General features: G+C 45.7%; 5 protein-coding genes across 8 annotated transcripts in view; 2 read left to right on the top strand and 3 right to left on the bottom strand.

The window, feature by feature from the left end:
- IRF3 (interferon regulatory factor 3) overlaps positions 1-4,744 on the top strand; it is a 20,788-nt gene extending 16,044 nt beyond the window's left edge. The window contains exons 9-10 of the mRNA XM_061589912.1: positions 923-1,041; positions 4,211-4,744. Coding sequence (XP_061445896.1) covers positions 923-1,041; positions 4,211-4,369 — 278 coding nt within the window. The 3' untranslated portion in view covers positions 4,370-4,744. The remainder of the gene's footprint in view (positions 1-922; positions 1,042-4,210) is intronic.
- Positions 4,745-8,252: 3,508 nt separating this feature from the next.
- SCAF1 (SR-related CTD associated factor 1) lies at positions 8,253-40,361 on the bottom strand. Of its 4 annotated transcripts, none has more exons than XM_061589908.1 (12): positions 31,263-31,439; positions 29,035-29,086; positions 27,562-27,719; positions 23,391-23,457; positions 21,823-21,950; positions 20,798-20,916; positions 19,713-19,825; positions 15,681-18,932; positions 13,316-13,398; positions 10,542-10,826; positions 9,099-9,227; positions 8,253-8,975 (listed from the first exon to the last, which is right to left on the bottom strand). In XM_061589908.1, exons 3-12 carry the CDS (start codon positions 27,697-27,699, stop codon positions 8,802-8,804), a joined length of 4,488 nt encoding a protein of 1,495 aa, XP_061445892.1. In that variant the 5' UTR covers positions 27,700-27,719; positions 29,035-29,086; positions 31,263-31,439; the 3' UTR covers positions 8,253-8,801. The 4 variants fall into 4 exon arrangements, with proteins under 4 accessions (XP_061445892.1, XP_061445894.1, XP_061445895.1 ...); XM_061589910.1 differs by lacking the exon at positions 31,263-31,439 and adding an exon at positions 31,201-31,243; XM_061589911.1 differs by lacking the exons at positions 29,035-29,086; positions 31,263-31,439 and adding an exon at positions 40,279-40,361.
- On the top strand, positions 40,233-51,563 carry RRAS (RAS related). The gene is made up of 6 exons (XM_061589913.1): positions 40,233-40,711; positions 42,531-42,618; positions 45,201-45,303; positions 46,141-46,249; positions 48,226-48,344; positions 49,570-51,563. The coding sequence occupies exons 1-6, from the start codon at positions 40,610-40,612 to the stop codon at positions 49,655-49,657; spliced, it is 609 nt and encodes a 202-aa protein (XP_061445897.1). The 5' UTR covers positions 40,233-40,609; the 3' UTR covers positions 49,658-51,563.
- Positions 51,564-53,805: 2,242 nt separating this feature from the next.
- PRR12 (proline rich 12) lies at positions 53,806-96,724 on the bottom strand. The gene is made up of 14 exons (XM_061590569.1): positions 96,039-96,724; positions 86,634-86,746; positions 85,827-85,988; positions 81,463-84,953; positions 76,731-77,349; positions 74,613-74,932; positions 74,004-74,120; positions 72,978-73,111; positions 71,580-72,034; positions 70,222-70,347; positions 68,109-68,206; positions 65,771-65,899; positions 58,543-58,638; positions 53,806-57,066 (listed from the first exon to the last, which is right to left on the bottom strand). Exons 1-14 carry the CDS (start codon positions 96,122-96,124, stop codon positions 56,926-56,928), a joined length of 6,087 nt encoding a protein of 2,028 aa, XP_061446553.1. The 5' UTR covers positions 96,125-96,724; the 3' UTR covers positions 53,806-56,925.
- Positions 96,725-102,340: 5,616 nt separating this feature from the next.
- Positions 102,341-133,359, bottom strand: PRRG2 (proline rich and Gla domain 2). Its single transcript, XM_061590570.1, has 7 exons — positions 133,075-133,359; positions 129,576-129,689; positions 124,776-124,939; positions 112,105-112,150; positions 110,374-110,500; positions 107,111-107,254; positions 102,341-104,022 (listed from the first exon to the last, which is right to left on the bottom strand). The coding sequence occupies exons 2-7, from the start codon at positions 129,679-129,681 to the stop codon at positions 103,992-103,994; spliced, it is 618 nt and encodes a 205-aa protein (XP_061446554.1). The 5' UTR covers positions 129,682-129,689; positions 133,075-133,359; the 3' UTR covers positions 102,341-103,991.
- Between the last annotated feature and the right edge of the window lie 9,579 nt (positions 133,360-142,938).

Below are 142,938 nucleotides of genomic sequence, written 5' to 3'. Positions count from 1 at the left end.
CTGGCTGGCAGCAGCTCTCTCTGGTTTCCGACAGGAATCTTTCCCTAGACCTAGATTGCCAGGGATGGAATATGGGACTTTTTGCATGTACAGCATGTGCTTTCTACCACTGAGCTGTGGCCCTTCATTCTAAGGCAGAGCTGAGGAAGCAGTGGCCCTCCAGGTGTTGTTCAGCTCCCATCAGTGCCACCAGAGTGGTCACGGTTGATGGACACTGTAGTCGCAGGCTTCATCTGCTTCAGTTCCTCTCCTCTAATTCACACTTTCTGCCCAGGTGCATGCCCATGTTCTCTAGAAGCTCCATCCCAGTCACTGAGAGAACTTGGGCTTAAACTAAATTTTGAAACATTTAAACTCACACAGATAAGTACATGGCACACATGGAAACAAGCAACAAACAACCACATTATGGCCAGAACCCCTCTCCGCCCAAGTCCCAGAGGGAAAAATACTATTTGGATCACCATTAGTGCTCTGAAGACAATTCTTGGCTGATAGGGTCTGGTACAACTCATCATCAAATAGTAATGGCTTTCCAAAATAATAGTCGAGTTGGGATCCACTATTTCTGAGGTCATAGTTATCACCAAGCCTACAGCCATCTAGGACAAAACACATGTCCCTGCTGTGTGCTTCCTTCCCCGAATCCATGTTCTGTGCATGTTGGGAGACTTCTTTTGCAGTTGGGGTGGGGGGCAAATTAGGGCGATAACAAATATGTAGTGATATCAGCAGACATATGACTTTAGTAAGCAAAATAACTATTTGCAACAGGTGTCTTGTGGTAAGGGGTTAAAGGCCATATAAATAGCAATCAAGATGCAACCACCAACTAGGGAACAGGTTTTGCATTTTCCTCTGGTCGGGCAATAGAATATGAAACAGTGTGTGTTCTCTCTCTCTCTCTCTCCCCCCACCCCAGAACTGATCGGATACATGGAAGGGCAGAAAGGCTCTCCTAATTACACCCTGTGGCTGTGCTTTGGGGAGGATTGGCCCGACACAAAACGGCCCTGGAAGAAGAAACTGCTCATGGTACAAGTAAGTACCTTTGCCCCCTTGTCATGCTAAATGCCAACACCCTCCAATACGCTTTTTCATTTCCCCGTAAATAAACCTCTGCAAGTGCAGCCTCAATTTTTTTTAACACAGATCAATTGCCACAGCCAAGGTTGTTCATGTATGGTTTAAAAAGGGGGCTATACTTTCAGCATGTTCTTGTGGGCATCTGTCAGTCGGAGTAGGTATAAGGAAGACCTGAAGGGAAATTCTGCCCCCCTGGTGGTTGTTTGGAATGGACCCTCTGCATTATCTTCCTCCTCTTTATGCCAAGCCTTGTGGGTTTGATGTGCATTTGGGGTACTGACAAAACCGCTATCCCACCATTCTTTGCTCGGAAAGGTATCCAGGCAAAGAGAACAAAAACATGTCCTGCTGCTGTTGACACATTGAAGAGCTTTCCCACTTGAAACAGAACAATGTTGACATTAGCTATAAATGCTCCTCTGAGGTTAGGTTGAGTAGGCTGGACCTCCAGATGCTGTTGGGCTTTCCATCAGTCTCAGCTAACATGACCAGTGGTCAGCGGTTATGGGCCTTGCAGTCCAGCAATATCCCTCCCTGCTTTATTGTACACGAGAGAAGAGGGAAATGTCTTTTCTAGGATGATGGCTGGGGTGGCCTGTGCATCTTCTTTAAACCAAAGCACACAAATACTTTTTGTAAAACTAGGATTGACTGAGATTTCTTGACTTCTAGACCTGTGGGCACCTTAAAACCTAAGGCCTCAGGCTCCCCATCCTTGAGCTAGAGTAAGATTATTCAGTAATAATGGCACAAGCAGTGATATTTGTATCTCTAAGTTCAAGTTATGTTGAAGTATAATATACCTCTCATGCCTTCTGTTTTTTAAAATTGTGTTATGCAAACTAGAAATTTGTTAAAGTAGACATAGCAAAATGTATTCCTGTCTACTGTGAGATCCTCTCTATGAAACATTGTACAGCCACTTACATTCTGCACCCAAAGTCAAACTGGTTATTTCCTCTTCCTGAATAAGCTACTTAGTCTGGATGCTTTTAGCAGGGATAGCCAACAAGGTGCCTTCCAGATGTTGTGGACTACAGCTCCATCATTCCTGACCATTGGTCATGCTAACTCACTGAGGCTGATGGCTATTATAAACTCTGAACCCAATACTGGGATATTGACAGGACTTTGAAACAATGAGCCCAAGAAACTTGGCCATTCTTTTACAATGAAAGCAGAAAATTTACAGCCAGAGCTACATGTGCCTAATTTTCAGTGACTAGAGAATCACAGAATTCGTAGCAAGATAAAGTATGCTGCTGTTGTTGTTTAAAACATCAATAGCATTAGTTGTGTCTTAGGATTTGTACAAAACATAGAAGTTGCTCGTCAGTATGAAATGGCTCATACTCTTATCTACCTTACTGCAGTCAAGAAAAAGAAAGGGCTGTGCAGCTGAGCCCCGAGCCAAATTGGGCCTCTTCAAAGGGGCATTTGGGCCTCGCCGAAGTGGCTTCCCTGCATGCAGGGAAGATGCTTGTAAAGGAGCAGCACCCTGCAGTGGGGAACCCTCTTTCTTATCAGCTGATAGGCAAGAGGATTCATCCTGTGTGGTGCTGGTCGTTGCTCGTTCATGGGTGGCTTCCCTGCATGCAGAGAAGCTGCTTGTGAAGGAGCACCGACTGGCAACACGCAGGATGGAGTTGTCTGGCTTACCAGCTGGTAAGCAAACTGATTCCATCCTGTGTGGTGCTTTCACCCACCTGCTCTGAGGGGGGGGGGGAAGAGGAAGAGACGTGGTGTCTCCTCTTTCCCACTCCTGACCATATTTTTTAATACCCCCACCCCCAAATAGCTTTTGAGATGGATCCGGGGCAAGGCGGGAGGTCCCCTCTTCAGGACATGGCAGATTGGCCCTCCCTAGGGTTCACAGATCAGGGCCACGGGGCAGATAAGGGCTAAGTGCAGCCCTTAAAAAACCCCAGCCTCCATCTCTTACCTGGTTTTAAGATGGTTACAGTGAAAGCAGAGACATCAGATAGGGCTACAGCTCATGGTTAGTGAGGGGAGAGCTTAACCATTGTTAATTTATATAAATTTTGTCAACTATGAACTGCTTCAGATGACACAGCAGTAAAAAAGGCCAGGGAGGAACAAAGGGGCTGTGAGTTCCTTTTTGGGAGCCCATGCAGTCTTGGTGAGATAGTTTGGCTTGCCGTGCCATGCAAACCAGCTGGGGGGGGAGGGGGACTGGGGTCAAAAGGCCATGAAATGCAAGGGGCAGCACTAGACCTGACAGTTGTACACAGAGCAAAGACATCTTCCCTCACCTGTGTTCTGCCACAGCACAGATATGCAGACTTATGGCAACCCTTTGAATTTCAGAGCATTTGGGCCCTACCATTTACAGCCCCCCCTCCCCCAGCTTTCTCTGCCCGCATAGGCGTCTGCCAACCAAGGCTAGCACTTCATTCAGGCAATGAATTGGGAACGAGTTCACAAAAGCTTGTAAGTTTTAAGGTGCCACAACACTAGGGGGCTATCATGCAATTCAAGAAATCTCAGTCAATCCATCTATTGCATAATCTCCCATGAGTAAAAAAAACCACAACAGTTCTAAAGAAAAAAGTATTTTGTGTGCTTTGGTCTACAGATGATGCACATTGTCACCCCAACCATGGTTACAGAACAGACATTTCAATAAAGTAGGGATGGGGAACCTGCAGCCTTCCAAACATTGCTGGACTACAATGATCACCATCCTTGACTGTTGGCCACATTAGCTGGGACTGATGGGAGTTGGAGTCTTAACAGCAGCTGAAGGACCACAGGTTCCCCACCCCTGTAACAGATAATTCCTCTAAGATGGTGCATGTCATCTGCAGCTTCTATAAGGACTTGCACTTTTTACAAAATCAGATGCCTTGATCAATTGCAGGCTCTACTTTAGTTGATTAAAATATATTTTTTCTGATTGATTAACTGGCAAAACACTGTAGCCAATCAGTTTTTGATGCAGCAGGCATACCTTACTTTTTTTGTGATGCTGGGGATAAGGTGGGAACTAGCTATAGCCGCTGCTGGGGCATGCCCTGTGAATGGAAGAACAAGGATAATGCAATGCCAGGGAAGAACTAAATGAAGAGTTGAACACAAGCAGTTGTTTTGTTTCCCCCTACAGGTCATCCCTAAGGCATTAGAAGCTCTCCATGACTTGAGCCAGGTGTATGGGGCATCATCATTACAAGGAGGCGAGCCGGACCTGAGGATATCAGACTCGCTGCAGGAATCCTGCTTCCTGGACCAACTGCGAGAATGGGAAAAGATGCAGTTTATTTAGCCCATTTCACAGATAGGTAGACTTGGCCCTCTTCCTCTGTCACCTTTGGATCCTTCTGTTCTGTAGAACGATGCTCCCCTTCCCTGAGAAAGGGAGACATGCTGACAGCTGAGAAGCAGCTCCCCCTGTGGAGATGGCTGCTATTCTCTTGTAGAAACCTTCCATTCAGACAGCCGACTGACTTCATAGGTTTCAGTTAGCACCTTTACGTGCTGAGGATATTCAAAGCTTGGCTTTCTTTTGCTTCATATGTGCTTGTTACTATTGTTCACTACCCTCTTCATAGGACAATCCAACATAGAACATGAAGAACACTCAATTGATGACCTCTGGACATCCTAGTTATGCTTACAGTTCAATAATATTTTAACTGTTTCTTGGTGTTATTTGACTCTTCTTTTTTATCCACAGTAATGCTGATGCAAATTTGCTGTTTTTTAAATCCGTATTTCTTAGATGTGCTCAGTTCTTTCTTTTGATGGTGCTAAGACCCTTGCAAGTTTTTGCTAATTCTCATCTTACGACAATTATTATTTATTGGTCTTCTGCCTTTTCCCCTTATTTCAGTCCTCGGGTCTGCTAGTCATCTTGTTATCTGTAAGTTTATTTTAAAGGCTCCTCCTCTTGCTCCTCTCTCTCAATTTCTCCTTACATGATTTTATTGGTTTTGCTTATTCACCTGCAGTAGTGTAGTGGCAAATTTAGAAGTGGAGGGTCCCTTCATGAAAGTCATTGCACAGCCCTCCCCCCCTTTTTTCACTGCTGGGTCGAGAATGAGATCCTTGTTAATGCCTTCTCCCACAACTGACATCACTAGGAGCCAATAAGCATGAAAGGAGAAAGTGTTCGTTACTGAAGAGAGTTTTCTTAGTGGCTGAATCATCTCCTTTCACTCTGATTGGTTCCAATCAGCAAGAAAGGACAAGGAAGCATGTTAAAAGACTCTTCTCAGTGGCTAACACATCCTTCATGCTGCTTGGCTCATAAGATGCTAGAGGCACAGGAACCCTGCTCTCTGAAAAGGGGTCTAAGATCCCCTGATGATTACCTGTTCACCTGCATACTTGTAGTAGAAGAGTGGGATCTAAATAAATTTACCATCTTCTAGTTATACTATGCCTCCCTTCCCCTCTCTTCTGTAGTTGTTCGCTTTGGTTGTATTTGCATATTTGTAAGCCATGGTTTGTCTTAGTCATCTCACAGAAAAGCAAATACGCCACAGCTTATTTCTCCAAAGCCTGATTTGTTTTCCAGCTGCTTTTCCTTGTGCCTCTGTAGCTTAGCAAGCATAAGGGGTGGAGTAGCCCATCAAACCATGCTTAGACTGCTGAATTTGGACATTATGCCAGACCCATCTTTTTTTAAAAAAAACCAGTTAAGCAAACAAAAAAGCCCCATGGCCTCACATCATGGTTTTTGCCAGAAAACAAACCATGGTTAGTCTGCTAGGTTGGCTTGGGATGTTCCAATGAACTATATTTATGCTAAAACCATGGCTTAGCATTGTGTGAAGTAAGCCACTGGCTTCTCCCTCTGCTTGGAACTTCCTACCTCTGCCTCACTAGTTTCTTCTTTTAAAAAACCAACTTGTTCTGGATTGTATTTCCTTTCAACAGGCCTATTCAAAACATATTATTCATCCTGCCTTTCGGTTTCTTCCCTCCCTTCTACATCCAATACCCTACACTCCCTAATTATGCTAGTTAAATTCCAATGTGTGTCCCACAAAAGCAGGGCATTTTCTTTGTAAAGAATGCAGTACACTTTTAGGCACTTTGTAAATAAAACATGTACACACAGGTTCAACCCCTAACCAAGCATGATTTTGAAGGCAAGAGCAAAAAAGAGTTGAAAAGGGTTGGAGGGGTTATGATAAGAACAGCCCTGCAAGATCAGATCAAAGGTCCAGCAACTGGTTCCAAGAAGAAGCTATCCTGCCTCTGAACCTGGAAACTCCTTACAGCCATTACAATTAGTTACCATTGACTGACTAATCCTTCCAACCCCCTTTTAAAGCCACCTAAGCCAACAGCTGTTGCAATTTGTGGCAGCAAATCCCATACATCAGTTGGTATGAAGTGGCACTTTCATCTGCCCAGAACTACCTTGTCAATCAGTTTCACTGGATTGTAGTACTTTAGTGTTTTGCATAGGAGAAAAACGTTTATCTACTTTTTCTACATCCTACCCGATGTCAAAAACTTTGATTAGGTCTTCCCCATTTGGTCACCATCTTTCCTAAACTGAAAAGCCCCAAACCTTTGCATGTGCCCTTGCAGGAAAGGTGCTCCATCTGATCCAAGTGAGAGTCGTGGGGTGTGAGTTCGAAGTCCACATCTAACCCTGAGAGCATCCCCATCTCTGCTGCTTTCTACAGCACATTCCCCACCCCGTCAGCCCTTGCAGCATTAGTTGAAGTTATCAACCTGACCACTCCTGCAGCCCTTCCAGCAAGAACTTCACCGTCGGCTGCACAGGAGATGGCAGCAAAGAGCTTCCAATCCAATTCCTTCCATCACCTCAACAAATTGAGGTTGGGTTCCCCAGCTGAGTCAAGGATAGCCACGAAGATCCAACATCCACAGACACCTTGCAAATGGTTACAGCAAGTGACCTCTGGGCCCTTGCCCCATTCTTGACTCTTCAATTTATATCTTAGGGCAGGAATTTGAAGTAAAAACCACACATGTACAAAAAGCTAATATTGAAAAGCAGTGCTCCACCTCTATAACAAGCATTTCATTTGCCACTGAACAGCTGCTTCTGAGGGCTGTTTAGAGCAGTGTTCTTCAACCTGGATTGCCAGATGTTGTTGGACTACAACTACTATGATCCCTTGACCAGTAGCTCAGCTGGCTGGGGATAACGGGAGTTGTATTCCAAGAACACCTGGGTAGCCCAGGCTGAAGAGCAGCGCTTTAGAGGACTCCTCTGAAGTGTCATTAGGCTTTCATACATGTAGTCTACAGAGCCTTTTCACAATCCTTTGCATTTCTTCCCTATATTCTCTCCCCCTTCCTTTATATCAGCAATGTGGTCAACAATACAGCTGTTTACACCTTACCCCAGAGGTAACCAATTTGGTACCCTCCAGATAGTGGTGGGACTACCACTTTCATCAAACCTGACCTTTGGCCATGCTGGCTAAGGTTGATGGGAGTTGCAGTTCAACAACATCTAGGGGGCACTCCACTGGACACCACTGCCATATCCCATTCCTCATAGATGTTTCCTGGCCACCTGTGGAAGGTGTTCCTCTACCAATGCAACATTAATGACCAGGATGACACAGGCTTCCAGATACAGCAGGATAGAGAACCTGTGGCTCTGCAGATGTTAGACTACAACTCCCACCATCCCTGACCACTGGCCATCCTGGCAGAGGATGATGGGAGTTGGAATCCAACAGCATGTGGAGGGTCACAGGTTCCTGTACTACAGTATGATCAAGAACAGCCAAATGGCAGTTCACACCGAGTTCAAGGGAGGTTAAGAGTTTGGGGGTGGGGGTTGAGCCCATAGAATCAATGCTGGGCCCCAGGGCTCATTGAGGGGAACTCAGAAAATGGGAACTCCAGAAGAGGGACACCTGTGTGGGTGGCTATAAGGCTGAACAGGCTGCCAGCCCTGCTCTGAAGTGGTTGCTTACACATCCAGTGTAGACATGCAGCTGCCCCTAGAAGAGGGGAGGGGTTGCTATCTCTGCCAAGCAAAATTTTACCTGATACTCTATGCGTTCTATTAATTTTTTAAAAAAATGAAGTAGCCCTCCCACAAGGTAGTTACAGCAGCAAACATGATCATCTGTGTTCTGGGGGAGTGGCCCCCCCGAAGTACATAGACCCCCCTCCCCTAACTAAAGGACCACAGACACAGAGCCCAGTTCAGATGGCTAAATGCAGTTTTATGAAGAGGAAGGGGTGGGTGGGGAAGTAGTATGACAGACAAACTTACAACTGGGAGTAGATACGGGTGCACTACCTGCTCGGCCTGGCAGGAAGCTGCCATCTATAGGCCAGTCGTGGTACTGCTCTTTCAGGAAGGCTGCCAGGGAGGGTGAGAATAAAATCCATCAAATTAAAAACATGCTAAATGAGTAAAAACTAAGTGGGAGGGGGGAGGAGTAACATCCACCCGTCTTATCATGGGAGTCTGAGAGTAATGAAACTAAAAATTAGCCTCATCCTCTCCCATCAGTATTTACAGGGTAAAACACAAGTCAATTTGTGGCTAAAACCATGAAAGTGTTTGGGGGGGGGCAGGTAGCAGATGTACAAGAACCACACTCTCTCCAAATGCCACCCCTCCCAAACAAAACGGGTCACCCCAACCCTCCCTTCCACATGCCCCACACAGGAAAGGGGGCTGGGGGGCCAGCCAAGCCTATTTGCATAAAGAAGGGCCATTTTTTGATTTTCCAATCAGAGGAGAATCAGAGTGGGGGCATGGGCAAGCCAGACTTGTCCAGCCCCCCTATTTCCCTGGGTCCTGGCTCCTCATCCATCTTGCGCCCATGTTTTCGAAAGTACTTGTATCGCTGGACATAGGCCTTCACAAGGTTGTTCACCTTGACTGGATTGATCTCGCCACTCTTGCTGTGGCAGATCTAGATAGGATGAAGTCGGGGAGGGGAGAGACAGAAGATGACAAAGAGTTAATTCCTTTCCTCTCCAATGTAGCCTTGTGCCCCTCTGCTTCAAAGTCTCCACCCCCCACCCCTTTCCTCTACCTTGTGGACAGCTTTGCGCAAGATGTCCTTGTATTCTTCCTTGGTGATCTCCTTCTTCTGGTAATAGGGCTTGATGGCCAGTTTCACTTCCTCCACTGCCCGCTCTTGTGTATGAAGCTTTTTCAGGTACTGCGGTGGAGCAGAGGTAGAGCAGTTAGCTGAAGCAGGAGCACTAGGTGCAGGACAGCTGGCCCAAGGTAAGGTGTCAGCATGCAAGCAATGAGCCCTCAGCCACAATGGATCCTTCTGAAAGAACTTTTTTTCTGCTCCTAGCACAGTCTTCAGCATCTGCTTGACATCCCCCGCTGACAGTTTAAAGCACTCTGTTCCATACCATAAATCCGTACTGGGGTCTACAGGTGGGTATTTAAGGGAGGGCCATGGCTGCAAGGTTTAGCACATCTGCTCTGCAAGTACAAGGGTCCCAGGTTTAATGCCCGGGATCTTTAGGTAGAACTGGGGGAGACCCCTGTCCGAAACCCTGGAGAGCGGCTGCTAGTCAGCAACGCATGTGGACAACACTGAGCTAAATGGAGCAATGAGCTGACTTAAGAGCTGTGAAGGCCCGGAAAAAAACCGGAAAAATTCAGAAAAGAAAGTTTTTTTCCGAAGCCGTTTTTGGCTTTTTTCCAAAAAATTGGAAAAAAATAAAAAAAGAAGAAAAAATGGATTATGGAATGTTTTATTTTGGCATTGAATCTTAGTCCTCCCTTTTCTCAGTTCTTTTTATGGGAATGGATGCTTTATGTCTGCTTGACACTGTGGAGGACTAGTGGAAGCATAAATAATTTTCTTTGTTATTAATGTTGATGGTTTCTTCTGGTTTTTTTTAAATTGTTTTTTGCCTGCTCCTCATAAACTGGCAAAACGAAAGAGGTTCCTTACAGCTCAGGTGTTCCTTACAGTTCAGGATCTTGTAGATCAATTTGTTACAAAAAAATTTTAAAAAGTAAATTCAATTTGTAATAATTGTTTGAATAAAATGTACTTTTAATATACCAAATGTGATAATTTTATGCCAAACCAACTTGTACATAATTACATTTTATGTTCCTGAAGTAACAAAGTGACTTTCAATCTGTAAAAAGTACTAATATTGCATTTTTTCAGAACATTTCCATTTTTTCTGGAAAAAAAAACAGGAAAAAAATGTTTTTTCCCCATGGCTTCAAAATTTCTGGAAATTTTACATCTCTAGGACTCAGAATAAGGGAGCATTCTACGTCCTCCTACATTTCTTAGTGCTGGGCAACTGGGCTGGTTTCAGATCCAAATCTGAAATTATTCCTTAGTGCAAGAATGAGGAACCTGTGTCCCTTCATATGCTGTTTCTCCCAAAGGCAGTCAGGGATTACGGGAGCTGGAGCTTTGCTAAAAGGCCCCTTTGCCTATGCCCAGATGACAACAGTTGTCTCATTCTAAAGACAATTCCATCTCTTTTACCTTGTCACTGTCGCCACGCCCTTCAGAGCTGGTGCTGCCCAGATCTGTGCCAGATGAAGAGGCAAAGATGCCAGCCGAGGGAGGGCCGGATGACGCCTGGCTCAAAGTCCCTGGCAAGACTCCTGTGGGGGTTGGGGGGGTTGAGCCACAGCCTCCTAGAGGCAGGGAGCTCTGGAGCAGGTAGGAGACAGGCGGCACAGTCAGGTGTGAGGCAGGTGGATGGGCGGGCGGTGCTGGTGGCTGAGGGAGGCCCAAGGAGGCAGAGGGCTTGGTGTGGGTCAGGATCTGGTAGGAGAGAGAACAAGGGGAAAAAAGATGGTTAAGATAGCAGATGGGACTGCTTGGCTGTTGTGGCATGTCACGCATCCATTTTCCACACTCAATAATTAAATATTGGAATCCCCCCCCAAAATGGAAGCATGAATGGATCTACCTGGCTGTAGGCAAGCAGGACAAGGGTCCTGCAACTCACCTTCCCTAGGGCCCCAAAAGAAATCCCACAGGGTGCATAAGCAGGGCTGATCCTCCCTTTAAATGCTCACAGGAACCACACCTGCTCATGGCAGTGGAGGAAATAATAGCACAGCCTATGCTTCGGTGATGTTTAATTATATCCAGAGCAGAGAACCTTTCTTCTGCCAAGGGCTACATTTCCTTAGGGGTAATCTGCCAGGGCCCAAGCCAAAAAAGTGGGGAGGGGGAGGCTCTCCTTTTTCTGTTTCCCTTCCTACACAGCACTCTGCCGGGGGTGGGTCAGATCACTCTTGCCAGAGGTCTGAAGGTTTTGACTTCAGGGTGTTATTTTGTTCTTTTCTCCTTCCATTCATTTCAGCTCCTCCCCCCCCTTTTTTTCTCTACCACTCTCCTCCTTTCCCCAAACTTCTTGAAATTAGGCCAAGGACCACAGGTTTCCCACCCTTTGTTAATTTATTTCAACTCCCTTTACAGAGGATTCCCCCACTAGCTAAGTCCCTGCTGCAATCAGAATCATAACTCCCCAAGGCTGATTTGTCATCTCCATCCAAACTGGGGAATGGAGACAAATGGGAGTAGTTAACAGTGCCATCATTACCGCATGAACAGAATTGCCTCCAGTGTGGTTTGAATTAAAAGCCCTTGAGAGAAAATGGCCAAAGTGATTTGAAGGAAGTGAAAATGGCTGCTAAAGGCAGCTTAATAGCTGGACAGCTCCAAAATACCACGTGATTATGAGGGCAACATCAGAAAAAACATCACATTCTGCAACTGGACTGAATTTACAACCCAATCTAGCCCACATATATTTGGAAAACAAACCCAGCTTCGCTCAGTGGGGTTTATTTCCAAGTAACTGGGCCCAGGGCTGCAGCCTTAGTTTAGGAATGTTTGTTTTGGTTAAAATGGCTTATTTGTTCACAGTTACTAATTTTGCATACTTTCAAAAAAAGCAGGTTTTGCAAGTAATTCAGGAGCTAGTCTTTCAAGCAGCAACAGGCAGAGGGGGCCAGAAGGACATGGTGGAGCAGCAGGGCTGGCGCTAAAGGGCAGCCACGTTGGGCCCTGGCCAAGAGGCCTCTGAAGGGCTCCTCCTTAGGGTGTGGGGGTAGCACTCCCCTTCCATGACCCTTGACAGTCGACTCCCAACCCTGCCACAGATCACAGAGACACAGCTCCAAGACCCCCCCTACAGACCGTGCAGGTCTGTGGTGCCCGCCCGCTCCACCTACCTCTCCTCCCTTTCTGTGAATGCCCTGTGTGCTATGCATGCAGCTGCCATCAACCAAGATGGCAGCAGAGGCTTTTCTAAGGTCGCCCTGAGTGCCCTATTATAGGGTAGAAGGGCAGGATAGAAATATTTTAAATAAATAAATAAATACCACCATCTTGATTGATGGCAGGCATGTGAGTGCACACAGTGTAGTGCACATGCGTGCCATCGACGAAGATGGCGGCAGGGGTATCAGCCCCTTAGAGAAGCCTCCACCACCTTCTTGGTTGATTGCAGAGACCTGTGTGCCCAGCATGCAGGGCATTCACGGAGAGGGAGGAGAAGGAGGTGGAGCAGTCCCGCACAGTCTGTAGGGGGTGCTGGGAGCAGGGCCCCCGGGGCAGGCTAGCACCCAAGGGCCCAGTCACACCTGGCACCTGCCCTGTAGAGCAGAGTTAGGTGGCCAGCTTGGGAGACGGGAGCACAGTTATCCTAAGGGAGAAAGAGCTACCATCTCTTAGCACTGGAGCAGATCAAGCCTTGCTGTACAGAAGTCCTCTGCCAGAGTACACCCACATACTACTAAGCTTGTCCCTGCAACCATGAGAACCAGAAATGTAATAATCATAATTTTTTTTAAAAAGGAAGAGCTGCGACTCTCAGGGTGCCAGCTTCGGCGCCAGACAGCAGGCTTTACTTTCACAGCGAACACACAAGAGTACACAATGCTCTGGGCTTCAAAGCAACCCTGCCTCCCTTATGTGTTCATCTTTGTCTATTTTCCAAGATGTTTGCATTTCATCAGGAGTTTTACATCCATTTGTATATAAAGTGGGCCCCACAACCTTCCACCTCCTGCTCTCCCTCCCATGTTAGTGCTAGAACGAAGTCTCACACACCTCTCTAGAAACGTGAAGCTCAGCTACTACCGCCAGATCTCTCAGCTGAATTTGGTCCTGAAAATGTGGCTGCAACTCGAGTGCCAACACTTGGCACCCTTTGCTCAAAATCCATACCCACACACCAAAGTCATCCCAACGATCTAAAAATCTGCATCAGTTTTAACAGTTTCAAACTTGCTCTGTACCTGATTGGTTGCTTGAATAAGCTCCTGAGCTTTTGCCCGGCTTGCAAGGTTAGCCTCTTCCATCTTGAACAGCAAGGCAGTCACTAGGTAAGAAACAAGATTTTTAGAAATGGTTTCCAAACTCTAGGGGGTGAGGGTGGGGCAAGGACTGTTAAGTCCTTCTCCCATCCCAGACTTAGTCCAGAAACATGAGGCATCATGCCTCTGTGCTCTAGATCAGAGGTGGGGAACCTCTGGCCTACAGGCCATGCCCACCCACTCTACACCTGACATCATACATGATGGCAGGTAAGGGCAGGGCTTCAAAGGAAGAATCAGGAGCCTAAAGTGGGCTCCTGATTGTTCCTTTGCTGGAGCAAGATGCGCTCCCAGCCATCCATCAGCTGATGAGGGGTAGGAGCTTGCCTTGCTCAAGGAGGGAGAAGTGGTTTCCATTCAATGGAAACCACTTCTGCCTCCGTGTTGCTCTTTAAGGCCGCCTGGCACAGCTCCTTCCACCTCCGACACAGGAGGTGGAAAGCAGCTGCATGGGGAGGCTTGCAAAGCCCTTTCCTGTGCTTTCAACCTCCGATGTTGGGATTTTGACAAGATGGGAGGGGAAATCCACCTATCATGTGATGTCATTACACCATGCCATTGGCAGATGGGTTGCCCCACCCATCTGTCCAAGTTGGTCTGCAAGGTGGGGCCAGATCTTTACCCAGAGCCAGAAAGGTTCCCCATCCCTGCTCTAGATACAGCTGTTGCTGGACAAATGCTGCTGGACTCTAATGCTGATCAGCCCCAGCCAGCGTGGCCAATGGGAGTTGCGGTCCATCATCATCTGGAGGGCCACAGGTTCCCCACCCCCAACATGCAGAGACACATTAGCTCCGAGTTTCATGCATTAAATAGCGGGATGGTCTACTCTATCTTTTTATTTTCCGCCTCCCCACAGCACAGAAAATAGCATTGAGGGGAAGAGATTTATAACTGGGATAGGGCTAAACACTATCTCAAGCACCACTGCTCAAATCCAATCTCCTACCCACTTACAGCTTTTTAAAGCTAAACAGTGGATCCCCCGCATTGCATATAGTTAAGGCCTTAAAAGGACGATACATATCCACCCAACTCCCTTCTGCGATAAAAAAAACACTCCCTGAAAAAAATCAAAGATCTTGGAAGCAAACATATGAAAACACAAAATATATTGTGTGCCTCCTTGCTCTTGCTTACCACAACTGGATATATTCTGCTCCAAAGAATCCCAGTTCCAAATACATTTAGGGCAAAATGGTGTGCATTTGCAGGCATGTACTTCCTTTACAGAACTTCTCTTGCTGCTAAGGTTCAGGTTTTCAAAGACTTGGGAACATTTGGTCATAGAGCTTATGGCTGGAGAAGAGAAGCACTTCACATCCTCCTCCAGCCAGTCCTCTGAATGTTGACCCTTCACTGGATGACCAGGGCACAATTTCTAAGCTTTTATCCACAACTTCAAGAGACAAAACTTATTTTCCAAATTGTGAAGACTGTGTGGCTAGAATTAAGATTCTGTGTTCGGGCAGTGACATTTTTGGGTAACCTGAACCTAAACTGGGTTAATTCATCAGAACATCATAAAAATCTTCAAATATCTAAAGGACTCCCATGCAGAAGATGGAGCAGACTTTTGTCCTCTGTTGCTCCAGAGAATAGTATTAGTACCAATGGGTGGAAATAGGGAGGGAAGCAGATTTCAACTCAATGTCAGGAGATGCTAACAGCTGCTCAAAATTGGAACAGACTGCACTGGGAGGCAACAGGCTCTCCTGCAGTAGAAATGTTTAAGCAGTGCTTGATAGCCATCCATCAGGGATGCTGTACTTGCATCCCACACTGCAGATTCTGCATTGAGCAGAGGGTTGGACTAGCTTATCTCCATCTAATTCTACAGGCACAGGGGCTCCAGTTTCTGAGCAGGGGTATGGACAACCTCCATTTTTTATTTCTAAAACTTGAACTCTGATTCTTGGGAACACCTCACTTGCATGGAAGTCTGCAGAATTGTATTTCAGTTCTCGCTAGAGTTGCCAATAGATATGCCTTGGCAAAAGGGAAGGGATCCCTGACTCTTAAGGCGTTTTCAAAATGTGCTACTTTGTTGGGATTTTCTTATTTTACAGTGTACTACATTTTAGCTTTGCACCATAATTTTTCAGTTGCAGTGTGTGTGTGTGTGCGTGCATCTATGTATACAAATGCACAAACACTTTGTTAGTTTAGGAAACCACTCAGACTGTTTCAGTGTTAAGTGGTATGAAAAGATATAAAATCAATAAATGAGCAGGGCTCCACAAAAGCCCTGCCTCCCACCCAGGCCAATCTGCATCACGATACCTACATGCCAACACTCCGCTGGTGCAGTCTACCCCTCCCTGCAGGTTCCATGACACGGGAGCTGGTGGCTGGGGCAAGCTGCGGGGAGGGTGAGGCGGCTGTGGCTGCTGCAGCAGCGGTGGTTCCTCTTTGGTCTCAGACAAGCTGTCAGCTTCTGGCTCCTCTGCTGGCACCCTGGGCTGCTCGGCTGGGGGGTCTTCGGGAAGGAAGGAGACATCGGGCGTCTTGCAGCTGCTGTCCACGGTCTGGGAATCGGGTGTGAGCTCCTGGCCAGGGTCCAAGGGCTGAGGGCTGGGTGGCTTGGCTGTGCCCTCTGATTTCTCTGACCCAGACCATGAGGGTTCCTCCTTGACTCTCAGGGGGCTGTTTGTACCTTGACTGCAGCTGTCAGCTTTGGATTTCTTCAGCCCAGTCTTCACCTTGAGCTTCTTCTTCTTCTTGGGCTCTGAGGCACCCTTTGGCTTGATGCCCTTCAGTTTCTTCACACCCATCTTGGCCTTCAGCCCTTTGACTTTCTTGGGTTTGAATCCTGGCTCCTTGATGTCAGCCATCTCACCTTGACCGGCAGCAGAAGCCCCAACCATCAACACTTTCTCCTCTGACTTGAGGAAAGGTGAGCGGCTCTCCTTGTCACGGCTAAACTTCACACCGATGGAGCCCACCTCCTTGACTGATGTGGTGCTGCTTACCCCTTCACGGATCAAAACAGCCACCTTAGACTGGAGCTTCACCTTCCGGCCTGAGCCTAACTTGCCACTCTCCTTGTGGCTTCCGGTTTTAATCTTTTTCCCTGTCTTGTCCCGATCTGGCCGGGCCTTTTTTTCCACCTTGGGCAATTCTTGTTGTTCAGAACAGGGAGGTCCCTCCTTCAACTTTTTTTTGTATTTCTCACGGGCACCAGGGCGGTCCTCAACATAGGCCCTCTTGCGCTCTTTCTCCTTGGGCATCTTCTGTTTGATGTCCTCCTCAGGCCGCTTATCCTTGCGGGATGGGACTGTGTCCTCCTTGGCCGTTAGCCGCACCCCACCAGATTTGGATTCCTCAGCAGGGTCACGGTCTGAGAAGCAAGCATCAAAACTCAACCCTTCAGAATCGTAAAGCACTTCCCGCTTAGCTCTCTCCGGTGTCTCCAAAAGGCCCTCCATTTTCTCCTGCTGGTTGACTGTGATAGTCCTCTTGATGGTGAAGAGGTCGTTATCATTGAGGTCCTGGATTGATGGCGGTACCACAGTTCGTGCATCTCTGCGACGCTCCATCAAGGCCTTCTCGGACTTGGGTTCCTCCAGCAGGTGGACCTCTCGTTCCTTGTCCTTGGATACCCGATGGGAGGGATGCTTCTCACGTGAGTGAGACCGGGAGCGTTTCTTCTTCTTCCTACCACCGTCCCCCCGATGTTTGTCTTTGTGCCTACTGCGATGGGCGTGACTACTGCTGCGCGACCGAGAACGACGGCCATGGCGCTTCTCTTTTGACTTCGATCTCCTGCTCTTGCGTCGCTCAGCAGAGGTATGCGAGGAGCCAACAGCAGACAAGCTGGTGCTGATTGAGGGTGACCAGGAACGGGAGGCTCGGTGATGTGAGCGGGACCGTGAGGCCCTGTGGTGTGAGTGCCGACGTTCCTTGGACTTTGAGCGTGATTTAGATTTCTTTTTAGGGTTCCATGAAGAGGCATAAGATTCCTTGGTTTTTGAAGCCTTACGCTCTCGTGATCTTTTGCGCTCCCTTTTCGATTTCTTACATGAACCAGAGCTAGAACCAGAGTGTGATTTGGAGGCAGGGCGTTTAGGGGCTGGTGGAGGGGGTGGTGGAGGAGGCGGTGGCGGCAGGGGTGAGGGGGCTCGGTGATATCGTTCTCGGCGTTGGGTCAAGATCTTCCTCCTCAAGTCCACACCCTTCCAACGTGGGTCAGGTTGGCTCTCACTAAAGTCAATCTGTAAGGCTCCTTCGTCATCCGAGTCTGCATGAAGGGACAGGAAGTCATCTCCTTCCACCACCCGCAGGGTGCGCTGCTCAGCAAGCCGGCATCTGCTCCGGAAAAGTCGAATGGGACTATAGCGCTCATCTTCTGGCTGGACAATCTCACCTTCCTCAATTTCCGAGTCACCACCACCACTCCCATCCCACTCCATGGATGACCGGCGCCCAGCGCGGTGATGCCCACTACCTTTGGATGCTTTCTCTCCAGTCCTTAACTTGGCATTTCCAACTGTCACCACCTCGAGGGACACCTTCCCTTCCAGCTGTGGCTTGGCTTCAGCATCCAAGCGTCCTTTGGGGGCCAGGTCTACCACAAATACCCGGCGGCGAGGTTCAGAAGCTTTGGATTCTACTTGTTCTGGGGGAAGCTCCTCAGGCAGGGTGGAATCAGCACCTGGAGGCTCTTTGCCCTCAGGGGCCTCGGCAGGGCAGGCTGCCTCAGTTTCATAATCCCTGCCAGGCTCTGGTTCTGGTTCTGAATCTTCTTGTCCTTTGTCTGAGCTAGGGAAATCTTGGCTCAAGCTGTTTTCGTCATAGATTCCAGCCAAGGTTTCTGAAATGCGGCTGATGCTGTGGGACATGTCCGGAGGATGTTGGTCACGGTCTTCTTCTTCTTCATCGTCGTCTTCGTCATCTTCATCCTCCTCCTCAGGCGAAGGGGTACTAACAGAGGAACTGGGGTTGGAGCCTGTGGGGTCAAAGGGATCATATTTCTGGTCATGTCGCCCACCCTCTGCCTCTTTGTGAGGAGAGTCGCCAAAGCCAAAATCGCCATTGAGGTTGTCCTCATCGGTAGGGTGGAAGGGATCATAAATATCTAAGTCCGGGGAGTGCATTGGGGGGCAAGGGTTTGAAGAGCTGCCACCACCGTCGCCTGGGAGGCCCTGGTGGCAGGAGATTGAGGATGATGATGAAGAACAAGATGATGATGAAGAGGCGCTGGAATTGGCCTTATCCAAGGAGTTGGTGGGAGGGGGCTGGGAACGCTGCTGGGATTCAGATTCACGGCCAGTGGCACTCCGCGGCCGCTGCTGCCCCCCGCTGGATACCCCCATGCCAGTACCCAGAGTCATGCCCAAGCAAGGTGAAGGAGAAGTCCTGTCTGCTTTAGGGGACTGCGAAACTTTACTCTTGGCTAAAACAGAAGTCCAAGGAGCCAGGTCCATTAGAGGCAGAGTTCTGTGCGGATCCAGAGGGTAAGGCTGTTGTGAAAGGGAATGGTGGCCAATTGGGCAGGCTCTGCTTCCTCTCCAGCAAGGTGTCAATGATCCAAGGCAGGCTGTGGGGAGCAAGAAGAAATGGTTAAGAGTGTACCCCAATCTGAAAGATGGGAAATAAAATACGTGAATAAAGGTCCTGTATCACATTCCACAATCAGTGCTTCACAGGGGTTCCGATATTCCCAATTCCCCTGCTAATCCATCAGGCTGAAAGCCCAGATCACATATAGTACCCCTAGGAGCCCATGGAACCATCTAGCCTGAGTCTTAACCCAAATCTCAGCTGCAGAGAACTGTTCCTTGAGTCTAGCAACCATAGGATAAATCCTCACCATAAAGATTCTGGGCAGAGCTTAAGGTCCCAGGCCAACAGTGAGGGAGAAGTCAAACAGAGGCAAGATTGAGCAGAGGAGGGGATTCCTTGAGCCCCCAGAAACAAGAGTATCTTTGGGGGTCCTGGGGCTAAAAGAAACTGGGCTGGACTACTTAAAATACAGGATCTTCTGTCAATGTATACACCATCATGAATGAGCAGGGGAGTGAGAGAGAGAATGTAGAGTCCCAACTACATTTATTACTCTGGGGAAAACACCCAGTTTTACTGTCCCACTGCCTGGCAGCCCATTTCTCCTAATATGAAATGGCTGGCTCTGGATGCACAAGATATGGAGTCTCTTACATATGGGCTCTAAGGCCTGGATTCTGTTAACACATCCTGCCTGGACCCCTCTCTATGGTCCACCAGAAAACCTATTCACCATCCGAGGGAATAACAGGCCCACATCCCTTTCCTTAGTTGTCTCATTCCTTGCATTCTACACACAGGTGCGCATACCCACCAGACTTCTGCATCCTCCAGGATAGGTTTCTTCTAAAGATGCCTGATAGGGCACCCACATCCCCCAGCCGCACCTCAGCCACCAGTTCCACTTCTTCCATTGCTTCATCCCCACTGTTGACAGAAACAAAAAAGAGAATTTGGAAGCGGGTCCCAAAGGCCTCCCAGAGATCCGTTTCCAGCTCAACATTCTAATCCAGCCTTCCCCAAGCTGGTGCCCTCCAGATGATCTTGGACTCTAGCTCCCACTAGCCCCAGACAGCATGGCCAATGATAATGGGAGTTGTAGCCCCATCAACATCTGGAAGGCCTCAGGTTCCTCACCCCTGCCTTGATGGATCAACACACCACATAGCTGCCTCTGTTCAAAAACTGCTTGCCAATGATTCTGACCACAGCTGTACACAGATGGAGAAAAGTGGACTGTCACTCTTAGTAGTCTGCACTAAATTCTACAGACCTGGAGGCATAATTCAAGACATTTTGGCCCATATACCTTAGAAATTGTCTTGTTCCCTCTGGTCCACTGTGATACCTAAGCTCAGTCTGACAGGGTCTGACAACCTAAGGGGACCAGTTAACAATATCACCAATCTGGGCATGCCAAGAGATGCTTCCAGCAGCTTCTCTGCTTTGCCGAGTTTCCTTTCCACAGGGAGATGGTAGTACCTGAAATCACTACACTGCTTAGGAGCAGCAGTCATAACGGGCCAACCTGATCGCTATTTGCCAGCGCAGTAGCTCATTTATTGGGATGAAAATGAGAGACCCTTTCCACAGCTATTTGGCTTCAGCGATTTCCCCTTCTTTTGCAACTGCACTCAAATAATTCTCAAGTTCCTAAAAAGGATACTTTGATCAAGACATTTTATTGTTTGATGCAATCCTGAATTTAATTTGTGAATGGGTTTACGTTTCTAAAAGCTTCATTATTACTGCTATCACGTCAATTGCGCAGCTCTAATGTTCTACAAGGTATTTGCTAAATGGCAAATTCAAAGCTTTTACTACAAAGCCCTAGATAGCATCCACAGCAATGTGCGCTTGTTTTCCCTGAGATTGTTGCTCTATAAGAGTCCCACTTACTAAACCGCCTGAGGCCCTATGGAGCTCTCTACTCCCTGTGGCAAATGGTAAGTCCATTCCAGGTAGTCCAAGACTCCAGCCAAGCCAGTCATCACACCAGAAGAAGGAGCCTCAAGAACCTACAGGAAGGAACAAGAGATGTATAAACAAATGCTGAGTGAGTGGGAACCTATGGTTAAACATATTACGGAAAAACTAGAAAATGTTGGGATTGCCACAGGGCAATATGAATGAATGAATCTTTATTTTTATTTTATATTATTGGAATATCCATATTCCAAGCAGATCTATTAAAATCAGTGGACAAGTTACTTAAGTCCATTGATCCCAATGAGTCTACTTTGTGTATGAATAATGTTACATATCATCCGCAGAATTTTTGTCCTTGTGAATTATGTTAATTATATGCTACACATGAGATTAAAGTAAGAGCAATCATGATTGTCTGGCTGCCAGTAAGAGTATTGATTATTAAATATAATCATAAATTGAACTCTACACCTACTGAGTTGAACAACCACACTGGGAAGTCATATTAGAATTCTCTCTGTAATCTTTTCTCCTTTTTACAGGCTTTTGTACTTTTGGATACTAATATTTTCTCTATTTTTTTTAGTCTTTTGTACTCTTGGATGATGATAATGATAATAATTAGGAGAAAAAGAACCTGGAGGAACACGGAAGTTGGCACCAACACACAAGGTTTCAATTTGTCTTCCACGGGACAAATTGGGAGACAAGGAGGCACAACACCATGATAAGCCCACATTTACAACAGAAGATCTAAAACTGTTCACCACTGTACAATTAAGCCCCACCAAAGGAAGCAAGCACATTATTCACCAGAACCTATTTGCCCTGGAAGACAAAGCCCGAGTGTAGTTGATCCCAGTGTATTACAAATTTGACTGTAGTATCTCACTATTTGGCCCATGTCCAGATCTGTGACTGCATATGCAAGCTCACTTACATTTACACATTATAATAGGAATATGCCATATTTAGAATATGAAACCACAGCATACCTCACCCATCGGGGCATTCCTATCACAGGCCACTGCAGGGTCTCCAATTCCTAGCCAACTGCCTCCAAGTCCTTCAGATCTGGAGCTCTTGCACCATTTCCTTCGGCTTGGGTGCTTGCATTCAGCATCTGAAAACAGAGGCAATGACAGAAAGAGGATCTTAGATCCCCAGGTCCTATCATAGCAAGGGCAGGTGTGTATGTTCTATAGCCCATTAGAAAGGCATAGGATATGCCAGCGTTTGCAGGGATATACTGCTTCAAAAAAACACCTGCACATAAATTATACAGCTATTTGAAGTCTGGTGTTGGATAGTTCAGAGACTAGCTGACTACAGTCTTGCATGGTTATCTTTCTTTTGCTTTGCAAATTCTAGTTTTTATTTTTTTAAAAAGAGTCCATACTCCATACTGCTTATCACAAATAATAATGGCCACTGTAAACTAATCTTGGAGTGTGCACTGTTTACTTTATCAGCATATGTGATACTTTGCTAGATCAGATCAAGGTCTATCTAGTCTACATGGTCTACTGGTAGACCACATCTCCCATCCTCAGTATTATAGAGCTATGACCTGGCAATCACTAGATCTCAGCTCAGTCATGAACTTGGCGGTTGTAAGGACAACCAAGGTAGTATATATGAAGTGCTTTGAACATTTCTTGAAAAGTATGAACAAGTACCATTAGGAGCAGAGAAGGCTGCCTTATACAGAGCCAGACCATTGGCCCATCTAGCTCAGTACTCTCTACGTTAACTGGCAGTGCCTCTCCTAACATCAGACATGCCCAAACTTACCTGGAGATGCCAGGGACTGAACCAGGGATCTTCTGTATGCAAAGTAGATGCTTTACCACTGAACTATGACCCTTCCCCCTTCAGTGTCTGGCTCCTCTTGACTACTACTTGACTCTGGACAATAGGCATGCTCTTCTAAACCTTGCACATGCCAGCTTTTATTAAGATATATACACACATACATACATACATAACATACGTGTGTGTGTGTGTGCACGCGTGCATCATTTTGCAGTTTTTAACATTTGCTCTGCCCTGGAGAAAAGGCACACAAGGAGATAAAGAGAACAAGGCACATTAAGCATCCACAACTTAGTTTATGGTTTTTATTGGGAGATCATAAGCCACTTTGTAGAGGAAGTTCCTCAAGACGTAAGTCTAGATGTTTTAATAGAATAAAATTAAAAAGTGGTCATAGAGTACATGCTTTACACACTGAAGATCTCAGGTTCAGTCCCTGGTGTCTCTAGGAAGGCTGGGTGAAATCTTCGTCTGGAACCCTGGAGAGCCAGTACCAATCGGCATAGACAATATTGAGGTATATGGACCAATGGTGCAACTTGATTTAAGGCAAGTTCCCATGCTGCATCACCCCTTTCTCAAAAAAACCCTGTATCCCTCAAGCCATGGCCTGGGATCTGCTATGCTCATGTAGGACCGTGATGTTTATGGTAGAGGCCCCTATTGTTGAAGTTGCAACTCACCCACCCACCCAACCCTGCCCTATCGGTTCATCTAGTTCTAGGTTTGCCTCCTGATTTCGAGGTACCTTTCTCACTAGCTGGATCGTGCAGTTCACCTGCCAAGCCACTGCCCACAGCTTGTTGCAAAGCTTTCTGCAAAGACAAAAGGGGGGGGGGGACGCAATTAGCTCTTGCTGTGAAACATCAAGTAATTGCAACTCCCAAAACCCCAACTGAAAGTGAATAGTTTTCATGGCAGTTGCACAGAGAGAATCAATGGAGCAAGAGTCAAATGTTGAAGCAAAGGCAAGAGGGCAGAATTCTCATACATAAGCATCTTGGGAAATAAAATTAAAATCCCAAGAACTTTGCGGATCTTGTTTCTCTTCTTTTAAGAAGCTTTGGAACAACAACAACAAACAGTCTATTACATTGCAAGAAAGCAGCGGACATAAAGCTCACACAAGTATTACATACACATTAAGCTATGAACAGATCATCATTAAAAAGAGATGACTCATTGTAAACATTGCAAGTTGTCAAAAATGAACTCAAAGATAGATGATTTTATTCAAGCCTGCAAATTTATTTTATTTATTTATTAAATTTATATCCCGCCCTTCCTCCCAGTAGGAGCCCAGGGCAGCAAATTACCACTCAGGGGAACAACTGGGGCAAATAAAAACCACCCGCAAGCAACTAAGACCGATCCAGAGATTCCCCTTTGTAGCTTCAGGAAGAGCCCGAACCTTTAAAAAAAATTAAACAAAATCCACTGCATATGCTCAGCTCTGCACTCAAATGAGCTTTCAGCACTTACAACTGAGCCAATACTTTTGAATATAAAGCTTTGTTTGGCTGCTACCAGCCACCTTTCTGCTGTATCTTGTGCCTATCCAATCATCCAGGATCACTGTCTTGATTAGTTGTGCAACTTTAGTGCTACAGGCTACTTTTCCCCTTCTGCCCCAAGCTAGTCATTTTTAAATGTTTGTTCTTCATCTCTTAGGAGGAAAGACTCAAAGATGATTTTCAAATGCATTTTAGTCCTCTGTTCCTAGGACATTTTATTTATAAGTATTTTTTTAACTAATTGTATATAGCTGCATAATAAATGGCTTAAAAAAAGAGTGACAAAATGAGGCCTGCTTCCAAGTACATGCACAAAGGATGGCTATTTAACTTCATGTTTGGAAGCAAGTCTTCCAAAAAGTGCAGCAAGGCATTTTAAAAGAAATTTTAACTGGAGCATCCATTTCTAATATCTGTTCTTACAAAACTGACAGAAAACTATTTTAATTGTAGCCAAACTCTTACAAAGAAAGAAAGGAAGATACTGAGAACCAGATATCACAGGGCACATTAAGAGATTTTGTTCAGATGTTTTTCAGAAACACTGGTAAGAACCTTAAGAATCAGTGCACGATATGCCTCTCTGTGCTTTTGGTTCAATTTAATTTCATTTTAAAAAATCACACTTCTCAGTGAATGCCATGCATCCAAAAGCTATATCCAAGTGTCCATTTCAACACCCAAATAATATTTAAATACCCTGCTATGCATACTTTCATGGGAGTAAGCACCACAATGGTTCTTACTTCCAAACAAGCAAGCAATTATACATAAGACTGGGTTGCACGTATTGAGTTTAGGAGAAGAGGAGATTTTTTTGTGCTTTGGGGAAAAAAGAATTGTTTATTGAAATTACATCAAAAATAGATATATTTAGTATTTCTCTGCTTTTCAACTCTTTCAATCCACCAAGGCCCAAAACAGGCGGTTTTTTTGTGCCATTACTTTTAAAGGTAGGAAATAATTTTACAGTTGGTTAATAAAGCAGCCAAATGTGAGCTAATGAGCTTTATAATGTTTATACACTTATTTACAAGCCAACTGGAAAAAAACTGTTCTTTTACAGCTCTTTCTTTTTGTAAATTCACATAGGCTTGCATAACTAAACAAACAGTTCTGCAGAACAATTCGCAAGCACCAAGAGGTGAATACGCACACACACACGTGAGAAATGGGAGAGTAAATTAAGGTATTATATTTTCTGATGCCATACATCACAAAATGAAACAAAAATAGTTACTTCAAATAAACTACATATGGTAATTGTGTAGTTTTAATAAAAATGTGCAGTAGTCTAAAAATATTCCTGCGAGAAAAAGTTATAAGGGAGGAAAGTCTAAGAATTAATTTATAATAAAGTGAAGTAGGGTACTGTTAGGGAGGAAACAATGACTGGGACACAAAACACTGCCATGTGTGACCAGGAAAAACTTCACACATAAGTAGAAATCAAATATCCAAATACACATACACACCATATTGGACAAAACAATAAACCATGGTTTCATCATTTTAGGAATGAGCTGCAGTGAGCCGCACACTCTCCTTCTCCTCCTCAGCACAGGAGGAGGAATTTGGAAGCTTTTGCTTCCAATTTCAACTAGCCAGTGTTATAGCCAAATCCTAAACTGTGGTTAATCTTAACTATGGTTTGTTGAAACAAGCCAAACTCATCATTTATGACCACTAACCATAGTGAAAATTAACCTAATACTAAGACAGGGTGCTAAACTGTAGCTAACTGAAATCAAATGCCAAAGCCTCTAATCTCCTACTGAAGGCTGCATCTGTGGACAGGGAAGGGTGGAAGGCACAACCTCAAAGCGCATGCTCATAATGATAAACCATTGTTTCTCATTACATCTGAACCAGGTAATTATATGAGGCGCTAGAAGGCGTGTCAACCTTTGGAATTAGGTGTTGGGGGAACATAACAGGCTGCAGTGGGAATGGAGGCCTGAAAAAACCCAAGTGTGTGCACAGTCCCTTTGGATCCTAGCCCATAACGATGAATTTCCATGTTACAGAAGTGATACAAAAGTAAAGTTTTATTCTCAGGAAAAAAGCTAAATAAATCCACCACTGTATCCAAAATATATGCATGTGGACTTAAGAAACTCTTTCTATATTACGAAAGCAAGAGTCAACTCAAAACATTTCTCTCTCTGGGGAGGGTGATCCTTTTCAAGATATCCTTGTGAGGCTGCTTCATTTTCAATATGCACTCTCTCTTTACCATTGTCCAACATACTTATTTCGAGTAGAACCTATTAACAATTAGATATGCTGCCAGAAGAAAGTGGGGGGTGGAAAATCTCATATCCCAGCTTCAAAAGAGGAAAGGTGGAATAGAAAAATAGATAATGACTGAGCTTGAGATTCTCATTTAACCCAAGGGGAGCCTATTCACAAACTTGTTTTCTGAATGAAGTTATATCCTTTCAGATATTCAATCTTGTTATTGCCCAGTATCTTTAAAAAATAATTGACTATTAGGCAGCTATCAATAAGAGTGTGAATAGGGTGCGCAAGAGCTCCTACTTTTCATGTGGATGTTAGTTCTACTTTCTTCAGTCTTGATTTTTTTAGATTCCTGTGATTTTAGCTAACTATAACCTACAGTGCAGAACAGGGATGGAGAAACAATAGCCCTCCAGATGTTGCTGGACTACAACTCCTACTATGCTTGACCATCAGCCATTCTGGCTGGGGTTGATGGGAGACCCAATCTAACAATATCTGGAGGGCCATAGGTTTCCCATCCTGGTGTATAGCATAACCCATAAATAGATGTTGCACATGATCCAAATGTTTAATATATGCTCCATTTGACAATTGAATAGATCCTTGCTTTGTTGATTGCCTAAAGAACAAGATTAAGATTTTTGAGGCACTCATTTCAAATTTGTATAACATCTTCCTTCTCACTGCCCATTCCTGATCCTATGGCAGGAGGCCACACAGTCCAACTCCAACCTCTTGTGCCACCAGATTGTCACAAAACCTTGTTATATTAAGTAATATGCAATGCACATCTTTAGTCAAGACATCCATTTCAGCACTTACTGCATACCAATAAATGGTGAGAATACACCAAGCAAACTTTTGTAAGAAAGCAGAAGGGAGAAAATCTCCCAAATAACCAACTGGCTACTTTGCAGATGTAAATGAAAAATCTGGTTTTGGAAACTTTTTTGCATCTGGAAAGCAGCACAATGTGGCAATACAAATTAATTCTCTGAGCAAACCACTTTCATTGTCCCAAAATGGACCCATATTTTGTGCCAAACCCCATGGGACCATGAGTTTCCCAGCATGCCCTGCTCATTCCAACCAGGATCAATAAGCAAGGGCTATGCCCATCACTCCACCCCACAGTCCCATGAGAAAAAGAGTAATCATTACCAAAATGATAACTTGGCCAGCACAGAGGGTACCCGATTGGTCCCAATCTGCATCAAGAGAAGGTTCACTGGCTGGCTTCTCACCACCTCGTGCCGGATCCTCCCTTACTGGGGGGCGTCGATTCTCCTCCTCTTCCATGTCTGCAGGAGCTGCAAAGCCTGGATGTTGATGGAGTGAGGCATCAGTGACAATCCAGCTTCTGACCTACCTACCCATTTCAGCTCTAACTCCTTGAGCTGGACTAAAGGGGATATGCTCATCTTGCATAGAACTGGCACCCGGTCTGTAACAAACCATTCCACCCTCCATCAAATTCTTCATGCTCCTCCAAGATAAGTTAAGAGGCAAGGCTCCCAGCCCATGTTTTGGTCTACCAGACCCCACTTCTTTCCCAGAAAACGTTGCCTGTGCCTGTTGCCCAATATGGGATCTAGGTCTCTCCACTGACCATATTCACCTAAGCAATGAGGAGAAGGGGGGTGGCTGGGGATAAGCAAGCAATGGCCAGCTTTCTATAAAAATTATTTTAGTGCATTTCTAATTGTTACCGAAATGGAAGCAGGCAAAAGGCCACAACAGAACATAAGCCGTTTGCCTCATCTGAATTTTGCCTATTTAAATCAGGACACCGCACCTAAGTCTGGCTCAGCCAAAAGGAAAGGCTTCCTAATCCGCACCTTGATTGCTATTCTCTTGCCAGCACTCCCTTCAAGTAGGGAAATGTTTCAGGTCAGTTTTTGAGCCAGCTTCAAGAATGCGGCAGGAAGGAAGAAACCAGCTCAGCTTCAAAACCCTATTTTGTAAACCAGGGTTCACCTCTGTAATAAATGTAATAATAAAAGAAGAGTGCCCCTGGGCATATCTGGAATACCTTTCTTTGTGACCAGCTCCTAGGAGCAGTGTCCTCTCAATGGAGGTGGCAGGAGGAGAGGATACAGTGAGTGCACTGTCCCTAAGATCAATAATGGGAATTTGCTAGAACCTCACCGATCAATTGGTGGGGAATTTCTAAAATAAGAAACTACTTAAATACATTAACGTATTAAACTAGAAAGTTGTTGACCTATGTGTAACCTATTAGGACCCCAATATTCCATATTCCCTTCCACCATTCATCCCTCCCCAATAGTACCTACAGCAGGATGCGGTACCTGTGGCGCTCCAGATATTATTTGATTCCAATTCCCACCAGCCTCAACCAGCATGGCAAATGGTCAAGGAAAATGGAAGATGTAGTCCAATAACATTTGAAGGGCCACAAATTTCCCACCCATGACCTACACCTGCTAATTTATCCCACTCTCCCATCATCACAAACTACCCACACATTAATTCTTCTCTTCTGCTGAACCATTCTTTCACACGAGAGATGGCCCTCTCATTTTCATAAACCCTGTACCCAGCCCTTTTCTTCTCACTGAGGACACTAGAGTCCCCCCCACCTTTCCTAGGCTTAAATAGCTTCCTCCTTACCCTTTTTCAAGCTTCAATCCAATCCTTTTGATGCATGCTAGAGTAAATGTCCCTTAAAAAGTAATAGGAATTAACAGTGTTAGATGCTGAGGCTGTCCAAGACATGAAAGCATTGGTAGAACAAATGGGATCCACATCAGAAATTATGGAATGTTGGATTCCTCACGAGATTTGCAAAGTTTTATCTTGGTTATTCATGTGTGTATTGCGGTATTTTCTAGTTTTTAAGTGGGTTCAGCCAGATGAGCCCAGAAAATACCTATTTTGTCTCAAGTCTCTATTTACTGAAACAATTATTTAATTGTACAGATCTGTACTAGATTCTGAATACTGACAGAACTGAAGGGCAGATAAAATGGTAAGTGTAGAGTGTTGGAAGCAACATATCAGATCATCTGTCCAAATCCCCTGCATTAAACTTTCCTTAAAAGCCTCCAAGTAAAGCCTCCCATCAGTCCTCCCAGTTCACAACTGATCCTTCCACACATAGCACCTACTCAGGACTGCACCAACAAAACTACCATCCTGCTAATTTCTCATTTGGGACCCTGCCATTCTGCTCTCATTTCACCCTGGACAAGTCATTCAACCACCTTACCAATCAAGATCCTCTTAGCCCGTTGATGACATCACATTGTGGGCAACTCATTAGCCTTTTCATCCTCTTTCAACATGCCCATTACTTACTTTCTTTCTATGTCCCACTTTCTTTCCACACTTCCTCTAAGGTGCACTGTCTCTTTCTCTCTCTTCTAGGCTATTTCCAATCACCAAAAGTATCCTGAACCACTTCTCAAGTCCTATAACTCCTTCAAGTTATATGATTACTTCATTGTTAACTGTTTTACACAGCTGGTATAGCACAGTGGGGAGGACAGCCTGGCTGGGAGTCCAGAGTCTGTGATCGTGTCTCCTGGGTGTAAATGGCCAGCTAAAGATCACCCCCACAGTGAGTGGCTCAGGGGTTACGTGCCCAGTCACCTGTGCAGCTGCAGGCAAGCTGCATAGTCCCAAGGAGCCCAGTTGCCCCCCAGCTGGCAGTTACGGTCAAGGAAGGGGCTGGCTGGTGCAGCTGTGGCAAGCTGAGCAGGCCCCTGTTGGGGAGAACTAGCCTCAGAGGGAGGCAATGGTAAACCCCCTCTGAATACCGCTGACCATGAAAACCCTATTCATAGGGTAGCCATAAGTCGGGATCAACTTGAATGCAGTCCATTTTAACTGTTTTAGCTCAGCAATGAGGGGATATGTTTGTATGCAAAAGGTCCTAGGCTCCATCCTTAGCATTTCCAATTCAAAAGGATCAGGTAGCACGTAATGGGAAAACCTCTGCCTGCAACTCTGGACAACTACTCAGACTAGACAATAGTACATTAGGTGGACAAATAGTCTGACCAGGAATAAGAAGATTCTCATATTTCATCTCCCTATTATCTAGGTCCCTCCCCCATAAATACACTGCTCCCCTAACTCAAACTGACCCCCATGCTGCCACACTCAGTTCCTTGCCCAAGTGACCCAGAAAAGACCTTGATCATCTTTCCAGTACCATCAACACCTCCTCCCTCCCCCCGAATTCTCATTCTTCAACTTCAAGCCATGCTAAAAAGTCCCCCACCCTCTCTCACAGATTGTGCAGGCCCCAAACTCCTCTACCACCAGTATGTGTTGTTTCCTCCAGGTGGGGCCCCAGAAACAGGCACACACCCACTTGAATGCCCTCTTCCTCTTCCCAGGATAAACAAAGCCCGGTCCGATGTACGAGTACTGGGGGAAAAGTCCCACTGAGTTCAATAGCACTTATCCCCAGGTAAGCGCGCACAGGATTCCATCCACACACATCACTTTCCCATAGACCATCGTCTCCTTTCAAAATCCCCAGAATGGATGTTTTATAGCGAAACAAGGCGGACATAGTTCAAGGGACCCCAATGGTAGCTGCCCCTCCCTCATGACTATGTGAATCATCTCCATTCCAAGCTGAACCTCCAGATCAACCCCCTCTTCTCACATCACTTCCCTCCCCCAGTTCCTAACGGGCTCGCTCCACGACCTTATCTGACGTCACCGCTATACCCCCCGGTCTTTTTTAGCCTTCGCCCCCGCATTGCGTACACCTAATATTCACCCCCCCCAAAAAAAACATATTAACACTTTCTGCACACACACCCAGCCCTAGCCACAGTATCGACCCTTTAAACAACAGTCCTCCAAACAGTTGCCATAATTACCCGGCTCCACCGGGAAGCTAGGCCCTTCCACCTGCCCACTTTAACAGATGAGGAGGAGGCGCGGCCGCTGCCGCCGATACTGTCCGGGCCCGGCCTCTGCGGCAGCCATTTTACTCCGCTCGGCCCTGCTGCGGGGAGTGTGGCCTAGAAGGGCGGAGCATAAGAGGCCAGCGGCATTCTGGGAGATGTAGTCCCATCCTCTGCATTCTTCAGCGGACCCGAACGAGAATGCCTCGAAGTCGGCTTGGAAACGGAGCGCATAGTGTGATGGGACATGTAGTGCCGAATGTGTTCTGCCCCCGACGGTCTGTATGTTTGGAGGCCACTCCCGCAGTGCCATGAGAGATCAAGGCGCTACAGTCTTAAACGGTTCTCGAGCAGGATATTTAGTTCCCCGTGGCAGCTGTGGGAAACCTGCGGGGCAAGAGTAGTGGCAGTACGTGGACATTCATGCAAAAGCCTAAAACCAGGCAGCTTTATAGTCTCCCTTTTATTGCAATGCTTTGAAATGACCATGCCTTCTGCTCGCCAAAAGTACAGAAAAACCTGTATATATTTCTGTCAGAGTTTCCACTCCTCCACCACTGAAAAAGGCAGGACTTGCGTGTTTTAAAATGCCTCCTGACAAGTCGCAATTCTGCCGACGTTGACGTAGTTCCAGGCGTCACCGGTTGATTTTTGTTGGAAGTACTTTGCCTACCCCCCAAAAGCAAGAAAATACAACAAGCTGCAGAGGACTAAAAAACAAAATTGGTAGACGAGTCTGATGCCCCTTCGGTTCCCTATGCCTCTTTGGAATTATCCCAGTCGGAAGCAGAGACAGGAGGTCATTAATTTCCAAAACGCGTATTTTTCGTGACGCTTACTTATCAACCAAAAAGACTGGATTCCCACACTGTGCCAGCCTTGATCATGATCTTTCTGTTATCTTCCTAAACACAACCACCTTTTGCTTAAAAAAAATTCCAAAATTATTATACTGCAACAGTCAAAAAGGAAGCAAGCAGGCTCCTTCGGACATGATCATTTCAAAGCATTGCAGCGAAAGGGTGCCTCTAACCTCGTCCTACGTATTTTGTTTGTTTACATTGGTTACAATATAGCTTCCAGCATCTTTGTCCCGCTTACATGGAGGAATCTAATGGGAACCGGAAGTGGGTGCTGTGTGCAGCGTTCGGATTTTTATTTATCTCTTAGTGCGAGACTTCTCACTTCCTCGGACAAAAGCATGGAGATTATTATACTTCCGGCCCACGAACCAGCCCGTTTGCGACAGGATTGTTGAACTGGGATTCCAGGGGGTTTTGTCCTATCCCACAATGCCTTGCAACGGGTTCGCTCTTGGGCATTGTGGAAGATGTCATTTTTGAGCATGGAGTCTCTCAGGGTGGGGCAAAGCAGAGTACCCGGCCCATACACAGCGGCAATGTCGTATCCATAGAGATAAGAACAGAGCATAACGTCATAGGAGGAAATCAATCGTCACTCCTTGATGGCATCACGAGCGCGCTGATTTATGAATTTTTTGACCCTCATGTCATAACAGATGTTTTTTATATAATTCCACACAAACAGAAATGGAGGGGCTTCTGAAATATTAGACTTTTTTAAAACGCCAAAAGGCCTACCACAGGCAGCCTTGCAACCATTTATGGGCACTGCTTGAAATGCTTTTAAATTTTTTTTACCAAACATACTTGTATGGCCTCCTGCGTCAACTCATGGACAACTTACAAAAGAATGAAATACAATACTGAGATACAATTGTTGTTGTTGTTATGTGCCTTCAAGTCGATTATGACTTATGGGTACACTATGAATCAGCGACTTCCAATAGCATTTGTTATAAACCATCCTCTTCAGATCTTGTAAGTTCAGGTCTGTGGCTTCCTTTATGGAATCAATCCATCTCTTGTTTGGCCTTCCTCTTTTTCTACTCCCTTCTGTTTTTCCCAGCATTATTGTCTTTTCTAATGAATCATGGCTTCTCAAGATGTGTCCAAAGTATGATAACCTCAGTTTCATCATTTTAGCTTCTAGTGATAGTTCTCGTTTAATTTGTTCTAACACCCAATTATTTGTCTTTTTCACGGTTCATGGTATCTACAAACCTCTCTTCCAACACCACATTTCAAATGAGTTTTTTCTCTTATCCACTTTTTCACTGTACAACTTTCACATCCATACATAGAGATCGGGAATGCAGCACTAAAAAAACCCTTTCTTTTCTTGCAGCACAAAAATAAAGCCAATTAACAACTCGGATTATAAAGAGATGCATCATTTTAGACTTTGAAAGATTTCTTCAAATAATGCAAGATGTTCAAAAGATGTTTAAAGGACCTGAGTGAATAAAAAGGTCACCCAGCACCAAAAAAGGCCATAGAGATGGCACCAGGCAAGCCTCTCTAGAAAGCCTATTCCATAGTTGGGGTGCCACAACAGAGAAGGCCCTCAAATTCAGATGTTGTCAACTCTCCTTTAAGCCTCTTGGCTTCTCTATAAGTTATACATCTTCTGACTAGCTGCTGCAGCTACTGAAGCCATGGAAGTTGGTTGTCCCTATTCATCAATAACAGTCCCTATTTTCTGTTACCTGTCCTTGATAAAACACTGCTCCTCTTGTCTTTGGGGGAGATGACGAGAATGTCTGTGTTAGCATGTACACACTTGAACTAGACATCTTTTCCCCATTTCAGTTCCTCTGAGTCTCTAAAAGTTACACTGTGATTCCAGTTCATGTGAATCCACACACATGGATGCTCAATGTGCGCAGCTTCCTTTCCATCCTCCCATAACCGCTGACGTATCTGAATTAGATGCCCTGCTTCCAAAGCTAATGTAGGACAGGCTATTGCAGGATAAATGAACAGCAATTCAACCACATACAAGGGTGTCTATATTCATCTATGAAACACTGGGGTTGCTAGACCTAAAGCAAAAGGGATTGGTGCGTGGGTGTGCACACATACAGTGCAACAGTGGCAGCAACGGAACTTGCTGGCAGTCCATTTTGGGAAGTTGGCCCATCATCCAGCTCCATCCCCTACTTCAAGGTAGCCTGTCCATACAACTAGTTGCTGACCAGGGAGTTACAGTCAGCCCAATTTGAGACACCCCAGTTCTGCTACAACACTTATCCAGGAACTCCCTAGTGTTCTCCAGTTCCTTTCACATTCCCTGGAGCTCTGAATCTTGATGCTCTCCCGAAGGTCCAAAATGTAGGCAATGTATTCAGTGCGCTACAGACAGATTTGGTTGAAAATTGGCTGTACCATAGTTTTATAGAGCAGGAAAGGTGTTTATATGTGCACACATGGCATTATCTGAGGCAAATCTCAACCTCTGAACTTCTTGTCAGTTCTAGAGTTCAGCCTTGAAACATGGACAACAACTAGGTCTGATGACTGATTAAATAGATCTTTAGTCAAGTGATTGGACAAGTTTTAACAATTAATCAATGAAATCTGTATATTAAAAAAGCAATACTTCTCAAGAGGGCACCATATTAGAGGCTTTCCTTCTGTGTGACAGAGAAAGGTGATTGCTACTCAGTTTTTTTAAGTAGTTCTATTTTTTTAAGGTAACAATTTTTAAAACCCACTGGCTGGTTTTGGGCTGCTCTTTTAATTTGTTGTTATGTGCCTCCAAGTCAAATACAACTTATGGCAACCCTATGAATCAGCGACCTCCAATAGCATCTGTTATAAACCACCCTGTTCAGATCTTGTAAGTTCAGGTCTGTGGCTTCCTTTATGGAATAAATCCATCTCTTGTTTGGCCTTCCTCTTCTTCTACTCCCTTCTGTTTTTCCCAGCATTATTATCCTTTCTAGTGAATCATGTCTTCCCATTATATGTCCAAAGTATGATAACCTCAGTTTCATCATTTTAGCTTCTAGTGATAGTTTTCGTTTAATTTGTACTAACACCCAATTATTTGTTTTTTTCGTGGTCCATCGTATCTGCAAAGCTCTCCTCCAACACCACATTTCAAATGAGTTGATTTTTCTCTTATCCCCTTTTTTCACTGTCCAACTGTCACATCCATACATAGAGATCAGGAATACCATGGTCTGAACGATGCTGACTTTAGTGTTCAGTGGTACATCTTTGCATTTGAGGACCTTTTCTATTTCTCTCATAGCTGCCCTCCCCAGTCCTAGCCTTCTTCAGATTTCTTAACTGTTGTCTCCATTTTGGTTAACGACTGTGCCAAGGCATTGATAATCCTTGACAAGTTCAATATCCTCATTGTCAACTTTAAAGTTACATAAATTTTCTGTTGTAATTACTTTAGTCTTCGTGATGTCCAGCTGTAGTCCTGCTTTTGTGCTTTCCTCTTTAACTTTCAACAGCATTCGTTTCAAATCATTACTGGTTTCTGCTAGTAGTATGGTATCGTCTGCATATCTTAAATTATTGATATTTCTCCCTCCAATTTTCACACCTCCTTCATCTTGGTCCAATCCCACTTTCTGTATGATATGTTCTGCATATAGATTAAACAAACAGTGATAAAATACACCCGTCTCACACCCTTTCCAACTGGGAACCAATCAGTTTCTCCATATTCTGTCCTTACAATAGCTTCTTGTCCAGAGTATAGGTTGAGCATCAGGACAAACAGATGCTGTGGCACCCCCATTTCTTTTAAAGCATTCCATCCTTTTAATTTATTTTTAATTTAAAATTTAATTTAATTTTAATTTAATTTTTAAATTAAAAATCATTTTTTAATTTAAAAAAATAAACCTTTAAAATATTATTGGTGTTATTTTCAGCATTTATACACTGCTTTTCAAATATGCAACCTTCCAAAGCAGTTTACAAAATTCTGTCACCTTTGCAGTAACTAAAGAAAGCATCATACATTTAAAGTACATCCAACACACATTTCCCTCAAGAATCATAGGAACTGTAATTTGTTAAGGTTCCTGGGAATCTGTAGCTCTGTGTGAGGAAAACCACAGTTCCTGGGATTCTTTGGCAGAAGTCATTTAAATGTGCATTGGATGTGCTTTAAGTGCATGCTGTGGATGTGCATAGAAATACAATAGATCATTTTAAATGCCAGATAAACTCACCAATTGAACTAAACATCCTTAATTGTTTTTAATACTGATTTTGAATTCCTAATGAAAGGTGGGCAATAATAATAATAATAATAAATCTCATTTTAAAAAAATCTTTTAATTATTCTGTTTAATCGATTTAGCTCAGCAGTAGTAAGTAGGATATGGGAGCACATCTGCAGCTCAGGGAAGGCAGATGCAACCTTGCCCAGTTCTACAGGGACCAGTAAGCGAAAGGACTGCCTATGTGTGGAGAGTCTGATCGGGGGGAAAGTACCCTGCCTGCAGCACTAGAGATTTGTAGCTATTTTAATATTTTTGGTACAGCAGTTTTATGTAACAGGGAAAGGATAAAGTGAGGGAGGGATGAATGGGTATCTCTCTATTTGGGGGGGGGCATGGTCTCAGGAAATGGATATCCTCTGTTGAAGAGCAAGTGTGTAGGTGGTGGGATTAGATACTGCTTTTATCTAACAGCCTTGCTTCCAGAACTATCAAATTCTCCATGCCTCCAAAAGACTTTCTGCCCATTGAGAACACTTGACCTTGGTGTGGGGACATATACAAACACAGGGTTTGAGATAACACCATCTCTCAGCCTGACCTACCTCATAGGGTTGTTGTGGGAATAAAATGGAAGGGAAAGGAATGAACTGTGTATGCTGCCTTGAGCTCCCTGGGGGAAAGGTAGGCTTTAAATTAAATAAATAAATAAAAATCGGAAAGTCTGTCTTAGCCCATTTATTAGTCTTGACTGGCCAAAGCAGGGAGTGTGCCCCAACACATCAAGAGAGCAACCCTCTGGAAGCTGGACTTGTGCCCATTGCTAGGCAGCAAAATCCAGTCAGGAGATGTCATATTCTTTGCTGGCTAGGATTTATTGATGCTTTATTGGTAATGCAGTAATCAGACTAGAACTGAGGAGCCATGGGTTCAAAAATTCTCACTTCCTGAATGGCCTTGCGACAGTCACTGTGTCTCAGCCTAAGCTACCTCACAAACGCTGTGGCATAATTTTTTTTTGGGGGGGTGGGGGATACACCCTGCCCTGAGCTGCTTGGTAGAAGTATGGTATAAAAACTTGAAAGAAAGAAATAGTCCAGGAAGGACAGGGTACTAAGTGAGAGGCGCCGGTGTTTGTATTGCCCCAGGTGAGAAGTGGAGTGAAAATGAGTGGTTTTTCATTTTTTCTGCTGTTATTGCAGCAAACCTATTTTTATGTACATGATTATTGATCAGTTGAATGAGTGTTTTACTGAAGTGGATAGAGTGATGTGGTAGGTGTAAGGAGAATGTGATTGTTAAGTGACTGGATATGTGGGGTTGTGCATTTAGATTAATTTAGTGTGGCATTAATGTGCATGTGAATGATTTTGGTGATTCTATTATTATTTGTGGTTTTGTTATGTTTATGGGATGATATATACTTAATTATGTTTTATTTTGATGTTGTATCATTTTGATTTTCCATATATGATTTGTTCTTGTGGATCATATTTATTTTACTCACGTACACTTTTGAGATATTTATTGTTGCTTTATTATGTTACATAGAATGTGAAATTAATAGTAGTAGTAGTAGTCTTGTTTAGTTTTGAATGTGAAATTGTTATTTATGTATAAAAATGATAAACTGCTTCACAGCCTGAATCATCAAAGTGGGGCACAAGATAAAAATGAGATAAAATTAAAACAACAACAACAAAGTAATAAAAACAATAGCATCATTTCTAAAAACTCTGAAAACAAGAAAATTATTTCTGGAAACTCTTAAAAAACCCAATAAACCCATTTCTACAGATGTACAATTAATATTCCAGAAAAGACTGGGTCTCACTTCATAGAAAACCCTACTTAAAACAATCTTCAGTAGGTGTCTAAATATAATGATGCTAGGCCCCTGCCTAAATCTTATTTAGATATGTAAACAACATAAGAGATTTCTGTTGAAATATGAACTGGCATATAAATAAATAAATAAATTTGATCATTCAGCTTTGCTAATCCCCCCCATGTACCCTGCATGCATATTTTTCCATCCGACTGCCATGTTTTCATCCTTCTCTTTTTGGACAAGGTGAACATGCCGATGTCCTCCACTTCTCAGGCATACTTAAGTACCATCAGTATTCTGCTTTCATCTTGCACTTGGTACTTAGTTAATGATCTCCACTTAAAGCAGGGGTGAGCAGCATTTTGCCTATCAAGGCATCCATGGAAGGAATGCATGCTGGTGGAGGTTGGGGCCAGAGCCCATGCTGGTGGTAGACTGGGCCTGGGTAATCTATGGGGGGGGGAATGCAAGCAGGGCTATCTCCTTTTCTTCCTTTCTGCCACCCATTTCTCTATCTCCCGCCTCCTCATCCAGCAGGCTGAAGGGAGGCAGATCGCTCTTGCTAGAAGTCTGGAATGACAGCTTGCAAGGGTCTTTTAAAATTAGGCAGAGGGTCACATGAAATTCAGCCAAAAGCCACATAGAGTCCTAGGGCTGCAGGTTGCCAACCCTGACCTGAAGATTGCTAAGCATAATTGCACTCTGTTGTGTCTGCTATAACCCCCCCCCCGCGCCCCAAGTCTTTGGACTGCTTATCATGAGATGTTGGCGACTTGTCTATAGGACCTAGTGGACACTGAAAAAGTTCCTCTAGGCCTTACAACATCCTGAACTCTTGACCTTTGCTTCTGTAAACCAGCCTTTGCTAACCTGGTGCCCTCCCAGTGTTTTGGACTACAATTTCCAGGCAATGGGAGTTGTAGTCCAAAACATCAGGACACCAGGATGGCAAAAGCTAATGTAAACCATATATGCTCCATTTATATCTTGACTTGCCACTGTTCTGTTACTTGTATTTCTGATTTTTCAATAATAAATAGCCACTTAACAGTTGCTTTAAAAAAAAATAGTTCTGGGCCCCCTATTGACATCTTGAAAAGCAACTCAGTTTTGCATCTCTCCCTCATTTTTTCTCCTCCTTCTTCAGATATAAAACATTTCTGTGCTGGCCTCTGTACCAGGCCAAGCTCACTTGATCCTACTGTTTGTTTCTGAGATGAACGCAGCTATTTTCACATCTGCAGAATGCGAGCCCAGCTTGTGTGCTAAAACAACAAGACGCCAGGAGAGCGCCAAGTTAAAAAGTCAGCGGCCGGCACATTCCACCGATTGCCCCAACTCTGTACATTGTGCATAGCAAAGGAGGAGTCCACTGCAGGCAGCTGGCGGAGGGAGGGAACAAGCGGTGGGTGCCTCAACTTCCTTCACACAACAGAAGAAAGGAATGTGGTGGTGGTGAGCTCATGGCTCATCGCCCCCTCCACCCTCACCCGCGCGCCAGGAGAAGCGAGCGTTGGGTCCTAGCGTCCTCTGTTAAGTGAAGGAGAAGGGAAAGATTGGCGGGCACCTCGCCAATCCGCGACACTTGCCAAGCCCCCAGAAATCCTGTCTCTGAACTCCCCCCCCCAAAACCATTACAAACGGCTTAAATTGCAACCAAGGCCATGCACAACATTGGAAAGAAAGCCGCATGCCAATAAACCCTGAGAGTGGAATGTACCTCCCATTCGATAGGATCAGGCTTGCACTCGTCTATCCACCACCACCCGCCTTCGACCACGATGGGTCTCACACGACCCCCATATTCCAGAAGACCCTGCTCCAACCCCGAGGCTCTCAGCCGCCCAAGAATCCTGAGCCGCAGGCGCCTCGCAAGGCACACCTATAAAGATGTTAAGAGGCCGCCACGTGGGACGCTCGACAACTAGTTAACAAGTTACTAGACCCTGCTTTTTCGCGGGAGTCCTGCCTGTCCTGGGTGGGTGGATTAAAAACCCGATCTTGTGGGATTTTTTCCGTTTTGGGAAGGGGACTTATACTTCTTGAGGTTGCCGCCCTTAACTGGTCGGCGCCTTGCACCGTTTGGAGCAAAGAGACCTAATACAAGCCTTTAGTCCCGTGCACCGGACGCCCCTCCTCTCTCCGCTGCTAGCGACGAGGCCGACCACCCCGGGGCGGGGGAGGAGTGTGGGGCCAGAAGAGCTTGTTCCGGACGTGGGACCCGCCCCGCAGCGGCTCCCGTTGGCCAAATAGGGAAGCGGAGCGGACGGGAATCGCCGCGCTTCGCTTCTTGTAGCGCTGATTCGTATTAAGAGGGCCCACCCCAAATCTCAGCCATATTTTTGGGGGTGGGAAGGTGGCCGGAGATGGCAGCGGCAGGACTGGAGGGTTTTTGAGTTCTTCGGGCCGAGTCCACCCATCCACCCGCTCCCCACCGTGATGAATCCCAAGGAAGGCGCGGCTCCGCTGGAGAAATACAAGCTGGTGGTGGTCGGCGGAGGCGGCGTGGGCAAGAGCGCCCTGACCATTCAGTTCATCCAGGTATGTGTTAGCCCAGGATGGCGCGGGTGGACGGGGCGAGCAGGGCTGGGTTGGCGGATCAGGACCCAAAAAACAACAACAACTTGACTAGCATGTTTCCATGCTGAAGGTCATGTTCAGGTGACAGGGCGGTGGTCTGTGTGAGGGTGAAAACGAAACTTGCAGCCATCACCCTGTGTTGTTTTGTAATTACAAATAAGTTCTGCTGAGTTGACTGGGACACTTTCCCAAGTGAAGTGTGTGTACCCATAGGATTGCAGCCCGACTTGAGCAACTGTGGCTGCCAGTGCTGTGCACCCTTGCTTAAGAGTAAGCCCACTGGATGTACAGTGGGGCTCTCTGCCGACGAAACGTGAGTAGGATCCCGGCGTCGGATTTCTTTTTCCTCGCGGCTGAGGCGGGGACTTCTAATAAGCTAGGAACAGGGAACCATGTGGCCCTATGGATGTTACTGGACTACAGCTCGCAACATCCCTGACTATTGGCCACGTTGGCTGGGGCTGAGAGCAGTTGGAATCCAACAACATCTGGAGGGCCACAAGTTCCCTATCCTGTCCCCATCCCGTCGTTCTCCCCCCCCCACAAAAAAAATTATACACACCGTTGAGAGGGAAGGTTTTTTCCCCGTTTTACTGGTATAGGAATCGGTGACGTCCTGATGAACGGGGAAGGGACTTCTGCGCAAACCTCTTTTTCTATCACTCCAAATCCATCCTCTGGTGAGGCTGAGATTGTGGTCCTAAACTTTCCCTGTTGGGGGGGACGGGAGATAAGTGGGGTGGGAGAGGTCATCGTTGGCACAAACTGCATGGAAAGGTGGAATTCAAGCAAAGTAGAAAAGGGAGGGAGCAGGCAGTAAGGCATCAGAGATAGCCATCAGCATCGTGCTCTGCTTGTGAGCGTTCTGGAGCCATCTGGCCACTGTTGCAAACAATGACTGGGCTGAATGGCATCTCCAGTTAAAACGGGTAGCCAAGGCTGTGCTTTCCAGATTAGCCCAAGCCCAGCATGGCCAATGGTCAGGAATGATGGGAGTTGTAGTCCAGCAACATCTGGAGGATACCACGTTGGCTACCTTGAGCCACTCGCTGCCTGTTCAAGCTGACGTTACCCAGCTAGGTGGCCTAGGTATCAGGTGGCTTCATAGAATCAAATGACCCTTGGGTCTTTTGCAGCAAGACAAACCTTGCATTATTATTTTATAAATTAAAAAGTGTTTCATAATAATATATTTTTTAAATACCTTCAGGGAAGGGAGAAGCAGCAGCAGCTAAGGTTTGTGTGACATTACAGAGATTCAGCCTTGTAAATAAACCTATAGAAGTTGTTACCATGCCTTTTTTTAACTTTGTATTTTTAGTAGCCTACTAAGAGACTAGTTCCCTGTATTTTCATGATGACCCTGGAGGAGAAGCAGCCTCCCCTGCAGCCAACTTGGGAAAAATCCCAGGATGCTAACTTCTTAGCAGAGTAATTTGAAAAGTTGACTTTTACCAAATCCATCCCTCCGCCAGCTGCTGCATTTATTTCCTTGCGGTCCAGGGAGTAAGGGAAAGCAATCCTTCCTCTGCTAGCCTGTTCACTTGCCTGCATGGAATTCCTTGTTGCCTACGGCGACCAGATGGCTGACCTAGTGTCAAAGGCCTGAGGAAACTCTTGAGCCATAAATCTTGGATTCTTATGGGGAAGACAGGAAGAATACTGGGGGTTGGGTTTCCTGGTTTTTTTTTTCCCTCAAAGGGTAGCAAGGGTATTTAAGGTTAGTTCTTTCTGTCATCCTTAACATCCTTTCTTCCCTCCTTGTCCATTTTTCGTCTAGTCATATTTTGTCTCTGACTATGACCCTACAATTGAGGATTCTTACACCAAAATCTGCAACATTGATGGCACCCCAACCCGGCTGGACAGTGAGTATCACTGGGCTGACATCCTGTTCACCTCTTGTGGAGACTGTGCACGAATGTGTTGAGTAGACAGAAGCTTGTGGGAAAGTTATCCTAGCCTCCGGTGATGTAACCCATTTCTTGGTATCTGTCACATGGTAATGAGGGGATGAATATTGTGTCCTGACCTCAGCTTTTTTATTTATTATCACATTTATATCCCACCTTTCCTCCAAGGAGCTCAAGGTGGCATACAAACCTGATTTTATCCTTGCAACAACCCTGTGAGGTGGGTTAGGCTGAGAGTAACCAGCTCAAGGTCACCCAGTAAGCTTCATGGCTGAGTGAGGATTTGAAACCTGACCTCCCAGATCCCAGTCCGACACTCTAACGGTACCACTACATTGTATTTTCCCCATATGCAGTGTCCTCCTACCACTAGTGTGGGAGCATGCTGTTTGGGCAACAAATGTTTTCAGAAGAAGCAAATTGATGATGGGGAGGGGAAATTGGGGATGGCTGGATCTACCTCAGGAGAGGAGAATCATCCACCAACAATAGGATGCTCTGGAACAATGTGATGTGGAACTTGAGTGCATTATTAAGAGAGTTGAGACGGGGGTGACTTTTCCAAGTGCATTGTTTCAAGAAACTTGCCCCTTCCTGATGACATCATCTAGATGGACAGAAGGTTAATCCATGCTGCTACATTGAGGCTGAAAGGTCTTGGGTGAGGAGGAAGCATAAAAGGAATTTGAGAGCAACATGTTATAAAGGGGAGGAGGTGTGCGTGCAGTAGGGATGAAGGACAATATCGGAAGGACCCAATTGATATGGCCTAGTCTGCAACTGTAGCAGTAGAGTAGACTGTACCACTTTGAACTCTGCATGAAGGTTCCATTTCTAAATGCTCTCCTGTTAAAACAACAATGATAAGGACTCTGTAAGTAAAATGCCCCCCAAAACTTGCATTTTTCTCCCAAAGGTGATGGGATGGGGAGGTTGCTTCTTACTTGCAGGGAACATTTTGTTGTTTTTTAATGTCAGGGAAACACATTAATGTGGGAAGGGATAGCCAAAATGGTGCCCTCCAGATGTTTGCTGGACTACAGCTCCCATCATCCCTGACAATTGGCCATGCTGGGTGAGGGTGATGGGAACTAGAGTCCAGCAACATTTAGAGGGTGCCATGTTGGCTATCCCTGATGTAAAAGAAGGTCTACTTGTAGGCTTAAGTCATACAGTCTCATTCTGTAGCACATGTAGGCCAGGCCTTTGCTGGGGAAGTTACATGGATATTACAAGAAGCTGTAGCTAGATCAACACCTAGCATCTATACAGCTCTTTTAAGTGAACATTGTTACCTCAGTATTCTTATAACAACACTGTAAGGTAGAATAACATTATTGCAGATGAGCTTCAGAGATAAACTGTGGCTTGCCTAAAGCCATCTCATGAGTTTGTAGCTGTGATAAGATTTGAACCAGGGGCCTACAAGTCCATAGTTCGCACTGTTAATGAGACCTGGTGTCAACATGTGGCATCCAGAAACAGGTGTGAGGGCCCCAGCAGGGCCTCCCATTGACATCTGCCCTGACTTCTTTTTAAAACATTTTCTCCTACTGACAGCAGGGCTGTGGAGTCGGAAGCAATTTTGGGTGGAGTTGGAGTCGGTAGAAATGTACCGACTCCGGCTTCAAAATAAATTTTGATTGACAATTTTTTTTAAATATAAATTCAAAATGTCAAAGAAGCTTCCCATGAAGTCAGCTGTAGTTGAGCATTTCACCATAATTCAAGATGGAAAACATTTTGTGTGTCAGTGTATGACACAGGACCCAGATGAAGACAAATGCTGTGATGCCAAGATCAGCGCATATTTAGGCAGCGATAAAAATGCTCCTATGAGAGCTTCCAATTTAAAAAGATATTTACAGCCCTTTCCAGGGCTGTGGAGTTGGAAGCAATTTTGGGTGGAGTCGGAGTCGAAGGTCTGACGTACTGACTCCACAGCCCTGACTGGCAGGAGGCAGCAGCAGGCAGTTGCCATTCTAGTATAACCTCAATGCCCCTGATGTAGCATTGCTCTAATGCATTGTGGGTGTTAAAAATGGCAGCCACCTGGTGCTGTCTGCTGCCTAACAAGACTTACCGGGACTCACCAGAGTCCACCAGAGGACATTTGCATTATAGAAGGAGACCCATCAGAGGGCACTTTGCTGAAGTCCCCCCTCAAAAGCTGGAGCTGCTCCCGCTCTTAGCCACTAAACCATGGATTGGGGAACTGGATCTGTCTGGTTGTTGGTGCTTACAAAGCACTGTGAGCAGGGCTTTGCAGGTGCCACTGATCAACAGCACCTGCAAACCTTCTTTGCCCTAGCTGCATCTTTACCTACATCACAGTTAACATTATATATGATGTCAGGTGCAGGACAGGCAAACGTGGATTGGCCAAAACCTCCCTGCGGTCCAAATGGGGAGGCCTAAGTAGGTCTGCAGTCTGAAGGTTCTCTACCTGTGCACCGAATTATGCCAGCTCCTGTTTTACATCCATCATGTTCAGAATGATTCAGTTCTAAGCTACTTTCCTTCTGTTGCCATTTCAGTTCTGGACACTGCTGGGCAGGAGGAGTTTGGGGCCATGCGAGAGCAGTATATGCGCACAGGGGAAGGTTTTCTCCTCGTCTATGCCATCAATGATCGTGGCAGGTAAGACCCAAGCCATGGTCATGTCAGAAGGCCCTGTTCTCTTAGCCCAATAGTCAAAAGCCAGATCTAAATTGGGGGGTGGGAGTGGCTGGCCACATGTCGTTGGACTCTAGCTCCCATCAGTTCCAGGGAACATTGCCAGCACTGAAGGATAATGGGAGCTGGAGTCCAACACTATCTGGAGGGCAAGAGGTCCTCTGTTCTAAACAGAGATGCTGAGGCCTAGAAACAGCTTTCTGTGAGTTCTGACCTGGGTTTGCATTTTTCTTCTGGTGCTGGGGAAACTGGAAGTGTTCTGAAATAACTTTTCTGAGTTAATATTTAATTTGCAATTTGTTTATAATAGTTGGCACTTTCCTAGGACAGTAAGTTTTGAAAGTGCCAGACACAACAACCCCCACCCCCATGTCTAATTACATTTGCTACTGTGACTTGGATGAAAAAAAATGTTATCGGTATGCTGCACAGGACTCGTATGGAGAAAGGAAATTATAACATGTATGCTTAATCGTTTTTAAAAGATGCAAACATCTAGATTAAAATAAAATAATTTTGTACACATACTGTACTCTGCAGAATATGCTGTATTGTTCATCCTTACAACATTGAAATAGATCATTTTAATTTACATTTTACAGATGGGAAAACAGACTGAGAACAATTTGTTCTTGGGCTGTCATAAACTTTGAGTTAAGAAAGGTTTTGACCCTGGGTTGGCCACATCCATTATTTCCAGTATCCCCTTTTTTTTTTAACCAAGCCATTAACACTGTCTTTCTCAGGGAGCATCTTGTTGAGGGAAAGGTCTCATCTATCTCCTTTCCCTCTCAACTATAGTTTCAACGAGATCCACAAGTTTCACACACAGATACTTCGAGTGAAAGACCGTGATGAGTTTCCCATGATCCTTGTGGGCAATAAGGCTGACCTCGACCTTTATCGGCAGGTGAGCATGCTGTCGTGTTCAATTGTGTATCATGATATTAATCTCCACATTGATGGGACTCTGTGTGGTACATAACAGGAGCCACTAATGTTTTGAATTCATCTCTGCGGTCACAGTTCAGCAAGCCCAAATTAGTGAAAATTAAGATTAGTGTCAAAGGCTTTGCTCTTGGTGCCATCCCTGGAGATCTGGCAAGGCATGAGACAAAATACCTTTTTTGTGGTGGTGCTGTAACTCTGGAATGCTCTCCCAACTTAAATTTATCAGACTGTCTCTTTGTGTTTTACCAGTCATTGGAGAATTTTTAATTTTGATGGGATTTTTCATGTTTAACACTGTTTTATTGTTGCTGGTTTTAATGGATAGCAGGGATGGGGAACCTGTGACCCTCCAAATGTTGTTGGACTACCGCTCCCACCATCCCTTACACTTGGCCATGCTGGCTGGCGCTGATGGGAACTGGTGTCCAAACAACAGCTGGAAGGCCACAGATTCTCCATCTCTGACTTAATGCCTTTTACTGTTGCTACTGCTGAGTTTGTTTTGCTTTGTTGCAAGCGCTGATTGCTGTGATCTTGTTTGAATGTAATGCTAAGCCAAATCATGGCTCATGGTTTAGCTCATGGAGAGAGCTAAACCATAAACTAAGGCAAAATATGGCTCAGTGCTGCATAGTAACAAAACAATCAGAGGTGCAGGAGCCATGACCTCCTCTCTGAAGGTCTGCACGTTTGCTTGTTGATGCTAAGTCATGGTTTGGCTTACCACTGCGTGTGAACTGGGCCATTGTTTCTATTGTGTTTGCATTTTTATTGTGTTTGCATTGATTTATATTACTTGGTTTTACTATTGTGTTATATGATTCCCTGGGTACTTTAAGTAGAAGTGGGGTATAAATAATAGAAGATACTTTTAGTAGAAGAGTGGGATGTAATAATATCCATCTTCGTAGACACTCGGATTCTAAATGAATCAACAGTATAATAGAACGCTGAAACCTGACTTATCCCGAGTTAGATCATTGCTCCATCTAGCACAGTGTTGTCTACCCTGACTGGCAGCAGCTCTCCAGGGTTTCAGACAGGGGTCACTCCCAGCCTTACCTGGAGATGCTGGAGACTGAACCTGGGTTCTCTGCATACAAAGCTGATGCTCTACCATTGAGTTACAGCAGTTCCTCAAGTGGTTTGCATAGAATGCCACAGCTGGTTAGAGTAAGTCCTGAACTGCACAGGAAAATGGAAGTCAACTTGATTAGCCATTTAAGATGGTACCCAGAGAGAAAAGATATTTAGATCTTGGAGATTATACATTCCAATTTATTTATTAGTTATAGTCTGCCTTTCTTGCATGATAGTACTCAAGGCAGTATACTTGACAGTGTGAAGCAGTCACCCATCTAGGCACTGGTCAGATCAAATGTGACGAGGTCCAAGTCTACTCACCTTCAGCAAGGTGGCTGTGTTATGGGCCTTCAAGACCTGGGTTCCTCAACTCCATGTTTCCTTCATAAAGCTAATGTGGTGGCTGTGTAGGACATTCACAGATGACAAGTGCTCTGTCTAGGCCATTTTAAATAGTGTGTAGGGAGAATGTGGTGCGTGTGTGTGCCCCAGTTGGTCTCCAAAACTGGAAGAGAGCATGGCTGAGAGAAAAATTGCACTTGCAGGGAGAAATTGACAGTCAGGTGGCATTATTCATCTCTGCCTCCTGATTCTTCCCCCTACATGCACCTTCCTCCATATTTCCTGCTAGCTCAGCAAATGTGGGGCAGGGACCGCACCTTTCATGAGAGGAGAAAATCTAGTTTGACATTTAAGCATCTCTGTGCTTGTTTTGAGATGTTAACCAAACTGCACAAATACCCAAAACCACCTGCCATTTTCTCTTACGTTTTGGCCTCTCTCCCACCCCAGTTTCACCCTACCCTCATGTAACTGCATCCACAAAGTTTCTTGACATGACTTTCCATCCAGGTACCCAAGGAGGAGGCCCTTAGCTTTGCCCGGGAGAATCGGATCCCATACATGGAAGCTTCTGCCAAAATCCGCCTAAATGTGGATGAATCTTTCTGTGAGCTGGTCAGGGCCATCAGGTAAGAGGGCAGATGACTGCTGTTTGTGTTGAGTCCAAACACTGCTAAATAAAAAAGCCTGAAAAGCCTGAGGAAAGTAGCTTCCTTTGGTAATATCTTCAATATGGAGGCAGTTCCTGACTAGCTATTTGTATTGTATTTTATCATTTGCTCCAGCCTTGTCCAACCTAGTGCTCCAGATGTTTTGGACTACACCTCCCATCAGCCCCAGGGGAAGGCTGATTTTCTGGGGGAGGGGTTGTTTTGCTTTGCTTTGCTCTATGCCTAGGAGTGGACAGATCTCAGGCTTGTGGGATCTGCTTTTACTAGATCCCCAAGATCCACTAATTGGAGCCTGGTGAAAAAGACATCAGTTTAGAATTGAATGAATTCTGAGCTGAGGGATTTCTTGTGAGTCCCAGAGCTAAATGGGACTGACAGTCCTTCCACACAAAAATCTCCTGGTTACCCTATGCTTTCTTCATTTCCTAAGTATAATTCAGCATAGCTGGGCAGGGTGAGAGCAGTTTTGTTGCTGCTGCTGTTAAACAATTGGGAATCAGAAATTCTTGCCAATCTGTTGCAAATCACCCAGAGATCTACCAGTAAATCCAGATATGCCTTCTTCCCATACTTGCCTGAGCATATCTGTAGAAAGGGTGGGTTTGAAATAAATTATTAAGTGGTGCTTCCCTGGTGTAGCCCTCTCCTCCTGCACTACTTTTGACTAGTCAAACCATTTACAACTCACCAGCCATGTATGGCAGCTCTCTAGGGGCTTACTAGACAAAGGTCTGCAAACAGGGTGGGGGCTTTAAAACAGCCAGCAGACCACAACACTAGGCTTAGAGGCCTTGATGGGTCATTAGTTTCCATTTAGATTTCCGCTATAAAACCCTGGAAGCAGGGTTGTTCTAAACAACTCCCATTACCCAGGCCAGCATCTGTAGTCCAAAGCATCTGGAGGGTGGCACCAGGTTGACATGGCCTAGCCTACAAAGTGGCAAGAAGACATGACTTGCTAAGTTAGGCCACCCACTCTGGGGTAGCCAACAGAACTCCCATCATCCTTGACCAATGGCCATGCTGGCTGGGGCACTATCTGAAGGGCACCATGTTGGTTGCCTCTGACCTAGCCCATCATGAGCAAAACTTGTTTTCCAAAGGAAATCTGAGCAGGCTGACTTATTATTTTCTTTCTCCGCTTCCAAGACTAATTTTCCTTTTTTTTAAAAAAAATTTGCAGAAGGTTTCATGAGCTGGAATCTCCCCCTGCCCCAGCTGTCAGCCCTAAGAAGAAAGAAAGCAAAGGCTGTCCCTGTTCCCTATTGTAAACCGCCCTCCCACACCAAGCTACAGAACCCAGAAGGGGAAGAACTGCTCAGGTTCCCTCCAGAGGAGAGGATACCACAGGATTTCTCCCTCGTGCCACCATGCTCCTCAATCCCCCCAACCCCTGCAACAAGGGCTGGCAATGTGTATTCTGCAGTTGTGTCTAAATAGTACAATTTCTCTGTCGTAGGCCGTGCAAACTAGAATGGTGCAGGAAGCAGATAAATCATATACCCCTTCCACCGTCCCCCCTCCTTAAACTACAGGTGGGATACAGGTTATATACATACTGAAGGGAGGTGTTGGGCCTGGGGTGGGGGAGAGAATCCAGGAATACCTGTCCTACTCGGCCACCTTCTCTGCTAGATTCTCCTGGGGAAATTGTATAGAAGGTTCCCGTTCTTGCCTAGGAGGTAGAAGGCAGCATAATTTGAGAAATGTGGGTTCATGGGTTTAAATTTGGAAGAGATGGGCTGGTATAGGATAGTCTGGTGTTATTAGGTGTTAGGGGGTGGACAGGTACAAGAGCAGCTTATACTCTTCATCGCAGCTGAAGCCAGTGAGCTGTTGCACATACACAGATATATATATATACATATTCAAAGGTGTATTGTACAAATGCATTTAAAAGGGTGTTGTAATCTTAATTTTTTTAAAAAATCACAGTACTATTTACATGCACCAATTCTCCTACCAAACAAGGGAGGCAGTAGCAGTGTAGCATTCAATGTTATTCCCCATTTAACTCTTTTCTGTAGGAAAAGGGAGGAATTAAAAGTCAGCACACCCTTTCCATGAAACCAGTAAAGTGGGGATACATAAAAGCAGACAGGTTGGCTGGAAGATAAATCCATCCTTTCATGTTGGGCAGAGGAAGTAGCGAGGAAATAGTAAAAGCAAAAGATTGCCCGCTCCGCACACACACTCTAACATCTTATGTAAAGTGAAGGCTGCTTAAGGTCATAGAGCTAAAAACAGACCTGCCTCCCCAACAGTGTTTTTTTTTAAGTTGCTCTGTCCAAGAACAGAATAATTTGAATTTTACCTATCTGCCAGTCATAGAATCATAAAATAGTAGAGTTGGAAGAGGCCTGTAAGTCCATAGAGTCCAACCCCCTGCTCAATGCAGGAATCCATCCAGTAATTGTTATATAATATTCTGTGGATCAGGGATGGCTTAACATTTTTCATGTCAAGGGCCACATTGACCCGTGGTCAACTCTCTAGGGCCTGTATGTCAAAATGGGTGTGGCCAAATTTTGAATGTTGTTTTTAAAAAGGACAAATTGAGGGAAGTCCTGTGATGTGTGCCAAAAAACTTTTTGCATCATAGCAGGGGACCTGTGGGGATATTCAGGCTTTTTAAAAAAAAATATTTATTTTTTTAAACTGACAATTTGGGTGGAGGGCACAATAATCCTCTTGGCATCACAAAATCAGATGCAGCCTATGGGCTGGCCACGCATTTTAGATCCTTTACCTGCTACCTAAAGAGCAAAATTGTCATATTAAATCCTGCTCAGATGCAAGGCATCTTTTTTCAGCAGTTAGGAAAAGGGATCTGTGTGAATGAGTTTTTTTCTTCTAATTCCCCTTCCATCATGCTGTGGATCATTCCAGCCTATAGACACCAAAGAGTTACCACCTATTCAAAAACAATCTTGTGGCACTTTAAATATGAACAGTTTTATTGTGGCAGAAGCCATCGTGGAACAGAGTCCACATTGTCAGCTGCAAGAAGTAATCTCAGATGGCAACCATATGTAATCTACACACACAAAGGTACAGAAAGGCTTTTTGGGGGGGGGAGTAAACAGTGGGGCCAAAAGGCCATGGAATGCAAGGGTATTAGGTTGTGAATTTCTCAGTAATCCAGAAGTGATTTTAAATAAAAAAGAAATGTTCCTATATCAGTGTCTAATGGCATTTGTGGTGGTGGCACAAAATGGGATGGGTGAGGGAGAACTGGGTAGGCTGTTGTGATATTGAAGGGCTGTCATCTAATGCACACTTACCTGGGAAGCAATTCCCCTTGAACTCGGTGGGGCTTATTGCTGAGTCCACATTTATGAGATTGCACAGTCAGTGTGTCATGTTGGGTATGGTCCATCCACAGTTAAAAGGTTGGGGGGGGGTGCCTTGGGAATAATATCAGGCTGCAGCCTTTAGAGCAAGGATAGCCAATGGTGAGGTGTGATGGCAGCTGCAGGTCAACAACAGAGGGAGCACCTGGAAGGGCATAGGTTCCCTCTCCTTTTAGAGTTACTAATGTAGATGCTCAAGGTGAGATGTATCCACACTGCACCTACACGTGAATGTTAAAAGATTCAGGATGGACAAAAGGAAGCGAGGTATGATGGCCATCTATTTGGATGGCTTTAAAAGAGAATTAGACTAATTCATGGAGGAGGAGCCTATCAGTCTACTACTACTAGCCACAATGGCTATGGTCTACCTCCACTGTTGGAGTTAGTATCCCTACTGTGCTTGGGTCCTGTTTTGGGGCTTCCCATCAGCATCTGATTGGCTACTGTAAGAATAGGCTGGACTAGATGGACTACTGGTCTGATCTAACAAGCACATTCACCATTTCTGAGGAAGCAGGACCAATAGGAGTGAGATGACAGCACTCTCTTTTAATGGGACCATGGCACAGAAATACTGCTTAAGATGGCAAAGACGTGGATTGTCCTGGCACATAACTCTGGCCCAAGCCCATTGATCTGATGTGGGCAAGAGTGAGGCTAACTCCTGCTCAATAAAAACTGTAGTCCCCCAATCACACTGCCATTGTTGTGTGTTGTCTTGACAAGGCTCTTTTCTATAGCAATAGCTATACAACATTTAACTCCACCTGTGCATAACGGGGGGGGAGAGAATTATGCTGCTATTTCTCTATTTTTAATGAATATTATCTTGAATCTGAGAGCTGCATCATGTTTTGCTGGGTACAAAGTATGGGTTCAGCATTTGGAAAATACTATTCCTTTGAATGCACAAAAAGGTTAACGGGGAAAAGTTCTTTAAACAGCAGCATCCTGGGAAAATCTAGATGGTAGACAATATCTTGGTTCATGCCCCACACAGAAAAGTAGGCCTGTCCTTTACTACTCAATCTACAAGTTCCATGGCCTGCCACTAAAAGACTCCCTGCTAAATTCGTTTGCATATTCAGTCTTATCCATTGCTTGGGAGCAGCATGGGTACGAGCCATAAAAGACAACACATTCTTCCAAACTCAAATAAGCTTCTTCCATCCAGAAACAGCTTTCCACGCTTGACATCCTTCTGTGCTCTTTGCAAAAGGGGATGGCAGAGATCGGGAAGTTGTGGCCCTCCAGATGTTGTTGGACTACAACTCCCATCATCCCTGCTGTCTTGGCTGGGGTGATGGAAGTCTGAGTCCAACGACATCTGAAGGGCCAAAGGACACACCAGAGAACGGGCAGCGAACATCTCACTAGAACCATTTTGCAAACACTATATTGCAAAACAGTTAATGAAATTGCCATGAAAACAGAATCAAAAGTAAGTTGTGTTTTTTTTAGGAATAAGTAAACGAAATAGGTGGCAGATAAGGAAACAAATCAAAAACATTGTTTTAATAATTTTTCGGGGGGGGGGTAGGCCGAAATATTTAATCTTTTAAGAAAGGACTACCCCTGTCCCATCAGCCCAACCAACAGTATTTTGAGTCCCAACCTTCCTTCTCCAATATTCCAGTTCCTGGAGAAAACAAGGTCATACTGCAAATAAAATAAAACTCAGGGCAGGAGCAGGCAAGGTTTTTCTTTGCTGCAATTTGAATATCGTCCTTTCAGTAGTTAAAAGATGACTGAATAATGGGGTTAAAGCAGAGAAGTGTTTACCAGAACTTAAAGAGATTTGGGGCCTAGAATAGTGTTGCTAGTGTCTAAATGCCTTTTAAGAGTTGCACAGGAGAAAGACTTAAAGGCAGGGATCATGGAGTTTTCAGGTTAGAGAAAGAAATGGGTCAGGACAAATGGGGGAGAAACCTCTAGGAGTAAAGGTGTCTCTCACTGTCCAAAGTGCAATCTGCCAACGCACCAAGTTTGAAGAGCTTTGCCCTCCTTTCTGCTGCCACCCCAGTCCCAACAAAAACGAACAAAGCTGTGCAGCAGGCATGTGATTTTTGCAAAGAAAAGTGTTTTTTGTCATTTTGTTGTGTACACAGTATACAATGTGAGTTTTACATATTGAGAGGAAAAAAACGTCTCAGACACTAATAATAAACAATAAAAATATATAGGAACATCCAATAATACAGAACACAAATCCCATATCTCAGAACAATACCCTTGAGGCGCGAACAAGATACACAGAAATACACGTCGTAAAAAAGGGGGCCTTCCGAGATCCAAATGGGGGGGGGGAGAAGTCTTTCTTGTCACAGGAAGCTTGGTGCATGTGTGCGCGCGCGCGTACGGGCACGCACACACACGGGTTCTTAATCGTCTCTGAGCTGGGCCCTTCCAATTCTGGTGCTCAAGGTTTGGCCACTCTGCCCTTCCACATCCAGGGGGGCAATGCTTTAGCAAGGTTTCACGTGGAATTGATGGTGCAAATCTGCTGTCCCAGGAGGTGTCACGGCTTTATATCCCTCAAAAAAAAAAAAGAATCCTATATACTATGAAATACTTCCCCCCCCACATCCCTTCTTTTCCCCAAACCCCCACGTTCAACTTACTAACCCCACCTCCACACACAGGTTCAAGCTACAGTCCTTCACCTCTAAGGCCCAACAGGTATCAGTAACCAGGTTTGCAAGGGAAAAGCTGTTAAAAACTAAATTGCGAGCTTTAAAATATCCAAAAGGAAGCCAGTCAACCTTCTTCCCGTTAAAAATACTCCATTTTGAGTGGGGCTCGTGTACACCAAATTCCACCCCCACATGCACACTCACAATCACACTTGCCAACCTCTATTCATCCACAATAAATAATTAAAGGGGGGAAAACAGGATCTAGGGGGATGTGGAAAGTTGTGAATATATATAAGAGGGCCCTGATCAAATGCACCCAGATGGGGCCCCAAACAATTCATGAACTCATCTGAAGCAGCTTTGCTAGGGCAGTGAGACCACCCCCTCCCTTCTGAGGTGGGATTTGTTTCCTCCCCCACCCCAAGTACCTTTCCACATCTCCCCCACTCCCTACAGAAAAATGCGCTGCTCGGGAATTTCCACACATTTCATTGATTTGAAGAGGTGAAAAAGAGTAAGAAATCTTGGGAAGGTGTATATATAAAAGATTGGGGAAAATCAAAGTGTGTGTATGTCAGGGAGTGGGGAGATGAAACTGGGCTGGTGCAGAAAAATCAAAGGGGGCCGTGTAGGATGAAGGAAAAAGGTCTCAGGAGCAGGAATGAGGTAGACGTTGGTTGGGGGGCAGGAATCTGATCTAACGGGGGAGGGGGGATCTATGTGCAAGTATGGGATTGACTTGGGAGGTCACCAGGAAGATTCGGGGGAGGAAAGGAAAGGAAAACAAAAGCTGAGGTGAGAACTGGCTAGCTGCTTGGGGTTCTGCAGGTGTTTGTATGACTGATATAGATACAAGGAGAGACTGGCTGAATGGCACAGGGGAGGGGTCATGAGTGAAAAGAGTGTGTAGCCAGGGCTAGGACCTAATCTTCTATCTAAACAGTTTATTTTAGCCTTTCAGCTCAGGGGCAGAGAGGGATCTTTGCTTAGGAGGCTAGGGGTGGGGACACAGAACCTCCCTTCCCCTTCAATAACAACAACAACAATAATGACGATGATTAAAGAAAAAAGTAATGACCTCCTAATGAAAGTTTCAGTCCAAACCAAAGAACGTCACAGCTACAGGTGAAAGGAGAGAGAGAGAAAGAAACTCCTGCGCATTGTTAAGTTCAAGTTAGTCAAATACAATATGATACATAGACTTTTTATCCTATACAGTATATACAGCAGAGGGGAGGGGGAGGGAGCAGAATCCTGCCTTGACAACACTACAACAGAAGGGGGGGATTATCCTTCCCTCAAAGGAAACCAGACCTAATAAAAGCACAGAGGGACATATCTATGATCCTCTACTGCACCTCTCCCATGATCCATGTGGGGCCAAGGTGAGAAAGTCTAAACAGTCTTTTTTTAAAAAAAGGGGGGAAAGAGGAGATTTAGGAGGTCTTGGTACAGGCAGGTTGCTATGGGTGTCACTATGCTCCCCCTCCCCCATTTACTGTTATCTATTCAGAAGGGATACTGGGGAATGGTGAGGAGATGCTCCACATGTCCAAAAGAGCTAGGATCCCAAACTCGGTGGCAAAAACAAAAAAAGCAGCTCGCAGCATGTCCACCAGCACCAATTGCACCACAAAAAAGACATAGTGAAAAAGAAGGATGCTCCAGAGAGAGAGCTCGAATGGGCAGGCGGGAGTGGCTCTCTGCAACATTTTAGTTGGGAAGAGGGAACCTGGCAATAAATATTCCTGTTGGAAGCAAGAACAGACGCGACAGGCAATCGCTGTTAGCGTACGAGTGGGTGCCTTCCCCTCTCTCCAAACAACAGCTATTTGGCAGAGATGGGATTAGAGTTGTTTGTGGGCAGGGAGGGGAAGTGGGGTCATATTGCCTGATCACTGTGGATAATAGGAGCTGGACACTGTAGAAAGGGTGGCCAATGGCACCATCCCCCACACTCCGCTCTCCCTAGGGAGAAGTAAAAGTTCTTGATGGAAGAGATGCAGGATGGGACCCAGGAACCCGGATCCTTCTATTTATGTTTATTCTCACTGCCCACCAACACCCCCCTCCCTCCCTCCCCCTGGATCCCAGCCTCCCAGCTCTAGATCACACAGCCCCACTCCCCTGACCCCCCTATGGGTCCTCCTACTCTCAATCCCCACCAGAGCAGGGGGCTAGGCTGCTCAATTAGACATTTATACATTTATATATAAATAATATTTCTCTGTACAGCCAGGGCAAAAGGGAAAGGGGTTGTCCAGCCATCCACTTTTTTCTGATGAGAACCCTCCTTAACGTGTACTCTCTGCCATCACAAACCTCCCCCACACCCCACCACCAAAATTAGAGGCCCATGCCAGGTCCTGATTGGGAAAAAAACCTGAAAAGGGAAAGGGAACGCTGATGACAGTGGTGGTGGTGAGCTGAGTCTGAACTGGTCTGTGATGGTACCCCTCGACCTTCCTCTCCCCCACTTCCTGCTCTGGCTCTGCAGAGGGACGGGCGTTAGGTGGCCCCTCCCGGGGCGTGGCTCTGGCGGCTGCGTCACGCACATTTGCTTTGCGCCTGAGTCAGCAACTCGCTGAAGGAGTCAAACAGTTTCTCCAGCCATGGCTGGTTGCGCATGCACTGCTGCACCACCTCCTCCTGGCCCAGGTCCTCGTCCTGACCCTCGATCGCCGTCGTCTGGATAAGGAGAGGTCCCCAGAAAAAAAAGAAAAAACACGTTAGCTAAGGAGCTATCTATGCACACATGTAGGCAATGTTTCAAGTCAGCATTGAATTGGCAAGACTGATGGGTATTACTTACAAAGAAATACATTCTGCAACCAAGCAAACCAAATTCTGCAACTCCAAAAAAGTGCAAGTTCAGCACATTTATGTAATTTCTCATTCCCCGTTCCCTAATAATTTATTCTAGTTTTGTTAGATACCAGGAAGGGAGCACAGACTATGCAAGCCACCCATGGCATATCCTCTAACCATTGAAAATCTTATTCCATCACCTCTCTGGCTTTTTAGGTGTTACTACACATTGCTCCCAAAGTTCCAAGTTTTATATTTGCATCCACAGGGACTAGAAACGTTTTTTTAAAAAAGAAGCTGAGATTCTCATGAAGCTGAATTCCAAGCCCAGTTTCACATTTTGCACTTCTATGATCTGCACACACTACAGCATATACACCCCACTCTCCTTACACATGTATAAGACTGAAACCACGGAGTTCAACCATAAAGACTGAGGAATCATTTCCCAGTGTCACCAACCAAACTGTTATCAGCTCACACAACAGCAATAGTATATTTTGAATCACTGCTGATGACACCACAAATAACTGAATGTCACATTGGGGATCTAGAAGGATGCACCCCACCAAGTCAGAAATACAAGCTGAATGGTCACAATCTACAATGGCCTTGAAACTAGCTTAATCCAGAACAACCCTCTCTCTCTGGTATGGTCCATTCTCTGAAAGATGCAAACTGTGGTCTGTGTTCCAGGGGGCAAGCAGTGACATGATGGCATGCGGGCATTTATTTCAAATATTTATGAGATGATCTTCCAAAGCTTAAAGTGGCATTATGTGAACGTAAAAGCACATGCTTCCACAACCTCTCCAATCATCTTCCTCCACTGACTTACCTATATGCAAGTGTTGAGTAACCCAAGGCTGTAGTACCAAACAACTCCATGAGTTTGATGGAGCCTTGCAATTTGATCCCTTTCTCACAAATGCAAGGAACATCCCCCACCCCCAAGAAGGCTTGCATTCCCAATACATTTCGGAGCAGCCCAGCTTGTATTAAATCTCTCCCTCTCTCTCTCTTTTTTAAGGAAAGGAAAGAAACAGGTTTCTAGTCATCTTGGATAACTGTTGCTTTTCCAAGGGCACAAATCTCCCAGAGAATGGGGTCTCTGTGCAACCACTTGTCCTTCAGAATATTTTGTAAACAAAAGTCAGGTTTTCACTGCCCCAAATATGCAGACCAGACTGGTCAAGACAGATCACTTTGTGCAGCCTGGATTTCACCTCAAACCTGCACACTCCTCACCACTGTTTTGAAGAAAGGGGGGATGTCCAGGCTGGGGGGAGTGTTGTACCCATCCAAAAAGGAATCCCAGGAGATGAAACAAAATGTTGGGGCTAGGTTCTTACTCACCTCATCCTTACACCGCAGAAAGGTGTGGTACTTGTAGTGGTGAAGGGAATGGTACAGAGTATAGAAAAAAGACTTCTCCACCTCCACATTGAATTCCTGCCAGTAACAGGGGGAGAAATCAGTCAAGGAAATCACAGGCTACTGCTTTACCCCTGCTCCTAAATCTACAAATTCCTCTGTTCCATCTCCCCAAAGCATCTCATTGTCATAGTGTTGCCTCCCTAAATGATTCAATCATCAATAAATCCACGTGGTTTTGCTCATTAAAAAATTCCTCTTCTCCAACCACATCTTCTCCTTCTGCCTCTGCTAAATTACTCTCTTCTTGCTCTTACTACGGTCACATCTCAGTGCCTGCAGCTTCCTACAGGGTAGTCAACACGGTGCTCTCCAGATGCTGTGGGACTCCGACTCTCATCAGCCCCAGCCAGCATGGCAAAAGGCCAGGGACATTGCAAATTGCACTCCAACAAGATCTGGAGGGCATCACATTGGCTACCCCTTAGCTTATAGGCATTCGATATTCTCCACCTCTCTAGTCAAGACGGAGGCTTGGAATGAGTAGAATGACAAGGGAATTAAGTAGAACTAAGGTGGTTGCTAGAGCATAATGTTTCAGGCTGGGGTGGGTGAGATGTCATATTTCCTTTGGAACTCCCTCATCATCAACCAAGCACAGTTTCTACTGTCTTGTTGGCATCTGTTGAAGACTTTCCTTTTTCAACAAGCCTTCTAAGTGGAGATATTTTTTTTATCTCATATTGGATTTGAAACTGTTTTTATATGTGTTTTATATATGCTTTTATTCTCTTGTGAACTCATTTTGAGATTTTTCATAGGAAGTGATTCATAAATGAAATTAATAATAACAACAATCCTGCTCAATAACAAAACAATTCCCTTCAAATAGAAAATCAGCATGCAGATAGTGGGATGGACTAGAATCCTGTCTCCCTTACTAGTTCTTTTACTTGAAGGAATTTTTTATGAAGGGAAACCTTCAATAATATGATCCCCATTTGCAATCTGAAGTGGACTTCAGCGCAATCGCAAGTCCATCATACCACCTTAATTCTCTTTCATGTGTTCACCAGGCTTCCTCACTCACCTTCCTTTATTCCCCTCTCTTGGCACACACCACAGATCATCATCTGCTTGAAGTTTCTCTTGTTCCCTCTGCCTGCCATGCTGCTCCTTACAGCGGAAACAGCTTTCTAGTCTCTGTGCCGAGCCACCCACCTTCCTTTCAAAACACCTTCCTCCCACAAAGCCTGTTCTGAACTTCTTAACCCTCTCTTAGCGTTATTCCTTCACCAAATTTCATCTCTTTTCCTTCCTTTGCCCATCTTTCTTAAGACTGCAAACCTCCTTGGCAGACAACATGACAAAGATCATATTACTTTTGCAGACACCAAATATTAGAAAATGACAACAGCAACAACAAACCCAACATCCATTCTTGTTACCAAAGCCAAGAGAAAGACAGGTGAGAAACAACCACATTCAAGTTTGCAAATATATATACTTTTTCAAAACAGAAAGTGACAAATTCTGAACACTTGAAAGATTTGTTCCCTTGAGGATATTTTAATTTCTCAAAGTTAGATTCCTTAAAGCTGTACAGTTTAAAGATTTATTGCTCAACAATTCTCATTTCAAAAATAAAAATATAGAACATTTTAATACACTGTGGGTTCCTGGTGGACAGGGGGTGGGGGATTCTCACATCTAATCTCTCAAATATGTAGATTCCTAAAAATCCAATTACTAACTGTAGATGTGTTGATGTCCAAATGACAACAATTTTTAAGATGTGAAACATTCAAATTCTCACTCTTTCCCCACCCCCTGAAGAGACACTTGCTAAGATTTAAAACTTAATGTATTTATGGTTATTACTATTGCTAAAATATGTCCTGTAGACACTCTCATCTTTATTCAATCATCGGTTATCTTTAAATGAAAACTATTTTAACCTCCCCCCCTCAAAAAAAGTAAAACCCATGATCCTGTAATTCTGTGGATTGTTCAGAAGCCCAGAGCATTTAATGGCTTCAACACACAGTCTAAGAAATAATCTGAAATGTATTCCATTAAGGCTATACCTGTTCTACAATCTAATTTTAAATCAGTTTGATTCGTTTCATGGCTTTACTTAAGGATATTTGAGAAAGGAAAACTTGGGGCTTTCTGTAGATTTAAGTTTTTATTCAGTGCTAACTGCCGATGGTTGCTGTTCCTTGCTGAGTCTAAACACATACCACAAAGCTTCACTGCATCCACAGAAAAGGACCCTCTTGTCTCCAGAATGGATCTGCCTTAGACAGAGCACAGTATATGCATCATATACCCTCACCTAGATAATATGCTAATTCTGTGAACAAGATCCAGGGAGTCTAGGATGGGACTACAACATCAGTGCAACTGACAAGGTGAGGTGAACCCTGTGAAAAGCTTGCACCTTAAGATATTCTGCTAAGTACCTTCCTTATACAAAATGTGCATAAAATTATAAAAGAAATGTCTTTTTCAGTGGTGGCACTGCAGATCTGGAAGGCCCTCTTGGAAGCATGCCTGGTGTTTACAGGCATTTAAGATGCCAGCTTAGACCTTTTTTATTTATCAAGGCATTTTTAATAAAAATGTATATAATGCCTCAGCATTAACTGTGGCCTCTTTTTAAGATACTGATATTTCTGTTTTATTGTATTAGGATCTACATGCATTGTCAAATCACCCTGGAATCTGCTTTGATGAAGATGGTATGGAAATGTTTTTAAAATAAATAATATGCCAGTCCAGGCCTGGTCCAGCAAATATACAGCATGGGGCAAAATACACCTGTCAGCACAGAAGCAACTAAGCAATCGTGGGCACAGGACTAAGAGTGAGCAAAGCATACTCTTCAGATGGGGCATTTTACAGGCATTTTACTAGCTTAGCAAGTCCACCGTATTTTCAGATGACCACACAGCCAATTAAACAAGAATAAGAAGGGTGCTGCTAGGAGTTTGTGGATCAAGACTTCATCAGCATATCTTGTAACACACAGTGAAACTGATCCTCGTCATCTTCAATGTTCAGACAACGTTAATGATGAAGGTTCATATAAAAAGCACAAGACAAAATGGGAGGAAAGTGCCTCAAATTAACAAAACAAAAAAGAGAGCAGTGTCTGACGCTCACTGATGGAAAACTCTTTATTTATTGCAGCTAAATACATCTGAGGTAAAACACTCAGGAGCTTGAAAAACTTGCAGGTTTTTAAATTAAAAAACAACTCTTAAATCTAAACAAGAACCAGCTTAAAAAAATGGTAAGAGCAAAATTTGTGTACTCTCAAAATCTGATTGCAGAGATTCTCCTTTTCACTTCATTCATATATAAAAAAAGATCCTACATGTCAAGGTCTTGGAATGGACAGAAATCCATCCGCTATCTATATCAGAGCAGACGGTGTGCTGTATTATCAAAGCTAACCAGTTCAGTAGGCAGGTAAGCAAGCAGGCTTTCATCTTTCAAAGGAACTCCAGCTTCCCTGACAAATGGCCCCACTTGTTTTATTAGTATTTATTTGTTTTATTTATACCCCACTCTTTATCAAGACCAGTCAAAAGGAGCAAGAAGTGTTAATGCCCACCCAGGAGAATGATCTAGGAAATTGCTGGCTGATTCTCCAGAGTCTTGATGCAGAGACTCACAGATGCTTAAGCGATCTTGGCCAAGGTAGAGTGTGGGTTTTGGACCTGACTCCAAAGTGGAACTGGTCTCTCAGACTCCATTATTCCACTTGGTCCATTTGGTCACACAGCTGGCAGTGCAGAGGTTCAGCATAAAATTTTGGGGTTACGTGCACACTCTGAACTCCAAAAGACAAGATACCAATGATCCTGGAGTTGGAGCAGGCAGAGGTATTTCAGGGTCTTAGTACTAACATCCTGAAGAGACAACAGCAATATTGGGGAGGAACCATAACTCAGGTAACATGCCAAGGTTCAATCTCTGGCATCTCCAAGGAAAAAGCCCTGCCTGAGGCCTTGGAGAAAGACCATACAGAGCTAGATGGACCATATAAGGTAGCGTCATGTATTCATTAACCAGGGTCACATACAGTGCAGGAAGTAAGATTTTAATCTCATTGTCCTGGGAGAAGGAGCATTCTGAAAAATGAAGTGCAAATCAATCCACAGAGCTTTCCTATGGTCCTTCAGAATATCTAAGACCCACTTTTGAGCCACAACGATGATCCTCTTCAAAGAGTTAAGTTAATGGGCTCTTCCTTGTGGTGATGGTCTCACTTGTCGGAACTGGGGACGCTGCTGGTGAAGAGAAACCTGGACACCTATTGGCTTCCAAATATGAACCATGTGGTGCAGGACGCAATTCTGTTACATTGCTACCCCAGACTGGTTACAACAAAGAAAAGGAGCTGTGTGTAGAGATGAGGGAGGATTTTGTCTGCTCCTCAATTTGGAGTGAACTCCCCTGGGTAATTATAGAGACATTGTGCAGAGGGAAAACGGCTGTGGGATTGCCTTTAAAAAAATATGCACAGAACCAGGACGGTATGGACTCATTTTTGTGCACATGTGGACACAGATGAAAACAAATTTAGCTCATTTGTCCATCCCTAGTGGCATGGATTGAGATGCATGCTCTGCTCTGCAATATTACTGCATAAAGTCAAAGCCACACACAAGTAATATTTTGTTTTTCCCCATCAACACTTGCTAGTAGAGGAAAAGAGTCTCCTTTAGCCTGGCGGCTGAAAACCTTCATGCTGATGGTTTACAAATCCATTGCGGTAGAGATGCTGATGGGAAGGGAAGCTGCCACACTATCAACTTTGCTCAGTGATGCACCATGAAGAGAAAAAAAATAACTGTAGGTGGTCTGCAGGGTGGACCTTCACACTGGGCACCTTTGTGTTCCACCACAGAACTGACCCGTCTGTCTCAGTAAAGGCCAACTTTGGGAAAAGGGTGTTTTAAAAAATTCTGCTAAACTGCTTAGCTGGCATTCAGGTATGGAACTGTTTTTGGGCATTGTTTGCCCAATCAGCCCTCTTGATGAAATGAGAAAGTCGACGCTCGGTATCTCCATTCTATTCAGCGATGGGAGTGTAGGCTATTTTCATACACTCAAACGGGCGATTTCCCTCCCCTCCCCTCAATTCCAGTTAGGGCCTCTGGGGATTGCCCTTCTGCACTTTCTGGTTTCTCTCTTGCATAAGTCACTGCATAGTTTGCTAAGAGTTTTGTGTCCCTGCCTTCTGACACAGGAAGGAGGAATGACTGATGCCAAATTGCCCTCCCAGCACTGGACAACTGAATTTTTGTAAGCGTGTTGCAAATTCTTCATGAATTACTATTCCTAAGAATCAAGAGAAAGGGGCCAGGACACAGTTTCAAATCCTATCACTGTTCCCTTCACTTGGATGAATACTTGAACTGTGAAACTTTTGTTGGACATTTTAACTGGATCACAAACAAAGCCCCCATGAAATGCAGCAAGGCATCCCCCCCCCGCCCGGATGTCAAAAGGTGTGTGGGTAGGAGTGAGGATCCCTGGCAAAATTGGGGTGCTCCTCCTAATCTGCAAAACATGTAGTCAGAAGTAAACACTCTGACTTGGAGAGGGGGAGAAGAGAACCAGGCCTATCTGCCTCCTCCCCTAATCCACAAGGAGGTCCTCACACACTTAGCCGCCAGTCAGAGGCAGCAACAGCAGCAAACACAAGCAGCAGCTGGCACGGCCATGCGCACGCGCTCAATCCACTGCTCCTCCTCGCTGCTTTTAAAAACTGTTTTGCTGCCGCTGCTGCAATAAACACCATGGCCAGACCCACCACTAGCTGCCCACTTGCCCGCTCCCCCAGCAAACAGAATCAGCTGCTGCCAGAGCCGCCCGCTGCCCACACTCCTCCAGAAAAACATGCAGCAGCAACTCAACTCTGGCTTATTGGGTCTGAGGCTGAGCTTCTCTTCCCCACGGAGCCCAACAGAACCACTGCTGGTCTGGTCACTGCAGTTGTGCACAGTAGTTCTGAGTTTTGGCTGCCTCAACCTCACTCACTAATCAGCAGCCCCTCTCCAGCCCCACAAGCCTGGTGGAAGGACACAGATGACAACCACCACCACTTGCTGGGAAATTTCTGAGGACAGAGGTGAGGGGGAACGCATTAAAACCTTTCTTCCGATATGCTCTCCTCCCTGTTTTGAACTGTGAATTAGCAGTTATCTGTTTCTGATAGACTCAGAAGATGGTCTCTTTCTCATTTGTATCCTGCTTTTCCTCCAAGGAACTTAAGATGGTATACATGGTCTTCCTCCCCCTTTTATTCACAACACCCCTGCAAGGTATACATTAGGCTGAGAGTTGGGGACTGGCTGATAGTTGTGGAATTGAACAAGCCGAGACTGTTTTTTGTTTGTTTATCAAGGTTGGCAAAATGTTTTGTTTTGTGCATTGCTGTCATAGTCAAAGCATGGATGGGGGAGTGCTGCCTGCTTCCTGGCTTGGAGCAAGTGACAGAGCATGTGTGTGTGTGTTTCTTTTTCTCTAATCTTAAGTGTCTCATCACCTCTTTTTCCGTTTGTTCTAAATATTTGTATCCTGCTTTTCCTCCCAGGAGCTCAAGGCAGCATACATAGTCCTCCCCAAATACCTTTTATCTTCACAACAATCCTGTGAGATATGTATTAGACTGAGAGCTCTGCAAGTGCACACTGCATTTAAAGAGATCATGGTTTGTTCCATTCCCAACAAACCATGATCTGTAGTCAGGTTTGTTCTTGCCTTACTGTTCATGATTTGCTAGGAGTGAAATAAACCATGATCCCTGGTTTAGACCTAATGCTAAGCCAGCGATTGTAATTTGTCTCCTCCATGCTGGGAAAAGTGAAGTGGGCACAATTCATCCATGCACAGTAAATTAGAGTTTATGGCTTAATGTGACACACGACCATGGCCAGTGTGGTGCAGCGGCTAGAGTGTCGGAATAGGAGTGGGGAGAGTCGGGTTCAAATCTTTATTCAGCCATGAAGCTCTCACTGAGTGGCCTTGGGCTTGTCACTCTCATTGAACCTAACCTACCTCAGAGGATTGAGAGGATGAAATGGGAAGAGAGGGGCTGTTTCTCTTGAGGAAAACGTAACATAAAAATTGTAATCGATGTAAATCAGTAAGGCTGCTACAGATTGTTGACATCATTTTGGCCTCCACCTACCTGCGGTTTGGATACATTCTTCTTGAGTTTGTTGAGTGTCTTGCGGTTATAAGGTTCACCACCTGGGCGCAACTTGACTGTGGTGTCACACGTCTCAGAATGGAGTTGGGGAAATGTGTGGAGCACCTCCTAAGTGGAAGACAAAGTATTCACTCTGAGATACCAGCTTTCATATTAATCTGCAACTGTCAAGACGATCAAGGGGCAGGCGGAAGGTAGACTGGGATCTACTGGCAGATCTCTGGATGAGCTGAAGTAGATCAGCAAGAATTTCTGACTGCCAAGTGGTTCAGCAACGGCCAACAACAAAATGACTCTCCTCCCTCCCTCAAAAAATGGCACTGTGCTGCTGAAATGAAACCAGGAGTGGATTTTTGTGTGGAAGGATGGTGAGCTCAGTTCAGTTCTGCTACTCGAGACAAGTTCCTGGGCTCAGAATTCTCTAACTTTTAAGTATGTTTTTTGCACCCGGCTCTAACTGGTGGATCTCAGGGTTCTAGTAAAAGTAAATACCACAAAATTAAAGTCTGCCCTCCCCTGGAATATATAACTTCACATTGTTATACATCCCCAAGCCCTTAGGGTGTGGCAACAAATTATAGGCAATCAAATGAATAAGAGGAGTTAGGAGCACTCTCAAAGAATGGAGCCAGGGATAGCCACTGAGCAAGCTGGGAGCTAGAGAGGTAGATTACAGCCAGGAGGAGGCCAAAGAAAATGAGTCGACGCCCTTTAAGTAAGTGGGTCTAGGAGATCCCATTCCCTTGAAGGGAGACCACAGTACCATAACTGAACATGCCATTTAAAGGGCCCTGGGTATCAGTTGCCACAAGGCTTCATACAAGAACCCTGAGGGTCAGGCATAGTCTTCCTGCTACCTGCATCATCAGGAGGAGGGAACCACAGATAATTCAAGCAGGGCACCTTCCTGGCCTAGGAAATCAGGTCTCTCTCTCTCCCCACACCCTCCAAAAAAGAACCAATCCCACACCATTGCTTGCTATGTAGCTCCAAAATTTGCTATACTTCCTTCAGTTTCGGTAGCCTGGCACTGAAGGAGGCCACCAGGCTTTCTTGGTGCATGAGCCAGACTGCATTTCCTTCCATCTCCTCTGTTTCAGAAACCGCTTTATTTCTTAAGGCAGTAGAGTGGCCTTTATCAGCACACTCATATCAGGATGTGTGACAGGTTAAATACCCACCACCTATTACGCAATGGACTGAGGACTTCACTGCCCTGGCTACACTAGAACATATTTCATATAGACGTCAATTTGAAGTGGATACCTATTTGGACATGTGGAAGGCTTATATTACATTCTTAACTCAAGATGAATGTACTGATGGGTTATTGTGTCTGTAATATAAACTGATGGTGGTTTAATGTAATAGTATTACTAATGTAATAGTAGGAGTAGTATTCATATATTATTTCCTTTTCTTTGTTTTTTTACTTTTAATAGTTTTATTTATTTTATTTTATTTTTCTTTGTTTCCCCCCCTTTCCTTTCACTGTTAACATTTGCAAATTAAAAATTAATAATAATAAAAAAGAATGCCTGACATTAGGCTGCAGAACACCTTAACTGCCCATGGGCCAGGACAAAACTTCCATGGGACAGCAGGATGCGGAGAGCATCAAAACCTGGCACATAAATCCTCCCTCCCAACAGCAAAATATGCAAACCTGAAGCTGACTCTCACCATATGTAAGCTGTCAACACATAAAAAGAAGATATAACAGTTCTCCTCTTAGTGGACTTTCCTACTCTGGGGTGAAGATTTCATGAAATTCTTTGGAGCTGAGAGAGCAAGGAGAAGTTAGTAGAAGGAGGGTCACACCAAGCCATTTGCTGCCAAGATAGAAGGTCAGAGAAAGTGGAACCCCAAAAGGCAGCATATAGACCAGGTGGGAGGAACCTTTGGCCCTCCAGTTGTTGCTAAACTACAACTCCCATCAGCCCCAGCAAGTATGACCAATGGGAAGGGATGATGGCAGCTATAGTTCAGCAACATCTGGAGGGCCAAAGTTTCACCAAGCCTGATATATAATAAAGTCTAAGTGTGTGCAGAAATCTTCGCATGTTAGGATATAGATGAAAGGGTTTTAGTTCCTCATGGGTAGGAATTAAGGGCTCAGGCTCTAAACCCATAGGGAAGTTACAAACCTTTCGGCCTTCACTTTCTCTCTCATGGCTGTTGTGCAGGTGAATGAGAAGAAAATAGGAAGCCAAATCTTAGAGATAGAACAAACTATGCTTCTAAAATAAACATCTCTACATGATACCATCGGAGTCGAGGGGAGAAATAACATTTTCCACTTGCCCCACTTCCATACCTGTAGTGATGGATTAAGAGACACTCTCTTCAGCACCTTTTTCTTGTGATCGTTCAATATTCCATCAATCTTTCTCATGGGTGGGAGATACAGTTCATCTGAGGGAGGATTGTCAAAAAAGATTAAAGGTCATAAAAAGTTTCTGGGGTGGGCATTTCAGTGTTTGGTCATGGTCCCCAGCCATGGAACATTCTCCCTGGGGAATCTCACCTAGCACCCATGCTGTGGTCGTTCCAGTGTCCAAGACACTCTGTTCTCACCAGCCTCTTAACATCATGTTTTAGTCCCTGTGGTATGGTTTGTGGTTCCTTAGAGAATGGATTTTCCTAATGTGTAGCTCCTGCATTTTTGCTAGTTACTCTTATTTCTTGTTCTTCATCCTTATGATTTACATCAGCCTTTGCCAAGCTGGTGCCCTCCAGATGTTTTGGACTACCAGACTGATGAGAGTTATCATCCAAAACATCTGGAGGGCACCAGCTTGGCAAAGGCAGATTTATATTTTTATTTAGTTGTGGTTTACCAAATGAGGGACTGGGAAAGGAAGATGCTGGCTTTCATTTTATGTTTATCGTGGATTTGTATTGTACCATTATGATGTTTTTTAATTTTACTGTATACTAGCTAGAGAATTTTTATAGACATTTATAAATATTTATATTTTTATAAAGGTTTTGGGAGGGCCTTAGCTCAGTGGTAGAGCAAGTGCCTTGCATGCAGAAAGTCCCAAGTTCAATCCCCGTCATTTCCAGGTAGGGAGACTCCTGCCTGAAAACATGGATAGCTGCTTCCAGTCAGTGAAGGCAATACTGAACTAGACAGACTAATGGTCTGTACAAGGCAGCTTCCTAATTAATAAATAAACCTGTGACTAAGGTCATGGGCATTTACAGAAATCCAACTTTCTGCAGGCAGAATTCTGAACAAGCAGGGAAAGGTGCCATAAAAATATTTACAATGCTGTATTTGCTTTCTGAAGATGATAGAATGCCTGGGCAGGGTCTGCCTTCATCTAAAGGAGCTACCTGTGCTACACATTAAGAGAATTTGTTCACTTTGAGGAAAGCACTAATGATAACCAACTGTCTCTCGTCTTAATGGCATTCAGTGCTTCCAGTCCCCAGAGTAATCATGACACCATCTCTCTCCCCAGCCTCAAAGGGGCGTAATGAGAAATGCAACTGTGTTCCAGCAGCAAGAGGTCAAGGCAGTGATTAAATTTCACAACAGCCTTGTATTTAAGCACCTGCCTGAGAGCCAGAGGTGACAAGGAGTGAACCGGTGAAGGAGGGATGGAGTGCTCTAGAAGCAATTCCTGTAATTTGGATTGTTACACTTATCAGTCATTTGGTATGTTGTGAGCCACTTTGGGTACAATCTTGTGGGAAAGTGACATACAAATAAACAGATGATAATAATGGTAAAAGCAGGCTGGCAAAGAAGGGATCCCAACTCCTTTGTCTCCTGCATAAAAATGCAGAGGGGTGCTGAAGAGTCCCCTTCTCTGCCAGCTCCCAGCAGGCTAGAAATTTTTGTGAACTTGTATCACCCTTCACCGCAATTGAATACCAGGCCAGGGTACAAGATTCAGAGGTACTGGAGTCAATTCTACAACAATAAACCTATAAAAAACACTTGAAGGGTTTAATCCAACTACGTTTCACTCAGAGTAGACCCAATGACATTAAAGGACCTAACTTAGTAACACCCATTCATTTCAATGGGTCTACTCTGAGTGTAACTAATATTGGATACAACCCTAATATATCAACAAACCTTCAGTCTAAGTTTGTGGTCTAGGCCTTAAAGCATGACTTTAAAAAAAGAGCAAGCGTATAGCTCTTATCATGGCAACAAGGAGCAGGAAGGTCAGTCTTTCAGGGAATTTCTGCTTCAGAATTTTCCACACAAGTGGATCTTGTATCCCCACAAGGCCAACCATGACAAAGCAAGGTTGAACAGCTCAGGTCCTCTGACAGAGAAAGAAAGGAGGAACAGGGCTCCACAGGGCTCTCAAGACTGGCCGATGGAAGAAAATATATCCTGAAACTTATAAGGGGCTCCCCTATTGGCCCACAGGCCAATCAGTACACCACCATGCACGAATGCGCACCGTTTGTATCCTCAAGAGCTTGGATCATGTCCGGGTCAAGCGCAGTGCTGACCAGCATTTCCACGTAGCTGCGGTACATCTCCTTCATGGCTCGTGTATTCAGAATGCGGCCTGTTGGCACGCGCTCTATAAAGGAGATAGAACATTGGCTTATTATTTATTTAAGGCAACAAATACCCCAAGCTTTTATAAAAAGTTCTGAGGTGACTGACCGAAAAATAACACACAATAAGAGTACAGGAAAAAGTTACTGTGAGGGAGAGGGAGAAGTAACATGCTGACTGGTATAATAAGAGATCCCTCCAGCTATCATTATGGCACAAATGGAAATTTCCCTCATGGCTCTTAAGATGAAACTGTTCTATTTATATATGTATTTAGCATTTTAAAATTTAATATATTTTAATGGTCGTGCCCATTTAGAGATAGGGGAATCACCTCTCCCCCCCAAAAAAAATAATCTATATAATCTTCCTCAGTTTGGCTCCATGGTCACAGAGACGACCCCTTTCCGGTGGCTCTCTAAACCCTGCTCTGCCTTTGCAGTTTCATCCTGAATCACAACTTGTTTACAAGGCCCTTAACAACTTGGGGGCCAGGATACGTTAAGGACTGCTGGATGCCTTATATCCCTGCCCAATCCCTGAGGTCTTTGAGGGAGTCACTGTTAATGGGGGCCTCCATGGCTCAGACCCACAATTTGCATTGACCAGGAGCCCTGCATTATCATGAGGGTCAACTCTGTGGAAATCCCTTGGCTGATGTCTGGTGCCCAGTGCAGACTGGCTTACTTAATTTATTTTTAGCAGCAGCAGCAGCAATTTTAAGTAAGCTTTTATGATTTTATGGTTAATTTTAACCAATTAAATTTTAACAATGAGGAAGGGGCCATGCTTTGCATGCAGAAGGTCCCAGGTTCAGTCCCTGGCATCTCCAGGTAGGGCTTGAAAAGTCCCTTGCCTAAAACTCTGGACACCCGCTGCCAGTCAGTGTAGACAATGCTGAGCTAGATGGACCTGTGGTCTGATTCCAATTAAGACAGCTTCCTACGTTCCTTCCTATGTTCCTATGATTTCATCCTTTGTATCTCTATTGTAACTTCACTGTATGCTGTTCACTGTACTATGATGTTAAGCAGTATATAAATGGCAGCAATTAAGCAAGCAAGTAAATATATAAATACATACATACATAAATCTCTGAGCTTTGCATCAAAAGTCTCCCTCTTCAACTCTACCATGGACAGTTTCTCCCCTCCAAACCTCTCTGGGCACTCCTTGCTTCATTTCTAGGGCCACTCCATCTCCTGGCACCAATGAAGGCTGGAGGGGGGACAGTGGCTGTGTCAGTCTACTTACCTTCCTCACTCTGCTGGTCAGGGCTGGAATCTGAGTCAGAGGAGGATGCTGCCTCCTTAAGCCATTTTTTCCTCTTCTTGGGAGGAGGCTCAGCTTTCACCTTGGCTGGCTTCGGTTTGGGTTTAGATGCTCCACTGGCTGGGGCAGCTTTTGTGGGCACTGGGACAGGGGGGTCAGCTTTCTCCACCTTGGGGGGCTTTTCTGCCTTGGCCAACTTTTCCGCCTTGGGGGGCTTTTCCGCCTTCTCGACCTTGGGGGGCTTTTCCAGCTTCGGTCCTTTCTCAGCCTTGGGGGGCTTTTCCATTTTGTCTGCTTTTTCAGCCTTGGGGGGTTTCTCGGCCTTGGGGGGCTTGTCTGGCTTCTCAGGCTTCTCTGTGACTTCCAGCTTCTCAGGTTTTTCAACTTTGGGCATCACTGGGACCTTGGGACCAGAGGCCTTGGGCTGGCTCTGTCTCCTGCATCGGGAGAGACACAGCTGTGAGATTCAAAAACAGGCTGTGCTTGAACCACAGCTGATCTGAGGGGTCAGGTTTGCCAAAGCAGGGATGAGGGGGAACAGGCGCAAGGGAGGCTTTAAATGGGGAGCAGTCAGCGAGATGGTGAGGATCTAGGCTGCTGAGGAGGACAAGGTCAGTCTTACATACTGTTGGTTTGTGAAATCGAGGAGTTTGCTACCATCTAATTCGGGTGTGGAGAACCTTTGGCCCTCTAACTCCTGCTGGACTACAACTCCCATCCTTCCTTCCCATTGGCCCCTGCTTGCTGGGGCTAATGTGAGTTGTAGTTTAGCAATATCAGAAGAGCCAAAGGTTCCTCACACCAGATCTAATTCACAGTTCAAGCTGGGGTCAGAGGCAGCATTGGGCAGAACAAGGCCCACGGTGCACAGAAAAGCATAGGCTAGTGAGGAGGGCAGGGTTATAAGGTCATTGTACAGCCCAGCCCCCCTAGTCCCTTGACAGGTATGTCAGGTGGAGGGGTGGTGGTCAAAAATCTGTTAGTTGACTAGGCGGGGGGGGGGAATAGACAGACTAAGCTCTTTGCTCCTTCAGGTAAGGAAAGGGGGGGAAAGGCAGGAACTGGACACCCTCATGCATATGAGGTAAAGTAACAGAGGCCGTAGAAACAAAAAGCGGAGAGTGGCAACAAGAGAGGGTGGTAAAGGATATGTGGAAAAGTTTCCCTTAGAGAAGTCACCTGAACAATTTAATATAGCTTGAATGTTTTGGAGGGTGGAGAGGAGGAAGCAAGAGCTGTGTATTTTCAGCCACTCAGTTGTCATTCTGTAAAAGGGACAGCTTTAAATGCGGAATACATCAGTACGAGGAAGTGATTAACAGGATTTTTAGTGCTTCCCCAGTGCTTCTCTCCTAGGAGCCCTCCCTGATGCTGTTTTACCTGACAGCTTGCAGGGGGCGGTGCCAAGGCTTCTTGGAACAGACGCGGACATAATCTTTCTTGTTGATGTTCTCCAAGAATTTAACGTAGAGCCGCTGGTACCGGTTCTTGGCATCGCCAAAATAGCCCAGATACTAAAGGGGGTGAGGCAGGGAAGGAAGGGGTTGAACATCAAAATGGGGAGAAAGTGGGGGGAGAGAAAAGGTCCCCCAAAAGACTCCCCCACACTCAGAACTGAAAAACTAACCCTTGGCCCAAGATATTAATCTGATCAAGCCCATTTACTCGCAAAAGATTCCTAAACACAAAGGGTTGCATCCAGCTTCTACTCAGAGTGGACCCTGAAATTAATAGATCTAAGCTAGTTATAGCCATTACTTGCAATAGGTCTACCCTGAGTAATGGATTCAATTCAAAATTGGAAAAGCAGAGAAAAATGCACTGATTCATTTATCTACAAGTCACTGTCAAAAAAGTATTTGTGTCTCTGGCTTACCCGTATTATTTTAATTTTACTTATTTAAAATATTACTTAAGCCACTCTTCATTAGTAAAAGTTATACCAAAGTGGGGTTACATTAAAACTTTAAAATGGGAAACATGATAAAACAGCAAAAATGACTAAAACACAGCAACAATTGATAAAAACATATAAAAGAAATGCAGAAAATTGCTGACAGTGTGTGGGTGGGCGGGTGGGGGATACGTCAGTATTTATCCCACTTTAAACAGTCATGGCTTCCCCCAAAGAATCTTGGGAACTACAGTTTGGGAATTACCCTTCCCAGGATTCTCTGGGGAAAGCCACGACTGTTTAAAGTGGGATAACAGTGGAATAAATATATGGCGTAAATGTGGCCATACAGAAAAGAGTGAAAAGGCATGGGGGCGGCACAAAAACCTGAGATCAAGCCATTGTGCCACGTATCATCATGTAAGCTCACGAGGCCTCCCACCTCCAAAGCACCCTTGCCCGTGTTTACTGAGAGCACAGTTTTACATAATGAATGGGTGGTGGGGACTTACATTGCTCGTAGCACAAAACTGCCGCTGCCCATCCTTGATTTCAGGGGTGAACTTCTGGAGCAAAGCTTTCTGTACCCGCCAGATTGGGGGTGGCTCCCGCCCAGTCTGAAGGGCAAGCTGCAGCAGGACAGAAAAACGGGTGCTGGTCACAGGGATGCTAATAACCCTAAATAAGCTTAGCTGCTGCTCTTGCAAATAAGAACCCAACAAGAGCCCCGCTGGATCCAACCAAAGGCCCATCTCGCTGAGCAACCTGTTCTCACAGTGGTCAACCAGATGCCTGTGGGAAGTCCACAAGCAGGACCTGAGTGCAACAGTACTCTCTGCCAACTGCGATTCCCAGTGACTGCTATAAGCCCAACTGGGTGGGTGCAGATCCGAATGGCCCCTTGGAAGAGAGACTAGTGGATGCCCCAATGTAAGATTTCAATTTTAAGTATTTTTAAAACCATAAACTCAAAATGTTACTCAAGAATAAGAATTCAAAACCCTGAAACATGTGAAAGACTTGAAAATGCCCTTCTAACTGTATGCCTCGAGGTTCTGTTTCTGCTCTGGTCATAGCCTTAAACTACACATCCTTGCCAGCTGTTGGGACTCGTTACACACCTTGAGGGCCTGAACATCCTCAACACGAATGACAAACTCATCGCGCTCTCGGAAGATCCCCTCCCCGCCACTCTCCACCTCCTCTTCATCCGTCTCTCCGCAAATGGCTGCTGTCTCCTGCTTCTTGGCGAGGTGAAGGGGCCTTGTGTCCTCAGGATCCTCAGGCTCAGGAGATGCCTGAACAGGTGGCTCTTCAGGGACAGGAGGAGCCTCCTTGGGGGAGGGAGCTGGGGAGATGGGTGGTGGGGGTAGCTCTTGCTGGACATCTGCCTCCACTGAGGGAGCTGGGCTTGGAGCCTTCTCCTCCACTGGTGGCACATCTGGGGGTGGGTGGGGAGGAAGTGGCAGGGGTTAGCGAGCAGGAAAGAGGAAGAGAAAACCATCCAACTCAATAGTGCCCCCGCCCCACAAGGTATGGAATAATTTCCCCAGAAAAGCTTGCCTGGAGCCTTCTCTACGGTGTTTTCAGAATCAGGCATATACCTTTTTATTCACCTAGGCCAGGGATGGGGAACTTGTGGTCCCTCCAGATGTTATTCAACTCCCAACTTCTATCAGCTCCAGCAACCTTGGCCAATGGTCAGGGATGGTAGGAGTGGAAGTTGAAGAATATCCAGAGGACCACAGGCTCCTCATCTCTCACGTAAGCTTTTTAATTACAGTTTAAATTCGGGCTATGTTGTGTGGTCTGTGTTGCAACAAAGGCGTTTGTTTGTTTTTGCGGTCTTTTACTTGTTTCTTGCTTGATTCTACATTATTATACATGGTATTTTAAGCATTGTTTCACTTGTAAGACACCCAGAGAATATTTATTGATGGGCATCTATGTGAATTAAATAAATAAAATGGGTGCTTTGGAATTTACTACTCCATTTACAGACAAACAGCCTAGTTATGCTTAAATTGGACTCACTGAAACCAGTACTTACTGGTTTCAGTAGGTCTACTCTAAGCATGACTAGGGCTGCAATCCAATACCTATCTACTCAGAAGTAAGCTCTACTGGATTCAGTGGGGCTTACTCTCAGGTAAGTGTATACTGGATTGCAGCCTAAGTCTGGATCCCACCCACTGTAATGAATATATGCATTTTTTTCTTTCTATATATCCACACTTGTATTTTTTTAAAATAAACGTTAACATTTTGTCTGTTAGCTTGTATTTCTTTTGTTGTATTTTCTTTTGCCTTTATTGTTATATAGTCTATTCTAATTTTTTTAAATTGCAAAAAGAACCAAACCCAACAGCAACCAAAAGACAGACCAAGAGAGAAAGACAGAGACACAAAGAGTGGATGCGAGTACAGTTACATGTATACTACATTCACACTTCCCAGGGATTGTCACTTGAAAAAAAGTTAATTATAACTTCAGAACTACCAAGTTTGACTGATATTGTACTTATTATTTCTGGAGGAGTAGCCATGTCAGTCTTCTGCAGCAAAAACAGGTAACAAACCAGTGGCATCTTAAAGACTAATCAATTTATTATGGCATAAGCCTTCACGGACAGTCCACTTCATCTGATATGTGAGGCGGACTCCAGTCCATGAAAGCTTATGCCATAATAAATGGTTAGTCTTTAAGATGCCACAAGGCCCTTTGTTGTATTCACAGTGTTATTACTTTTGGAAATGGCACATTCCCCCCCCCCCCAAAAAATAGTGGAAAATTCCCCATAAAGTTTTCTTCCTGAAATTGGATTAGTAAATGTATTCAGCTGTATGCAGGTGAGTAAGGCTTTCTTCAGCACTGCTTAAAACAATCTTGAGTTTGAACTTCAAACTAGACAGGGAGCGGAGGAGGGGGATTTTGTAGGAAAGAGCGCACTCAGACATGACTTGGTAAGTGGCAGTCTTAGACAAGTGATTAAGGAAAAGATAAGAGCTCTTATGTGCAACAGAAAGGTGTTTGATTATTAAGAGTTTTTACATTCAGGATGCAAGGGTTGTTAAAGAGAGTACAGGAGAAAATACATACTAAATATCATGCGGAATTCTATCCTGCCCAGAATCTAAAGCCAAAAAAAGCAAGAAATGAGAGAGGTTATGTAAATCAGGTGATACAATGGCCAGCAGCCCCCTCAAGGTTTGGATGGGGATGGGGGACAGGCACTCACCATTGGGTTCTCCCTCTTTACGGTCAGTAGGGTCATAGAGCGCCGAAATGGCCGAGGAGATGCTCTTCTGGAGGTCCTGGTTCTTGCTGACCGAGTCTTCCTCGTCAGATGAGAAGGAGGGCAGCGTCTCCAGATTACGCTTCAGCTCCTCATCTAGCCGCTTGCAAGGGCTGGTGCAACTCATTACGAGCCCAGCCGGATCCCCCTCTGGCCCATCCAAACCACCAGGCAGCATTGGGGGTGCCATGCTGAAGGGAGGCGGTGGCTGGGAAGATGAGGAAGAGGATGTCGCTGATGGAGGACGGGGTGTCTTAGAGGGGCTGCCCGAAGAAGCAGCCACAGTAATTGTTGCACCAGGGGCCCCGACTGTGGCTGCCGAGGAGGTGGAGGAAGAGGAAGAAGGCAGCGTCTGACGCTTGCCTGACTTCAGAAAGTCCAGGAAGGAGGCCATGAACCCTGACTTCATCTCAGGCTGCTTCTCTTCCACCTCCTTGATCTTCTGTTTGATCTTCTCTCGGGTCTGGCTGCTGTCCAGACTGCTCTCTTGAGTGGGCTGATGAGACGGGGTGGAAGCCTCCAATTGAGACCCCTCCAAACCTTTTGGGACTGGCAGTTTGATCTGAAGAAAAGAGAAGGGATAGGAATTGGGGGAGGGGAGGAGGAGTCTCAGGGAGACTTCCTCGACTCCCCCCCGCACCCAATGCTGGCTTTCCATCTTGACTTGACAGACCTCCTTTTTTAGGGTTTCACCAGTCACCAGCTCTCTGGGCCCATCATTTTGAACCAAATCAAGATCTATTTTGCATATATTTTGCTTCCAAAATTATGGATTTCTGAGAGCTCTGGTTTGTTTGTTTGTTTTCCCAAGGAACTGAGTGGCAGATGGAAAGGGAACAGAATGAGAGAAGAGCAGGATGCCCAGGAGTTAGCTCACATAAGAAGGAAGACATCAACAGGAAAGTTCTGCACTGCACTGGAAAACATCCTACAGCCAACTGGAAGTCCCACCCAGTTCACCTTTTGACCCTTCCGCAGACACAGCCTATTTTCTCCACTAACATAAGGACTAGAAACCTACCTTCTTTTAAAAAAATCAAACCTGAAATTCTCAAGGTACCAAATTCAGCATCATTCTGTACTTGAGTGAAACATGGGGCATACACACAGATCTAGCAACCCATAATCTCACCACTTCATTCACTGGTTCTCAAAGCAGTCACAATCTGCTGAACTAGTTTTGTACACTCCCAAGAGATCATACAATCCAGGGTTCCTACTATCAACAGACTCTGTCATCCAGCTTGGCAGTATCCTGCACCCTGAAAACCCCAAAATTGTGCAAAACAACAAAAAAAGCTACACTAATGTTAAAAGTATGCAAATAGTAAAGGTTTGCAAATGTTATGCTGTTCTAATTGTACACATTATCAGACACTGCTTAGATTAAAAAAAAAGCTAGATTAAATAATTTTTTAGAACACGTTCCAAACACCATACTTAAGAAAGCGTTCTCATCTTGTCTGTCATAACATTTATATTAAACTGCTGAGAGAGGCTATCTGAAGAACTGGGCTGGTGCTGTCAGTATATTGGTGACACTCAGCACTCTCTCTCATTTTGATCTGCTCGAAAGGATGTGGAAGAAGTCTTGAATCAGTGCCCAATGGACTGGACATGGGTAAACAAGCTCGATCTTAATCCAGACAAGATGGAAGAACTGTTGGTCAGGGATTCTACTGATCTGGAGTCAGGTAAGTGATCAGTTCGTTGTGGACTGAGTTGCACTACCCCTTAAAAACCAAGTACACCAATTGAGAGTGCTTCTGGATCCAGTCCTGAATTCCTAGTTGGCAGAGATGGCCAGTGCAACTTCAGTTCGTGTGCCAGTTGCATCTCCTCCTGGAGAATCAGGCCTGGTCACAGTGATGCCTGCCCTGGTTCACATCCAGATTAGATTACTGTTAACTCATTCTATGTGGGGCTACCTCTGGAAGGTGAACAGAAGCTCCAACTGGTACAGAATGCAGAAGCCAAACTACTGTCTGGGTGTAAGGAATTCTGTTCCTATCAGTTTAGTGCTGTTTCCGCTGCCTTGGCTGCCAGTTTGATTCAGGCCCAATTCAACCGGCTAGCCTTACCTTTTTAAGGCCCTAAGCTTGAACTGTGCAGACGGCCTCTTGAAATTCTCCACCCTCATTTGTGGCCAGACAAATTGAGAGCTGCTTTGAGTGTTATTAATGGAAAGGCGGGGAACAAAAAGGTTTTGATAAATAAAATAAAAACACAATTAAAATGAGGATTTTACAAGACAAACAAGGCCTCTCAAGTAAGTTCCTTTTTGCAGTGCAGCACAGAAAATGTCACAGCCTTGAAACCTAAATATTTTTACAATCAAAAGATGCCACTAAACATTTGTCTTGTGCACCTCCAAATGTGCATGGTTGTGTTCGCAGTATTACACTGGCTCTTTCAAGAAGTGACTGTAATATGGTTCCAGGAGGGGGGAAAAGGGGGGACGAATAAGTTACTGTTATTATAGTCAGGCCTGGCATCAGTACAGGACATCCTAATGCAGTTACTGGGGGCCCTGCACCCTCACAGGGCTCACTACTAAAAACCTGCCCTTTTCCCTCAAGTGCCAGGGAGCCATGAGTGGGCAATCTAGGAGCTGCCATTTTAGTGCCCCCTCCCCCCGCACAATGCCTGCAATATAGCATCACTTAGGCACACTGTAGGAACTCAAAATGGTGGCTCCCAGACCTGGGAGCTACCTAGTCCTCATCCAACGATTGCTGTAGCTCCTTCCACTGCTAGCTAAGCCCACCAAGGGGGCCCACCAGCAGAGGGCCGCCTCAAACTTGGAGCTGACCCTGCACAGAATTAGGAATGTGATGGTAGGCCACAGAAAGGAGGTGTGTATGCAACCACCCGGCCCAAATTCTGATGCCTCGTTCAGACACTGAGTGCATCTTTTCAAACTTATCTTTGTAACAAAAAGGGCTGAGAAGGGATTGAACAAGCAAGAGCACTGAAGAATCATTCTGTGAAAATAACCAGAAACTTTCCAATGGCAGGCAGAGCTTTGGTGGCTAAAACATCTATGCAGGGCCAGGCTTACTGAGGTGATGCAGGTACTCTGGGAGGTAGATTTGGAGGCAAGGAGGAGTGTGCCACTTTCTGCCTCCGATCTCATTCTCTCCAGGTTTGTTTGTTCTTTAATTAACAGGACAGCAACAGCATCTGAATAATTTTGAATAACTAACTCATTTCCATAATGTTAAGCACAGAATTTGAATTGTCTCTCTACCCACAAGTAAATATACAATAGAGGTAGGGACCTTTTCTTCACCCCAAGGGCCACATTCTTTGATGGGCAACCTTCTGGGGTCTATAATATGCCAGTGACGGGTAGGACCAGAAGCAAAAGCAAAAGCAGAGCAACATATGTGACTCCTATGCAAAAATCAGAGGTTTTCATGCACACACCTCACACGTGCATCTCTCCCTATCCAGGCAGGCAAGAGGTGTCATCACCATTCTGGGACACATTCCAACCAGGCAAAAGCACTCAAGGAGAGCGCAGAGACAAGTCAGCAAGGGGCATGACCTAGGGAGAGTCCTGAGGGCCAGAAAAAGAGGCCTGGAGGGCCACATTCAGCCCCTGGGTCTCAGATTCTCCATCCTTGGTGTACAACTTATGACAAGCCCTGACTGCAGCTATATACCACATCAGCCAACTATCATAACACTTTCATACCCTTCATGGACTTCCCTAGCCAACAGTTCATCTACCCACTCCCTATACAGCTATGCCACTGGTGTGATCCACACATAAGAGAATTCCAAGGGCTGCTTTATATGTGCCCACAACTTGGTCGCTGCCCCACCCTCCAAAACCCAAGCATTTGCATGGAAAGTGTTATACAGACATCAGTGAAACATCTCTATGGGAGTGGTCCCCACTGGTGTGGTTCCTAGAAAGCAGATTCAAACATTCCTGAAGCCATATGGAGCCCTGATCACACATAAAGCAATTATTTACAGTAATCACCCCACTATAGGTGCATATGAATGACCCTTGATATGTGCTGTGAGCTATTCCTTGACTTAACCGTCTCTCCAGTGTATCACAGCCAACAGCTTCAGGAGCATCAAAGGCCTGCCTGCTCCCCTTCCTTTATATGAGTTGGAGCCATAACTAAGTGCCCCAACTGAACTATGCCCAGGAGTATGCACATGATTTGCATGCAAAAGGTCCCAGGTTCAGTCCTTGGCATTTCTACTTAAGAAGGATCGGGGTAGCAAGCAATAAGGAAAGACCCTCTGCCTGAGGACCCTGGAAAGTTACTGCCAAACAAAGTAGACAATACTGGAGTAGACAACCAAAGAGTCCAACCTGATATATAAGGCAACTTCCTACGTTCTCTCACCAGTCTGCTCTTCATCTGAGCCACTCTGCCAAGCCAGAAACCACACATCCCTGCAATTTATTTCTGCCTCTAGTCTTAGCACCAGGCACCTTCTAAAATTCTTAAGCCAGGGATGGGGGACGTGTGGCCCTCCAGACTGTGTTGGATTACATCTCAGATCAGCCTTGTCCAACACAGCCAATGGCCAGTGGAGATGGGAGTTCTAATCCAACAACATGTTAAGAGGGCCGCAGGTATCCCATCCCTGCCATAAGCCCTGCTGCTTAGCAAATAAACCCCGCTGCCTCCCAATCCCAGCTTACCTTGAGTGGTTTGAGGGACTCCAAGCCTGCTCCTGGTTCCACCCCCTCCTCCCCGGCTTTCTTGCCCCTCCCTCTCCCCCGGCCACGGGGCTTCTTGGTGCCATCATGAGCAACACCATGGGGCGGTTCAGTCAGGGGCCGGATGCGGGGCCTCCCCCGGGGGCGGGGTGGGCCCTCTCGTTTGGGCTTTGTAGGCTTGCGACCCCGGCGCTTGGGCCCCTCCATGAGGCCACTGTTGGGCGGGCAGAAGTCTATGTCACCCATGGGGCTGAGGCTGGTCCGGTTGGTCCGGCAGCTGGAAATGAGGTCTGGCAGCAAGTCAGGGAGGCGGCGGCTATTGAGGCGGATGTCAGCCGGGACATCCTCCTTGTCTTCGTCGTCTTCAAATTCATACTCCTGGGCATAGTTCTTTTTGGGCGGCTGGAAAGGTGGCTCCCGCTTCTTAAGTAGGTGGAAGGATGAGGTCTTCAGCAGCTTCTTGGGCTTCGATGAGCAGAAAATCGGTGATGTCAGACCCGACTTGGATTCAGAGACGGGGGCTGTCCCATGCTGGCCAGACTGAATCAGTCCCAGCTGTTCTGTGTTGACTGTTGAAGGCAACTCGTGCTTCACTGACACAGAATCTAACCCCAAGTGCTGTCCATCCCCACTTTCCGATGGGCAGTAGCTCTGGTACCCTTGTCCTCCTTGCATCATGTCGTAGCCTCCCCCTTTCATCCCCTCTCCCCTCTCCATGCCTTGTGTGCCATCATCCGGCTTGGGGAACTCATCTCCAGCACAGGGAGGAGGCCCAAACATATCCTCCATGCCTGGAAAGAAGCTACGGTCTTCATCTTGCAACAAAGAGTCCGGGAAGCAGATGGAGGTGAGGGGAACAAAACGCTGCTTGGCCCCTTGCGGGCTGGGACTTTCGAACTGGTCCTTGCCCTCAAGCTGGCCTTGAGGGACTTGCTGAGAGGAGTCTGGGTCCAAGCTGCCATCAGGAAGGAGATGTTGTTGGCTCTGGACCGACCCGCTTTGCCCCAGGTGGGACTCCAAGCTCAGCTCTGGCTCCAAGAAGTCCTGGATCTCTTGCGACTGGGAAAGGTTGCCTTGGGGCATCACCTCCATGCCCTCGGACTGCATCCTTTCCTGCTGCAGCTGGCCTTGGAGCTGTGGGGATTGCTGCGGCTCAAGGAGCTGTGCCTCCATGCTCTGGGAGCGCACGTGAGCTTGGTGCAGGTGGGCTTCCAAGGCCTGCATCTGGAGCTGCGGCGAGGGCGCCTCGGCTTGGTGCATGCGCTGAGGCTCCATAAGGTGGACGTCCAGTGGGGTACGGACCTTGCCACGGGAGTGCAGCTGGCTCTGGGTGTGAGTAAGCACCGACTGGAGCAGCTGGGACTGCTGCTGTTGCTGCTGCTGCTGCTGCGAAAGGGAGAGAGGGGGCAGGTCAGGAGGGGAGTCCAACATCAGTGAAGCACCCTGCTGCCCAGGCATCAGCCCGTGGGGCTCCATGGGGTGAGGCTGGGAGGCATGCTCAGGGGTCTTTTGCAAGTACGAGTGGGCTTGGGAGATCTCCTTGCCACCTGCGTCCATGTGCCCACCTTGGAGGTGCTGCTCCACCGACTTCTTGATATCTTGCCCGTAAGAGTCCATGGAGCCAGCTTGGTGGCTGTAATGGACCACAGAGGTGGCCAAGGACTCTGGGGTCGAGCGTGTGTGCTGGTACTCCTTGGGCCTCTCCCCTTTCTTCTTTTCCTTTAGGCTCTGCAGGGATATCTCAAGGCCTTGGTTATCCAGGTTGGAGTTGGTCCGGATGACGCTCTGCAAGTGGTAACGCTCCTCCGTCTTGCTCAGCTCATACCCCAGCCCTTTCCCAGCCCTCTCCTCGCACTCCACCATGCCCTCAGTGGGCACCCGTGGTGGGCTCTGTGACTGCAGAAGATGCTGGATCAAGAACTCCTCGTCTTCCGTGCGCTCAGATGACAGGAGGTCCGAGTCAGCCTTGGCTTTACCATAAGATGCAGCCCTCTCCAACCCGCCTTGGGAACTCTGGTAGCTCTGGGTGTGAGCTGTCTGCATGAACGAAGGAGACAGCACAGACGTGAGGTACTTCTGAGACTGTCCGGGTGACGCCACACTCTGGGGCCGGTTACTGGTGGGTGACTGGAGAGGCCGAATGATCTGGGAAGGACTCGAGTCAGGAAGGTTCTGGCTGTGCGAATAGCCAATGGACTGGCTGTGGCCCGGCATAGCTGGCGAGTGGCCAGTGCTGTAACTCAGGGACGGGCTGGCTGTGGGCATCCCCTGCGAGTGAGCTGGTACGTAACTTGGTGTCTGGCTGACAGAGACGTGAGGCTCGGCCTGGACACTGTACCCAACAGACGATAAGCCTTGGAGCTGCTCAGGTGAGTAAGTCTGATTCTGACAAGTCTGCAGTCCTTGCCCACCCTGCCCGGCCTGGCCCTGTTGGGCCTGCCCTGTTGTTGAGTAACTCTGTGCCTTGCTCACGCTCGTCAGGTCTTGGGCCTGGCTGCTGCTGAAGCCTTGCGAGGCCTGGCTGACCGAAGACAGATTCTGTGGCTGGCTGACGGAGTAGCTCTGCGTTTGACTCATGGAAAGCAGGCTCTGGGGCTGCCCAGGTGAATAGGCCTGGGACTGGCTCGCAATGACAGAGCTGGGCTTCGGCGTGGACGAACTGTAGTTGCTTTGGCACTTGGGCGTGGCTGTGGAACGGGGCGGCTGGCGGGAGGCCGAGTAGCTCTTGGATTTCGAAGAGGAGGCTGTGCTGGAATAGCCAGGGGACTGAATAATGGGGCGGTAACTTTGGGAGGGCTCTTGCCGCGTGGCTTGGGAGGTCTTCTGCTGCTGGGAACCTTCGCTGCTGGCAGGGGACTGTTCGCCCAAGGGGCTGCACGAAAGACTGGAGCGGTGGGGCATCTGCTGGTAGCTGCCCCCACAGCTCAAGTAGTGCTGAAGGGAATGGGCAGCGGGCAACTGGGGTTGGGCACTGGAAGGCCTCTGGTAATGCTTGATCACGCTGTCCTGCCGGGGGATGGCCCGGTCGATGGAGGAGGCCGGCGAACTGGAGAAGACGGAGGTGTTGTAGAGCTGGGGCGTCTGGTCAGAAGGACCCAGTGAGGACGACAGGAGGTTGAACTGAGAGGGGAGATGGCGGGAAGCGGACTCTTGAGCGCTGCGGTATGCTGAGCTCTGGGAGGGCAAGCCTGTGCCCAGCACTGCACTGCCCAGCCGGTCAAAGCTGAGAGATGAAGGAACGCTGGGCTGGGAGGACTTGATGTGAAGCAGGGGGTCGTGGGGAGACAAGAGGCCATTGGAGGTTGGGCTGAAGGTAGCGTCCTGCAGGGTGAGTGAGGAAGTGACTGGGAAGCTGCGCCCACTGAAAGAGGCTGGGTGCTGGTAAGCAGAGAGCGCCGAGGAGGAAGGAAAGGTGCCAGAGCCTGGGAGGGCCCCCGAGATGAAGAGCTCGGCAGGCGCTGGAGTGTGCATGGCTGGAAGAAAGAAATAAGAAGAGCATCAGGACCTTTAGTGTGGTGGCACCTATCCTCCCCTTAAGTATTAGGCAGGCACCATCTCTGTTATCTTTTCAGCACCTACTGAAGACCTTCCTCTTTCAACAAGCCCGTTAAGTAGAGACCTTAGCCCAGTCTGCATCTGTACTGGAATTGCTTTTTAAGATGTTTTTAAAGTTTTGGGTTTTTTTAAAAGATGTTTTGTTTTTAAGATGTTTTTAGTGTTTTTTCCCTTATCTGCTGCCCTGGGCTCCTTCTGGGAGGAAGGGCAGGATAGAAATTTAATAAAGAAAGAAATAATAAAACAAGGTGCTGTCTTTGGACAAAACCAAACAATTAATAGGCCACCTATACCAGGTTTAACTTTACAGTAACAAGGTATATTAACAAGGAGGGGTAACAACAAGGAGGCATTAGCTGTGCCCAAAGAGGACTCCTAAAGGACGCAACGAGACTGGCTTGCCCTGCCCTCATGATCAAGACTGGACTTCTGTGATGCAGGCTGTTATAACTCAGTGATAGGCCACATGCTCTGCATGCAGGAGCTCCCGTGCTCACTTCATTCCCCAGCATCTCCAGGTACAGACAACGGGAAAGAAGTCTTGCCTTCGGGAGCTGCTGCTGGTCAGCAGAGCACACAATGCAGGCTTAGATGGACCGAGAGTCATGGCCCAATGCTTGCAGCCCATTCCCACCCAAGAGGCGACACACTCTGCCATCGGGTCCCTACCATCAGAGTTACATTGGCGCATCAGCACAAGCCCTTCCAAGAAAGCTCGCCCGCACCGTGCGATGAGCAACAAAGCTTCTGCCCTCCTTCTGAGCTACGGGGAGGCACTCCAGAGTAGTTACCTGTTTGCCAGGATGGGGTGCGGAACTGGGAGAGCAGGGAGGAGGCAGAAGGGCCTGGCTGCGGTGCCCGAGACTCCAGCGCCGAGATGAGGTTCATGACAGAGGCGTCTGGGGTGGCACTGCTGGCATGATGGAGCCCGGTCTCGAATAGGCCAGAGAGACCTGAAGAAGAAGAAGAGTTTAAAAAGAACAAGAGAAAGCAGATGAGGTGCTGAAAGACAACAAGACAGATAGATCAGGGGTGGAAAACCTTTTTCAACTTGAGGGCCACATTCAATTTTGGGGACCCTTTCAAGAGTCACATACCAGCAGTAGGCAGGGCCAAAGGCAAAACTGGGTGGAGCAACAGATATAAATTTTAACTTTGTACAGTAGGCTAGTTTCTATACACCCCTCCCTATCCTCCAGGCAACCAACAGGCATTAGTTCAAGGACATATTCCAGCCAGGCAAAAACGCTCTGGGAATGAAGTAGGGCCAGAGAGGACTAAATCCCCTTCGCCCCTGCCACAGTCCCAATCTAGATCCCCACTCACCCAAACTGGAACATATCTGCTTTGAGTTACGAGAGAACGTGCTGAGCACATACAAAGGAACAGGCTATCAATGTAACCTGTCATTCAGCCCTGAAACGTCGGGGCAAATTAAGTGAAGCAAAGCTGAACCAGGGCAGGGGAATGTAGGTAAGATGGCCATTCACACTTGTACAGAGAGGGCATTATAAAAGGGGGGGAGGGGAGGAAGGAAAGGGAAGCTTGGTTAAAACACGTGTGCATAAAGAAAATCCAGAGAACAAACAGCACAGTACCTGCCGGGTGGTGGTTTGTGGCGTAGCCCTGCAGAGGATGGGGGGTGGCATACGCTTGGCGGTGTAATATATCCGTGTCTGGGTGAGAGCTCCGGGATCCGCCGTATACCAAGCTGAAGGAGAGACAAAGAGATAGAAAGACTGTTGGTCTGACGTGGCAGCTTGTCAGGGAATGTAGCTGAGATCATTTTGTGCACTCAACATACTTTGGACATCCAGACTGCAAGCACAAGAGGGTTTCTTCAAGCTTATCAATGGAAAGCCTGTTAGCGACCGAGGGCAAGGAACCCAATTATTTGGAATTCTTTAATTCTGAGTGCACAAAAGCAGGGGATTTAGCACATGTGCTCCAAAGTTCAGAACCTGTTAACTTTCCAGGTGGCCTTGGGTGATCATGGGCATCCGCTCTTCACCTGTAAAATGGGCACATCAGCGCCCTCTTTCAAGATGAAGAAAATAATTATTCTATGTTTAAAAAAGCCCCACTGCATGCTAAAAGGTACTGCAGAGATGAAACTGGAACATCACAGGTGTAAGGAGAAATCTCCCCTTCCCTGTTATAGATGCTCAGAGAGAAAGAACAAGACCACCCCCGAACATACTTTTCCTCCTCTGCCCTATCCTCTTTCATTAGCAACCCACGCATGCAGGGAAAGGGACTGGAATGTGTAGCCAGTGATGCATGATGGGAAATGTAGTCGTCACCTCCTGCTTTCCCACAGCCTCTGTGTCTGACCTGCATCCCTTCCTCTCCCCGCCCCCCCACTCCACCCCACTCATACAGGAAGACGCAGCTGTCTAGCCCAGCGGTGAAAACACAGTGCACAGAAGAATGCCCCTCAGTCCTGGCCTGCTTCCTCAGCTGTGGGAACTGCCAAGATCTCTCTGTTCTTATCTGCAACCCAGTCAGGTCAGCCCCGCTCCTGACGCTGCCGACTTTTGTCCTTTACCTGCAATTCCTCTTTACATATACATGGTTCATTTTCCCCTGGATGATCTGTAGAAATATTCTCTATACACACACTCCAAAAGAATGACCTGGTCCACAGGCCAACTATGCAGCCTATTGTCAGATAACTGAGCACGCATGAGGCCTTGCTTCCAAGCCCTCTGCTCTAAGCTACAAAAATCACTTTCCCAGGCCCTGCCTTCTAAGCACCTGCTCTTTACCACCATTTTTTACAGAAGCCACAAGTCCTGATTCCCAACACGCTTCCATTGCTCCTGCCCCAAATACACATGCCAAGCCAGCATTTCTACTCCTCATATCAGAAAACACAGCTGCCTGAGCTCCAGTCACCCACTGAGTTCGACGAGCTTACTCCCAGGTGTAGTAGACACAGGACTGCAACCAGCTATCCGTCTGGGGCAACAACTTCCATGGAGTAAGGGGCTAGTGCTTCATGCAGGTTTGTTAAGATTGCTTAGATTTTAAAAAAAAGTATTCATCCACAAAAACGCCCCACCACTATCCCACACACAGGAGTTTCAGATCCCACATAGTAGGCCAGGCTCTCTCCTTCCAGATTTCCTTTGGGAATGACTTCGTGTACGTAATTCTGTGCAACGTGGCCACTCCCCTCCTTCCAGCGCCAAGCCAACCTGACACCGTTACTTATTTTTCTGAAATGTGTGTGTCGAGGCATGTGCCGCAATTATGCACATGCCATGCAGGAAATGCAAGCACAGCCCTGGGACAGAAGCCACACGGGGTATACACACCCCTCTTTGTAGACTCGCGTGACTCGCAGCCAGCTCACTAAGAGAACGCCCGCCTGCCTCAGGAATGCAGCTACCTGCAGAAAAATAAAACTTGCAGGGAGTGACAGAAGTTGCAAAGCGAAAGGAGACAAGAGAGAGAGAGCAAGGAAGGAGGTGACCCAACTAGCCACAAAGGCAGACAACCCCCCCACCCCCCGTGCACAGCTTGCCAGATGACAGCCGTGGGGTAAGGGTGGACTGTACAGTAGCAACCACAAGAGGGCCATTCTGCAAAGGGTTACAGGAAACAGGAAATAAGAGACTCTTTCATTCACCCTCATCACTGTCTCAATTCCTCACTTGCTACAGTGCACTGTGTCAACAGCTGAATGGAAAACCATCCCAAGGTATAGAAAGGCAGGCAGGCAGGCAAACACTGAGGTAGGCTACATCAAAATCAGCAACTGCTAGCACAAAACAGAGAACTCTCCTTATTCCCCATTATGCTCTGATCCCTCACTTAAATGGACAGTGGCTGATGGGAAGATGCTAGCAGAGACAGCAAAGCAAACTCTTATCAAACTACTGACCGCTAGTAGCACACCTCTCGTTATACCTCAAAACGGTGGAATTCACCCAAGTGTCTTCAGAAGGAGGTATTTCTGCTCTGTACTATTTTCAGTTACCTTGTATTAATACTTTTAGTTTGCTAAAGTGCTTTGCAATATTTGTTAAATCCATTCTCACAACAATCCTGCGAAGTACATCACTACTGTCCCCACTGTACAGAGCGGAGATTGAGTTGGAGAGTTTGTGACTTTTCGAAGGCCACACAGTAAATGCACAGCATGGGTAATTCTTGAGATCAGGCCTGCCGGGCCCAGGCCTAAGCATGAATCTCTATTCCTGCCCGCCCCCCTCAGGACACTGGCTCTTACCTACAAGGCCTACTACTAAGCAACATAGCTACACAGGTCACACCTTCCAGAGATCCAGACTACATGAGCAACACCTGGTAAGCTATTGAACCTGGGAGGTATGACAGGACCCTGAACAAATCAGTGGCTCTTGCCTACTGAGCCTCAGTTCCCCTCATCTGTAAATTAGGAAAAAGAGGGGCCCATCTCCCAGAGTGACTTGGGGATGATGACTGACATAAGGACATACTTTGCTAACTACCCAAGTCCTTTGAGGTAGGGAGGGCTACAAACCTGGCATTGCCTGTTGCAAGAAATGCATCTAAGCACAATGCTCACGCAAACAACCCTATTCCAGTTTACAGATTTCTTAATGTCATTTCACTCCTATTCTAATACAGAGGAGCTGAAGTAAGGAAGGAGAATACATACCATACTTTGAAGAGAAATACATATGTTTACTCCTGAATTGCTTACTTTAAAAAAATGAGTTGGACCCTCACTACACCTTTCCAGGGAACCCTGGCCTAGAATGCTGCCAAGATTCCTTCCTCTCTTAGGAGTAACCTTTCTATGGCAATTGCTACCAGCATACGGATGGGGTTGTGACCATTGAAGATTTGTTTCAAGTTATTTTAAAAAAACAGTGAATTTGAATGGAGTCTAAGATGCATGGGCAATAGCATGAAAAAAGGAGGGACAAGAGAGGTGATACTCTCCACAAGGATGCAGTCAGGTGCCTGCAAAAATGTACACCTTAAAAATTTAACAGCAAAATGCAAATTATACAAATGGACATGCTTTACTACTTCTCCCCAATTTTTAAATCTGGAACACGTGCCTGTGGAAAATCAACAAATAAGATGAGAAGCAGGAATGGAAAAAGGCGGGAACTGTGGACAGAGTGCAGGATTTTTTTTCAAGTGAAGTATATTTGAGTCCTTTTCAAATAATCTCTAGCTCCATGAGGACTAGAAATATATATTTTTTTAGAAACACACATACACTCAAGATTTCAGGCAAGCTAATGGAATGTGTACTCAAATGTTCTGTAGCCCAATGATAGCCATGTTTTGTAGATACAACAATTTGCACAAAGACATGCATCATGTTGTCACAATTGCTTAAAGGGTAATCCCTGCGCCAAAGGATCATGATACGCAAATACAATCTTTGCAGGTGAAAATGCATTGCACCAAGTGCACTCAACACATGAGTCAGAGCAAACATCCCAAATTTCTATTTACAGTACTTTTGTATCACAGGGCATACATGTAGCATATAAATGCGCTCCCTAAATGACTGTCTTGCATATGCAGCTACATGCAGAACAGCTATCTAATTGGGTTCAAGCACTAGTGGAGCAAGGTGCATGATCTATGCAAAACAATGCACAGAAATGGGCAGACCACAGATGCAGGAAGCAGGAGCAATGGAACTAGAACTACAAGTTATAGTAGGATGCACCTCATGGAGGACAGGCATAGAAAATGCATGTAGTGCCACAAGTGCAAGGGTAACATCAACAGCTTACCAGCCAAACAATCCACATGCCATGGGATATAAGCATATCACACAGATTTCCAGTATTCTCACGTACAGGATTACAAACTGGCAACAGATATAGCTGTGTTTGGTTTGCACTACTGTGTAAACACAAGATTTAATACTGGGTGTGGGACACAGCCTCCCCAGAAACTTCTGACCCTTATTGATGCAAAGACTGGCTTCAGAAGCTACAAGAGAGCCTGAGTTGGCTGTCTGCTCTTCTGCAGCCTGCCTAACTTCTTGGCCTTTCTCCTTACCTGAAGTGATGCACACATTATGCAAAATAAGCAAAACATATGCAAATCTGCATCTTTTATACAAGTTTTCAAATTCAGTTTTTCTTGACACTAAATTTGAATTGCCTTGGAGCTTCTTCTTTTAACACAGATTGCATACAAGTCTCAGCAACAGGGCACTCTCTGAAGCATGTCACTCGCAACTAGATCACAAAACACTAACTGTATCTGTTGCATTTATGTGGCTACACTATGTCACTACACTATGACACTGAACAGATAACACTCAGCCACATTCGCACCATACATTTATTCCACTGTTATTCCACTTTAAACAGTCATAGCTTCTCCCAAAGAACCCTGGGAAGTACAGTTTGTGAAGGGTCCTGAGGGTGTTAGGAAGCCCCTAATCCCCTCAGACAGCTACAATTCCTTGAGTGGTTTAACAATCAATCTCTCTTCTCAGGGAACTCTGGGAACTGCAGGTTGAGGGGAACTGGGGTCTCCTAATAACTCTCAGCACCCTTCACAAACTACACTTCCCAGGATTCTTTGGGGGAAATCTAACTGTTTAAAGTGGAATAATATTGGAATAAATGTATAGTGTGAATGCAGCCTCAAGTACAGTAGTAAAAGTGTAATTTCAATTATAGGTTAGATATTAAGATTTAGAGAATAAATTCAATATGATATAGGCTTGTAAGGTATAACTGAAATTATGCATCTTATTTTTCTCAATTTTTATACTGAAAAGTTAAAAACTTCTGTATGTGGAATGCACCTGAACACTGCTTTCATGTAAAAGAAATGTAAAATTTCAAAATTCAATAAAAAGTATTTGAATAAAAAACGTGTAATTTGTGAGAGAAGAAGTGCTCACCCCATAGGCTCCAAAGTCTACAGGAGACACACACCAAAGCCAAAGCACGCACATTGAACATCACTGCCTTGTGCCATAATAGCATCACAAGAGCAGCAAACCTGCAAAGGACAGCATGAGTCTCTTAAGTCCACAAGCAAAGTTCCAGAGGTGGATTTAGGATCAGGGAGATGAATTAAGGCCAAGAGAAACACGGCAAGAACTGAAGATATCAATGAGAGGGAAGCAAGGAGCCAAGCTCAATTAAGAAACACGGTAATGGGTGCTATACTCTTCACTTCCCAGCACAGAGGAGAAGCATGCAGCTGGCCACCACACAGTCCCATCACACTAACTCAGCCTCTTGACTTCTCCAGTCAAGTGTCTGGTTGCCTGGGATGTCTGAGAAGGGCCAGGAAGCCTTTGTCAATTGGGAAAAAACATACTCTCCAACTTGGAAGTCCTGATTGCCAACCTCAGATAGGTAAAATCTTGATGCACTTGGAGGCAGGGAGAACAGGGACTTGACAGGTATTGTATTCTGCATACAGTGCACTCAAATTCACTCTTGTGGCTGTATCACCAAACTTGCAAAAGATTCAGAAACTCTTCAGGACCATGCCCCACACCAAACACATACCTGGGCTTTCAAAAGGAACTGAAGGGATCCTAATCAGCTTCACAAAGGTCATCCCTTTCTGAAGGCAGTGTTAAACATAAGGGCAGAGCAAAGGAAACCCTACACAATGAAACAACACACTAGGCCAGGAATTCTCAAAGTTTTGTCAAACTAATGGTGAGCCTCTGTAAGCCTCAAACACAATGGTTCAAGGTTCCACAAATGTAACTAAAGCCACAATAAATATGGATCATCCCTTGGCACTCTTTATCCCAGTGGCTGGGCGAGGGAGAGGAGGAAGGGGATGCCTTAGACTAGAGAGACAAGCTGAAATGCCAAAGGGTCATAAGTGCTGGGCGATTGCTCCTTTGGGGTAGAAAATGCAGCAATCAACATAAGAGACCGCAAACACAGCCTCCTGATTTGCTTCCTATATGCCTGCATGCATGTGTATAGTGGAGATGATTTATGTTCAGGTGGTCTCACTCTGCTTCTTGGCCCACTTGAGATAACATATGTGTACATACATATCTAAATTCACATCTGCTGTGATAACCAGCACAGCACTACCACATCCATGCACCAAGAATCGTGGAGATAGCCTATCTGGAATCTGATACCTCACTTCTCCTCAGTCACTTGACCCCAGTTCCCCTTTCCAGAGAACTCGTAAGTAGTTCTGCCTCCTAAAATCTCATACTCTTAAAGCACTAGACCACACACAGCTTCCAGGGAACCCAGGAGTAGTATGCCCCAGTATGGCCTTCCCCATCGTTCTTCAATTACTGCAAGGGAAATCCACAAAACACACTAGCCACAGGCAACACTGTCTCATTTAAATGTGCATGCACCAGCCTACACATGTGCCAGCAGCACAAGCATTCCAGCATTGTACCTGCACAGACTACAGACCACTAGTGTGTTAACACTTCACTCATGTGAGCTGACGCACACATTAAGGGCATTTGTATAAGATGGACAGCGGCCACATGGAATGTTTACATGGGAAAGCACTTTTTCTGTGGCCAGTATCACATTTAAATAAAGTTTCACATTACCACCTTCTTACCAAAAGATAACAAGCAGGGGGCTAACTCGAACAGTTTATACAAGAACCCCTTGCTCAGTGCCAAGATGCAGCATTGGGGGGGGCATTTTGACACTGATGCAATTGCATCCAGGGAGTAGAATCAGATGTGCAACAGATACACAGAAGTATGGGACAAGCGGAAGTAATATGGTACAATATAGCATCCTTCCACCCTCCTTACCTACATAAACATCAAGACTGGGAAAGGGAATGAAAAAGCAGCAAATTGGCCTCTGATGCCAAAAGACAAAACGCCTGGTGTTGTGGGAAATGAGCAAGAGCACTGGAATGCTGGAAGCTGCTCTGTACCAAGTTAGACCGTGAGCCTATCTAGCTCAGTACTGTCTACACTGGCTGGCAGTGGCCCTCCAGAGTTTCAGACAGGGGTCTCCCGAAGACAGTCCTACCTGGAGATATCGGGGACTGAACATGGGACCTTCTGCATACAAAGGAGATGCTCCACTACTGAGCTTGGATGGATGAGAGTCTGGGACATTTCACTCTGCTGGGTTCTCTTTAGATCAAAGTGGGATTGGGGATCCAGGACTCCTACAGGAAGGGAGCAGGAACTATTAGGTTAATGTGATCTGACATTCCTGGGTTCTCCAAACAAAAAGGCAAGGCTGAATACAGCCTTTACCAACCTGGGGCTCACAGGAATTACAGTCCCAAAACATCTGGAGGGTGCCAGGTTGGTATGGCTGACCTAATATGTTAGAGCAGAGTTCTGGATGGGTAGAAAGCTCCACACATCCTTGGTCCTTTAAAGGTGTTTGGGGGGGGGGTGCAGGGCTACCATATTTCTCTCTGAGAGCAATCAGATGTGTGTTTATAGCAAATACAGAGGGGATGGAATGTATCCTGCCACAAGATCAGCCAACCCTCTCCCACTTTTTCTAAGTGAATGGGGTGGATCAGATATTTATGCAGTGGAAACCCCAAAAGTTCTGCCCCTTCATGAGAAGCATCCCCAGGAACAGATAGCCAAAGGTTTAAAGTTTGAAAATCAAAGGGCTCCACCCTCCTTCACTAGGTCTCTAAGATTCATGGAGCCAACTCCCACCTTTTGTGGCTCTCATCTACAAATGATGATGCCCTAATAGGCATAAACCACACAAACCACAGTGGTTGTGTGCCCCAGTTAGCAAGCACAGCTTAAAGAGAGTCGCCAGGCTTGCAGTCCCCATCTGTGGCTTCTTTCACAGAGAAAGCACTGGAAACAACGGGGGTTCCCACCATCCTGTACTTCCCTTCCTTATTTAGAGTGTCACTCCCCATGCCCTTTTCCAAACACCTTCATCTCAATTCCCCTACATAAGGATTTGTCCTATATTCTACAACTTCACGCAAAAATGAAACGCAGCTTCACTCTGCACCCCTATCAACCCTGTCTGCACAGAGGGATACATACATGTCGACATGTGGATAATACAGGGGGAGCTCACCCGCCCTGCCATTGAGTCCTTTCTCATCTTGTGAGTTAGGTAGAGAGAACAGAGGGCAAAGCCTCCTTAAAGGTAATTCTGTACCACCCTCCCAGCACAGAAGAAAATTACTCCAAGAAGTGCTGATTTTTCCAAGACCATGTTCCCTGCCACAAAGAGAGGCTTCTCACTTCATTCCGTAGCATGTATACAGTATAAACAGAAGTCAACTATTGCAAAAAGGCATCTTCTTAAGTGCCTACATAAGCCTGGCAGAACAGAAAGTTAAAACAGAAGGTGCCTGCTGAATCTCTGCAATGCCCTTTCTTCCATGAATGGGATAAGGGGTGTCCTCCACTGGACACTTCTCAATTCATGCACCCCTAGAGGCAGGAAAAAAAGAGAAATCCCAAAGCCATCACACAGTGCCTCTCTCTTTTTCCTCACCTGCATGGAATTAAAAATACTTGCTCCCTACAGAGGTTGTGGGGTTGCTTTGCATGGGGGAGACTTAAGGATCAACACTTCCCTTGCACCCCTGCCTTTTGTACACATACGTTTGTGCCCCCCCTCCCCCGCTCTGGGGAACTGTGTGCCTCAGTTGCTCCCCCATTCCACTGCATGGCCTAGAGGCTCAGCACAGGCCGCCGCCGCCGCCGCCTCCTCTCCCCCCCCCCTTTGCACAAGGCAACCCTCCCAACGCGAGGAAGGTCTCAACATTGCACCCCAAATGCCATGCCTTAAGCTGAGAGCAAAAGCACAGCCTTCGGCATTCTCCTCTGCGAGGGGCCGCCCCGGGTTCTGCACCCCACTTTCCCTCTCTCATCCCCCGCTTTCCCAGGCCCAGAGGTGGAGGCCTGTGCAGAAGCAAAGGAGGGGCTGGGAAGGGAAGGGGTTCCTTCCTTGATCCCCACCAAGCCCGGTCCTTCCATCGCTGCCCGGGAGGGGGGCTCCCTTTTCCTCTCGCCCGCCCGCCCGCCACCACCACCACCTCTCCTCCGGCGGCCTGACCTGGCCTTGGCCGAGCGTTCGTAGCTCCATCCCGGGCCGGCGCCCAGCGGATCCCCAAAGCCGGCGCTGGGGTAGTTCCTATCCATGGGGAGCGGGCGCCGTGGAGCAGGCGCCTGGGGCCGGCCTCGGTCCGTCGGTCCGTCTCTCCGCTCAGTCTGGGTGCCCCCTGCGCCTCCCCCCGCGGCGGCGTCGGTCGAGGGGGGGCAATCGGGGAGGAGATCGTGGAGGGAGGGGGGGTCCCTCCTCCTCCTCCCCCCCTCGGCCGCTGCGCTCCCCCGCTCGGCCTCAGCTCAAGCAGCGGGCTGGCGCTGGCGCTGGGGCGGTTGGAGGAGGAGGAGGTGGCGGCGGTGGCAAGCCTCTGGGAGGCGGCTCATGGTGCAGCCATGTTCGCTGGGCGTCTGTCTGCGCTCCGCTCCGCTTCCTCCCACAATCCCGTGCTGGGGAGAAGAGAGGAGGGAGGGAGGGAGCGAGCCAGCCAGCCAGCAAGCGGGCGAGCGGGCGGGCGACGGAGGGATGGTGGACAGACGGAGCGATGGCTGGAAGGAAGGAAGGAAGGAAGAGACAGGGACGCAGGGAGAGAGTCGGAGAGAGAGATGCAGGAAATGGAGCAGGAAGGAGAAGGGGCTGCCAGGAGACGGTGGGGAGGGAGGGAGGCGGGCAAGGAAAGCGAGAACGAAGGATGGACGAAGTAGGCACGGAGAGGGGGGAAAGGACAAAGGCTAGACGAAGTAATCGGGTGGAAGGAATGGGTGCCAAGTCCGGCCAGGATACAGAGGAGGAAAGGTGGATGGAGGAAGGAGGCGATGGGAAGATGGGGGGGGGAGAGAAGCCAGAATAAGCGGGAAGGGATGGATGGAGAAGAGGGGCAGAAAAAAGGAAAGGAGAAAACGATGGAGGGAATGGGGCAGAACAGCAGGAGGAAGAAAGAAATAAAAGCTGGTGGGAACTTTTTCCTGAGCGCTGCGTTGATGTCTCTTGTGCCTTAATTTCGACGTGTGAACAGGCAAACTTAATGCCGAGGTGGACAGAAGAAAGTGTCATTGAAGAAGGTTGCTGGGAGTTTGGGGAGTTTGCCTACTTAAGGGCTTCACACGTTTACAACCGTGGACTGACGGCCATGGCTTTTTGTAACGTTTGAAGGGCATTCGTATATCTAAAAAGACACGGTGAACTCGCTCTTTGGAGCCCTGATTGGCTAAGGCTCCTGGGCATGTATTTTACCGTGTGTTTTCGGACATGTGGGAATGCCCTTCAAAATGTTGCAGTGGAGACAGAGTCAACCCCTGAAACATATGAGAGTTCTTTAGCAATGACAATACAAAGTGGCCCTCAGGGTCCCTTCATATAAAGGTGTCGGTGAAAGTGTACATCAGCATGTGCTGGATGTTTGCTTTTACCATGAGCGTATGTATTTAGACGGTACTGGGTGGGGAAGGATCTTAGCTTAGTGGTAGAGAATATGCTTTGCATGTGCAAGGTCCCATATTCAATCCCTGGCATCTCCAGTTAGGGCTGAGGGAGACCGGGCTGAAGCCCTGGAGTGCCACAATCACTGTTGACAATAATGACCTACATGCACCAATGGTCTGACTTGGTGTAAGGCAGCTTTCTATATTTTCCTATAATAACTTCAGACACTACAATGTTAGTATTTTCTCCCTTTTGTACCTCGTGACTTCAGTTATATACACACTATGAAAAAATGTGTGCATCTGGCCATGTATTACAGGGTACACTGCAAGTACATGCTGACACTATACTGTTTAAGTATCCTTAAACTGAAAAACTAAACACCTGTGTACTGCACCCATATAGTTATGTAATAGGCATTTGCACAGTTTTCATACATGACAGTGTATTCTGGGATGGCTAACCTGTGGTGCTGCAGGTGTTATTGGAATGCAGCTCCCATCATCCCTGACCATTGGCCATGCTGCCTGGGGCTGATGGGAGTTGTAATTCAGCAACATCTGATGGGCCACAAGTTAGTCACCCCTGTTGTGTTGGCTTCCAGAGGCTCTCCTAATTATCACCCATATTGACCTGCAAACACAAAATCTGGCAATGAAGCCTTATAAGAGCAAGTTACACGAATCCACAATCAATTCTCGCTGAAGGTGAATTGGTTTTAAGGCACAGAAGTTAACAGGCCAGAGGCGATTTACAGCTTCAGCTGGAGGGAGACCTCAGGTCATTTAAAAGACTTTAACCCAAGATAAAAATAGGTTTGAGGCCTGAGTCAGTCTAGTATTTTAGCTTGGGTTGAAGTTAAATGGCCTGTAGCTTGTTTTGTCTCAGACACAACTAGCTACAGGCTATTCAAATTCAGGCCTGAGGTAAAAATACCCAGCTGAGGTGAGAGGGAGACAATCCCAAACCCCGTTTACTGACTGCAATACAGCAGCAATTTTGCCCTGTCAAAAAGAGTAAAATTTCCTAAATAAGAACCAGTGTCTATTGGTTGCAGAATGTTACACCTCTTCCCTCCTTCTGGGTACTAGAACTGGAAAGGAGTGGTTTCTAATTGTCAAGGACTCCAGAGCTTGAATCTCACGACCAGAAGCTGGGATTTACCCCAGCCACCTACTTGGGCCTGTAGGCAGTCAGAGCCCTCTATAGGAGCAGACAGGAATTGTGGTGTGTAATGTCAGCTCCTACAATTGGCAGGTAGTATGAAGTGTCTGGATTGGCCAGGCCCAGTATAAATACAGTATGTACTAGGTGCCTATCCCTCTGCAGTTTAGCTGTCAATAGTGTACTGTAGCATGCTTCACTCTAGCTGTTGACATCAAGGAGTTTACTAAACTAGATAACATACCCTCCAGGTGCAAAATGAGCCACTGGGAGTCCAGTTTTTTCACACACCAAGAATTTGGACCCAGATGAGTTCTTCTGGTTGTGAGAATTCACTACCACAAGAGGTAGTGATGGGCACACCCTTGGATGGCTTTAAAAAGGGATTAGACAAATTCATGGAGAATAAGACTATCAGTGGATACTAGCTGTGATGGCAATGTGCTACCTTCAGCGTTGGAGGCAATATGCCTTTGAATACCAGTTGGTGGAAATCACAAGTGAAGAGAGTGCTGTTGTACTCATTTCCTGCTTGCAGCCTTCCTATACAGGCATTTGGTTAGCCATTGTGAAAACAGGATGCTGGACTAGATGGGCCTTTGGTCTGATCCAGTAGGGTGCTTCTTGTGGTCTTAGGGAGAAAAATTATTCTGTACATGCTTAAAAGCATTTTATCCTCAAACCAAGTTGCAAATGCAAAGCAAAAGCAAAACCAGAAGATGTACTTTGAAGTAGGAACTCAACTGTGGGATAGGGACATACTAGAGTAAAACAATACTAGTAAACGAACTTGCATGGTTTTGCGTGCTGCAAAAATAAATGCATGGTCCTGACTGCTGTCCAGTCCAGATATAAAACATCAACAGAACTCCTGCACCAGAATATTTTATCCCGTATTTAGCTTGCTTACTTTTTGCTGGAATGCTCATGCTTGTGTGGTAAACTTCATGTCCTGCCTTTTTACTCTTTAGGTTTCAGATTTTTCCAGTAACCAGTGTATTTTGAACTATGTATGTGCCAAATGTTGGTGTTGTGGAAGTACCTCAACTGGCCTCCACTAGAAGTCGGGCATTTAGTGTTGCCGGTCCCTTGCTGTGAAACACTCTTCCAGCAGATTCGGCAGGCATCTTTGCTTTTGACTTTCAGACATCTCTTGAAGACTTTTTTGTGCCAACAGGCCTTTGCAGCTGTTTAATGTTTGATTAGCCAGTCACTTATATTTATTTATTTATATTTTTAAATGCTGTTTTATATATTAACAGTGTATACCACCTTGATAGTTTATGATATGGCAGTATAGAAATACTTCCATTAAATAAATGTCATGTTTCTTTTACTAACCTTTTCCTACGTAGACAGTAGAAAGCTGAAAGGGCCATAAGCTCAATGGTAGAGCACATGCTTTGTATTCAAAATGTAGATGCAGTCTCTGGCATCTCCAGTTAAATGGTCAAGTAGCAGAAGATTAAAAAAAGCTGTTGCTCCTCAAAGCTGGCAATGCTACAGTAGATGGACCACTAGTCTGACTTACTATAAGGCACCTTCATGTGTCTACATTTGGTACAAACTAGTCCAAAGATATCCTGAAAACTAGAAACTTCCACTTGTATCTCTCTTCCTCAAAATAGCTTGACTTCTGTACACCAGCAGAGTTAAGGCAGTATCACACCATTCAGAAATTTGACATTTAGTACAAATATGTCTGCAACAGATAAAAACTTGAAATTTAAAACCTATCAACTAATATACTAGTAAAGTCTAAATAATAATATATTGTTTACCTCTGTCCCGTCTTCACAACAGTGGCTGGTGTTTAACCAGGGAACAATCCAAGCACAGATGTGATGGAATAGTAGGCTGTGGGAGTTTTCCCTGTTATACATACCTTGAAAAAAATCATATTGGGGAGGAGTCCTGTAGTAGCAGCCATTAACGTAACAGACTTTACAGAATACAAGAAGTGGAGTATAGGGACAAGCCAGTAACAGGATCACAGAGCACAATAAGGGACCTTTCAGACATCTTTTTTTATTGTGCATTCATGATTATTTGTCCTCATTATGATATTGGGACAGTTATACCCAATCCCACTTTCAATACTGTTTGCACCTGCAAGTTTCTAAGCAAACATACCACTTTATTTCCAACTAGTGCTTGTCCTGTTGCTTCCTGATGAAATCTTGTAACTGTTTATACTGCAAATGTTAAGGGGGGTGTCCTGCTTTTGTTGTGCTGCAGGGCAAGAGTACCCTTTCTCCACACTGACACATCAAAGCAGCTGGGCACTTAATTTTGTAAGCACACCTCTGATGGCATAGCATACGCATTTTCCTTCTGTAGTCTGTTCTGGTTCTGAGCTCTCCAGCAATGAGAGTAACAAACCAAAACAGCAAGAAAACAAACCCTGAAGATACACTTTACAATGCATCATTAAAAACTCAGGACTTACCTGCAGTATACATTTAAAGCATTTTTATACCCCTTTAAACAGTCATGGCTTCCCCCAAGGGAACTGTAGTTTGTTAAGTGTGCTGTGAGTTGTTAGGAGACTCCCTATTCCCCTCCCAGAGCTACAATTTTCAGTCAATCCCTTGTCCCAGGGAACTCTGGGAATTGTAACCCTGTGAGAGGTGTAAGAAGGGTCTCCTGACAGCTCTCAGCACCCTGAACAAGCTACAGTTCCCAGGATACTATGGGGGCAGCTTAAAGGGGTATGATACTGCTTGAAATGTGTAGTAGATATGGGACCTCAGATGGCAACACATCCTCTCAAAACCAGACACATTGGTTGCATCCAGAGCTAACATAGACCACAGCACAATGTGCTCTGCCATGGGGCCTCTGCAAAAATCCTTTATATTGTGCATTCATTATGATTTGTGCTTAGGGTTGCCAGGTTCAGGGCCTGAGACTGATCCTGTATCTTTAGAAGAAGAGAAAGTCAGCCAAGTGCAGGTGTTCTTGAAACACTATAATGAGAAAAACCACAAGGTGGAATTCTCCCTTCCCCCTGCACAACTTTTAAAGATATAGAAGACCTCTTGGAAGCTGGGCCTGGCAACCAAGAGGTCTTCTGTATCTTTAAAAGTTGTGCAGGGGGAAGGGAGAATCCCACCTTGTGGTTTTTCCCATTACAATGTTGCAACACCTGCAGTTGGCTGACTTTCTCTTCTCCTAAAGATGCAGGATCAGTCTCAGGCCATGAACCTGGCAACCCTATTTGTACTTGTGATGCTGTTGGGGAGGTTATATGCAATCCAACTTTCAATATTGTTTTTGCCTGTAAAAGTTCTGGATTGGGAATACTGCTTCTTTCCCAATCAGTGTGTATCTTGAAACTTCCTGCTGAAATCCCATGCCTTTTTATACCACAAGTGTTCTGGTTTATTTTCTGTCCTGCTTTCACTGCAGCAGACAGGAAGAGTGTCCATCCAGATGGCAATAATATAGTAACATTGGGGAAGCATTGCAGAACTAATAAAGCGGAATAATGTGCGGATGGTCCAGTATAAATCTATCACTAATGCTGTATTATTGCATCAATGACATGTTGCAGGAGGGGCCCTAAACCACTTTGACTGCTCTTTATAGAGGCTCAGCAATGTCTCAGCTGCCAAGTCTTGGCAACCTGGAATCACTTGATAGTTTCTTCTTAAGAGTAAGTGAAACCTGCCTGTGCAAACCTAGAACCAGGAGCTAATCCAACAGGAAGGACAAGAAGTAGTTAATATTTTATTTTCTTCAAACATTATGATAAAAGATTCACAGATGACTCAGTTATTTAGATACCTTCTTACCCACACAGCAGCAATACCTGCTCCCCCAGAGTTATGAAGATGTGTTCGCTCTACTGTGCTCAGATCCAAGCAAACAATACTTCAGGACAGGCAAGTGCAGAGGCAGGATGGATATGAGTTTAACATATGTGCATGTATGTGCATTTTGCCCAGTTTATTATATAATCATCCCCATCCCCCACACATCCTGTACTGCACAAATAGCTGCTGGATGTGCATGTAAACATATTTTTGCTACTGTTCTTACACACTTACATCATGATAGAGGTGAATATATTTTCAACAGCTAATGTGTATATTCTTACCAGCCGATGTTTATATTCCCTTCTAAACAGCCTTGTGCCCACATCTTGCCCACACACACACATAGTGCATTTATTTATTTTATTTATTTAAAATATTTCTATCCCGCCCTTCTACCTTGTAATAAGGCACTCATTTATTTCTCATTCACTCATTTTCACACTTCAAATATACTGGGGGGCATTCAACTTGGATTGTAAATGTGCCTCCACCATTATGTAATTGTCAGGGCCAGCCCAGGGTCATGTGTGGGCATACACACAAACCTAAGGAGAGAGGGGGGCTGTGGCTCAGGGACAGATCATAATGCATTGCATGCAGATGTTTCTAGATTCAACCCTTTCCAGATTTTTTTTAAAGTATCAGGTAGCAGATGATGTGAAAGGGCTGTTCCTGCTTGAGACACTGGACAGCAACTGCCAATCATAGCAGATGATACTAGGCTAGATAGACAAATAGTCTGACCTGGTGTAGAGCAGCTTCCTGCGAGGCCTATGTTGTTAGATATGGAAAGCATGTTCTTTAGATTAGGACCATATAGCAGGCATGGCTCTCTATTAAACAGGCAAGCGCAGAAGGCCAGGCTACCAGTATTTATGCCAGACTTTAGCCAATGCAGAGACTTCATACTGCAAGCCAACCACAAAAGCCAATATTATTCACTCCTATTCCTGTCTGCAACTTAATAGCACTCTTGAGCATACAGAGTCAAGGGCAGATTGCTAGGCTAGGGCCCAGTCTTGGGTCATAAGATTTCTTGTTCAAGACCTGCAGACCCTGATAGTTATTTTATCAGGCATGAACAAGCATGTCTATCCTGAACCACACACACATCCGACCCACCTTCCGTCAAACTCTTGCACACTCGAGCCATGATAGAAAACAAAGCTACCCCAAGGCTTGTTCATGATACAGGTGGTGAAAAGGAGAAAGATTTGTGTAAGATTCTGTGTACATTTTGGATTTGGAGATGTACAATTGGTGATTCATATTCATGCCAGTGTAGCAAAGATCAGTCATATTATTCACATTCGCAGATTTCAGATTCTCATTCCTCAAACAACGTTATAGAGCATTCTCTCCTGCACACTTCACACACACAGTCTTCACATAGTGCACACTCATATCCAATACACATTCCTTTGTCCACATCAGTGTCACATATGTAGGTGTCCCCCTCAGCTTTGTTCAGGTCGTCGCACAGTGTTTTTTTCTGCACATAAATTGGAGGTGGGGGTTAACACTTTCTTCCAAAAATATTGATCCAGCTGTCGGCAGCTCAGGTTGGTGGGGCACTGTTGGTGCTATTCCTGGGGGGGGGGGGAAGAACAGGGTTTCTTATCAGTGAAAAAGAAGCCACACATTGACAGTAGTGGGTGAAGGAGAGGAGCAAAGCTAATATGCTTAAAACTTTCCTTTTAAGTGGAAAGTTGCAAAAGATATCTTCAGGACAAACCTTCCCCCCCCTTCTATTTATGAATGATGGAGGAAATCTCTCAATGTAGTGCTTGTTCTCATAACCTTCTTGCAGTAGTATGCAAAAAGTGATTCTGGGCCGAGTTCTGCTTTCACACGGCCATCATGGCACAAGGCAGTTCAGGTCGGAAGTCAACATAAGCCCAGCAGCTGCCACACAAGAGAGACCCCATAGACCCTCCTTTGTGACATGCAGTGTTCTTCCACTCAAGAAGGAATGTGGGTTCTTTCCCATCCTAAAGCTGAGCCCAAAATGAGGGAAAGCTACAGTGGTCTTGCTTCCTCCTGGGGAAAATGTACAAAATGGATTCAGGCTCTTACCAAATGCATCCTCCCCACCCAACCTTGGTGTCTGCAAATTAGAGAAAGCAAGCCAGAAAGTTGTTGCACTGCCTTCCAAGTCCAAAGTGCACAATAGCAGCAGTGCTTCCTTCCCAATTAACACTGCATTGCTGCCTAAATTCAGTGCATTGCTCACTATGGCCGCTTTGCATTATAAGGGATTTGTGCACTTCACTTAGTGATAGAGACAGATCTAAATATATATGTATATATTTGTCCCAGTAGCCCTTACCACAACCTGAAATCTGTTTTGCACCTAGCATAGTCTACTCTAATTAAATCTACATAACACCTTTTGCACTCAGTCTCAAGACATCCGAATTACTGATCTGGGGCCTTTCCCATCATGTCCAGCTTTTTCTCCTGCTGTGACAGGTTTGAAGAGGCCCTCAGCAGAGGCCGTCTTATGGCAGCCCCCCCCTCCTCACCTGGTAGTGGCAGCAACAAGCACTCATTTAAATTTCCTGCAGTACCCCAGAGTGAAACTACATTACTGGGACTGCAGGAAGTTTAAATGGTAGTTCACCATAAGGACCATGGCAGCTGCCCAAAAATGTTGGGTGCTGATGTGTGATCCTCATCCATCCTGAAGAAGAGAACTACTTGAAAGCTTGCTCACTGCTTTGTGACATTTTGGTTGGTCCTAATGAAGCTATTACCCTAATGTTACTTACGGGTTGATATTTTTTTCTGAATGGAAGAACACAGCTACCTGCAATTTTTGACAAGTTCACAGGTTTCTGTCAGGGTTTAGACTAACCTAGACCTCAAACCTGGAATCTCCTCACATGGGGAGCAAGGGGAGCATGATTCTTCAGTAGATCTCCACACTGCTAAGGATCTTGAGGAGCTATCAGATTGAGACAACTCTGCCCCTGGACTGGAGAGCTCCATACCCCATTTCCTTTGGGGCCAGAACAGCAGAGGAGATGGTGAGCCAGGCAGGAACTTCAGAGTGGGGATGGGTGAATCTATCAGTTTCAGTTTCTAATTTTTCCAAGTTCAGTTCACCATATTTCCATATCAGTGTGTGAATTAAAAAAAAAAAAGTCCTCATAAAAATTCGGCAGCATTTCAGTGCACATTTCTCCTAAAATACACATTTTTGTATATAATTTTCCTTAACGTACATATTTTTTGCAAAGCCATTTTCCCTTATATGATGCATTTTTGTACGCTATTATCACAAAAAATGCATTCCTTTGCAACTTTCCCCTAATACGTACTTTTTTGTACACATTCCTTGGCTGGAGAACAGCATTGCCAAATCTGGGTAAGTGCAAATTTCGAAGGATGGCTGTGTTTGGTTCACGTATTGTTTCAGAAAGTGTGGATTAGGTAGATTCACATATAAATGCAAACTCAATTGAATTTCTTCCCATACCTACTTTGGAGCCATTGAAGTGCCTGGCTAGCTGCCTGTGGGGCTAGTTAGGAGGAGGAGGAAGCCCATGGAAACACCTGCTTGGATCAGGGCCTGACTGAGAGCCAGGAAATTACATTCCCAGCCTGAGCTACTTAATTGCTGCTGAAGGAACAACTCTCATCTAACCACAAGTCCTCCTAACTTGCCTTCTACGCTGCTACCTAACTTTCCCAATTAAACAAAAGACACTCAGCTGTTAAGTTTTTAACAGCAACAATATTAAAAGATTTAAGTAAAATTAAAATAGATAAATAAAACAACACAGTTTTGGGGTTTTGGCTAAACCCAGCCAGATGGAAAAGAAAGTTACATTTTGTGCGTCCATTCTATGCTGTAGTTCCTGCCTAGCATTCTGTCAGTTGCCATCACATCACATTTGCTTTCCATCCTTCCTGCAAGGAGCTCAGGGCAGTGCACATGAAGCTCTCACATTTTTATCCTCACTTGCCAGGTAACTTGGGATGGGATCCATTGGCCAGTTTGAAAGCATTCCATCTACCTAACAGGCTGGTATTGATTCAAGTTCATTCTTTATCCACTAGTCGCTGCTTCTACCAGTCTGTTTTTTCCCCCTCACAAAAATATTGATACTAATACTGATAATTTTGAAAGGAAATATCAATACATGAAAGGAAGTATTAATAAAATTATCATTTTTAATATCAATATTTTAGAAGCAGATTTTTAAAATCCGTTTCCAAAAATAGCTGCGGAAAATCACTGCATAAAGTTCCGATCCACAATGATACAGAATAAGCAAATTAATGGAAAATTTGGTACCAAATCCAAATTGGGCGGAATTCTAGCACATCCCTCCTAGGCACATTATGCTTGTTCAATGGTGCTGTAAAATTGCAACTGAGATGGACAGCCTACCTCTCTGGGGTGTGGGGCTCTGGACAGATGGCTTTATTTCCCACCCACCCTATCAGCATCAGAGCCAGGCCCAGTTCTCTAGCCATTTCCAGCCACCAATCTGGCAAAGGGCCATTGCTCAATGGTAGAACATCTTTTTTTGCATGCAGAAGGTCCCAGGTTCAATAGCTAGATGGACCAAGGGTCTGACTCGGTGGAAAGCAACTTCCTATGTTCCTAATCTCTGGATGCTGATGGGGCAAGAAACCTTAGGGTTAAGGTCCCAATAACTGTTGTACCTGTTGTAAGGCGGAGGAGGTGCATCATGCATGCCTGAAGATTCCATTGCTTGCTCATAGGATGGAAGTCCTGGTGCAGACTCTGGCTTTGGCTCCTCATCAAAGCTGGCAAGGGGCAACGCAGGATACAAGTTGTTCTGAGTTCTGCTGAGAAAAGCAGAAGGATCAGAATGGCTAGAGTGTGCTACAGACTACTCCTATGGGCTCTGGCTGCTTGCAGGCAAGCTCCATTTAAATAATTTAAAAAAACCTTTGGATGCACCAACTTCAGAAGGGCTTCTTACCTATTGCAGATATTTTGACACAAACGGCTTGTCTACTTTAGGGTTGGCCAGCCAACATCCTAAGCCAAAAAAGTATAGACAACTATCTAGGACCAAAATGGGGAAGCTGCAGCCCTCCAGATGTTGCTGGACCAACCTCCATCAGTCCTAGCCAGCATAAGCCAATAGTCAGGGATGATGGGAGATTCCTGGTAGTCCAGCAACATCTGGACGGCAACAGTCTCCTCACCCTGGATCTAGGAGGATATCAAACAAGCAGTATCCTTCCTATGACAGTAAGGTAAGAAAATCAACAACAAAAATACATGTTTGTAGGTTTATTTCAGAAGTGCAAAAACTGCATAGACTAGCAATGTTATTCCACCCCGTTGCCAAAGCTGGAAAAGGTGGGCATTCTAGAAGCCTCTGTTCATTATAGTTGGATAGAATATGTACCAGCATTATATGGACAAGTTTGATACACAGTTTGACTCAGTAAAGAAAACAGCTAACTGTACTTGCAGCACATCTCATCCCAAAAAGACTGAAACAGGGACCCTCAAGCTCTTATTATAATAATGTGTGGTTCTTTCGATTTCCCCCTCAAAATTCACATACTGTTTTCTGCAACATGTTTGCTGAACCTTTTGTCCAACCACCTTCCTTTTTGACCATTCACTTTCCTTATCTTCATCCAAGCTATTCCCTTCTCAAGCCCTGCCTGCTCGCAGCACTGGACAGGCACCTACACACACATATCAAAGCTGAAGAGAAATGGCTGTGGTAAGAGAGGGTATGCCTCTCCTCCACACAAAGGGAAGAGGCACAGCACACTTTGATGGTGTTTCTACTGATTGCACCCACATACTATTAAACAAAACATGGCATCAGGAGATTTGTAATCAGGATTCTTATAGTTTCCCCCCTGCAAATATGTGTGTGTGGGTGAAAGGAAGCAGCTGCAGGAGACTCTAAATCAGATAAAGGCAATGGCGTGGGGCATTTAGCCTTTCCACCCATGCAATTTTCTTGATCTGAGTTCTCCCTCAAAACGGTAATTTATCCCATTAAGGAAAAGGGTGCAGAGAGAAAGGGTCATCTTCCCCTGCTCCCCAGCTGTGTCATGCCTAGCCCAGTCCTTGGAGGATGACCCAGACACCCCACAGGTCAAGGACCTTGGGGAGCAGGCAGGGTCCCCTGGAACCAGTGTTGAAGATCCCATTAGGCAGCTTTCCAGGGGTAGATTTGGTGAAGAGCCCTTGGCTAAGTCAGAGAAGGAAGTGGAACCAACCCCCTGGTCCTTGTCAGAAGGCAGAGCTGGGGTCCCAATCCCGGGGAGCTGGATCCCGGAGAGTTGGGAGAAGAGTATTCGGATGGATGGCAGAGGGAAGGGGGAGGAACTTCCCCCCTTTGGAGCGAAGACGAAACAGAGGAACTGCCAGTGATAAGGTCGCTTAGCAACGGGGAGCCTGAGCCCTCCCTGGACATTCTCACGCCTCCCCCTCTTTCAGGCTCAGAGCAAGAGGGGGAAGAGGGAGGGCTGCTCACAGCCGAAAAGCGGGGAGGCAGTTTACCATCAGCCCCTCCCCTATCCCCCATCCTGGAATCGGAAACTTCAGAAGAGGAGGGGGTGATGCTTCCCCCCTCACCGCACACACGCAGACAGCTGAAAAGACAGGAGAGAAGGGGGGGAAGGCGGGCAGTACCTGAGGGGCAGTTAAGGAGGAGCGAAAGATTGCGCGCCCGTTTGGCCCCTTCTTAAAGAACAGGCGGGAAGAAGTCCCTTGCTCTGTCAACTTTCTCCCAATGCCGCAGGACCTGTATCCCTGTATTGATTCATGAGAAAACGCAGTCTTTGTTTGGACATTACCCTAATAAAACACGAATTAACTACAATCGTTGGTCTGGTTCCTGAGTCACATCCTGGGCCTGACAGTCCTCAAGGACAGCACCATCAAAAGGTCTGGGTCTAGGCCAAAGAGCAAGGACAAAGCGCTCATGAAAAGGGGCTTCCTCATGAGTAAGCAATCCTTGGAACACCTTCACTACCAGCAGCTGTGAGTTTTGTTTAGTTATTAAATTTATACCCTGTTCTTCCTCCCAAAGCAGTCCAGGGTGGCATATTAGGTATGGTCTAGAAGGCCTCTTGAGACTTCTAGATGCTGGAAACAACACAGGTCTGTAGCTCCTTGCTCCTGATTCTGGTTCCCCTTTCTTGCTATGGTGCACTTTGCCTGACCTGCCTGTGTTATTGACTTTGGACTGTTGCCTGACCTTGGCTTTGGATCCTGTTTTGGGCCTAGCCCGAATCTCTGGCTTGACCTTGGTTTGTTTGGACTGTGCTGCACCTGCAACTAGGGATGGAAGGATCTGTCAATTTCAGCTCTCCAGTTCTAATTTTTCCATTCTTAAATTCAGTTCTCCACATTTCTGCAGCAATTTGCAGGGCTTTTTTTTAACCCACATGCAAATTATTCAGCAATTATTCTCCTAAAAACACATGTTTGTATGCAGTTTTGGCTAATGTACATATTTTTGCAAGCAATTAATCCTAATATAATGCATGTTTGTATGTTATTTTCACCAACATTAATTTTTATCCACACTTTCCCCTAAAATATGCATTTTCATAAACTTTGTTGGGTTGGACAACTGCATCGTAAAATTCAGCTGAGTTTGAATTTCAAAGGATGGCTGTGTTCCAGTTCTCATATTATTTCAGAAAGTGCAAACTTAATAGATTTGGCTTTAAATGCAACTGAATCAAATTCCTCCTCCATCCCTATCTGCAACCCTGCCCTTGCTACTGAGTGTTTTGCTAAGAGGTCTATACCTCTTGGGATTGGAGCCCTAATGTCGATGGCACCCACTGTAGTGTGATAAACTGTGGGAGATCCAATCAAGGATCTCCTGATGCTGCTTGGAACCATTTCTCCTTCCTTGTGTCTCTTGTAATGTACACAAATGCACACAGCATCTCCTCTGGACCCTAACCCATACCTGGACCGGCTCCTCTGCTTAGCCCGGTATTTGACACAATACATGGCCACGATCACAAACATGACGGTAGACACCAGGGCTGCTATGAGGCCAGCCACCAAGCCAGCCACATCCACACCAGGGGTTCCTGTGGAATCAGAAGAAAGTTTAATAACAGCATTTGTGGCTGCACACTGCGCACTGCTTTAACCCTAATAGGAACCTTATAGTGGGCATTGCCTCCCTGATTCAGAGGAGCCTCAAACAAGAGATGAAAGCTGCCTTTTCTTAGAACAAAGAAATGGTGGGGCCAAGTGAATATTCTAGGACAGGGGTGGGGAACCTGAGGCACAGGGGCCAAAGTGCAGCTCTTCCAGCCTCTCCCCAGGCCACACCCCTCACCCGCCTTGCTGTAGATGCTCTTTGAGTTATCTTTGCCTGGCTGGAATGTGTTCTTGGAGTTTGATCATGACTGCTGCTTGCATGTTAAGTTTACGCACATTTAAATAAATAAATATATGCAAATAAGAAATCTCTGTCTTCCAACCCAACCCAGGAGCGATGGTCGGGGGTAGCCTTGGCGGCCCAAGATCTGGGTATTGTGCTCCAACCCTGCATCTCCTGCCCCTTCTCACCCCCCCTTTTTTTAAACAATTAAAAAAAATTGCTTGAAGGGCAGCTGGGTGTGATGCGAAGCACAATGCCAATGAGATTCCAGGCATACACTAAATTAATGGCAGAGGACCCAATCCACATTATGTACTGGGCAATAACCCTGTTGGCACTGCCTAGTTCAGAGTACATCCCTGAGAGCAAGAGCTAAAGTTTGGTTTTTGTGTTTTTTCCCCCTCTGAAGCCCCATCTGTACTATACATTTAAAGCAATATTATGCCACTTTAAACACTCATGACTTCCCCCAAAGAATCTTGACAATCGTAGTTTGTTAAGGGTGCTGAGAATTGTTAGGAGATCCTCTGTTCCCCTCACAGAGCTACAGTTTCCAGAGTTCCCCGGGAAGAGGGGCTGAGTATTGTAGCTCTGGGCTGGGTATAGGAGTCTCCTAACAACTCCCAGCACCCTTAACAAACTACAGTTCCCAGGATTCTTTGCAGGAAACGTTTAAAGCGGTATAACAGTGCTTTAAATGCATAGGACAGATGGGGCCTGAAAGTCAGCCAACATTTGGCACTATACAGAGGCCTCTGATGCTGGTGCTGGGCGGGTGTAGCTCCCGCTCTGCAATCCACACTAGCATTGGGTTGTGGAGTGTGCGCCCCACAGGGGCTAACCGCACCACTTTCCGTGTCACCACATCAGTGCCCTGTGCAAACATACTTGCCATCTTGGGTGGTGGAAGGCATGTACGCACAGCGAGCTGACACAGACGAGCCTATTTAAGCACCCAGCGGCAGCAGTAGTACTGCCGTGTCACGGCCACTTTCAAGGGCCCACTGCAGGCTGGTGCTGTCCCTGCTTGCCCACAATCTTATTGTGAGTCATCTGGTTAAATGTGGAGAAGCTAAGAGGGCAGAGCCTATTGTACCTTTGTAGAAGAGAAAAACTATGTGTGGATGTTTGCGTGAGGGTGGCCTGTTTGCTCCTCATATGTAAAGTGCAAGGATGAGCCTTTGGAAACAGAACAGGAGCGTGTTTCCTCCTAGCAGTACCTGACTCACAATGGATAATCAGTGAGGCATCAGACAAGAGGGATGTGTGGGGCTTTCCCTGCTGCCATTTTCTACCCTTACTCACTTGCTCCCCCTTTTCCATTGTGTGGGTAGGTCTCCCAAAATTGTTTCTGCAGGAGAGAACAACAACAAAAAAAGGGACAATGTTAGCATGGCATGATGGGAAAGAACAACTCTCCCAACCTGAGCTCTGGTGATGATAACAGCTGAACAGCTGCTCCCCACCCCACCCAACATGGAGGCCTTCTTCCAGAGCCCGTTCTAGCTCTCATAATCCAATCCAGGAATGGGGAACTTGTGGGCAACAGTCAGGGATGATGTGAGTTATATAGTCCAGCAACATCTGACAAACAACCTTCTAATCCTGGAGGCAAGATGTCTGGTCTTCCCCTGCACATGGTCAGAGGCATTCTCCAGCCAGCATAAAAGTAGCAAAGAAAAACAGTCCTAAGTGAATATAATTAGGGAAATTCTAGGCCAGACATTGGTTTCAGAAACAGATCTCAAAAGCTCAAATCCAGTCACAAGGAAACAATAGTTTTATAGGCCAGAGATGTTTCATCAGGAAATCCCTTCTTCTGTTACTGGGCCTGTCCCTAAGTCCATCTGTGTTATAGTTTGCTAGAAACCTAGGCTCTATTACTCATAGCCGGCTCCTGGTTTGAGAGGGCCCCGGACAGAGTGTCCTTTGGTGGGCCCTCTCCTGTCAGAAGGCCTTGGGAGCTTTGTAAATGAACCCAGAAAAATCTGCCTATTTTTTGTTGTTGTTTACTATTCTGTATTTCCATGTTGGTCGCAGGTAACAGGGCACTGTAGCCAACACAGAAACACAGGCCATTACCCACTTAGCAGTCTAAGGAAAAAAAAACACCAGCCTTCTATGAAGCAGGCTGATGGAGAAGGTATAGAGCAATCTGACCCTCTTCGGTATGTTTCCATAAAGGTTATGGCTGACAGAGTAAGGGTGGGATGGGATGCTCTCTTGCCAGCACTCTCACTTGCCTATATACAGAACACCATGAACTTGCCTGCACGTCATTCCTAGTTGCCACCACCAGGCTAGTGTATCAATGCCAGCCTGGCCCTTGTCACACTTACTTGGCTGTGCTGGCAGTGCTCTGAGCAGCACTTGGGCAGCTGCCTCTAGCCACCCTTGCCATTTTCCACTATGCCCTGGAGCAGCACTAGGTCAGGGCCATTGCAGGAAATGGAAAGGGTAGCTAGATCCAGCTGCTTGGCACTGTTCATAATGCCAGGCCATAAAAATGGGGGGGAGGCATCAGTAGTGGGCCCTGCCTGGGCACTGGGACCTTGGCAGCTGCCCAAGGATGCCAGGTGCTGACGCTGGACCTCCCTTTTTGGTAAGCACCTTACTCCCCTTCTGCAGAACCCAGGAATCCCCTGGACCCATGTGACTAAGGATGCGTACTTTAAAGTGGATTTGATCCATTCCATGTGTAGATGTTTTTCGCATTGTCCACACAATGTCATCCTCATCCAAGCAGCAGTGTGCACTATCCCCCCAATAAATTCCCAATACACAAATAATGCAGTAAGGGGGGGGGATCTAATATAAAACAATATATTACCTAAGTATGGACAGTTTTTTGTTTTGTGTGTGTCATGTGTGGTGACATTTTGCTTGGTGCCATCTATGAACACACACCCTACTTTTGTTTGCTCATCACCTGAGCACAACCTCGCCATTTTGTTTCCATCATCAGCCCAAGAAAAGGGTGCAGTGTGCCTTGCACCACCAGTTGTTGCTCAAAGCATGTATCCAGTAACTTTTTTTGTTTTAAAAACAGCTGTTTTGTGCTGAACTGCTCTTGTGCAAAACAGCTGTGTTAAAAAAAAAAGGCCCTTGCTGGTACAGGAGGCAGGAAAGGAAAAGGGGAAGAGAAAAGGAGAACAGTCTCCCAATCCCTCTCCCCTAATATCACTCCCCTTGTCCTGCATTCGCCATATGTGCTTATGTGTGAAGCCGCGTACTGTACGTTTTTGTCAGAGGATACCATGGCTTTCTGTGTTTGTGGGGAGGGCCTGGAGATCAGAGGCGCCCATGCCTCTGCCTACCTGGCCATTTTTTTGCCCTGGTGAGGCAGTCTTCCTCAGTGGGTTCCTGGCAGGGCTTGGTGTGACAAGCAAATATATATTTATTTTTAAAACAGCTGTTTTCCACAAATCTGGTAAATTGAAAAACATGCATTTTTAAAAAACAATTGGCCCTTTTACCCACTATGGAACATGCTTGAAACTTTGGCTTTGGTGCTAGTTCATTATTGCACTATTTCATGGCAAAACTTTTTTTTCCTAAAAGGTTTGTGGAACTTCCAGAAGGCAGGGAAATAGTAAGTGAAGGAAGGGGACAACACCACACACCATGAATATATCCCATCATGCACCACCCAGTCGTGTGGACATCCAGGTAGCGTGGAGCTGCACACGAGGTGGAAAGAGATTCGGCTGAGTACAGAGGACGCTGTGTGGAGCGACGCTGGAGGAACGAGACGGCCGGGTTGGCAAGAACAACGCGGAAGCCCGGGTGAATGCCCAGGGGCCATGTAGCAGCTTGTCGGTGGTGAGAGCACCGCAGGAGGAGGCTAGGCTGTCGTCGTAGGCCACCTGGCGGCGACGGCGGCGGCAGGAAAACGCTGCGGAGGATACTCTAGAGAAGACTTGCTACGGAGGAGGGTTTTTTTTAATGCTGGTTGTTGTTGTCTGGCTGTATTTTAATTTGTTTGTTTGTTTGTTTGTCTGTTGTTGTGTGAATGAGATTGAGTGGATGTGTGTGTGTCTTTGTGTTTATGTTGTTTAAGTGTTTTGTTGTGTTAGTTTTATTCTAAGATGTGCCTGGGAGAACATACCTCGGGTTTAGCAAGGAGTTTTTTGGGGGCCCCAATTAACGTTGTGACGGGTAATGGGAGGTACGGTGTTGGGAGGAGAACGTGCCAGGTAAGGGGAACTCGTCCCAGACAAGTTGTGTCTGTGCCTTGTTCCGATTCTCCTCATATCCACAGGATTGTTGGTTGTACTGTCAGCCAGCTCTTGGATCTCCAGGTGCTGCTTTTAAATGCTAGGTCGGTCGTTAATAAAAAACCCCTTATCCACGATTTGATTGTGGAGAAGGGCGCCGACCTTGCGTGCATTACCGAGACCTGGGTGGGTGAGGAGGGAGGAGTTGCTCTTTCCCAGCTTTGCCCACCTGGGTATTCGGTGCAGCACTGTGGTAGATCTGAGGGCCGGGGAGGCGGGGTTGCTGTGGTCTATCGGAGTTTTTTCTCTCTCACCAAGCACCCTGTCCAGTCGGCGACTGGTTTGGAGTGTCTTCATCTTGTGTTGGGCCATGGAGACAGATTGGGAATACTGTTGGTGTACCGCTCACGTTGCTGCCTAACGGCTTCCCTAGCTGAGCTGACGAAGATAGTCTCGGAGGTATTGTTGAGGTCCCCCAGACTTGTGGTACTGGGGGATATCAACATTCATGCCGAGGCTGTCTTGTTCAGGGCGGCTCAGGACTTCATGGCCTCCATGACAACCATGGGGCTGTCTCAAGTTGTTACTGGCCCTACACATGTATCAGGACATACTCTTGATTCGATCTTCGCCAGTGGTCATGGAGATGGTGATCTGAGGGTGGGGTATTTTTCATCTACCCCATTGTCATGGACAGATCACCGCTTGCTGAGCTTTAGACTCATGACAGCCCTTTTCCTCTGCAGAGGTGGGGGACCTATTAAGTTGGTCCGCTCCCGGAGGCTTATGGATCCTGTTGCTTTCCAGAGTGCTCTGGGAGTTTTTTCGGCTGATAGTACTGGCGCTCCTGTCGAGGCCATGGTCGACCTGTGGAATACGGAGATGACCCGGGCCATTGACATGATTGCCCCCGCGCGCCCCCTTCGGTGCAGAACTCAAACAGCACCGTGGTATACCCCGGAGCTGAGAGTGATGAAGCAAGAGAGAAGGAGGCTAGAGTGCAGGTGGAGGCGAACTCCTGATGGATGCAGTCATTCTTTGGTGAGTGCCTCCACTAAGGCATATGTAAAAGCGGTTAGGGCGGCAAAAAAGTCTTACTTTGCTGCCACCATTAGATCATCTCTTTGCCGCCCAGCGGAGCTTTTTAGGGTGGTACGTGGGCTCTTACATTCTGCCCCTCATGATACTAAAGAAACATCAGAAGCCCGCTGCAACGAATTTGCGGAGCACTTCCAAGACAAGATTGCTTGCATCCGTCGGGACTTAGACTCTGATGTTATTACAGATGATTCCATTGGAGTGTCCAGAGCGCGGTCTTGTCCTTCATTGTTGGATGAATTTCAGTTGGTGCAGCTTGAGGAAGTGGACAAGGTGCTTGGAATGGTGCGGGCGACCACGTCCGCCCTGGATCCTTGCCCATCTTGGCTGGTGAAGGCCGGCAGGGCTGTAACCACTGGCTGGGCCAAAGAGGTGATAAATGCCTCCTTGAGAGAGGGAGTAGTCCTTGGTAGTCTCAAGGAGGCAGTAGTGAGACCTCTTTTGAAGAAACCTTCTTTGGACCCAGATGTTCTGAACAACTACAGGCCGGTGGCGAATGTCCCTTTTTTGGGCAAGGTCTTGGAACGGGTGGTCGCCGGCCAGCTCCAGGCGCTTTTGGATGAAACCAATTATCTGGATCCGTTTCAATCCGGTTTTAGGCCTGGTTTTGGCACCGAAACAGCCTTGGTCGCCCTGTATGATGACCTTTGTCGGCAGAGGGACAGGGGGAGTGTGACTGTTGATTCTCCTTGATCTCTCAGCGGCGTTTGATACCATCGACCATGGTATCCTTCTAGGGAGGCTCGCGGAGTTGGGAGTTGGGGGCACTGCTTGGCAGTGGCTCCGCTCCTACTTAGCGGATCGTCGCCAGAAGGTAGTGCTTGGGGAACACTGCTCGACACCCTGGACTCTCCATTGTGGAGTCCCTCAGGGGTCGGTCTTGTTCCCCATGCTTTTTAACATCTACATGCAGCCTCTGGGTGCGGTCATCAGGAGTTTTGGAGTGCGTTGCCATCAGTACGCTGATGACACACAACTCTACTTCTCCTTTTCACCTTCTTCAGGTGAGGCTGTTGATGTGCTGAACCGTTGCCTGACCGCGATAATGGACTGGATGAGAGCTAATAAACTGAAACTCAATCCAGACAAGACTGAGACACTGTTGGTGAGCTCTTTACCTGCCCAGATGGTGGATGTTCAGCCTGTTCTAGATGGGGTTACACTCCCCTTGAAGGAACAGGTTCGTAGTTTGGGGGTCCTTTTTGACCCTTCCTTGTCGCTTGAGGCTCAAGTGGCCTCGGTGGCGCGGAATGCGTTTTACCATCTTCGCTTAGTAGCCCAACTACGCCCCTATCTGGACAGTGACGATCTCGCCTCTGTTGTTCACGCTCTGGTAACTTCTAGATTGGATTACTGTAATGCGCTCTACGTAGGGCTGCCCTTGAAGACCGTTCGGAAACTTCAGCTAGTGCAAAATGCGGCGGCCAGGTTGTTGACGGGGACCCATTGGTCCGCGCATATAACACCTGTCCTGGCCCATTTGCACTGGCTACCTATTCATTTCCGAGCCAGATTCAAGGTGCTGGTTTTGACCTATAAAGCCTTACACGGTGTGGGGCCGCAATATCTGATGGAACGCCTCTCCCGCTATGAACCTACCCGTTCACTTCGCTCAGTATCTAAGGCCCTCCTCCGGGTACCAACCCATCAGGATGCCCGGAGGATTGTTATTAGATCCAGGGCCTTTTCCGTGGTGGCTCCCGAACTATGGAACAGCTTACCTGAGGAGATACGCCTGGCGCCTACGGTACTTTCTTTTAGGCGCCAGGTTAAGACCTGGTTATGCTCCCAGGCATTTTAACGTTCATGTTTTATATTTAATGTTTTTATTCTACTTTGTTGTGATTTTGTATGTTTTATTGTAACTTTGTATTTTAACTCTGCTGTTCACCGCCCAGAGAGCTATTCGCTATGGGCGGTCTATAAATAAAATAAAATAATAAATAAATAAATAAATAAAATTGAAAGTGCTCATGTGGGGACTAAAATCCACCCAGAAAAAACGGATTTATGCCACCCACATGCGCATTAAACACCCTGGTGTGTAAACAGTCTGAGCACTGCTTCCCCAGGAATGGCTCTTATTTTATCACTTGTAGTTCACAATATGCGCTCTAGAGGGCAACATTCTATAAGTAAAGTAAGCCCGAAAAAAGGGGGAGGGGGGAGAAAAGACTATGCCTAGAAGGGATTTTGCTGTAATCTCATGTGGGTCTCATATGGTAAGTGAGTTGTGACAGGATGCAGTTTTCATCAGTACCTGCAGTACCTCTTCAAGAAATGACTAAGCAATAATATTTATATAGAAACCAACTTAGGTATATATTTCAGACAACAGTCAGAACAAACAAACAGGCTGAGATAACAAGCAATTTATTGAACTAGAGAGGCCTACATTATCATGGGTGAGTGACACGGGATTATGCATCCAAAGAGACAATTTAATTTGATTGTGATACATTCTAACTGTATTCTTTTACAATTTACTTTAGATCCTTAATATTTATTTTCCAGTCTCAATTGACTGCACAAGGCATACATCTGTATAGAAAAGGTGTAGGTGAGTGAGTGTTCTGTGTATAAGGGGGACTTATCCATACCTTTTATACTTTTTACACTATAGTTGGCCACATTTGTTCTTTACTTAGTCTGTAGGTCGCACTTATTGTTTACATGATCCAGGAATGCCAAAGGGGCACAACAGCACTTAGCTGATAAAAACTTACAGTTCCCACTGAAGAAGAACTACATAGGTTGAAACGTGTTTGGGATTTGTTCAGCACAAAGACATTTTATTGTTATACATGATTGTTTTATACAAGGTTTTATGAATGCTAACTATTTTGTGTATATTAAACTTATACATATTTGAAAGACATCTCACAAAGAATTGCACTGATATATAGGGAAGTTTTAAATTATGTCTCATGACTGATAGCTACAGTATTTCAAACATAATAAAATTACATGTAATGTTTGAATAGATAAATCATCTAGACCAACTGATTTCTTCAGGAGGGAGAAAAGACACCAGTTCCTCATATATATCAGATTCTTAATAAAAGTTCATTTTGCCCTAAATTAATCTTTCCCACAGCACTCCAATAACTTTTTAGCTGAAGAACCATGCCAGTAATTTTTTTATACTGTGTATCTCTATATGAAAAGGAAATAATGCGGCAACAGGCGTTGTCTCTCTCTGAGTCAGGAGATGAAACCAGTCCAGATTCTGAACCGGCTGTGAGTACATAAGAAACTGTGCCATGCAATCCAACAGAGATGCAGAACTGCATAATCCTAACTCTCTGCTTATAATTACATGGAGATTTGTCACATTCAGTGAGGGATAGGGCAGCTGGTTCCTGAGTATTGGTGCAGGAAGAATTTAAGCATGTACAGCTTCTCCTTCATAGAGGTACAGTAGTGAGAAAAGTTGTACCTCCTGACATTTACCTTTCTGTGGAATTTAACTCTGGGGTTGCCAACATGGTTCCTGTGTGAACCATGGCACCCTTGGTGGACGTCTCCTGGGGATCCACGAAGCCTCTGAGCCTCCACTCCGCTCCCTGCCTCCTTTCTCATGAGGTGGCAAAGACAGTTAATTTTTTCCTGGGGGAGGGGGGAGGAAGACAGAGGCCTGGGAGGAGAGAAGCAACCCAAAGGGGTAGCGGCCCCTGCACTCTCTCAAAGTTTCAAATGTGCCCATGGTCCCAAAAAAGTGAGTGGCAACCCCCTGATCACATCTGTTTTCAAAAAAGAAATATGGGAAGAATCATGAAGGAGTTTACACAGTCCTGGCATGGTATGGAAGGTGGCACTTTAAAACTAGCCAATTTATTGTGGCATACATTTTGGTGGCACACACAGGGGTAAAGAAAGAAAGACATCAACAGTGGGGGCAAATGGCAACCAAATACAAGAAGTGCAGGCTGTGATGATTCCATTAAAGCTTAAACGTAAGCAAAATAAATTCAGTCACCATTCACAACAGCGATAATTGTTGGTAACACAATCAGCCAGCTAAGTTAATTAACACCTGCAGTGGGACAGGAAACCACTGTCTCTATTGCTGCAATAGACTAAGGTTGCATATGCACCTCACACTTAAAGCACATGGCTTCCCCCAAAGAATCCTGAGAACTATAATTTGTGAAGGGTGCTGGGAATTTTATTTCTTATTTATTTATTTATTTATTGCACTTGTATACCGCACCATAGCCGAAGCTCTCTGGGCGTAGCACTCCGAAGAGTAAACTGCAGTTCCCAGGATTCTTTGGGGAAAGCAATGTATGGTGTGTATACAGTCCAACATAGCTACCCCTCTAGCATTGTTTGGGACTTCCATAATAATGGGTAAATATGCTGACTAATCTCATGCCCGCAGGAATAGAGGTTAGACATGTTAGTGGTTTTTCTGGTTTTTAAACTATAAATGATCACCCTGGGCTGCAAGGGTTTTGAATCATGGTTACCACGAAGTAGCACTTGGCATTTAAGGATACGCTGGCGGGAAATAAAAATGTAAGTCAAAACATGAACGCTACAGAGAAAACAACAGAGCATTTCCTCAAGATAATTCTTACTGCCCCAGCCACAAAGATAAAACATGAACAAGTCAGTTATGCATATGATGTCTGCGCCTTTGCAGTACCAGTAGCAAATAATGGTAAGGGAAGCTCCTAGTCTCTTGAGTGGCACATGAGGGCAGATTCACACATATCTGTAATCTGGGCTCCTGCTGGGAGGAGGCAACAGCAGCAGGTCTGTTTCTTCAGGAGCCTTGCCTGCATGTTCCTTTAGGACTAATCTAACTTTTGCCTTCCTGAGCTGCTGCAAGGAGCGAGTTAGCTACTGGGAAGGGCCTACCGTAGGCACCAAGCCTCCTTCCATCATGGGACTCAAGGCAGCATTCGTGAGGTTTCTTTGCAGATATCCATCCAGGCCTGACATACCCAGACCTGCTTAGTTCCAGCTAGGTAGTGGACTCGCCGCAAGTGTTAAGTTGGAAATGTAGATTGTGATGGTTATTTAACTTTTGTAAATTGTTTTGTAAATCATATTGCTTTATTGTATTGATTTATTGTTTTATTGATGTATTCTTATATTGTATTTTGATATTTGTATCTTCTGTAAGCTGCCTTGAGGACCTTGGGCCAAAAGGCGGGGTATAAATATTATTATTATTATTATTATTATTCTTCTATTAATAATAATAATAATAATAATAATAATAGTAAATGTAAATGTATTGCCTTTAAGTTGATTCCGACTTATAGCGACCCTATGAATAGGGTTTTCATGAGGCTGAGAGGCAGTGACTGGCCCAAGGTCACCCAGTGAGCTTCATGACTATGTGGGGATTCGAACCCTGGTCTCCCAGGTTGTAGTCCAACACCTTAACCATTATACCATGCTGGCTCTCAATAATAAATCAAATAATAAATAAATATGGGAGTTTTCTCAGTAAATTCTGTAATGTTCAGCTGATCCTGAAAGTGCTTCTACACAGATCCAGATTATGACTCCCAGAACTTAGAAAAAAACCTTTTTTTTAAAGCTGAGTCAGATCAAGCTCTGGCAACCTGTAGCCCTAGCATGTTGGAGCATTCATACAGTCAGTTCGGTTTTGGGGGGATTTAAAGAGACTAGGGCAGAGAGAAGGAAACAGTGGCCCTCCTGATGTTGTTGAACTTCAGTTCCCATCATCCTCAGCCAGTGTGGCCAATGGTCAGGAATTATAGGAATTGTAGTCCAACAACATCTGGAGGGCCAGAAGTTCTTCATCCTTGGACTAGGGCAGCCTTTACCAACTAGTGGGCCACCAGATGTTGTTGGACCACAATTCCCATCTTTCTTGACCATTGGCAATGCTGGCTGAGGCTGATGGGAGTTGTGGTCTAACAATATCTGGTGGCCCCCTAGTTGGGAAAGGCTGGACTAGGGGAAGCACTTTACTCGTGAAGTGATGAGAGTGGGAGAGTATAAGCATGGAATTCTTGGACTGAGGAAAGGAGGGGGCTCTCCAGATTTGGGAGGCAAATGAGAGGATGAAAGGCCCTGGATACAGGAGAGAGCATACTCAGGGAGGAGGTGAAGCACCAAGAAGGGAGATTAACATTGGGAAAGTTTCTGCTGGGAATTTAATCTGGTTTCTTACCAGATTAATTACATAATTAATGTCAATATTGGAAACAGCATAGCTTGCCAAGATCGGTATAGAAAAAAAATCCAAATGTGTAAAACGAGTAATATGCCAGAAACGACACACACACTCAGTCAACTTGAAACACCTTCACTGCACAGAAAAGGGAGGTGTGCAAACTGGCCTCCTAATTCATTGTAGCCCTCTCACTGTGTCTCTTTCCAACAAAATGAGATGCAAACAAGCTCTGGCCTGGCCACAGATTTCTCTTAGCCAGCCATCTCCACATGCTGCTGGTTTCACTCCCTGCCTTCCCAAGCCACCTGAGATGCCCAGACATACCTCTGTAATGGGAAGCCTGAGGCCTCTTTGCACGTGGCTGTTTTACTGTGCTAGGAATTTACCTGCTCCAAACTCCCTAGACAAGTCCTGGCATGGAGGATTGTAGTTAACAACAATATTCCCTGTCTGTTCACTGGCTTTGAAACACCAGGGCTTGACTGCCTTCCAAGGGAAGTATGGAGTCTTCTTGGCCCCTCTCACTACACCAGGATCCCACGCACCCACAAGATTTCCAAAGAAGCATGGAAGCTAGCATCTGCTACTTTATCCAGCATCCTCAGAATCCCAACCTCTTCCCCAATGCCAGCCCTTTTTCTTTTCTACAGAGTAAATGTTCCGGAATAAAGTTTGAGTGACTTGGTGGTAAAAATCTGGAAAATCTTACAAGCCAAAAGAAGAAATATAGCTCAATTCAGACACTGCACCTAACGATGATTTATGCCAAGGATGGAAACCTGTGACCCTTTGATGTTGTTGGACTACAGCTCCTATCCATCTTCCCTGACCAATGGCCATACTGGCTGGGGCTGACAGGAACTGGAGTCCAACAACATCTAGAGGGCCTCAAGTTTCCCACCCCTGGTTTACTTTAAACACAATTTCATCTTCCAAATATACAACAGGTAAAGCATGGCTCAGAGCTGCTTTTGTTTTCTGTTCTCTCAGCATTTGACCTCATGACTCCATTGTGCAGCAGTCTCAGGAAACAGAGCGGTGGCCAGAGCAATGGTTTGTCCATTCAGTTATTGCACTAAACCATTGTTAGCACAAAGCACATACTGCAAGCCCACTTCAATCTGGGGTTCCTAGTTCCAGTTTGCTAAATGATCACAAGTCATGGTTTGTCAATCCAGACACCATAGCAAACCAAACCAGTTAAGTTTCATTAACCATGGATTGGCTAGAGCTTGCTCATGCAAAAAAAAATTCCATACTATTTGAAAGAAACGTATTATGCAAAATAAGCAGATATATGCTAATTTTATACATTCATTTTGATCTCAACATTAGATTTCTTTGGTGCACATTTTTCTTTGGCACACAGTAGCCTGGATCAGATATAATGTTAAATTATGGTTTAATGTCACAAGAACGAGTCTCAGCTTACATGCTCCTCTCTCCTGGTATGTCCGTGAGGAGGAGATCAGAAGTTTTCACTTCAGTTAACCACAGTTTACTCTCATATCAAAACACTAAACTGTGATTCATTTTAAATATGTTTTAAGGAAACAACCCCATAAACCATGGTTTATATAGTTAAGACTACACACAATTTACCTAACTAAACGGCAGATAGTTAAAAATGGAAGTGAAAGCTTCTGATCTCCTCTGCACAAGCCTGAGGTTTCTTCATGTAGTGCCAAAAACTATAGGCTGCCATCTATGACCATAGGCTGACTTTATAGAAGGTTGGCACTACGATGCAGCAAGATTTAGCAGGTTGCTACAGGCAGCAAAATTTAGTTGCATATATGAAAGCAGAAACTGATATCTGAAATGTGCAGCAAGACCTCTTTTTAAGTATTGGGCCTAGCATGGGAAGGAACTATATCCCACTCTGCTTCAAGCAATAAAAGATACTGATCAGTCCCAACTTTAAACTCTTTCCTAGAGAACCTAGTAGCCAGGCTTTACCCCCTCTTTACCCCCTATTTAAGTCACATCCCCCTTGCAGAGCACAAAAGATCTTGCTTTAACTAACAATTCTAATCCCTTTCCAACAAAGCTGGGGTTCTGGCTCTTGGATGCTCTTTCCCGCTGTAACCAATCCATTAGCTCAGCAATTCTTAAACGTTCTTCTACGGTATTGGACCACTGATTTGGTTTGCTTTTTCTTTGCCGACCACCACATTTCTGACATTATAGCCATATGGGAGATTGCTTGAAAGGCTTTTAAATTAAAACTCAAGTTTTTCTACAGTCCCTCTAGTAGAGGACATATCACTAGGTAGTGGGCAAGGGTTGCTAGGTTCTCCTTTCATGTTTCATGTACAGCACAGCTGCAAATTTTAGTTTGGCATTTATCCCTGTTAGGTCTGAAAAATATTTTAGTCATTTTCCTCTATAATTCTAGTTGTGGCTTTGAGACCACCAATGACAGCAGACCACCGTTTTAAAAATCTCTACATTAGATGTTAATATGCTCCTCCCAGCCCAGGACACTCCTCATACTCAGCTGTTTTGAAGTCATCCTCAAAGACTTCACGGGCTTCCTCATAGCTGCAAACTTCCTCTTTGCATTCACGCTCCAGGTTGTCTGGACGGATCAGCTCAAAATCCCAGTGGTTGTAAAGAAGCTTGCGACCCAAGAATCGATGTGCAGTAGAGTCATCCAGGAACACTGAGAACAAGAACCATAAAACATTATCCTGAAGTTTAGAGAAGGCACAGTATTCTAGAATCAAGACTCCTTTCTTCTCCAAGAAAGAGGAGCAAGCGTTAGAGGATTATGGAGCGAACCCTAGCAGATTCGGGAAAGGTCACACTTCAGTGGTTGAGCATCTACTTTATATGCAGAATGTCTCAGGTGGAGACCGCAGCGTCTCCAGGTATAGCTGGGAATGCCTCCTGTCTGAAGTCTGGAAACTAGCTGCCAGTCAATACAGTAATACCTCAGTTAACAAATCCTCCGGGAAAGAAACTCCTTTTAACAAAGTCTTTTTTGGTGTGGGGGTTGGGGAGGCGTATACTCTGACAGAGTTAAAATGTGGCTCCTTGTCTACTGGACACATGGCTGGAATAGCCCTCCTTGCGAGGTGGCGCAGGCACCACCACAGTAAACCGTGTTTCGGGTGTCTTGGATGCACTGTTTGCTGCAGATATGTCTGCTCGAGTGTAGAAGAGGATGGCAGAGAGAGAGAGACCAAGCACAGGGTGGTGATGGTGGCTGCCCCTTGCCTGCCAGCTTGAGTGTGCAACAAAGGACCCAGTGTTGTTGCCAGCAGGGCACTTGGGAGCAGGGCCAGACCTACTATTAGGCAGGGTGAGGCAGCCTCAGACAACCGGTGGTATGTGAGCACAGCTGTACGTGTTATGTGGACTACGACCTGGGAGACCAGGGTTGGAAACCCCACACAGCCATGAAGCTCACTGGGTGACCTTGGGCCAGTCACTGCCTCTCAGCCTCAAAGGAAGGCAATGGTAAACCACCTCTCTGAATACTGCTTACCATGAAAACCCTATTCATAGGGTCGCCATAAGTCGGGATCGACTTGAAGGCAGTCCCATTTCCATTGTCAGTATGGTTGGCTTTTGTACATGGAATGTGGGGTGAGTGGTAGGCGCCATCTTGTTCTTCACCTCAGACAGCAAAACTTATTGAGCCAGTTCATGAAAGGTGACAAGAGATCAAAGACTCCTAAATTCCTCAAGAAGGGAATGCCATCTCAAAGACTAGAGCTAGAGTGGCCAAATGCTAAAGAGAACAGGGCTGCTACATAGTGTAGAAGATGGAATTTCAGCAGGTGTAGGTTGCAAATTGCTCAAGTGTCCATTACTTCTGGACATTCTGGCCTTGCTGTGAGGTGGGTATTTGCCCAGAAGTGAGGTTTGCCTCACAAACACTTTTGCCACTATTAAAGCAAAGGGGGCACTGCTCTATCAACCTCAGTCTGTCCTCAGCCAGCCCCCACCTCTCTACCTTCATCCTTAGAACCTGTCCAGGGGGAGGCATTGACTGTCAGCCTCCTCCTCCTTAGTCTCAATGTTGCCTTTGTAGAACTCAACAGGAAGAAAGAAGCAAAACTTTTATAAGTTGTCTCCACCTGTCATTGGCTCTTGCTCTGCCTTCTTTTGATCTGCCTACCTTCCGCCCTGCTAGTCCTAATGGACACCAGCTATCACTGGCCACTAGACTGTGTTGGTTTCTCCCCTCATTTCTTATCTTTCTTTATGGTTAAAGTCAGCATGACATCTAAGCTCTAGTCGTCATCTAAACAAAATCTAGTGGCATAAGCTTTTGTGAGACTGACCTCAATTTTGGGCAGACACCTGCCACTCCCAGCAAGGCCAGAAGGTCAACAGCAGAGCTTGGAAAAGTTACTTTTTTGAACTACAACTCCCATCAGCCCCAGCCAGCATGGCCACTGGATTGGGCTGATGGGAGTTGTAGTTCAAAAAACTAACTTTTCCAAGCTCTGAAGTGCTACAGAATAGATGTACCACGTGACTACGCAGAGCACAAATTAAGGGAGTCACAAGCTACATCTTTTGAAATGCCCTCTTCCACATGACTGTGAAAAGGGCAGGAAAGGAGACCTTTCCTCTTTTGCATCTGGCCACCCTAGTTAGGGTAGACCTGGATGGGATGCAGGCTACTTGCATTCTCTGAGAGGAAAGGAGATTAGGCCATACTGGAGGCTAATGGGTTGAGTCCAGCTGGAGCTGATGGGAGTTATAGTCCAAAATGTCTATAGTGTAGTAGGTTGGCAAAGGCTGCTAAAGAGAACAGGGCTGCTGCATAGTGGTGTAGAAGATGGAATGTTAGCCGATGTACGTTGCAAAGTGCTCAAGTATCTTCCATCCTCACGAAGGGTGCATATGAAGGGGACTGAGGACTCTCCAGCATGGCCTGTGAGAGTGAGGGGTTAAAGCAGAGGCTTCTGGGAGCTTTGGAGAGGATTGGGAGCTGACAGCTGCATCTATCAGTCTTGTTTCTTTCTTTGATTCTCATTGCCTCTTATGGTCCATTTTAAACCCTATGTGGGTGCCTTTGTTGCTTTTTTCTTTTTTGCTGTCCACAGTCACGTCTTCCCTTCCTGGATGAACTTCTGTGCATTTTGCTAGTACTAAAACCTACTTGCTGTTTGAGGAAATGTGATGCTCCCCTCCCCCTGCACAATATATTGAATTCATTGCCAAATGCGGAATGTGGTTCTGCAAGTGTCCGAAGCAATCATTGGCTACAATTTGAGTCATGCATCTTTAGGAATGAGAGGGACAGAGCGGAAAGGTTGTGTTGCTTGTTCCTGTCATAATTAGTGGGGGGAAACCTTTATTGGTTTTAGCTGGATTTCTTAATGGAAGTAGAAGAGCCAGTGAGGTGTAATGGTTAAAGTATTGGACTATGACCAGGGAGAATGGCGTACAAATCCTCGTGCATCCATAAAGCTCCCTGGGGGACTTTGGGTTAGTATTTCTCAGACTAATCAACCTCACAGAACAAAATATACCAGTGGTGGTGGTGAGCCTTGCAAACTATCTTGAGCTTCTAGGAAGAGGATGCAAACGTAAATTAATAAAGAAGGGGTTAAAAAGGCTTATTTGGGGGAAACTCAAGTCTACTCTGTGGGTCTTTTGTGTACATTTTTCTTATTTCAAGAAGTCCCTAAAGCCACTTGTGGATTCAAGTTCTCAGAGGATATGTGCTCCCTTACTTCTGCACTGGATCAAACATCTAAAGCAGGGATGGGGAAACTGTGACCCTGCAGATGTTGTTGGACTCCCATCAGCCCCAGCCAGCACAGCTAGTGGTCAGGGATGATGGGATCCGGAATCCAGCAACATCTAGAGTGCCAAAGGTTTCACATCTCTAATCTAAAATTTAAAACAAAAGCACAGTGTGGGCATCTCCATCTATTGCACATGGACGGAATATCATGCTGTTTGTTCTTAGACTGTAGATAGAATTAACTGCTGCAAAGGGAAGTTTGACTGATTATGTAAAAAGGACTTCAGGTAGGTAAGGCTGAATCCTAATCCCACTCACTTGGGAGTAAGCCCCATTGAACTCAGTAGGTTATGGGTAGACATGGTTCAGATTGCACTGTGAGTGTTTAAGAGATCAGCCCCAATGGAAACCCAAAGCTGGTAGGTAGAACCCTGTGTTTGTTAGCCTCACTCCGGCATTATAGAATTTGAGACAATTCAGAAAAAAAGGGCCCCTTCCCTGGCTACCTGGGTAACCAGCTCACATGTCTCAACTGGCATCCAACATCAGTTCCCCAAATGCCCAGGTCAGCCAAGGATGTATTGTCATTGGGAAAGCAAATGGGGTCCTCAATAATTTTCTGATCCCACATTTTGACAACAGATACAGCAATTAAACCCTCCCTTCAGGATTTTTGTTTGCATTTCAACAAGAAACTACCTAAGGGTGCAATCCAAGTCCAACTCACATTGACGCCAGGTTGAGGGGAGTTGGATGTGGTGGATCTCCAGCTAAGCTAGCTCAGCTGTAAGTTCCTCAGCCAGGGTTCAGCCGAGACCGGTGCAAGTGGAGCCAGTATAAGGCCCAAACACAGAGCATGTTGAGGGGGGGCTGAGGTGAGGGGATTTAGGCCACATCCAATTCATGTTCAGAGCGCTCCTGCAGGTCCCAATCCAGGCAAAAGTTATGCCAAGGAAAAGGTCAATCTACGAAAATAATTGCAATATACGTCAATGGAAAGGGCTTAATCCCCAGTAGGGATATTTGGGAGAACAGAGTCTTTCATGAAGCTCCCGGCTGAGCTGGTGTTCAGCCAACCCAGAGGTTCCTGAATGGCAACTGGATGCGTCAAACTTTACACCGGCTTCTCTTGCTCCAGCACAAAATACTCTGGTTTCCCCTGAGTTAGATTGCTAACACTTCACATTTCTCAAGCCAATACACAAACTGAAACACAGGTATCCTTTGAAATTCACACTTCTCTGATTTTTTGCAATGCAGTTCTCCAACCAAAACAATGTGTACAAAAATGCATGGATCAGCAGGAAGTGTGCATGAAAAATTTATATAGTAGTGAAAATAACATACAAAAATGCATTATATTAGGGAAGGTTGCTTGCAAAAATGTGTATAAATCAGAAATTCATACAAAAATGTGTTTATTAGGAGATATTTGCACTAAAAAGCTGACAAATTTTCATGAGGATTAAAAAAGTAGCAAATTGTTACAGAAACGTGGAAAACTGAATTTAAGATTGGAAAAAGTTTTTATTTTTTCTAGTTATCGAGAGAATCAAAATTATTTGTCCATCCTCTTCCCTCAAGTTACCTTGATCCTCTTGTGTCTGAAGGTGTTTAGGCTGTCTCTGGAGGGAACCAGCAAGGCAAGGACCGAGGGCTTGGAACAGCAAGAGGAGATGCAGAGGACTCCACATGACAGGCCCTGAAAGGAGAGCATGAGACACCGTTGAAGATCTGGGTTCAACAGAGTCCCAAGATTCTGGGACAACACTTTTCCCTCCTGTAAAACAGACTCTCTCTCATCTGCTACCATTCACTTACAACCCCACCACCACCACCACCACCACCTTTGACACAATATACTGAATTTTGAGTTTCACAGCTGCGCAAGCTGCAGATACTGTATTATACATTTGTCCCCCCTCCCCCCCAAAAAAGTTGCTGCTCAACTGTCTGATAACAAGGGAGGAACTGCTGTGTATGATGCAGCTGGGCATTTGATAATAATAATAATAATAATAATAATAATAATAAATATTTATTTTTGAGTCGCCTATCTGGCCAAATTAACGGCCACTCTAGGCGACGTACATTAACGTACACAAGAGCCCAAAAGAAGCAGCAAAATGGGAAGGCAGAGCCTGTCCAGCCATTAGGCAGAATGAAGTAACTGCCTCAGGCAGCTGATTTGGGGTGTCATGGAAGGCAAGCAGATTGTTAGCTATTTGATTTATTATTGTATATTTGTACTGGGAGGAAGTGGCATGTGGGCTTTTCTGCTTCGGGTGCCAAAATAACTCTGGCCTTGGGTAGTGTCTGCCTTGACTTGGAGGGGTACTCTATTTACCACTTCGAGTCAGGCAGCTAAATATCTTGGGCCTGCTCTGCAGAGGGGAAAGCTTCCAAGTGGTTAAAAAAGCATTACTAAGGATCCTAACTAGGTAATTACTTAAAAAAAATCCTTTTACATTTTAAATTGGATTGCCAGCTGGTCTGGCTTGCTCCTATTCCCTTCACAGAAGTCTGATCTGTAGAAATCAGCAGGTGAAGCTTTTCATAGCATGGTGCTAAACATTCATACCTGCTAATTGCTACAGATTCAACTGAAGTTAAAAGAACACCAACAGAAGCAGGTTCAGAAGCCAGGAACTGTAAATGTGCTGGAATAGTTTGGAATATAGAAATGTATATTTTTTAATTATTATATTTTTACCCCACCTTTCCTCCAAGGAGGTCAAGGTGGCACACATGGTCTCCCCCTCCCCATTTTATCCTCACAACAACCTTGTGAGGTAGGTTAGGCTTCAGCCTAGCCCAATATCACCCAGTGAGCTTCATGACTGAGTGGGCATTTGAATCCTGGTTTCCCAGGTCCAAGTCCAACACTTGAACCACACCACCCTGGTATCCCCTCTCAGGGCATTTACAATCTTTATAGCCTAAGTTTAATCACATTTACTCAGAAGTAAGCCCTATTTATGTCAATGCCTGCCTGATTCTTGACATGTTTACTCAAAAGTATATCCCCTAACATTGAGTTGAACAGGACTTGCTCCCCAAGTCTGTGTGCATTAGGGTTGCCAGGTTCAGGGCCTGAGACTGATCCTGTATCTTTAGGAAAAGAGAAAGTCAGCCAAGTGCAGGTGTTCTTGCAACACGGTAATGGGAAAAACCACAAGGTGGAATTCTCCCCCCTCCACAATGTTTAGGGCCAGCCTCCAAGAGGTCTTCTGTATCTTTAAAAGTTGTGCAGAGGGAAGGGAGAATTCCACATTGTGGTTTTTCCCATTATAGTGTTGCAAGAACACCTGCACTTGGCTGACCTTCTTTTCTCCTAAAGATCAGTCTCAGGCCCTGAACCTGGCAACCCTATTTCACATCCATCTTGTGAACAGGTGTACTCAAAGGAAGTAGCTTGGAATCAGAGCCAGGAATCCTGGAAAGGGTGGAGTGGTGAGTCAGAGTGAAGTAGATGGAATCTGGGCTCCTGGGAAGTTTAAGTTTAGTGTATTAAAACAGACATGCAAATCTGGAAACTAGGCAAGGGTTGTAGCTTAGTGGCAGAGGATTTGCTTTGCATGCAGAAGGTCCCAGGCTCAATCGCCAGCATTTTCAGGTAGGGCTGCACAGGGAACAGGGCCAAGATATTCTTCAGCCATTTTCCAGAAATCCACCTCTTGAAATGGCACGAGCTTTGCTTTCTGCCCTTAGATTTATCAACCAAGTTAATCATTTACAGCCTGATCTTGTGCGTATTTCCTTGGAAACTAGCCCCACTGGGTCCAGCAAGGCTTATGTCTGGGTTGGCCCAAAGATATTTTGTTGTGCCAAGCACTGTGTGATCCAAGAGGTGTGTCCCAGGATCCTTTACAACGTCACAGATGATGTTATAAAGCAATGATCAGATTGCATATTGCTTTATTTTTGAAGCTTTTAAAAGTAATTACTGTCCTAAGCTATGGCTTGGGAAGCTTGTATAAATGGGCTGAACCTGGTCTTCTGAACATGTCCACTTAGGATTTCAGCCTTAGAAATATTTGTAGTTAATTAAAACTGAAAGTAAACCAGCCACTTTCTCTTGCTGCTCAGATTAGCCCCAACAGTTCTTGTCAAACAGAATCTAGCATGAGTAAATAACGTTCTTGGTAACAAATTTTAATGCTTTAATTCTAGGCTATGTTTGCTAAAAGGCTACACTTAGGATAATACTTAATATTTATATAGTCTTTTCAAGTGGTCAGAGTGCTTCACATAATATTATCTTGCAATCCTGACAACAACCCTATAAGGTAGATCAGTATTATCCCTATATTGCTAGGATTGCCCACCTTTTCAGTTTAAAAAATTTGGGACCTGGAGAATCTCCAGGCCAGAGGGTTTATATTCCCATAAACAGTAACAATTAGTAGCCAGTACAGAATATGTCCCCAATTAGGGGTGGCTAACCTGTAGCCCTTCAGATGTTGCTGGACTATAGCTCCCATCATCTCTGAGTATTGGCCGTGCTGACTGGGGCTGATGGGAGTTGAAGTCAAGAAACAACTGGAGGGCCACAGATAGCCCCCCGATAGACACTGCCCAGTGAGTTCATAACTTGCTTTCAGAGAAACAAAATTAGGCTACAAGCCTGTGCACACTTATCTGAGAGTATGCCTTACTAAAAACAGTGGGACTTATTTCTGATTAGGCGGCGTGTAGGATTGTGCTGGGAGACGATTCAGTGCCAGGTTTATTGAAGCATTCTGGTGATCCATGTTTTCTTAATTCTGGGTTAATTTGCATGGGGTCCTCACAATCACTAGTGTGGACTGATGCTGAATTTACCTCCGTCTATAGCATTTAACTTCCATTTTCTCATCAAAAGGGCTAGGAAAGAATAAAAACTGGAAACTTAGTAAAAGTTCTCTTTTCTGTTTCAGATCCAGTTTCAGAAAGCCAGCATAATTCCCTAGACCATAAAGACCTTAAAGCCGCAGAAGAAAAAAACCCCAAGCAAATCACTCACAACCCATCTGGAAAGCAAAGCGTCCTTTTGTTTTGTTTGAAGCCCACTTGGTTTCAAAGCTGCCTGTGTGCTGCCAACTCACCTGTGTGGAAATTGTGGGCGGGAAGCAGGTATGCTGACCTGGATGGAAGCACCTGGCTGATTCCAAAGAGCCTCTGCTCTGCTCTCACAGTAGAAAGCCAGATCCCAGATGTGAATAGCTGGAAGGCAATCCAAACATTAGAAGGTAGAGGCGAAAGGAAGAACTGACATATCCTCAATCCATGCCAGTCCAGTGCAGAGAGAAACTCTTGGAAACAAAGCGAAACTCTCTTGGACAGAAAGCAGGAGCTGCCAGAGCTCCAGGTGAAGGTGGGTGGGTCTGAAGGTCACATGGAGGAGGAGAGACAGGTAAAGCCAGGGGGAGGGGAGGTTGTAGGAGGAGTCTAAGGTTCGGCTGCCAGAATTCCTGTGTGTGGGCAGCTAGCCTTTGCTTTGCAAATAGAGAGAGTCTACACTGCAGTCACACGCAGCCCTGTCAGGAGAGCAATCCCCACTCAGACAGAAGTGATCTCATCTTTCTTTAATACAGCACAAGTTGTGAAGCTTTAGAAACAGGTTCAAGAGCTCAGGCCTGAAGAGAGCTGGCTCCCCTCCAGATTCTCTAGTGCTCTTTCTTTGATGTCAATTTTTGTTTTGTTTTAGCATAAGTACAGTTAAGCCGGGAAGCCACGCATACAGTTGTGTATGCATATTTTCATTTTCTAGGAAGATACATCAGGGGCATGGTTGATCTCTTAACAGTGACAACATCCTAAGTCAGTGTGGAAATGAGGGGGTTCTGTAATGTTCAGGGGCTGGAAACCATTCAATACTCCGAGAATGGTGTTCAGTATTCTCCCTCCTCTCCCTCGGAGATCCCTGTGCCACTCCAGATGTCCTTTTTATTGTGCGTTCATGATGATTTAAGCCCACGATGGTATCAGAGCAGTTATACGCGATCCCACTTTCAATACTGTTTGTGCCTGCAAAAGTTTCAGGACTTACTGCTTCGTTTCCAGTCAGTGCATGTCCTGTGCTGAAATCCTATTATTTTTCATACCACAAATGTTCTGGGGCTTGTTTGCTTGTTTGCCCCACTTTTCTTGTGCTATAGCGCAAGAGTGCCCCTCCAGGTGGCAATAATGCAGTCATATAGGGGAAGCACATTGTATAATAACTAAGAAAGCAAAACTATGCTTGAAAGGTCCGGCATAAATCCACCACTGATGAGCTATTATGCCATCAATGACATGCTGCAGGATACACCTGCAAGGAAACACTAGTCTGGAGGGTCTCTTGTCTCTCCTCAGGAATGTTCTGTCACCTGAAAGGTTCTCAGTGTTATTAAATCATTTGATTGAATCAGAGTTGCTAGATGAAGAGAGTTTAATAGAATGCTACCTTTTAAGCCCCATACTGGGAACCAATGAAATGAATGAAATAAACTCCTTTTGTAAGACTTTGACTCTTTACCTCCTAAATTGTTCCTGTTGAGAACTGCTTACTCTGCTAATCAAGAGAGAACCAATGAAGAGGACATGGAAATATGGTTGGGATCACACCCATTGTTCTCACTCGTGAGCTTTGCATATTCATCTTTTCTTCTCTACAGGCCTAAGCGACTACAACTTGTATTTTGCAGGGTATCTTCCTGAGAGACCCTCATGACACACATACACACGTCATCGCTCAAGAGATCAGATGAATCTGCAGGAGGCCAAGGTCAACAGCAACAGATAATATTCTCCCCACCCCACACGCCACCTGCTATACTGTTATGGATTTGGGGTTGAGACGGATTATTTCTATGAGTCCCCTTCCAGCCTTTGATTTGGAATCCTGCACCTGGGGGTGAAAAACCCACTCTGCTGGTCAGATGAGTTTCTTTTGTTAATCTAATAGAGTGGCCAGGTGGGTTAATGGGCCTGTCAGGTGCCCATCAACTGGTGAATGGGCGAGGGAGATTGAAACTCTTCAGGACAGCCCCCCCCCCCCAATTCCTGGGGCACAAGGAGAGGCTTGTGTTTTTAGTGTCTGAAAAAGGCTGGGAACTGGAGGCAGGCAGAAAGACTGGCTTTAGGGTGCCTCCTGTAACTGTGATGGAAAAGCTGGATATTGGACTGCTGATGTCTTGAACCCCTCCATCTTAAGCTCAGGTTGGAATGTGTGTAAATAAATAAACCATATTTCATAAAGGAAACCAAACCCGCTCGGAGATTGGGGTGGTGCAAAACAATAAGTTTGTCCGCTGAATAGAGCTTAAGGCTGCAATCCTATACACGCTTACCTGGAATTCCTTGTAGTGGGTGATTCGATCATTAGGAACATAGACAGTGGGGTGTGTGATGGGCGTGTAGACAGCAAGGTGTTTTGCCTGCCTGGTGCGAAGGTTGCGGATATCGCCCGTCGTTTAGATAGTTTGGTAGACAGTGCTGGGAAGGAGTCAGTGGTCGTGGTGCACGTTGGCACCAACGACATGGGGAAATGCAGCCGTGAGGTCCTGGAAGCAAAATTTAGGTTGCTAGGTAGGATGCTGAAAGCCAGGACCTCCAAGGTGGCTTTGTCTGAAATGCTACCGGTTCCACGCGCAGGACCAGCCAGACAGGCCCAGCTTCGCAGTCTCAATGCGTGGATGAGACGATGGTGTCGGGTGGAAGGGTTTGGATTTGTTAGGCACTGGGGAACATTTTGGGACAAGCCGGGCCTGTACAAAAGGGACGGGCTCCACTTGAACCAGAATGGAACCAGACTGCTGGCACTTAAAATTAAAAAGGTGGCAGAGCAGCTTTTAAACTGACTGAGGGGGGAAACCCGACACGAGCTGAGAAAGGTCCGGTTCGGAATAAACCTCCCCCCTGGGATAAAAACCAAAGAAATGATGAAATTTTAAAAGGGGTAGGCCTAGAAGTAGGCATTGTGAGAGCAGGGGCACAGGATATAAATTCAGAAGAGCAAAATTACCACAGGCCTAACCACAAGTGCCAAAGACACTTGAAGAGAGACACTGCTTACAAGTGCCTGTACGCTAATGCTAGGAGCCTGCGAACCAAGATGGGAGAACTGGAGTGCTTGGTCTTAGAGGAGAGCATTGATATAGTGAGCATAACGGAGACCTGGTGGAATGGAGAAAACCAGTGGGATACGGTTATCCCTGGATATAAACTATATCGGAAGGACAGGGAAGGACGTATTGGTGGCAGAGTCGCTCTATACGTGAAAGAAGGCATTGAATCCAGCAAGCTCGAAACCCCAAAAGAGGCAGACTCCTCCACAGAATCGTTGTGGGTGGTGATACCATGCCCCAGGAGGGACTTAATACTGGGAACGATCTATCGTCCCCCTGATCAAAATGCTCAGGGAGACCTTGAGATGAGATATGAAATTGAGGAAGCATCCAAACTAGGAAATGTGGTAGTAATGGGTGACTTCAACTACCCGGACATAGACTGGCTGCATATGTGTTCCAGTCATGACAAAGAAGCAAAGTTTCTAGATATTCTAAATGACTATTCCCTAGACCAGTTGGTCATGGAACCGACCAGAGGGACGGCAACCCTGGACTTAATCCTCAGTGGGGACCGGGACCTGGTGCGAGATGTAAGTGTTGTTGAACCGATTGGGAGCAGTGACCACAGTGCTATTAAATTAAACATACATGTAACTGGCCAATTGCCAAGAAAATCCAACACGGTCACATTTGACTTCAAAAGAGGAAACTTCACAAAAATGAGGGGATTGGTAAAAAGAAAGCTGAAAAACAAAGTCCAGAGGGTCACATCACTCGAAAATGCTTGGAAGTTGTTTAAAAACACTATATTAGAAGCTCAACTGGAGTGCATACCACAGATCAGAAAAGGTACCACCAGGGCCAAGAAGATGTCAGCACGGTTAACGAGCAAAGTCAAGGAAGCTCTTAGAGGCAAAAAGTCTTCCTTCAAAAAATGGAAGTCTTGTCCAAATGAAGAAAATAAAAAAGAACACAAACTCTGGCAAAAGAAATGCAAGAAGACAATAAGGGATGCTAAAAAAGAATTTGAGGAGCACATTGCTAAGAACATAAAAACCAACAACAAAAAATTCTATAAATACATTCAAAGCAGGAGACCATCTAGGGAGACAATTGGACCCTTGGATGAGAAGGGAGTCAAAGGTGTACTAAAGAACGATAAGGAGATTGCAGAGAAGCTAAATGAATTCTTGGCATCTGTCTTCACAGTGGAAGATATAGGGCAGATCCCTGAACCTGAACTAACATTTGCAGGAAGGGATTCTGAGGAACTGAGACAAATAGTGGTAACGAGAGAGGAAGTTCTAAGCTTAATGGACAATATAAAAACTGACAAATCACCGGGACCGGATGGCATCCACCCGAGAGTTCTCAAAGAACTCAAATGTGAAATTGCTGATCTGCTAACTAAAATATGTAACTTGTCCCTTGGGTCCTCCTCCGTGCCTGAGGACTGGAAAGTGGCAAATGTAACGCCAATCTTCAAAAAGGGATCCAGAGGGGATCCCGGAAATTACAGGCCAGTTAGCTTAACTTCTGTCCCTGGAAAACTGGTAGAAAGTATTATTAAAGCTAGATTAACTAAGCACATAGAAGAACAAGCCTTGCTGAAGCAGAGCCAGCATGGCTTCTGCAAGGGAAAGTCCTGTCTCAGTAACCTATTAGAATTCTTTGAGAGTGTCAACAAGCATATAGATAGAGGTGATCCAGTGGACATAGTGTACTTAGACTTTCAAAAAGCGTTTGACAAGGTACCTCACCAAAGGCTTCTGAGGAAGCTTAGCAGTCATGGAATAAGAGGAGAGGTCCTCTTGTGGATAAGAAATTGGTTAAGAAGCAGAAAGCAGAGAGTAGGAATAAACGGACAGTTCTCCCAATGGAGGGCTGTAGAAAGTGGAGTCCCTCAAGGATCGGTATTGGGACCTGTACTTTTCAACTTGTTCATTAATGACCTAGAATTAGGAGTGAGCAGTGAAGTGGCCAAGTTTGCTGATGACACTAAATTGTTCAGGGTTGTTAAAACAAAAAGGGATTGCGAAGAGCTCCAAAAAGACCTCTCCAAACTGAGTGAATGGGCAGAAAAATGGCAAATGCAATTCAATATAAACAAGTGTAAAATTATGCATATTGGAGCAAAAAATCTTAATTTCACATATACGCTCATAGGGTCTGAACTGGCGGTGACCGACCAGGAGAGAGACCTCGGGGTTGTAGTGGACAGCACGATGAAAATGTCGACCCAGTGTGCGGCAGCTGTGAAAAAGGCAAATTCCATGCTAGCGATAATTAGGAAAGGTATTGAAAATAAAACAGCCGATATCATAATGCCGTTGTATAAATCTATGGTGCGGCCACATTTGGGATACTGTGTACAGTTCTGGTTGCCTCATCTCAAAAAGGATATTATAGAGTTGGAAAAGGTTCAGAAGAGGGCAACCAGAATGATCAAGGGGATGGAGCGACTCCCTTACGAGGAAAGGTTGCAGCATTTGGGGCTTTTTAGTTTAGAGAAAAGGCGGGTCAGAGGAGACATGATAGAAGTGTATAAAATTATGCATGGCATTGAGAAAGTGGATAGAGAAAAGTTCTTCTCCCTCTCTCATAATACTAGAACTCGTGGACATTCAAAGAAGCTGAATGTTGGAAAATTCAGGACAGACAAAAGGAAGTACTTCTTTACTCAGCGCATAGTTAAACTATGGAATTTGCTCCCACAAGATGCAGTAATGGCCACCAGCTTGGACGGCTTTAAAAGAAGATTAGACAAATTCATGCAGGACAGGGCTATCAATGGCTACTAGCCATGATGGCTGTGCTCTGCCACCCTAGTCAGAGGCAGCATGCTTCTGAAAACCAGTTGCCGGAAGCCTCAGGAGGGGAGAGTGTTCTTGCACTCGGGTCTTGCTTGCGGGCTTCCCCCAGGCACCTGGTTGGCCACTGTGAGAACAGGATGCTGGACTAGATGGGCCACTGGCCTGATCCAGCAGGCTCTTCTTATGTTCTTATGTATAGGATCGTGCTGCTGATTAGGACCTCTTTAACAGTTCTTGCATTTTCATTACCAAATGGGACTGAATACAAGTTACCACTGCAGTGTGGGAACCACATTCCACTGATTAGGATCCTAGATTGCTCCATGTTTTGAATTTAGTCTAGATCATTTGGTCTGCAGAAGGAACATAACCACTGCCTGTAGATGACACTGTTTGTCACAGTAGCTATAAAAGAAGAACTGTGTTTTGTTAAAATTAAAATGTTCTGCCAGAATTATATAATGGACTAACAGAGCTTGCTTTCATTTTGTCATATTATTGATAATTTGGTCCCAAACACCTAAAACAATTGCATAAGTGTATTAATTTACTGTGATTCTAAGTCTAGGGTCTTGGAAACTGAAGCTAAAGATATTGTATTAATAGTAGGAGAAATATATGGTCAAGAGACTGGAAAGAGCTCCTTCGCTGTCATGATGACATGTTACTTTCTTACCCTGTTGTTCACAGTTTCAATCCTTTTCAGCAAGATACCTTTTAGGGTCATAACCTGACCTATAAAACATACGATCAGTTCCACTTCCTCATGCTTGTGTCGCTGAAACCAAGTATTGCTCTTTAGTTTCCTTTACGGTCTATTTACCAAGCAGGGCTGGGAGCTCACCTTCTTACAAAGAGTTTTCACATCGCTGAATTTTGTGTTGCTGTGGTGTTTTTCCCCCACATATGCCATTGGTGTTATGGTCTGAAGGCACATAAGACTAGCTCACCACTGAAGCTAAAGAGGGTCAGGTCTGGTCAGTGCCTGGATGGGAGACTGCTTGGGAACCATATGTAAGCCACCTTGGGTTTCTATCATGAAAAGAAAGGCGGGGTATAAATGTAATAAAATAAATAAATAAATAGCTGCTGATAGCATGCCAGCAGCAAGAGAGCTTAGATTTAGCTGATCTGACCTTGTCCCTGCCACTTTCCTTTCTAAATTGCAGCCCCTGTTCAAAATATTTGATAAGTGTCTGCATGAACTTTGCTCATATCCCTTTAGGAGTTAAGACCCTGGAAGAGAACTTTAGGGGCCCTTCAGATGCATTCATGATGATCTGTACTCATGATACTATTGTGGAGGTCGTGGTTATATGCAGTGAGTCCTACTTTCAATACTGTTTGCACCTGCAAAGGTTTTGGGGTGCATAAACTGCTGCATTTCCAGTCAGTGCAAGTCCTGTAGTCCTGCTGAAATCCTGTCCCAGTTTGGGGAGGGGGGGTGTCCTGCTTTTGTTTCACTGTAGCACAGGAATTCACCTCCAGGTGGCATTAATGTGGTGACACTGGGGAAAAGTTGCAGGACAACTAGGAAAGCAGAATGGTGTGTGTGCAGTCCAGTATCAATCCACCACTCACTATTATTGCATCAATAGCATGTTGCTGAATACACCCACAAAGAAACACCCGTCCGAAGGGGCCCACACAGTTTACTATTGCAGAGCTTCTAATTTCTCTCTTTCAGTGATTTTTGTCAGGACTGCAGTGCATGGGAAGGGGAGATTTAATTCCTTCTCCCCCTGCAACAGTTCCAACAAAAATGGCCCCAGGTTGCTATCAGCTCTAGGAGGGAAGTCTCAGTTGATGCCTATGGAAGCTTTCCTCCTAGGGCTAGTTGCAGTTTCGGGGGTGGGCTGATCTTCATAAAGACTATGGCAGGAAAGGAAAGAATTAAACTATAATTGGGAGTGGGGACGATGACGATCTGTGCTTTTTTTTTAACTGACATGATTGCCAGTGACACATTCACATACTCTTTGGTCCTTAACCAGAAGAGCAGTGATGACAGACATACAATTTTCCCTGAAAGACAGTTTGCACTACCAATCTTCTCGATGTGCAGGGGAGTGTTGGGAGCATTGCAGAGTGAAGGTGAGGTGCAAGACTGCTGACCAGTGTCCTGTGTCTGTCCTGCCCAGAGCCTGAAACACGAGACGGAGATGAGGCTTGATTTAATTCTCTTTTTATTAGAGTGATGCTTACGTCCAAAGCAGTGTGCTTCATAAACCTGTCTACTCTAGCTCACTACCTTCCCTAACTAAGCTACCTGGATAGTCTCTGCAGCGTGTAGGGAGAGTTGAATCAGCACTAGAGCCTGGGCGGCCACCTGCTTAAGTACGGAAGGTCTTTGCCCGTAACCAACGGCTCCTCTGATGTTCCACCCTCTCAAGGACCCTTTTCTCATGCCGTCTCGCATGGGGTGAGGGGTAGTGAGCCTCAGCTGGCCCATCTGACAGCGGGGCTTCGATAGGCAATGGCTCAACCTCAGGAAGTGGGAAGCTGGTTGGCTGGGAAGCATTTGAAGTGCCAGGCGGGGATTCCTTTGGGGGTGTGGTTGGCGCACGAGGGGTTGCTTCCCAACAGCTCAGGCGGGGGGCTCGCAGGCAGAGCGGGAACTGCCTTGATGGGGGGGCTGGCCGATGGAGGCTGTGGGTTGACTGCGCTCTCCCTTCCTTCAACGCTCCCAGGGACCTCGTCCTCATCCGACTCCTCTCCCTCTCCCTGAGCTAACTCCTGGGGCGCCTCAGATACAACATCATCCCCCCCTCCATGCACCATCTCCCCCCACCCCCTGGGCTTGGGCTTGTCCGAGTAAGCGTCATGGAACTCCCTCACCAAGTCCAGCACATGAACATTGACTGATTCCCACGAACGCTCCATTTGGTCGTATCCCTTCCAGTGAATCAAATATTGAAGCTGCCCTCGGCGCTTCTGCAAGTCCAAAATCTGCTCCATATTCCTCTTGATACACTGGGTGTATCATGAAGGTAGGAGGCAGCCTCAGATGAAAAGCCACTGGATTGATCTGAACCTCCACCTCAAAGGGCCCCACCTTTCGATCTTCTAACTTAAGAGGAAAGTCTTGACCTGGTGCCGAAAAGATAACAGTGTTGGTGCCAGGTGCACCTCGTCTAACTGTTCCCTTAACAGCTGCTGCATTGCCTGGAGCTGCACAAAGTCTTTGGCTGCTGGAATGGAGGGGCTACCGTGTGGGGAGGCAAACGCTCGGGGGTGATATCCCAGGTTGGCAAAGAATGGAGTCTGTTGCATGGTCGAGTGCACTGCGTTGTTGTAAACAAACTCCGCTACAGGCAAAAAGGACATCCAGTTGTCCTGCTGGTAGTTGACATAACAGCAGAGATATTGCTCTAACGTGGCATTCACTCTCTGTCTGACCGTCTGTCTGCGGGTGATGAGATGACAACGGTCTTAGTTCACTCTGCAGCAGTTGCCACAAGGCGCACCAAAACCGAGCCGTAAACTGTGTCCCTTGGTCTGAAACTAAACTGTCTGGGAGGCAATCTGTACACATGTTGCACATACAATTGAGCCGTGTCTCGTGTGTTTGGGAGTGCCATGCACGGAATGAAATGAGCCATTTTAGTAAAAGCATCCACCACCAACAACACTGTGGTTTTCCCCTGTGAAAGTCACTGATGAAATCCAAAGTTACCATCTGCCAAGAACCCTGGGGGGTAGGGAGTGGCTGTAAGAGTCCCGCTGGCCATCCTGTGACATGTTTAGCTCTGGCACAGGTGGGGCAGGACTGGACATAACGCTCCACCTCCCCCTTCATCTGGGGCCACCAAAACTCCCTGGCGACTGATTGCAAGGTTTTGAAGACTCCAAAGTGCCCAGCAGTGGGGGAGTCGTGACACTGATGCAGGACCTTGGCTTTCAGATCCCTGGGGGGCACGTACATGGCGTCGTGATGATACAGCACCCCCCTTCAGCGTGTAGCCTTCTGCAATTCCCCGAATTGTGGAATAGTCTCCCTGAAGAGGTACGCCTGGCGCCTACATTACTATCATTCCGGTGCCAGGTTAAGACCTGGCTATGCTCCCAGGCATTTTAATGTTTAATGTTCATAACTTTTGAACTT

This window comes from Rhineura floridana, chromosome 11 (assembly GCF_030035675.1).
Source record: "Rhineura floridana isolate rRhiFlo1 chromosome 11, rRhiFlo1.hap2, whole genome shotgun sequence".
Classification (NCBI taxonomy): domain Eukaryota; kingdom Metazoa; phylum Chordata; class Lepidosauria; order Squamata; family Rhineuridae; genus Rhineura; species Rhineura floridana.
This window is presented reverse-complemented; position numbering and strand designations above follow the sequence as displayed.

Excerpts from the sequence above, each read along its gene's own strand:
- PRR12 (XM_061590569.1), bottom strand. The coding sequence starts at position 96,124 with ATGGATAGGAACTACCCCAGCGCCGGCTTTGGGGATCCGCTGGGCGCC. Across the intron at positions 74,121-74,612 it reads AGGATGTTCAGGCCCTCAAG|CTTGCCCTTCAGACTGGGCG; the intron begins GTGTGTAACGAG and ends GTCCTGCTGCAG. Across the intron at positions 68,207-70,221 it reads AGCTCTTGAGGATACAAACG|ATGAACTGTATCTCCCACCC; the intron begins GTGCGCATTCGT and ends ATCCTCCCTCAG.
- PRRG2 (XM_061590570.1), bottom strand. The coding sequence starts at position 129,681 with ATGTGGAGTCCTCTGCATCTCCTCTTGCTGTTCCAAGCCCTCGGTCCT. Across the intron at positions 107,255-110,373 it reads AAGCAGAGGAGCCGGTCCAG|AACTCAGAACAACTTGTATC; the intron begins GTATGGGTTAGG and ends TTTTCTCAGCAG. Across the intron at positions 104,023-107,110 it reads CCTCCTCCGCCTTACAACAG|GAATAGCACCAACAGTGCCC; the intron begins GTACAACAGTTA and ends CCCCCCCCCCAG.
- RRAS (XM_061589913.1), top strand. The coding sequence starts at position 40,610 with ATGAATCCCAAGGAAGGCGCGGCTCCGCTGGAGAAATACAAGCTGGTG. Across the intron at positions 40,712-42,530 it reads TGACCATTCAGTTCATCCAG|TCATATTTTGTCTCTGACTA; the intron begins GTATGTGTTAGC and ends TTTTTCGTCTAG. Across the intron at positions 45,304-46,140 it reads GCCATCAATGATCGTGGCAG|TTTCAACGAGATCCACAAGT; the intron begins GTAAGACCCAAG and ends TCTCAACTATAG.
- SCAF1 (XM_061589911.1), bottom strand. The coding sequence starts at position 27,699 with ATGGAAGAGGAGGAGAATCGACGCCCCCCAGTAAGGGAGGATCCGGCA. Across the intron at positions 23,458-27,561 it reads CTGGCCAAGTTATCATTTTG|AAAGCTTTGCAACAAGCTGT; the intron begins GTAATGATTACT and ends TTGTCTTTGCAG. Across the intron at positions 19,826-20,797 it reads ATAGGGCCTCAGGCGGTTTA|TGGGGATGAAGCAATGGAAG; the intron begins GTAAGTGGGACT and ends TTCTGTCAACAG.